Source organism: Ascidiella aspersa, chromosome 8 (genome assembly GCF_963924565.1).
Source record: "Ascidiella aspersa chromosome 8, kaAscAspe10.2, whole genome shotgun sequence".
Taxonomy (NCBI): Eukaryota; Metazoa; Chordata; class Ascidiacea; order Phlebobranchia; family Ascidiidae; genus Ascidiella; species Ascidiella aspersa.
The window spans coordinates 20,311,396-20,455,574 of record NC_139454.1 but is presented as its reverse complement, the minus strand read 5'-3'; the positions used below and the strand labels follow the sequence as shown (position 1 = coordinate 20,455,574).

At 36.7% G+C, this 144,179-nt stretch overlaps 4 protein-coding genes and 1 non-coding gene across 5 annotated transcripts; 3 read left to right on the top strand and 2 right to left on the bottom strand.

The window, feature by feature from the left end:
• Nucleotides 1–21,655: 21,655 nt before the first annotated feature.
• LOC146136787 (patatin-like phospholipase domain-containing protein 6) lies at nucleotides 21,656–64,184 on the bottom strand. The gene is made up of 31 exons (XM_083395960.1): nucleotides 64,088–64,184; nucleotides 60,614–60,701; nucleotides 60,318–60,409; nucleotides 59,725–59,978; nucleotides 58,628–58,796; nucleotides 57,190–57,320; nucleotides 56,541–56,688; nucleotides 56,217–56,299; nucleotides 54,656–54,770; nucleotides 53,674–53,750; nucleotides 52,735–52,822; nucleotides 51,632–51,679; nucleotides 50,653–50,763; nucleotides 50,058–50,180; nucleotides 48,249–48,514; nucleotides 46,819–46,942; nucleotides 45,538–45,636; nucleotides 44,879–45,017; nucleotides 41,795–41,990; nucleotides 40,095–40,263; nucleotides 39,244–39,426; nucleotides 38,087–38,249; nucleotides 37,442–37,671; nucleotides 36,661–36,730; nucleotides 31,198–31,314; nucleotides 30,037–30,188; nucleotides 28,799–28,935; nucleotides 27,865–27,994; nucleotides 27,400–27,481; nucleotides 26,442–26,542; nucleotides 21,656–24,900 (listed from the first exon to the last, which is right to left on the bottom strand). The coding sequence occupies exons 1-31, from the start codon at nucleotides 64,175–64,177 to the stop codon at nucleotides 24,727–24,729; spliced, it is 4,149 nt and encodes a 1,382-aa protein (XP_083252086.1). The 5' UTR covers nucleotides 64,178–64,184; the 3' UTR covers nucleotides 21,656–24,726.
• A 6,388-nt stretch (nucleotides 64,185–70,572) lies between these two features.
• Nucleotides 70,573–81,981, top strand: LOC146136786 (uncharacterized). Its single transcript, XM_083395980.1, has 7 exons — nucleotides 70,573–70,775; nucleotides 71,544–71,722; nucleotides 72,547–72,607; nucleotides 73,937–74,670; nucleotides 74,885–75,001; nucleotides 76,647–76,798; nucleotides 80,104–81,981. Exons 1-7 carry the CDS (start codon nucleotides 70,667–70,669, stop codon nucleotides 80,225–80,227), a joined length of 1,476 nt encoding a protein of 491 aa, XP_083252106.1. The 5' UTR covers nucleotides 70,573–70,666; the 3' UTR covers nucleotides 80,228–81,981.
• LOC146136785 (leucine--tRNA ligase, cytoplasmic-like) lies at nucleotides 81,957–115,320 on the bottom strand. The gene is made up of 27 exons (XM_083395979.1): nucleotides 115,200–115,320; nucleotides 114,846–114,979; nucleotides 114,366–114,534; nucleotides 113,380–113,479; nucleotides 112,733–112,923; nucleotides 112,296–112,430; nucleotides 111,971–112,080; nucleotides 111,769–111,880; nucleotides 110,763–110,921; nucleotides 110,040–110,213; nucleotides 109,120–109,269; nucleotides 107,754–107,908; nucleotides 105,659–105,807; nucleotides 103,670–103,808; nucleotides 103,031–103,173; nucleotides 101,850–101,977; nucleotides 100,366–100,429; nucleotides 98,234–98,364; nucleotides 97,252–97,395; nucleotides 96,522–96,662; nucleotides 93,675–93,809; nucleotides 92,782–92,870; nucleotides 90,865–90,961; nucleotides 88,643–88,777; nucleotides 87,598–87,711; nucleotides 83,550–83,664; nucleotides 81,957–83,076 (listed from the first exon to the last, which is right to left on the bottom strand). The coding sequence occupies exons 1-27, from the start codon at nucleotides 115,203–115,205 to the stop codon at nucleotides 82,865–82,867; spliced, it is 3,531 nt and encodes a 1,176-aa protein (XP_083252105.1). The 5' UTR covers nucleotides 115,206–115,320; the 3' UTR covers nucleotides 81,957–82,864.
• Nucleotides 115,321–115,502: 182 nt separating this feature from the next.
• On the top strand, nucleotides 115,503–115,574 carry Trnah-gug (transfer RNA histidin (anticodon GUG)). The gene has a single exon. It is a non-coding gene; the product is annotated as a tRNA-His (tRNA).
• A 978-nt stretch (nucleotides 115,575–116,552) lies between these two features.
• On the top strand, nucleotides 116,553–129,215 carry LOC146136783 (sodium/hydrogen exchanger 9B2-like). Its single transcript, XM_083396252.1, has 13 exons — nucleotides 116,553–117,521; nucleotides 118,259–118,337; nucleotides 118,589–118,738; nucleotides 119,632–119,802; nucleotides 120,583–120,725; nucleotides 121,300–121,427; nucleotides 122,669–122,844; nucleotides 123,606–123,712; nucleotides 124,579–124,712; nucleotides 125,432–125,556; nucleotides 126,975–127,114; nucleotides 128,071–128,148; nucleotides 129,084–129,215. Exons 1-13 carry the CDS (start codon nucleotides 117,378–117,380, stop codon nucleotides 129,213–129,215), a joined length of 1,707 nt encoding a protein of 568 aa, XP_083252378.1. The 5' UTR covers nucleotides 116,553–117,377.
• The last annotated feature ends 14,964 nt before the right edge of the window (nucleotides 129,216–144,179 follow it).

Below are 144,179 nucleotides of genomic sequence, written 5' to 3'. Positions count from 1 at the left end.
CATAGGTAACACCAAAAATACCAGCTCGTCCTCTGAGCTCTGCCAGTACAATATGTTTGTCGGCGGCCTTTGCTTGCAAACAAACGCGCGCACCTGTTGCGAGTGCGTGACAACGCAAATACGCCGCCGACAACGTAACGGCGTAAAACTTGACCAGGCCAGCGTCTAATCGGATCTTTTCCTTTTCGTAAAATTCGATCAGAAAAGTGTTTTCCGGCTAGAATTATGCCTCTCTTTAAAATATGAGGTGTTTTGTGGACCCTTTCAAAGTTACTCATGGACCCCTACGGGACCCCAGTTTGAGAACCACTGCCATACTAATATACAACTTTGAAGGCGTACACTGCAGATTAGGCTTGAAGCACACAGTTGGACCGCAAAATCGACACTGCGCCGCATTTTTTTGGCAATAGATTTGCGACTGAAGTTTACAGAGCGTTGTTTGCCTATATAGCGTTTTGTTTGCACTTTTGAAGTATCTTCACGTTGGCTCTTCAGGGTCAAGTCCTCCAGTACGCTGAATATTGCGAGATTTATATTTCAGATCGAGTTCAAGATGACCAACTTGCCCCAGTAAAAAAAATAGCCGCTGTATATTTTTTTATTTGAGTCTGGTAAAATAATAGGAGCTAAAAAGTGACAAGGTTGGATAAAAAATTAAACCCGGAATTTTTAGTGGCTGTATAGTATACCAATAGACTCGAATGACAACAGAAGCTTTTCACTCCTTGCTAACAACATTGTAGCCGAGGCCTGTGCTTGCAGCTTTGAAAGCGCCAGTTTCGTTGTGCTACAGTGACACATGGTAAAAAAACACTCAGCATCTGATATTATCCCTAAGCAAAGAACTATTTTAAACAGCTAAAATGTGTCGAAAAAAACTTAAAAAAAGAACAACTTCGCTATTTAGGTGTTGCTTGTCGCACATTTCACTGTTTATTAAAGCACATATGTGCCAAGCTTTGTCGAAATCAGGCGATGGATGATCGCTATCTAAGTATTCTGCCATAGGAAACAGTTGTGTTAACGATATATTTTGCACTGCAACGGCGTTTAAACTTACTAACATCGGTGGCCAGAAAAAGCGCATCACATTGTTTTAAAAACTTCGAGCTTACAGTGGGGTGATCGTCACGTGACCGCACGCCGACCAATCAGAGGAGAAGGCTTTTGGCGAAACCCGAAGCTGAAATTGCTCGGAAGCCAAGCGGTTTGACGCTGCATAAGTTGACACGGTTTGATAGGAGATATAGGGCGACGGAAAACCACGCATGAGCTTTGCAGCTTTCGCTTTTAGCGTGGTAAATTTTTAAATTGGATCAAATGACTTTCGTTCTGGCCTATATGCGCGTAAATCCTAATGCCAGGGCAATTGGTGCAACATGGACTTTTATGGAATAAGATGGCTTTTAGGATACCTGACTTCGGTCATTCGATCTCCACTTTGAGCAACTCGTTGTTGAAAGCGACCCCCCACAGTGGCATATACTATAATGATCAGCCATTTTACATTTTAACGGATTTAGCGAAATATTTAAAACAGGGCTAATGTGATCGGGGTCAATTGTCGAATATAAATATGCTGTTGCTGCCATGCATAGTATACTAAAAATAAGTTCTTCTGGTATATATTTCTTCAGGGACGCCGGAGCGATTTCAAGGCAAGGGGGGCGACTTTTTTGGTAAGGGCAACATAGACCGCAGGCGAGCATAGCGAGCCAAAATATGGGGGGGTCCGGGGGAACTCCCCTGGAAAATTTTTTGCGGCCACGCCCTCTAGATTGGCTTAAAATGGTGCCAAAAATGTTTTAAAAAATGTCAACCATGTCATTTTACGAATTTTTTTGCATTTTTTCGTAGCTCAAGCCCTACTCCTGTCGGCCCTGTGGACTAGTAAAAGTTACTTGAATTTTCTAATTTATAATATTTAACGTTGTGAAAGCAATATATCATTTTTCATGAAAAGGGCACTTTTTGCGCTTGTACCCCCTGCGCCTCCCCCCCCCCCCCCCTCTTCGGCGTCCCTGTATTTCTTTATCCAACGTTTCGGCTTACTATTCAGAAAGTCCTCATCAGGGAATGACAAAAAATGACACGGCCAACCAGACGCAAAGTAAAATTACACAAAAAGAAAGTAAAAGGAGATAAAATGACGAAATCAAGGTTCACATTTTTTACTTGACAATGTTTTATCGTTAATAAATTTCCATGCGTTGGATTCGCTTCGTGGCGTGCACAAAACCTTGATCCATCTGACGTCAAACAAAGCTAACGTATGAAGTCGGATTATACTTACACTTCTCGCACCACCTGCCTAACTGCATTTTGGCAGATAAAGTTCGACTTAACTCTTTGCAAAAGTGAAACTTGCCTGACACTTCGGCTTATTGGTAAATTTACTACCCATAGCGATTGCGAGACGCGGGCAAACGTATACGCGCCGCCGTGGCCTCTTTTTCCAGGTACTTCATTTGATAAGTCGCGGAGCGGTGGGACGGGCAGACAAATGCAAATGAGTTTCTGGAAAGTTCGAAACGCAATTTGCCGCAATCCTTATCACTGACATTTCAACACAAACGCGTACGGTAGCCGCTGAATTTCGCCAGTTGATCTGTTAAGCTTTCTAATAGACGACAGACGACACTATTTTGGCGAAAGATTTTGATAATCCGCTAAAAAGCGAATTTGGATTTCTATTCGGAAGATGATCATAAAAACAAGGTGTACCACATTTACTGCAGCTAGGGTGCTAAACTTCAACACAAATTTACAGCTCGGTATAAACTAAAACCTTTTTTGTAAAACGGTTAATTCGGCATAATACAATATTTCACAAACAGCACTTAAAAATGAAAATTAAATAAGGAAGTCCCTACACCACGGCACCTTAAGGTACTACTAAATACCGTTTTAGAAATACCGGTTATTTCTAAACGACATTTATTAGTGACCAAACCTATTTGAGTGTTTTAGGTACAGGTTAGTTGTTTTGTGGGCTTTAAATGCTATTTTGCAATTAATTAATTTTGTTGTTTTGTAACAGGCACTTTTGTAAATGAGAGTTTTCCCGCAGCAATACACCCTTACAAATCTCCACAGGATCGCAAAAAGCGAAATCTCATATTAGTTAACATAACTATGGCGAAGTACTAAGAAGACTATATATATGTTGTCAAAAAAATTCATACACCACCAAGATGATCAACAGAAAGCATATGGAAGAAAAAATTGTCTAACTTTAGAGTTAGTATTTGGTAGATATAAAAAAAGACGAAACCGTTTTAATGGCATCCGGATTTCCATAAACCCCTCGACTATGCAAAATGAGTCCAACGGTTTCTTTCGTTATGTAGTGGCTTGAATTTGTAGCGATCACGTTATGAATACTTCACACGGATTTTTAAAGCGCGGACATTTTCATATATTCGTAAAAAATCTTTAACTGTGCACAAAAAGCAAAAAATGTATGAAAATATTCACCCGCTTTCAAGGTGGCGTATTGAACTATTCGTAAAAGTACTAAGTCTAGATTTGGTTTCAGTGCACCTCGCGAACTTATGAACTTTGCGTATCAACCCTTCTATTGGCTTTATTGGGCCGAAGCTTCCGATGCCACTTAATCATGGCTGCGTAACATCTCGTGTCAATAAACAAGCCTCGACACAATCCCAATGCTGCGACTTGCTCGACGTAAATAGGGTTCCCAGCGATCGGCAGGTGGCAATTCGTTGTTTGAAATTGCTCACAGATTTGCTTTCATTACAAAGGCGGCGCCTTTGTACCGGAATTAAACCAAACGTACCTCTTAAATTGATCTTTTTTCGAATAAGTACTGGTAAGGCCCGAGACTTTCAGAATTCTAATATTAGATAAACAACTGCTTCTACAACATTGACATTAATTAGGCCAGTGTTCAGCAACCTTTTTGGGCTTGTGACACCGAAATTATAAATAGTTCGCGGTATTCTTGCTCGTATTTTTGCTGCTTGGTTAACTGTAACGTTACAATAAACGAGATTCAAACAGCACATTAACTGCAACAAAGTTGAAAAATACCTTTTAATTTTTGGCCCTTTTATCGTGCACAAAATATGAATCAAGAACCAATAGAGCAAAAATTGGAATCCCAAAGAACTTACCTGTTAAATGTATGTTTTTTTTTAAATAAGTACTTTCAGAAATTCCATTATCAGATAAACCGCCGCTTGTACAGCATCAGCATTAATCAGGCCAACGAAAACTACACCTTACGCCAACATCCTTATTGAAAAAGCGATCCACAAGAATCAAACCTTGCTCAGAAAAAAATCTGACAGCTCTAATCTGGCATTGAAAAGCGAACGGCCAAGTGCCTGACATTAAATCGACAATCCGGGTCTTCCAAGTATTTGGGGCAGATGAGACATGTTTAACAGCGTTTCGCCAATGTCCGGTGTCAATCAACTGCAAAAGTGCGACATTCAAACTGCTTTAAAACGAAGCCGCGCCTGATTGGCTTAGAATCGACTGGAATCATTTTCGACCCCAAGAGCAAGTAATCAACTTAACTTGTAATAAATTTGCAGGTAAGGGCTAATCCTACTCTATACACTAAATTGTGAACCGGAATGTGTTGAGAAATTTTAAAAATAGTTTTACGAGTGTTTTAATGGATATAACAATAAAATAAATTTGTGTCGAGTATAGTTGGTTTAAAACAATACCAGTCTTCAAACTTTAGTTTCGAGTGCATTTGTGTATCGGATCCATGGCGGTGCAATACATTTTTTTACTCTTTGCGATATTAACTTGTCTTCTTACATATTAATTCTACATCAAGTCGTTCCAGAAGAGCACGTTTTTTTAAATGTTACGTCCTGCATTGAAAACCCATTACACACAAACAGAACACGATCCTGGCGATGAATCATTTATTTGGGCACTATACAATACTCTGACAATTATCACCTGACCAATTGGCTTGATTTGCAAGTTGGGGTGTAAAAATTACAAGTCAAATGGTAAACGCTCTTTGCTATAACGAAGTGATTGACAAAGGGCGTCTTCTGCTGAACAAGGCCGAATCGAGAAAGTAAAAGTTTGGTAAAAGCAGAACAAAAAAGTTTTATCGATTGAAGCAAAGTGCATTTGACGTCTGCTGGCATGGGCGACCGACATTGTCCCTCATACTAGATGGTGGGTCTCACATGCGACTCGCCACGTCCGTTCTAATTCTGTTAAAATCGAGGCACGAGAGCCGAGCCAAACGAAATTTCTAACTTTGCCACACGCGCCTAAACTTAGAAGGTAACCTGATTACGACGTAAACAAGGTAAAGGTCAGGTGCCAGATTGCACTAACGCGATTTGGTGCGCTGGCGTTTAATTTCGTGTCACATTATTAGTCGCCTTGCTTCCTTCAAAATTACAAAAGTTTCAGGCGATGAAAATAGATACACAAAAGGGGCATATTGCCAAAAAATGCGAAATTATAAGTTGATGTGTAGGCCACAGCCATGACTAGCAAATTTGTCTTGGCACATGTTAACCATAAAGTAACAGTTTTTTTTTTTAAGTAAAGTCGAAACGGATTGCAGTTTTGCAATAGAACCTAAAATAAATACAGTTTCCATTTACGATTTTGGTAAACTTGAATTGTACATTGAAGAACTGAAATACCATCAAACTAAACGGGCAGGGTTGCTTTGATGTCAAGCTAAAACAACATAGTGTCGATATTTTTTGGAAGTTGTAGTGATCCAAAATTGTAGCTCAGTTTCGCACCAGGCATCACAGCGTTTGGTAACACCACAGTGAAAAAGGATAAATAAAGCACGCCTATAATGGAAAACCGATGGAATTTGATGAGGTCAACCTATTGCTATTACGCTACTCCTTTCTCTTAAGTCGTTAAAAGCAGTCTTCGAAGGTTGCGCGGAAATTATTTTTGTCCCGAACGAAAATCTACGAAACCCGAAAAAACGGACGAGAAAAGAAAATTTCGCACACGCGCAAACAGAAGCACACACACTCGCGGAAAACAGAATCGCATGGAAATAACCGAAAAATCAATTTTTTAACTTAAAAATGTTCTCTAGTTGTAGCATAAGTCCGACAATTTGCGTATGGTAAAGACAAGAATTGACCAAAAATTTCCAGACTTTTTTAAGTTTTTAAGTTACTATATTGCACCAACTTGTTATGTTAAAATTATTATTGTTGTTTTGGTTTTGGTAGTGTCCGCTCTCTTTACTACACATTTACTTACACATGACATTCTAACTATAGTTTTCACTTCATCGCAGCTAAACTTTTGCCTAAAGGTGCTATTTGTTATTTCTCCAACCTATCTGTTGACACTATTTAACAGTATAATTGCATTTACACTAACAACTTTATCTGACTGATGTTTACCGTGACGCTCATATCCGTAAGTCGGTCAGGTTTGGGTAGGGCTCGATTATTTTTTCGTAGCTCCTCAATAAATCGTTAGGACTTCGCTTATGGATCCGACGGGTCGCGAAGTATGGGGACCTTATTTTTATGATGAACAAACAAAACACATATTTGGTAGAAATAATACAACATGACACATCTGTAAACGAAGAAAAATTGGCTGTTTTTTGGATCATCCCTGGCTTCAAAACACTTTTGGTCGTTTGGATTTTTTAGTTCAAGTGTTACGTTAAGATGGAAACTTTTGTCGCTACCAATTGATAAAATAAATAGAGTTAACATTACGCTCCTGTTGACACAAAATTTACAATATCGATGATGTTTTAATCACAATATATAAACTGAATATGTTTCGATACGTCGTAATTTGTTTTGTCAACTTTTCCGCACACTGGAAATATATGCTTCAACTTTTGACAGATTTCGAAATGATTTGCTTATTTTCAGACACACTGTGACTGGTGCAAGTTTCAACACATTTCGAATGGTTTTGCATAAATTTGAGACAGTGCGAACGGTTTTGTATGAAATACATGCGGACAAATAGCGGTTTGGTGGGCCCACAAATGCTTCATACATAGTGGTCGTCAAACATGGTTCCTCGAAGCTATACTACATGGCTTTTCTGGCCTTGTTGAAAATTCTAGCTTTTAAATCTTCTTGCGCTGAACAGCAATTCTCCAAACGCATCGCTCATCAAACTAACCATTAACAACAACAAATTGGTTGACGTTTGGACAGAGTAGCACTCAAATGCGCTGTGGCTACAGCGAGCAGGTATTGACCCTTTCCTGATAAATAAAGGGCCACTTCAAAATCGCACAGTTCAGTGTTCGCTCTATATAGGCTGGTGCCATAACCCGCACTTTTTATAGCCCGGTGCCATATTACGCACTTTGTCTGTTGACATGCCACGTTTAAGTTCGATTTACCGCATGCAATCGCTTGTTTGCGCTACCAAAATGTTATTGCTCTTTTTCTTTGTTTTCTGCAAAGACAAGATTAGGGCTTCACGAATTTTAATTTGAATCCATAGGCGAAGTTTATGTACAGCTGCGCACGCCAAGCGTAAGTTAACAAACTGTTCTCCGTCTAGTCGATATTGCTGCACTTTGACTTTCTCACCGTTGGCCGCCTTACACGGAACTCACGCCTTCCTCGAAAAAAAAGTTATCTACCCGACACGCTAACGATGACGAAAATAAATTCTTTCAATCGGATCCGACAGCCATTTCATGAGTATCCGTGTCCGTCATAAAAACGCGAGCGTTTTATAGGTCAAGCGCGGCACGCCCGCCTTCGCCACGCTGCGATTATTGCCAGCACATACGCCGCAAGGTAAAATATGCGCTTCTCATTCCAGTGGAAATTCGCGCGGTGGCTGCTTCGCGGTTCCGCCGCCCGCCGAAGCCTGGCCTTCATGGCCTGCGGGATTGATCCGCAATTGGCCAGAAAACGTGGCCAACTGGAAATCAGCCCGGAACAAGAAGTTAATTCTTTCGTTACCTAAAATTTCCTTAGGTTTACGTCACGTAGCACAACAAACAGACCACAACGATGGTGTCTAACTTAATCCTGGTTTGGTTAAATATTCAAAAAGTTGCCTGCTGTTTAATAAATCGAGAAGTTGACCAGCGAAATATCAGCATCGTGAAATAAAAAAAAAGAGTTATTGGAATAAAGAGTATTGGAAACATTCAAAATGATACCTATACACTTCTGTATGGTTTTGATACTCTTAAAAAGTCTGTTTTTAGAAGCTCATTGCCTTATTTGGAGGCTTGTCAACACTTTTATCTACTTCATTGCGGCCGCGTTTAGGTGGCCGGTTTTGCTTTAAGCCCGTCCGATTTTCGTATAGTAGGTGAAATTTGCAGAAACGAAAAAGGACGTGTTTTTATTTGGAACGGGTCGACGTGAGCGCAAACATACCAAATCGTGTTTTAGAAAATTAGGTCCCAAAAAGCGATTTTTAACCGTCCGACAAAAAGGAGTTTTACTGATCGTATTACGCGTGATTATTTGAGATGGTCTGCTGAACATTTTTAGGTGTATATTGGGTGCCTGGCAAGCTCTATGGCTTTCGTTGCATTAGATTTCGGCCGCCGGTGATTATTAGATTATCGCCTGTTGAAATGAGCGCCGTCGTATGTAGATTTGCGAAATTCGATCTGGACCTGTTGCAGTCGAAAGTGCACGCTAAAGCCTGGACTTAAGGGACGAAAAAATGCCCTTTTATGCAACGGTCATTTAAGTATCAAAAACGGCCAGGGAGCAAACGCTGCACAACGAATCTGTAACTGTTTAAACAATAAAAAAAACTTTGCATTTTCCCAAAGCTAAACCATTATTGCGCATTAGTACAGTGAAAAGAAATACTTTTGGCGATTTCGGCAAAAATAATTGTTATGTAGGAAGTGCGGAACATATTGTTATGTCGGAAATTTCTTTTCGTACACTTGTTTTTTCTGGGTCGCTACACAACCTTTTTTCGCAATCAATTTCGCAAAAAAAGGCATTAAAAACGTGCCCTGAATCTCGTTCGCAGGATAAAATTCATCAACTAAAGTTGCAGCGCCGTGACATCTTCAGACACGACCAGAAACCACTTGGTCACGATGAGGCAAAACCGAACTTGTTACTGCAGCCATTCCTATTTGCCGCCCATTGCTACGATCAACTCCAGAAAGCCAAACCACAAACCGCCTGCTGGAGGTTTCCTTTATTAGTCACGTTTAAACCCCATTGAAATTAAAACACAGGCCGTTTTGGATTACAAAGACAACGTGGCGCATACGTTTGATTTTTGCTTTAATTTCCTTATTCCGCAATTGCAGCTTGAAATAAAATTAGTTTATTGTCGCAGCCAGGTATTGAATCAAATGTAAAATTTTTTTTCGGAAATATTTTCGATTAAATGTACCGACGTTTCAATAGCCTTCTGAAGCGTTAAAATGTTTTTGCCGGTTAGCCTTCCCAGCCAAAAAAATACTTTTTACAAGGATGTCCGTTTTTTATCAGGCTATCCAGCCATCTCTTTAAATTAATTTCAAATAAGATTTCTGTTGCATATTTGCTAATAAAGTTCATTGAAACGTCGGTAAATTAAAAAAGAATATTTCAGAGAGAACATTTTTTTACAAATGATGAAATAAAAACACATTTAACCAAAAAAAGGGCCCGCGGTAATAAAAGTTGAAGAACCACTGTGTTGGATCCAATTCACCACATTGGGTTCATTTCAATAAAAGGAAGCCTTTGCGCAGCATAAAGTTTATCGAAACGTCGGTAAAAATTAAAAAGGGCTTTTGCGGAACGACAATTTTTACATTTAATGAAACACAATAAAATGAAGCATTTGCGTGCCCCGATCTATTTTCGGGCTGCCGACGGTAGGCAGCGAAAAACATTCCGCGATTAAACCAGAAAAACGACACTTTGAGGTACGTGAGATTCCTATCTGATGCCGGCTGCTGTTTTCGCCACAAACTACGAAAGACACGTGTGACTCCCAGAGCCTTACGCGAACACGCGCGGCCTACAGGCTCGTTTTGTGGCGACCAATACTTGCCGGCCTCGTCAGGCTCTTATCTTTGGCCGGATCAGGGCTAATGCATCTGATAACGAGCGCCTGGCATGAGCGTTCCACGCAGAACGAACAACAGTAAACAAGTCGATCTTTGCGATTACTTCTCAAGACATTTGCCAAATAATTGAAGTCCAAATCAAAATCGTTTGCGAAAAGTATCAAATCTATAGTCCCAATCCAATTCACTATCACAGCTTTTCAAAATTACTTATTAAGACGTTTGCCAAATAACTGAAAAAGTCCGAATCAAAATCATATGCTAAAAATAGCAAATCTACATAGTCTCAATCCAATTCACTACCACACCAAGTCGCGTTATTTGCATCCAAGTAAATATTTTATTATTTCAACTGGCAAACTCATCCAAACCTTAGTGACATTTGAATTAGCAAACAACAATACAATAACATGTAGCGAGCAAACTGTTTTACAAAAGCAGAAATTCGGGCAAAAACTACCAAATCTTACAAAAAATTATTTAAAAAACTTGGGGCGAAGTCGGGGCAAGGTCCAAAAGCCTCAAATCAAGTCAAGTAATTTTAAAACAGTGACTTTAGTGCACTATAGTGTCAAGGCTTGAGATTTACTAACAAACATCTCGTCCCGCATGTCAGGAAAGGTACAGTGAGAAGTTTACCCACGCAAACCTCACCCTCAAGAACTTCTTTATTGAACAAGCAGCCGACCTTGCAAGAGCGGCGTGGATAAGTTACTTGGTCCACTGTTGTTATCTTGTTTTGTTTGTCTAGTATATATATTTTTTCGCCTATAGTTGCAATTGTATTGCCCTAACGAATTAGCCCGTATAGGTAATCGAAATGTTGGTACTTTAAAAAAATTTTGCCGAAAGAATAATTTTACAATTGCTTTCTTTTGAACGAAAGGGATCCGAACCCTGCTTATTAAAATTGCGCTTCGTACCTTAGATTTTAGAAGAATAAAATTTTACCAAACAATTGACTTTTTTGGTACCGGTATCTGCGTTTGTAATATGAAAACGACTTTTACTGATAACAGGTGCATGTTCCTCAGAAACAAACAGTAGACAATCGATCGACTAAAATGAAAAAGAATCATTCGAAAAATATTCCAAATGCCATTTTGTGCTCCTCAACACGGCGCTATTCTCGCCAATCTATCGAGCATGCAACCATTAAGGTTTTGCTAATGAAAAACGCCTTTACTTCCACTTCTCATTTAGTTTGTGTATGACGTTTTTCTACTTTCCAGTTCTGTTAGATCAGGGGCTCTTAAACTGGGGGTCCATGGACCCCTTGGGGGTACGTGCACTAGTTTTACGAGGTCCAAGGCCTAATTGAAATATTAGTGTATATTTGGAAAGTAATCAATTTTTCAAAGAAAACAGTTTAAAAATGAAACGTTTTTGCACTGAACGTATTTCTAATCTGTTTCACGTTGACACTTTTTGGACTGGAAACAGCAGATTTCTGACGTCTATTGGTAAAGTGACGTCGATTTATAATCTCTAAAATTTCTTGCCTACCTGGTCCATGCAAAGCAAAAAAAATTGTAGGGGTTCGCGGTAATAAAAGTTTAAGAACCACTGTGTTAGATCTAATTCACCAAATTGGGTTCATTTCAACACTTTAAGAAAAGCCCCATAATCCCCATACACCTTAACAAAATTCTTCTTATTTTTGCATTCTCATAGTATGCAACAAGCTGTGAAAGTTTGACAATCGCAGTTATAGGCGCTCGGTAAATTTCAGGTGGCAAATTTTTTCGACCCTAAAGTGGGAGCCGCGATTAGGTTTGGTGAAACGTGACACGCGAGGGGTGTACTTTTATGTTTATCGATTCAACGATCGATACAGATCCACTTATCGGGGCCGCGGTCCCTCTGGGCTTCGAACACTTGGGAAATGAATATGGATGCGAACCATGGAGAGCGGGGAGGTTATGCGACTGTAGGAAGAGCGATACAGGGAGTAAAAAGGAAAAAAAAGAGAGAAAAAAGAGGAGAGAGAAATAAAGAAAAAAGGAAAAAACGAAATCGTATAATTATTATACTTTCAACAGAAAAAACAAAGCTCGATTGTCATCAGACCAAACTGAATTAGACCACATTTATTTAAACTGACAGGCGTGATATTAATTAAAACAACTCTATACTGGATCTTATAAAGCTGCTCGAACGTTTTGACGTCTTTATGAGGGTGCCGCTGAACGCGCGTATAGCACATTTCACGATAAACATAGAGTAAAAATGAGAGAAAAAACAGGCAACAACAGGATAAAAACCTGAACAACTGATTGCTACAAAATAAACCCTACTTTTCTCACTTGACGGATGGTGTTTTCGAGATGTACAAAGGTTTTGCTTTTTTTGTTTAACCACCTTTCCAGAGCGCGAAAGTATAGTTGACATAAAAGTTCTTCGGGCAAAAATGCAATTTACACTTCAAGTTTTTTGATTATCCTTTGAAATAGGCTACATTATCCCGCCAAACTTCTCAACACATAAGGTCGCTATATTTCCATTTTGTGGCGCGGTATAACTTTAAATTTTACATTTAGGAACGTATGTAAGTTACGCAAATAGCGTGAGCGTTAAAGTTTTTCACATTTAAGGAAAATGTCTCCACAGCGAATTGGGTCACCTGTCCAACAAACTGTATAACGGCAAATTCTATCAACGATAATTAAAGATTGGTATAATAGTCGCACGGCGCCAGTAGGTTTGTTAAATTTCTAAAGCAAACTTCTGCTAGATTTTAAACCACTCTGTGCGTAATGAGCGACAATCTCGTACTCGGTACTTATCCAGTATTGTAAACCACTACGTTCTGTAGTGACTTAAATCCCAGTCTAGATATTTCGAAAACAACTCAAGTCCAAGTCAAGTATTTTGCGAAAAAAGAGAAAAGGTCCTAGACCAGGTCGGTTGCCCAAGTCAAATCCCGGTGGAGTCGTTGTTAGAGCAAGTCAATTACCGAGTAACTGATAGAAAAACACTTGAAAAAACAAGCCGGTAAAAACACTTGATTTTGGCCCAAGTCATTGGCAGACCCAATGACCTAAGTTCAAGTTAAGTCAAGTCATATGAAATCAGGGACTTAAGTGCGCTACAACAGGGTTTTTTTAAATTGTGGTCCGCGGACCATTGATGGTCGACTGCACAGGTGGTCTGGGGCGTTATGACACGAAATTAAAAAGTAATACATACGTTGTACAGTACGTACCCTTTTAATAGTTGCCGCAGTTATTCACAACTTAGTGATTTCGAAAGCTTTTGCTATCCAGTGCCGTAAATCTCACTTGTTGCGCGAAGATTAGTGAGTAACAAGTTTGTTGTGAAGCAGAGATGAGAAACGAAGTAAAGTTACAGGATGTGGAACTCTGCGCTACAACACTGAACTTACACAACAGTCTATACTCCAATTGTAAGCGTGCATTTCTAGTTTTCTATGTCTTCAGAACAATTTACCTCAAGCATGCCTGCATATCAGTTCATAAATCAACAATAATTTATTCCGTTTGTACTATCGTGGTAATGTCCTACTGGTGATCAAACCTGCAAAGCTATTCTTAAAACCAGTGCTTCTTAAACTTTTTTAGTTTTGTTTACCCCTAGCATATATCTCCAGATTTCATTCACCTTGTGTCCCTTGTCTTATGATATGATTTTGGAAATTCTCACCTGTTCACTGAACAGGTTGAACAAGGAATATCCGCCCTGCTCGCAAGCTATCATCCATTTCTGACGGTTCACCCTTATTCCCCCCGTTTGCTTGGTTCACCCCTGCAAAAATTTTATTTACCCCGGGGTGAACCATTTACCTGATTAAGAAGCACTGCTCAAAACGCATTTAGCTTTAAACTTTTCTCGTTTCGGCTCAGCGACAGTGAGTCTACAAAGCGCCTAGCACTTTCGCTTTGAGAACTTGTCGTTAGGGGTGCCCTGATCCCTGGTTATGACAAGCGGCTGGAGCGGGTAACGCGAGCCACTTGTTTACTGGCTAACTTACGCCCCGCTTGTATGGAAGCCAATGTAGGAGACGGACGGGGCACGCAGAAAGCGGACACCCGTACATTGTGCGCCGAAACGGGATCCTATTCAGGTCCGTACTTTGCCGAACACCGCTGCCGGTTAAAAATAGCCCGGATCAACAGGGAAAAATTGCCGCCGACCTATCGCCTTACAACGTTGGCGCTTTTTTTGGAATCCGGGAGACGAAAGAGTGTATGTTTGGGTGTGTGTGTATGTGTAGAGGGGGAGGGTCGGATTGGGTTTGAAGGTTTTAATGCATTTAAAGCTTCAGACCCATGGCCACCTTAACGTCTTCCCATTTTAAAGACCCGAATACTTTAGAGTACAAGCCAAAAAGGGTCTTGGACGTTCCTAAGGTCAACGGAATAGATATTTCCCCTGAAAAAGTATAGCGGCAAACTCCTAAAAGCCCCAGCCTTATGCTAAGAATAACAATGTTACGCCAAAGTTTCAGGACTCTCTACTTACCGGTCTGTCGGATGTTGGAGCACTACACGAGACGTATCAGTGTTGTATATAATATAGGGCGATACACACGGGCGAACTTACAAATAAAACATAAAACAATTTAAGGGCGTAATATAAAGCGGCCAACGATTTGAAAAAATTTATAAAGCGGCCAGCGATTAAAATCGGGCGTAAAGTAAGTCGATTTTAACAGGTGGTTGTCCCAGCCTTGCCCAACCTGACTCTTAACTTTCATAAAGCTTTCTAAAACTAAAGGTCATGCAAAAAATGTGTGATGGCTACAGTAACGACAGATAAAAAGGTGAACAGCAAACGTGATTAAATAAGGTATAAACAGGTGAAAAGTGGGGCGAATAAGTGAAGAGGCAAGGAAAGTTAAGTAAGTGGCAGCGCAACAGTGAAAATAAGGCGAAAACAACACACAACAAACCATAAAATATTCTGCGCAACTACAATTCATAGGAAACATAGACCAAATAATAATTCAATTGTTTGCAAGTTTAACACCAGGGGTGTAACTAGAATAATTTCTTATTACAAGGCAAAAATTCACAAAGTTACGTCATGTCGAGACGTCTTAGTAAAGTAAGCTCAGCCGTAGGAAACCAGAAAGTATTGTTCGATTTGACCTACTGCAAATAGAGTAACCTGAAAAATGCTTAGTCTGTGACATTAGTGGTGAATTACAGTTTTATGATTTTAAATTAGTGGTGCACAAATCTCGTTCGCTTCTTTAAATAACTCCTCGAAAAGCAACTCCATTGCCAACAGCACATTTTCATTTAGGACGAATGGGTGGAGCAGGTTTTTTCCAAAATGTTATTAAAGTACAATATTTTGGTTAAAAAATGGTAAAACCAAACTAAAAAACATTCGTAAAAACTTAATTAATTTAAATAGCCCAAACTTTTTGTTCGCGCGATTATCGTTTTCGATAACAATAGGCTATTCGGTGTACGATAAGAGATAACGATTTCGGTGTATGATTTTATGATAAGCCAGATATAATTAGAATCACATTCAAACTAGCAAATTGTTCACATTTCTGCACCGATTGTTTCAAAATATGTCTAAAAGGTCCAATTTACACCAAAGGTATGCACAACTAGCTAAAAGTAAGGTATAACCTCCATTATTGTAAGCAAATCATTTTGAAATGACTGAAGCCCTTGACAAATCATTTGTAAAATAACTTAAGACTCAGTCAAGTCTTTTGAATCAATAACAAGTCATAATTGAACTAAAAAATTAAAAAACGCAACATATAGCAAGCGATTTGTTTTATGTGCAAACATTTGGATAAATTAGCTCAACTTTATAAAAAAAAATACTGAAAAATAACACTCATTTCAACCCAAGTCATTTGTCTAAAAGACTTAAGTCAAGTCAAGTCATCTGTCCGAAAGACTTAAGGAAAGTCTAGTCATTTGAACACAGTAACTTAAGTTCCCTTAAGCCAAGTCATTGGCATAAGTCATTACAACACTGATAAATATTACACTTTTCCTGTCCGATTATTATGGTCAATACCTCAACTGAAAAGACCAAAAACGTAATTTTCCGGAAGCAAATTATTTTATGTGCAACAATTACATAAAATAAAAAAATAGGATAAACCAAATTTTATAAAAAAAAATGCTTAAAACCAAGCGTAATGATGACGTCATTATGACGACTGGTTCACTGCGACAACTGCCACATAAACACGATGTTTAGACTGGCGGTGAACTGAGGGATCACAAGGACCCCCAGGTTGGAAACCACTAAGCTATAAAAATAAAAAAAAAAACTGACCTTTTTTTACACCGGAAAATAATAATATTGGTTCAACTGATTTATTTTGATAAAAGCGTATTTAGTTAAATTTAGGCCCAAACACTAAATTATAGGGCTTAGGCTAAACAGGACAACACAAGTGTAAGATACTGGTTCAACGCGCATCTTTGAACAAAACAAGATATATATATATTTATCTAATCGTGTGCAGGTATCATTTTCGAGCTAATAAAAATATCTTCAAAAATCAGAAAATATTTTATTAAAAATAGATTTAAAATAAAGTTTTGATCAAGATAAATAAAATCAAAGGCCACCTCCCAACCATAGGCGCCTATAATGCAGCGCTGGCCAAATTTGACCTCTCTGGTTGTTTTTTTCGTAGTTTTAAAAAGTTCCGACATACCCAGGGAGTAGGGTTACGCATCGTAATCAACCGACAATGGCTGCGGAGCTTTTGTTTTGCGCGAGCTCAAAGAGTTGGAAAACACACTGGAATACGCTTACCAATGGACTTTTGTTGCAACTCCCGACCAAACCAAATTTTGAGATTTCCACCAAGGAAAACCACATATACGCTCAGTGTTAAATATGTTACCAGTGTTCAAGGAAACATGCACACATACGTGTGTTAACAACTGAGATCTAGCCCTTCCTAAGCTGCGTTTTGACCAACTATTACGGCTCACGTATGCTTAGTACACTGAAAGCCATCGCTTAATCACGAATCTGTCGATCAACTACCAGTGTTGTAATAACCTAAGGTCACTTAAGTCACTGTTTTTTGATGTCTTGACTTGATTTAAGTTATTTGGCATAAATTGACTTGACTTCTTTTATAAAAATTATTAGACTTGAACTTGAGTCATTGTGCCAAATGACCAGGGTAGCATTAAGTGTTTTCATTGAAAAAAACATTTAAGTGTTTTCAGTGACTTTTTTATGAAATAACGTTTATTATCTTATTTTTTGCACGTAAAACAATTATCTTGCTATTTTACGATTTTTTTTGGTTGAGGGAATACTTATTTATTGGACGTTACAAATTGTAATAGTTTAACGATTAATTTTTACGTCAATTACTTGACTGAAAGTTGACTTGCTTCACTAATGACTGGACTAAAACTTGGGGTAACTGATGATTTAAACTGGGACTTGAATTGTTTTTTTATTTTTTTGTAAAAATTCACAATCAAAACCATGTGAAAACAAAATCTTAGTTTCTCACTCGAAACAACTGGGTTCGGCAATCATGTTCACGGCAAAATAATTTATATTATTTGTCACAAACAACCACAAAACTCCGAGCGTATTGGGATGACGTCATAATGCTTAAGATAAACTACGCGACTTTAGCTCACAATTAATACAGCCTGATAAGGCTCCAAAATCGTTTTGGAAAATTGGAAAAGAAAGCTCTCCCGACTTGTTTTAAAAAAAGGCAATGAATCATAGAAAATTCTCTCTACATTTCTGTCTCGAGAACTCTGAAAAAGTTTATTGCCTTCCTTTGAAACCTTTGGTAATTGCAGTCAAATTAGAATGAAAGCCGAAGATATGATTCACCGCTATTGCTAACGACGACCATAATTTTTGGCTGCTAATATTTGCATGACTGCCCGCCGCAAACAATGTACTGCAGTAAACACAGAAAACTAAACTCGTTCAAATACCACACGTTGCTTTGTACGTTTAAATATAGAAGCAACAACACCTATTTATAAAGACGATAATGTGGTTGTTGTTTAGAGGCGTCCAGCTGCTGAGAAACAAGCGTCTGTCTGCCCCTTTTTTATCTCCTGCCCATACAATTACGCTTTTCATAACCCCAGGTTTCTTGTAACTTTTAACCTGACGCCTAGTTTAAACAAGTAGAATGCCTTAGCTTGTAAACAGTTGCGCATTGACTGAGATGTTCGGTGCTTTGTACTTTTCAACTACAATATTCTATATCATACCTAATATAGTACAGCTGCCGATGATGACATGTTTTTAAGCCAGGATTTGATATAGGGATGTCCGGTAATAGCAGGTCGGGGCCGATACCTGATGCCAAGTGATAGTATCAGTACTCGTCCGATACTAGGGTGATATCGGTGGCGATCAGCTACTAATTTACCAGGCTTTTTCGCCATGGTTTACCATCCAACACTGCAACTTCTATAAAACAGTTAACACATAATAGTTACCAAACCTTTTAACGCTAAAAGTGAGTTTTAACTTAATAACTTGGGAAAAATTATCGTTTAACGTTTTAATTAAATATTTTAGTTTGTTTCAGCAAAGTAATGACGTCATTGGTATCGAAGCAGATCGCGATACTTTTGTTCAAAAATATCGGCTATCGGTATCCGATTAAAATTTTAGTGTCGGACATAACTAATTTAGATACATTTGAAAAAGTTGAATTATTTCGCATCCTACTAGAGATGAAAGTGGAATAGTTTTCGTAACGGGAAGCATGACATTTATTTGACATGCTGTCAAAAAGTTGGCGACAAAGCGTTTGCCAGAAAATTCGTTAAAATGTTTGAATTGGCAAAAAGGTGACAGATTAGTTTTGGAATACCGTGATTGAAATAAGGGAACTCATTGATTTGCAACAAAACCAAGGCTTGCGTTAAATGTGGTTTGGGAAAATAAATTTACTGCAAATCAATTACACAACAAGCAAAAACTGTATAATCCTATGCTTATAGCCTGGACTGATAGAACATTTTTTTTTCGGAACGATAAATTATGGTACCGGACATATTTTTATTTCCCTACCAGAGCACATGATACTTTAAGAGTTTACTTTACAAAGTTAAGTCATAAATCAATCAAGTATGATTTAAAAAATTGCGGTCATGGTTCAATCTGGATTTGAAATAATTATACAAAATATTTGGATCCAAATAGTGAAGTGCTTTGCAACCGCCTTGTCGCGAGACCATAGCAGGTGTGCCGCGGCGTTCAGCTGTTTGACATACTATAGTATGCATGGCACCTTCTGGATAAAGAAATTTCCCTAAACCGAACTAAAGTACAGTATAGCTATACTATAAATTAAAAAAATCAAATTAGCCTACATAGTAGAAGTTAACAAAAGATATAGTTTTGAAGACATGGCCTATTAGCCTACACTTATAAAATAAATAAATGTTTGGGTAATACAAAGTTATAAAAATCATTCAATAAAGTAAAAACAAATCTTAAGTTATAAAGCTGGATCATTTTAAACGTCACAAGTTTTTCAGGGTTTCTAAAAATATTGTGCGACATTTTAGCGTTATCATTTTTTGTTCGTCCATTCAGAACGAAGGTTATCTAAGTTTATCAGATGAACTTTCTTCCTAATAACATTTACTTACATATTTTAATGACAAAATAGATACAGTTTTAATGATTTTTAAAATGTCGTTCGCGATCTTTAAAATTTTATATTGCTGTGCAAAAATGGCAAATTGGACACCAGACAGGCGACCTTTTTGTAAAAGGGCACCGGTTGGGTTTTAGATCAGCGAGTGGGTTACTTTCACACTTATCAAGCTTAAGCCTTGCGCTTAGAAATAGCTCAGCGCCAAATGAAAATCGGCGCCCTGGTAAAAATAGCGCCTGATCCCTAAGTAGCGTGCGGCCAGTCAAGTACAGAACAGGCAGCCATACGATTAATATAGGGAGCCTCAAAAAATGGCTGTTATAGGCGTATAGGTTGGCTACATTCCGACCTGTATAATATGCGTCTGGACCAGAAGATAATTGATAAAACACTCAGATAACTTTTCAACTTTTAATTTATTCTATAATTGGATGGCGGAAGGCGTAATAATTTCATAGTGTTGCCTGATAAGCAAACGTTTCTCTCACAAAATAAACATACGGGATCCTGCGTTTTTGTAAAATACAAAATACAACACACATTAAAAAGTAAATGGCCTATGAAAGTGCTTAAAAAACCAATTAACGCTAAAACGCGTAAAGACCAATTGTTTTAGCCTGGTCGGATTTGTTTGTTTAAAAATCGGTAGGTTATGCAAATAAATCGTTAGGTTATGCAAATACTAAAAACCGCAACTCCCCAAAGGTGCTCGTATCATAAATGTCGAATATTTTATTTTTTCAGCACCGTAAACCATTAGCGGAAGCCAGTTCCAGTATGGCCTCACAGTAATTGGAAGGTAATTTTGACACGATGAGGCATTAAGTGTCAATGAGTACCAGTAACGTCAGGTCCTCATGGAGCGCATTTTATCGATTTTCTATCAAAAAACTTATTGACCCTCTAAATTATGGATTACCTTTTGGGCACATTAACCCCCCTCTAACTTGTCGACGGGCATTTGACAATAAAATACGTAGTTATAATAGTTAGACGGAAAACAGACATGCATGGGAGTCACCTTGAGGACAGGTAACAGGTTTTTGTGGGCGCTGGGTCAAATGCTTAAAACGCCTGACTTAGTTGGACATGTAGGCCTATAGTAAAACACAATGTTGTAATGGCATAAGTTAATGACTTGGTCCTGTTTTTAAATTAAATGAACAAATTGTTCTGGACAAACTCCTTGGGACTTTATTTTGTCAAATAACTTCGGTTAAAATTTAGTGTTTTTTATATATATAAATAGGGTATTATTTCAGTTTTCAACCTTAAAAAATTAGCGTGCTATGGGTTACGTTTTTGTTATTTATAAGTTTAGATATTACTCATAGACGGATAATTTTTCCAAGTTGAATAGTTTAATGTTTTATTTTTATGTCAATGATTTGACATGGTGTCTAACTGACTTGACTGGAACAAGTCATTACAAAATGGCAGTTTACAACTCTGGTAGAAAGTATCATTAAAGGGAACTTAACAATACAAAACTATGGACTGTAGAAAAAATAAAAACAACTATTAGAGGCGGAGTGCCCGAAAAACTATCAAAGCAGTGATTTCCTATATCAGGTGGTATAATAACTTAGTTTTTTATTCATTGCAGAATTACTACGGGCAATTTATGCAAGAAAAAAAAATCTTGCCTTATCTTCTTGGAAGTTATTTATATAGCAAATTACAAATTAGTAAGTCCATTTTGTTTATCCTGGACAAAAATATATGGAATGGACTTTGTTGCTTTAATTTCTCAACTATATTTAAAAAGTACCTTTTTAACAAAAATAATATCCCAAAGTCTATACACCGTTCTGACAGCAATGCCCAATGTAATAAAACATCGGCAATGGAGCAAAAATGTTTCGAATATACACCAGAGTAAGACCTATAGCTTTTGGGAATTAACCCCAGAAACACAGTTGGGAATTAACCCCAGAAACACAGTTGGGAATTAACCTCAGAAACACAGTTGGGAATTAACCCCAGAAACACAGTTGGGAATTAACCTCAGAAACACAGTTGGGAATTAACCCCAGAAACACAGTTGGGAATTAACCCCAGAAACACAGTTGGGAATTAACCTCAGAAACACAGTTGGGAATTAACCCCAGAAACACAGTGCGTTTATTGAACAAGAAACACAGTATTAGTCATATAATATGTTTGACAAGCACAAAAACTAAAAGAAAGACAAGCAAATAAAATATCTAGACACAAACACACGTCAAGCGACTCGTGGGTGATATAATCAATTATGGGCGATTTGAACCACGAAAAAATTTAGTGAAAAAACGGATTTGTCAGATTCTGGAAGTTCACTGTGGGGTTTAAGTAATCTTGTGGCGCTTTACGGTCTTTTTCGGTCGTGTTTTTTATCCAAGAATAAAGTGACCAACAGAAAATGGCGGAAACGTTAAGCCACTACCATGCACGATAGGTCAGTTAAACAGTACTTTCACAGTGCCTACCACGTGAAATCGTTTTTGCAAGGCGATTTCAAAACAAAATACCGAACTCATTTACGTCGCACAGCTTTATTCAGCTTGTGAAATATGTGTACCGCTAGTTTTTTATGGGACTCGCTATTTTTCACGCAACAAACTAGTAAACGTCATGGCGATAAACGACGCCGTTGCATGAAAAGTTAAAACAAACTCAATTAAACTTTTTCAAATAACCAAAAGCAAATGGGATCCAAGCTATAATGGAAATATACGTCACACGAGGCTTAGTTTTGCGAGGGTTAAAGAAATGCGACAAAAAGCACGTAAACTAGACAAAAAACAAACACAAATGGTGACGCGACAGTTGTGGAAGGCTTCAACACGTTTTTTTATTTCCCGAATCGGTGTAGTATTGTGCAGAAATGCGACGCATTAAAATGGGTTCATTTCGGGACGCGAAAAGTGAAATTGAAAACTACTTTCTTTTAATTGTATATTTATAGCTGAAGACAGTTTGGCTTTTTTGCCGGCCGGAGAATAAGAACACCAGTAATACAGAGCACACGGATGCCAGTTACATGACGTGTGAAAAGAAAAGCAGAAATCACCAGTTTGTGCTACAATGAAATGAAGATGCCGAAGAAGGGAGTGACGTTCAAAAAGAGTCGGAAGAATCAGAAAATTGTGAGAAGTCGCTGTAAAGGAAAGCAGATAGCGATTGAAGGTTCTCACAGTTCATTAACCCTGACGAGGTGAAAACCCCTGAAAACGTCGGTTTATACTTCGTTTGCACCAGAAGAGCGATTTCTATCTACTGATATGTTGCCTGGTGGAGCGAACTCCATTTTTAAGGTTCTCGCAGTTCAGTTTAGTTTTTTGTATTATGCAGCAGTTACTTCAGATCATATTGCTTGTAATATGTAATAGCATAGGACGTGGGATACACTATGCGAACGTGTTAAAATCCATAACGATAACTACATACGATTCAAGAAACGTTACTGGCGTCTAAGTAGGAGTTTTTCCATTTATTTCGTACGAAGTGTCATGACACAAGCTGTTTGTAGGCCATGCCAAATAAATATGTAAATAGAAATCGTGCAAAACCAGTTAACACGAACATGGCAAAGCGTGGCATGCAACAAAAAATGCAACTAGATTTCTGAATGAATAAAAGAGACAACTCTGGTGTTTGGTAGAATTAAAAAAGAGGGTTCAAGATAAGTTACTTTCAAAATGAGATATGTTACTTAAAAAATGTGAAAAACGGGTGAGAGGTACGGCATAAAATTTCCATTCCAGTGCTATTTAAAGCTGGCAAGCAATAGTTAGATTGTGTACCATTGATTTTACACTTGCAATACACGAAGGCCTGTTTCTTACCTTGTTTATGTTCAGCGCTCAGCACGTTGTGTAATTTTAACAAAAGTAAATAATAAATAAAAAAACGTCAATCAACACTAAAGCGGGAGGCGTTTTACCGTTTTGCTTCATTTCTGTGCAAGACAAGCGTTGTAAATCTAAAATTCAAGTGGTGGTAGAACAGGTAACGCTTAGAAGGCGTTCCACACAAAACCGCAGCCGATTTTTGCGGTAAGGTTTACGACGAAACGCAAAGAAAACTTTTAGGAGAAAAGCCGCAACTTTGAAACAATATCAGCGACGGTTTCCGCACCCAATTGCTCCCGGTTCGATAAACAACAGGCGCAAGTGTTGCGTCACAAAGGGAATGCTTTCGTATCACAACAAGAGTTCGGATCGATGCTAATTAGAAGTTAAAAGACAAATTGTGGGTTTGGCCTGGACCAAAGTAGAAGTCGTTTATTTTTAGTTTATTGCGGCGGTAGAGAAAGTTTCTACTGCGTCACTAGGTGGACCGAAGTTTAGTTTCAAGTTTATTTCGAAGTTTAGTTAGTTTCTGGTTTAGTTTTACTGTGAAACAGAAAACTTTCGAATTTATTGTCAAAATTGGGTCCGGTGGAGATGTGTGGCTAGAATTTAAATTTAATTTTTTTTTGAGCTGTCCGGATGATTTTCAAACCCGGGCGACACACACTCTTCAATGCCGAAATAAATAATCCCACCTTAAGCTTAAAATAAGCGAAAAAAAAACGTTTTGTGAAGTTAGTAATTCGTAGACAAAATCCAAATCATGTCACAGAAATAGTGGGAGTTACAGCTCACTTAAGAATAAATAAAATAAGACTAACATAAGTAAAGACTGTCTCTTGATATCCATAAAAGCACGTAAGGGCAGTTGGAAAACCACAACAGATGGTATCTTTAATAGATTGGGAGTTTGCAGTTTAGCGGTTCGAAGCTGCGACATCTGTGTGTTTGTGTCGTTGAAATACGCCTGGAGTTTTCGCTTACAAGCCAATAATACTTTAAACGTGCTAAGGAATCAAACAATATCGAACATCCGCAGAGACAAAACGCAACGTCAAGTAAAGTTTGCTAAACACAAGCATAAGAAAAAAAAACGTTACAAAACATGCAATAGGTCACCACTCGTAGATATTTAAAAGAAAAAAACATTGAAAATCCCTCGAAAACCGTGGCCTTTTCGTCCAAGCCGGCTCAAGTCTCGTGCATCATTCAAAACGAGTCGTGACTGTTACGTCACAGCGGTCAGTGTGACGTCACACGGACGAAGAATACTTAAAGGACCTCAAGTCGTCGTCGTCCTCCGAGGAGTACACGTTGCAGATGGGTGCGCTCTGGTGGGCGCGCGCGTTTTGCTCGAAAGCACGCACGCTGCGGTCTGTGACGTCATAATCCGAGTGCCCGTCCAGATCGTCGTCCTCGTCCGCCATCTACCGGCAAACAATAAGAACGTTTGTCGATTTTTACGGGCATTGTTCGTGTTTTATTAGTGTGAAAAGCATGTTCGATGCTAAAATGTATAAAAGTTGGAAAATGAATGTTTGACATTCACATTCTTATGAGAATAAAATGCGATAAGTTGATTGTGACTGATTAAATATAATTCTAGCACAAACTGTAGTTTATTATTCAATCAATCTAATTTTAATCTAACTTGTGAAAATTAAAATGATCTGAATTCTAAACATAATTCTAATCTAATTTAAATCCAGTTTTTAATTTTTTTCCAAGTCTGTCTGCCACGTCATAATGCTGATATGTTGGGCGAGTTTATCAACGCGTAAAAAACAACGAAACTATTTTTGTTGACTTTAGCAAGATGAGTTTTAACGTCTTAACTGTTTTTGACAAGGTCGGCAAAAAAATCTGCGGTTAGAAAATGTGTGAACAAAATTAGAAAACTTTAAAAGCGAGTCACGTCACCAAAAAAGAGGAAAAGTTGGCCACACAAACACTAACATTCGACGTTTACAAATATTAATACTTAAAGTCTTTATTTTAGACCTTGTTCACGACTAGAAGCGTGGATAGGCAGCAATCAACCATCATATCGTATATATTTCGTAATGCTAAAAGGAAGTCGGCTTTTTCCTAGCTCTTAGAAAATGATTTCACGCAGGCGTTACACCAAAACAGATCGAATAGGCTTTTTAACGTGGCGGAAAAAATACACATGAATGTTGGGTCAAAGGCAAATTTCCAAGGTACTCACGCTAACTGATACGTCTCATTATATAACAAAAAATAATCCGTCGTAACATTTTTACGTTTGGTTTAACAGTCGCGTTTATAAATGGTAAGTATGCCTGATACTTGACATTTTAGTTTCGGTCGCGTATCGATACAACGATTGGCATCGGCTTTCGGCTCAGATCCGATATTAACGGACATCCGTGAAGGATGTTATTCCAATTGTAAGTGGCCGTATTTGTCTAATTCTAAAAAGGGAGATAGAACTAGAAGCTCCTTTGACCTGATGAAGCACACTTGTACGAAAGCTAGTCGAGAATTCAAAACAATCAATAAATAAAAACAGTCAACATTTTGTACTGCACACTATAGCCCTTAGTAAAGGCCTGTTCTTGTGCCCCCCCCCCCCCCCCCGTTTTGCTTACGTGTGTACCCACGGCCCATCACTCCAATAGAAAGCAACCATGCTGCTCAGTGTTTCACATTTTTTTTGTTTTGACCTCAACTATAAAAGTAGGTTCAACAGCGCAGCTTCATCGACCCAATTCTCTTTACTGACATTTTCTAAGTGAACCGAAAATTTTACATTTCACATAATATATAAGTTAGAATTGTAATTTTATTCATATGTCTCAGTGTTGCTTTTCAAGCATCTGAGAAACCTTGCTAAACCAATCCAATCAAAAAACCATACAAATCTACTTTGTCGGCGACCCTAACAAATCAAACTACGATCATTTTTTTTAGGAAACACTGCTTTGAAATATACGTGACCGCTTACCTTATGCATGTCGTGTGGCTCGCTAGACACCCGCGGCAGTTTGTTCTTGGCGCGATGGTAGATCTCCGGGGACGAGTCGTAGTCCAACTCGTATTCCGAATCTAAGCGATAAAAGCGTTCCACAAAAGTCGAAATGATATCGGTGTTTTCTTTTTTCAGATTAGTTACAGCACCTTATGCGTAGCAGTAAAGGTTTAATAACGTTTGCATCAAGAGTTTTTACATTTTTTTACCTAAAAAAGTTTATATTGTACTGATAAATGCTTTCACAAATATACTTTAGATTTGGACTTTCCTGTCTTAGTCGAAGTAAGCCATTAATAAGTTCTAGTCTTTTAACAGGGAAATATATTTCGCCACAAAATAAGGCATCGTCAGTCTCTTATTCAAATAGGATGTTTTCACGAAATCTGTATTTTAAAGTGTAAACTATATTCGTACTGACGTTTTGTTTGCTGACAAAACTTCGGTTTATACACAAATGAGGGCTACTTTTAAAATGAGTACCTGCCGCAAAACTAATTTTTCATCTTATAATGCTGGCAGCACGACAGTTAAGCAGTACCCTGCGACTACCCCATACTCATTAGTAGGTTAGCTCAGATTATTCCAAGTTTTCTATCCCCGATAAACTATATTCTTACAACCATTACGCCACGCCGTTTTGTTTGATAAAATTAGGAAAAAACGTGTAACTGTAGAAAGGTTGACTCAAAATGCTGAAAAAAACGTGTAACTGTAGAACGGTTGACTCAAAATGCTGAAAAAAACGTGTAACTGTAGAACGGTTGACTCAAAATGCTGAAAAAAACGTGTAACTGTAGAAAGGTTGACTCAAAATGCTGAAAAAAACGTGTAACTGTAGAACGGTTGACTCAAAATGCTCGAAAAAAACGTGTAATTGTAGAACGGTTGACTCAAAATGCTCGAAAAAAACGAGTAACCTATTTCTACTCACCAGAGCCGTTATCAAACTCGGCCGTGTGGTCGAACTCCGTAAAGTACTCAGACAGGTCGGTGAATGAAATGTCCACTTGTGTCTGCGATAGTTTAACGAGATTGTCAAGAAATAATTAATTGAAAAAAATCAACTATACGAGACAAGAGTGCTGCAATTAAAGCAAAAATGTGAAAACAATTGGTAAGTTATATATTTATGTTAACAACGAACCAACAGATTGACAAATGGTCGTTGCAATTTTTTTGTGTATTTCATCTGTTGATGACGTCATACTCTAGGCGAGTATTTGCGAGTAAGCTCCTTGGATAGCAATCGCCACACAAGTAGCTCGTAAAGTCGCGCTACGAAGATTTAATTTTTAATCTCGCAAAATATCTTAAAGATCAGCGCAACAAACTAAATCCAAGCAAATATCCCATGGCGGGATTCGAACCGGCGACCGCGGGATTTTGCAACCGCTACCTTGTTGTGCAAAGGCGTGGCGACGGCGTTGTTGTAATGCTGAAGCAGGTCTTGCCAAAAGTTGGTGGCCCACTCCTCGTCGAAAATGGCGCTGGCGTGCTTCAAGCCGACGTTGTATAGCTCCTCGTGTCTTAGACGGGAAAACAAACGTTGTGAAACGGGTTTCGGACAAGTACATGAAATTTTATGAGGTTTTCTACGAATACGACAAACTAGCACCCTGTGCTGATGTGACTGTCTGCGGTAGTTTTCCCCAATTTCGGCTTTACTTTGTTCAGCCCTTTAGGCCAAGGGTGGGCAAACTTTTTACAGACGTGGGCCAAAACCAAAATAAGAAAGGTCTCTCTTGGCCGTTAAATTTTAGCTGTGTAGACTTTACGCATTTTATTACAACAATCGCAACGACTGGTAATTAGAGATAAAATTAGGGTAATTTTCGATCGGAAAACGGTCTAAACTACACGTTACATTTAATGCAGGAACACGATTTGCACAAAGTGCCAAAAAAATTGCCTTTACTTAGTTAAAAGTTTGTAGGTCGAGGGCCATATGATTTGCGTTGGCGGGCCGGATCTGGCCCGAGGGTCGTAGGTTGACCACCACGGCTTTAGGCCATTTCTTCCATTTAACTGAAAGCCGTTTTGTTGTTCACGAATAAACCACATACATTCGAAAGCTTGTAAACAATCTCGAGACACAAAATACTGTTAAAATTTATACGACTTTTTAACACAAGTTTCGTTTAACTTTGTCAGCCCTTTGTTTAATGCGGGCTCTTCTATCTAACTATACTGCATACAGTTAAACAATCATATGAACATTTTTTACACATTTTTATATTCCTAGGGCATTTCTAGAGTTCCGACTCTTTCCGCCACATGTAATTTTCTGTAATTTAAAAAAACATGCAATTTTATTTTTTATTAAAACTTACTTGTGGAAGTCCAGGGTCTTGTACATGGCGATGGGTGGTCTGATGTAGGTACAGTAATCCGAGTGGCGGACTTTCTCCAACAGGTAGTGACAGGAAATGTAGGAGAGCCGCGATTGGATGTCGTTCATGTCAGGTACCTACGCGCAGTTAAATCAGAGGAGTTTAAAACCGCGAGGTCGTGTTAGTTGTATATGTACCACTAGTGGTACGCGAAGGTTTTTCAGGTGGTACGAGATTAGACTTTTTTTTTTCACAAAAACCTGGATTCACAACTTTATAATTTGTTAATCTAATTTTGTTTGCGAAAACGAAAAAAATCTCGAAGCTTGGTCTTATTGTTACGTAACTATTGTTTCGTATCATCACGATCTTTAAAATACAGGTCATGTCAATTGTCAACAAGGAGCACAGTTGCTTTGAAAAGACGTACAACGCTGTGGGACAGTGGGCGTTAATTATGTCAAACGCTTGCTCTTGATAGGTATCATCTATGGTTTTATAGCTAAAAGCTAAAAAATAGCGTTGAATAATGCTAGTTATAAGCTATTTTTAGTAGGCCAATATCATTCTTCTGAATAAAATATATGCGATCATATGAGTTGTTTTGCAAGAAGTTGTACGCGTGGTAGTACACAGCGGTACGAGATCCTAAAAAGTTTGGGAACACCTGCGTTAGATGTAGTGGTACGTTGGGAAAAAGGGGGGAGAAGAATAAAAAGATTACACCAAGAATAAAAAAAGATTCCCTAAATCTCGCATAATGGCACACATAGTTCAGAGGTAACCTAAAATATCGGGAGGTCAACCGTACAAAAAAGTGTGAAGGGCCCAAAAACGCAAAAACACGACACTTTAAAAAAAAAATTATTTAAAAACATTGTAATAGAACAAACGGATTTTCTTAGCAATTTCAATAAAAATATTAAAGGCTAAAAAAATGTTCGATAAAGCCGTCGATTCGTTGTGCACCAACCTTTGGGAATACCTCATGCCACCAGCAGTCTAAAAACTATCATGAGGTATTGTTTTACACTGATGATGGCATGAGGTATTTCGGAAACGTTTGTAAACAACGAATTGTCGATTTTAACAAATTTTAAAGGCTTTATTATTTTAGTTAAAAACGTACTAAGAAAAAAATATCATTAAATTGCAACAGGTACTTTGGTCATACAAGCATTTTCCTAGCATTTAATTAAAACGTCAACATTTTAAGGTCAAACAAAGAGTCGAATGACCTTGACTCGTCCAGTCCAGCGCCCTGTCCACTTCTTCCACAGCACCCACCACCCTGACAGGTTGTCGCCGTAGTTGGTAAAGTCCATTTCCGACTCGGCGCCCACGTCGACAGCCAGTACTTTACACGCGCCACGGGAACGTGCCACGTCGCCTGCGTTCGCACCAAGTCAATGGTTAGAAGCTTAACGGGGTATATGACGCGGGTGGAGTTTTGGTCCTATACGCGTTAATAGGAATTAACAGGACTTTGTAGAATTCCCCACTTTAAAATCGATTTGGCCGACAAAATGTCGTTTTTCAGATACTAAAACGCTTTCTTGAGTAAACGATCAGGGAACCGAAATTTGGCTAAAATTTCACTTTATACGTTTTTTTTTACAAAATAAGAGATTTTTGATATCAAATTTTTACCGTTGGAAACCGATTTGTCGTGTTTTTGTGACGACTTTACGCTAATTTACCGCAAGTTAAGAAGTGGACAAAATTTGTTACTCATGTCTCCATGATCTTATCAAAATTGATGACGTAAGAATTCTACAAAAAAGGACGAAAAAATCCACCCACGCCAGTTGCGTCTCAGATGTTAATGGAAAAAGTAAGTCTTCTAACTGTTTTCTATTCTTAGTTGTTGTTCGCCTATTTATTCCCCCTACACCAAATTATGAATTGCCACGGCTTCGTTTGTTTAATATGCAGGGTCAACTTATTATGATATGATTTGTATATAGCGCTTAAGGGTGACTTTTTTCTAGAGCCTGTTACCAAGTTGTGCGTTATGGATATTTTAGAAGCACAACAGGTTGTTGTTGTAACAAAAGTCTAGGTAAAATGAGCTAGTTTTTATGGAGTTTGTAATCGATGAAAGGGTACACCTTATAGTACCAAATTTAGTAACAGACTCGTAAATGTTTTGGACACGGCAAAAAAGCATAGAACTGTTTCTTTTAGGTTTTAACCTTTTTCTGAGTGTAATATTGTCCAAGTCTGTATTGTACAGCGTACAGACCTAACAAGATTACTGACAACGCTTTTTGTTTAAATACTTAAAATCGCCACTCGTATGAGAGATGGATAAAAGTGTGGTAGGCACACATCTTAGACGAAAAAAACAAACAATAATGAATGCAGGCTGGTTTGTAAACGCCAGCAGCGCCTTGTACCTGGAAGGTTATTAATGTAGCCTCCGTCCATAAGCAAATGGCCGTCCTTTGGATCACACAAGGGAGGCAGGTAGCCAGACAGGGACATGCTCGCTCTAATATACCGCCACAACCATCCTGGTGTTTTCGGGAGGAACACATGCGAAACAACAACGTTGGAAGAATACATGGGTTAAGGACAACGTCAGGCAAGACGCCAAGCTGGGCTGGTTGGCTGGCTGGCTGTTATCAAGTCAAAGGACACAACAGCGAAAAGCACACCACAAAATGAGCGTTCTTATGGATAATATGATGGATTGTCATAAACCGCATACTGAAGGTCTACCGATGCATTGTTCCGCTAAAGTGCGATCATTTTCCTGTGGTAGTTTTTACGTTTATTTTCAATAATAGGAATTTGGAAGAATTGGAAACTAAGCAGTTAAATTGAATCAGGTTTAAAACTTATAAAGGCTAAGTCGAAAAAATCATTTCCAGCTTTTTGTACTGATACCATAATAAATCAATTAACAAGCCAAACTAAAAAAAAACAACTTAAAAATAAATGTTTTATGCAGCAAATTAATGACAATCCAAACATTTTAACATTATCTCAGTGACAGGTTTTTCGCTGAAGTGTTCCAAATGCTATCTATGAATTGTTTAAAATTCCAATTGTAAACCAACATTCTATGTTGTCACAGTGAAAAAGCTCAAAGCAGCCCTGACATTGGAGAATATGATACTATAAATTTACAGACATAGTGCATAAGTTTGGTTGTTTTTTTATGGGATTATGTTTGACTTAACGAACTGTCATCAAAGTGATTTGGCCACATGGTATACTATCTGTCTTTGACTGTAGGATCCTCTAACTTTGCTAAACAGGTATCTATAACTGGGACAATTCTACTGCTATGCTAAATGTGAAAATAGATAAATACCTGCACCCGTGTTAAGCAAAATATATAGTTGTTTTTGAACCACATTTAGTCCTTTAAAAAACTTTAAGAGTATTTCAAATACTTTACTGCTCAATCTATACTGATACTTAATCGCACTAAAAACTGGTGATATGCCTGTCTTTTAAAACCATAGTGCCTTTTTACAAAAAAATATTTTAAACACATAAGGTGCATCTTTGGAAAAAATAAACAACTCTGAGTTGTGTGCTAAAATTAAAACAAATTATTCAAAACAAAGCTTATTTGGATTCGGTAGTGAGAAATTGGTTTATACATCTGTTAAAATATTATTAGATCTGTAAAATATGCACAAAACTGAAACGATAGGATCTTGTGCAACCAGCATATCCTTCAAAAAGTCCTAACCGAAAAACGATTAAGAAAACCAGCAGGATTTACCTTTTCAGCAATAATCCCTGATTTAGTGTTTGTAGATTTATTTTAACAAAGTTATCAGTCAAATCATATAAGCAGTAAACCCTTATTCATTGCAAATTAACAAAAACAGCTTGACCCTATTTTTTTAAAATGCAACACAAAAACACAGAACATGCATTGGATCAAGAACTGCACAAAACATAACAACAGAACAACAAACAGAAACCATGCAAACAAAAACCCTTAAGGACGGCCATTGACTTAAACACAAACTGTAGCTACACCTTCCAAAACAACTCGCAATAACTGCACCGATTTGTTTTGTGTTGTAGAATAAAAACAAAAACCATCGAACCAAACTAGTATGTCCCCTGTGAAGGAAACCAACCAATTTAGGAAATGGATTTTTAAATTTGTTTTTAGGAAATAGAAATACTGCAATAAGTTTTATACTAGTAATTTAAACACACCCGTTTGGTACCGCAGCATGTTAACTACTTCTAGTGGGCTAAAAGACGGAAATTCCTTGGTCACTACTTTATCCTGCCTGGTAAATTGTTGACGAAACATCCGTCAAGAAGAAGGTGTCCATCTTTCGGGTCACAGAGGGGGGGTAAGTAGGGGTGAAAAGACATGCTCGCCCGGACATACTTCCAAAGGCAACCTTGCAGAAGAAGATAAAAGTCAAGTGTGCTGGTCGGGAAGCAATTATTTTGCTTAACCTTCTGACAACAAACCATAAGAAGAGCGTTTAAAAGCTAAAACCACACACAGAAACTACTGCAGGTAGAAACGTTTAAAATATGCACTAGCTTTGTGCAATATTAGTGAAAAACAATGTCAGCTGGGCGAAAGGTTTAATCTGCGGCAAAAGTTTCAATATGAAAAACTAAAAGTAAAATCTAAATTATTTTAAAAGATAAGACAGCGTACTTGCCTTCATATGAAAATTTTCAAGATAAAAGTAACTGAAAAACGTTTACCACCTGATTATGGAAATGGTAATTTGAACAAGCAGTTATGTGAAATGTTAACAGTAGGAATGTTTAAAGTAAAATAATAAACCAGGGCTTCCCAAACTGTCTGCAAACCCTTTTAATATATAAATAGTTTTTTTGTGACGAATTAGTATGAGCAGTTTGTTAAAACACAACATATTTCAGTCTGCTTTGTCATGCATTTGTTAAAGTAAAGTTATCTCAAGGGCAGGGTTTTTTTTAAGGTTTGGTTGGGGTGACCGCTAAGTAGTTTTAAGAGACCGCAAGTGTTTCATTTAAATATCAAAAAGTTGCAAGTCCAAAATTTGGGAAACCGCTGGAGAAATTTGGGGGACCGTTTCGGTCCCCCAAAACACCTTCAAAAAACACTGCTCAAGGGTATTGTTTGGTATAAAGTTTACCATTAGAATATCAAACAGATTTATAGATGTAACACTTTGTACAAAAGTTATGCAGACTTGTGACACCATAAACTTGTTGCACAATCCACAGTTTAAGAAGCCCTGTATTAAACATATTTCATAAATGCATGCTAATGAAAATCTTACAATGGTTCCAGCCAACAAAATGAAAATATTTAAATATTGATGTCCTGTATCTTTTTTGTTAAATTAAACACACTATTTTTAAAAGTCAACCTAACCATTTCTACCAAAATATATCTAGTTAATGTTAATTTCTATTGAACATTGTAATATGACTATTATAACGGGACTAACATTTCTCAAAGAACAACAAAGATTTCATGTAATATATGCATTTTTTGCATTTCATGCACTTAGTATACGCCTAAGGTTAACGATTTGCTAAGTGAAACCAAATAGACCCAATTTTTTGTATGTGTTTCATGCGATAAACATGGTTTAGTTGCATATTGCCACACCGGTTTGTTCGTAAATAACACGTTTCATAAATTACTTGAACTATGATGTTATTTTTTTGGTAAAATGTAAGAATTTTTATGTACTTTTGTCAGTTCTATGTAAATCTATTGGGCTAAAAAAGCGATATTCTTTATTTTCTTGCGTCATGGACTAACAACTTTACAGTTAAATTTCTGTTAAATAATACTGTAAATGCAGTTATTTTCAAGCACATTTAAATCCTTTTATGTGCTATATGTGCCGTGTATTCTTTTAATTGAAGCTTTGCCAATTTTAACCAAATAAAGCTATTTTTTCTCGATCCGCAATTAAACTGCATTTTAGCTTCATATTTGTGTACATTCATTCGAGAACAGCAGGTGTTTCCAAGAACAATTGCTTTATGACGCAACTTTGTGATGTCAATCTAATGACAACTTGAAACAAATATCCTAGAGCCGCTTTAACATAGTTTAACGTAGTGGGCATTCAATAGCTCTGAAAAGAATACTTTGGGCCACGACAAAAAAAGTTTGACGACCACTGGATTAGAGCATACAGAATTTTCCAAAATAACCCTGGTTTACATCATCACAAAGGCAGTAGATAAACTGAATTGCTTTGTTATATATAAAAGCATTCCATTAACAGTAATTTGTTAACATTTACCATTAAGTCATATAAGCATGAGCAGCATTGTGGTAAGCCTAAACAACGCCCTGAGGAAGCTTTAAATTTTTTCTTGCTTCTCGCATAAAATTAGCAACGATTTCTTTAAACACTGTTACAGAAAATCGTCAAAGTGCCAGTCTAATGAACTTTCTCAGATGTTTCGAAAGATTAAAACAGTACTAAATTTTAGATGCGGTCTGTCGAATTTAAAAAAAAAATTTTTTTTTTTTTTTTTTGCCAACAGTAAAATTCAGTAAAATATGCATAAATACCTAATTAACTCACACTATAAGACAGCCTCAATAATATTTAAAAAAAAGCTTTTTATACACAGTGTTTCCAAAGAAAAATAAAAACATTGAGCCGCTGAATTCACCAACAACACAAAAGCATAACCACCAAACATGTTACCATGTCACATCACAAAACTTAAGTTTTGCAAAGTAAAACAAACCATCACCAAATCAAATAGGCAAATCATATTTCATTTAAAAAGTGAAAAATAAACATGCAAATAAAATGTGCACACCCCTTTCTGCTACAGTTGCTCTGTTAAACTGCCTAACATAAGTAAATTGTAGCCTAACTGTTCTATTGTTTCGAGAACAATTCTTGTGCCAGTAACCTTGTCTTTTTTAACAGCTCAAACCCTTGAAAAGCCTACTTAATTAGAGGAAGAGTTGGTATAAAGATATCAGAAAAATAGTTTACATAAATTAATTGTCTGCTACACTCTCGTAAATGAAGTAAAAATCTAACCTGGCCTAAATATATTAAATGAGTTCTGATAAGGCAAGTTTGAACTTTTTCACTGTGGTCTAATAATATTACTAAAGAATAATAGATTTACATATCTACAAGCATATGTCAAAATGATTGGCATGTGATACACAAATTATAGAAAGTGTACATTAGGTGCACAAATTTTGGTATTTAAAAAAACTGCACAAAAAAAAGGAACAACAAAGTGCCTACAATCGTTAAAAAATATTGAAAGTTAAATATATTACACTATTACAGTGTCCACATAATGTTTTCTTCATTCATCATAGATGCCATAATCTACATTCAGGCGTAACCTTTTGAACTACTATCACGTTGAAGAATATTAATAATGTTACCTATAATAAATCCTAATGATTTCAAAAGATTATGAAAAAGTTGAAACAGGTAGTCAGGTAATTTTAAAACAATACAGCTATGCTGACTTAAGCTACTGTTACTTTTATATTTTAGATAGGTATGTAAGTTAAGTACCTGAATTCTATATTAAGGCAGCTAAAATTTAGAGAAAAACATTAAGTTGATTTCATAAATTAGATTTTAGTGCTATTCAATTAAACAGCATAAAATCTTTTTAAATTAAATGATTGGACGGCTTGTTATCAGTAAATTACAGAATAAATTTCAGATGAATTGAAACATGCATTTAAAGAAAAATATTTTCACGCATTTTAATGCAACTTTCCAATGCTGCAACTTTGTACCTTTGATTGTATCAATTACAAATTGTGACTGGAAATTCAAATCAGCAAAGTACTTTTTATGACACGCATTTAGTAAATCAAGATAATCAGGTTAGTATCATATTAGCGAGCATAGTTTTACCATCAGTGTGAACTCTCATTTCCGATGACGTGATATCAGTCGATATTGTAAAAAATGGAAGCCAAAGGTCCTGAAAATAGATGTACAGACACTTGTGAATGGGTAGAAGAAAGTAGTAATACAACTTGTTTTTTTAAATATTTCGATATCTTTTATACAGCCCTGTTAAATGTAATACACTGTTTACTGTAAATACCCAACATTAGAATTGAAAATCAATAAATTATATTTTAAGTTATTTTCTATGTAGTTATAACTGCTAACTGCTTGAGATGCGGCAATTTAGCACAACTGAAAACATAATGTAAAATATAACAGCTATATTGCGAAACTACAAAACTAAAATACTCGCCGAATCTGTCGATCACAATGTGCAAGTATTGGCGCATGGTTGTTTCTCGACTCGCTCCTCTCTGAGCCTGCATAGCTCAGTTGGTAGAGCGACGGTCCCGGCTTGACCGGAGGTCGTGAGTTCGAACCTCACTGCAGGCCAGTTGTTTTTCTGGCTTGCTCTGCTTGCATCATAGATCGACAGATTCGGCGAGTCTGCGATGGCTTTTCGGTGTACTATTGATACGGAAGCCGTAATCGTTGGTCATAAAGCAACTTCCGAGGGGCTAGATCACAGATGTTATTAAACACATATGTTTGTGTGTGTCTTTCATTCATACAAAACTAAAACTATGACAGGATTACATGCAGTAAATTAAAAAAAAAAACCTAATATAACATTAGGCATATTCATTTAAGAAAATATATCAATGGTAGGGAAAACAAATACCTCAATCTGGATATCTTTAAACACATTTTCTATTCCATGATTAAAAGCGGCACCAGAAAACATGGAAGTAAATGGATAGGTGAGATCGAGTATCTTGGAAAGTATCGAGCCCATGTCATTGCAAAGCATCAAAGTCTTTTCTCGCATCAGTGTGACGTCTCTATGAGCGGCCCAAAGTCCGCCCATAAAGGCGCCGATCGAGGTGCCTCCAACCATGTCAATTGGAATACCTTTAAACACAAATTCTCGACATGCAATTGCTTTTGAATTAGTGAAATACATTGACACAGGTTTATAAATAATGTACTTGGGCCTGAAATGAAAATTTCGCAGAAAAAATGCCTTTGTTTTACTTAGTTCTATCACTGCCTATAAAAGGATAATTTTTGTAAAATATTTTTTTTAAATTGATTCCATGGGTATGAGAACATTTAGTGTAATATGATAGTAAAGTAAAAAACAGATTAGAGAACTGGAAATTAGTTTTAGCAAACTAAACATACTTAACCAATTGTTGATTTCAACAGTTTCATTATTTGGAATAAACAACTGTTGAAGTTGTAATACAAGAAACATACGAAAGAAAAATATCAATACATATCCCATTTCAAATAATCTTTATTGTCCAAACTTGTTGTTACACACCTTGGTCCAAAAGTGCTTTGATGATTCCGATCTGGGACAACCCTCTAGCGCCCCCGCCACCAAGGACAAGTGCGACCGAAGTTCCAGTAAGGAACCTGGCAAGCCTCGAGAAGTCGCTGTACCTATCGCACTGCTTCGTCATAAGCTTTGTCCAGTATTCATTCTTTAAAAAATATTAAAAAAAAATATTAACGATGAAACATAGATATAAGATATACACAAATGTGTATTCTGTGATCAAGCCCTTCTGGAGTAGTACTGGCCAAGGATAACGGCACACATGTATAGTACACAAGTTTCGTCAGCCTGATTTCATTAAGCCTCTCCAAAGGCAACTTGTGCACTTTTAAAAATAAATACCTAACAGAGGTTTGCAAAGATTTTTTGCGAAACATTTCCATTTGGAAAAATCGATTTTTTACAAAAAGTCAACTTGCTTTGCAGCAAATCTACAATGTTGTTCATGGTCAAAAAACCTTTACAATGTTTTGACCAGGGCTGCGGAGTCGGAGTCGGACTCGGGACTCGAGGAGTCGGTTTGTTTCGCTGGAGTCGGATTCGGGACTCGAGTAAGCCCATGTAAAACTACCCGAGTCCACTACCAAATTTTAAAACTGATATGAAATTGTAAAGGTGGATTAGCATATGGTGGAATATTTTCAAGCCATGTATTATGAGTGAATTAATTATACGACACCCTTATAAGTGGATTGCTAACTATCCACGTTATTTTAGTTACGTAGATTGGTGGAATACAGGCTGTAGAGTCAGCGCGATCTTCACGTTTTGATGATATTCGAAACAACTGTTTTTAATAAAGGTTACTGAAAGTAAGAATTAGTGGTGGGCCGCACGTAAATATCAGGCGGGCCGCAGGTTGGACATCCCTGGTTTAGGGTATGCATTGTGCCTTCAAAATCCGAAAAACACTTAGGTATTAATACGTTTTGCTTAATGTGAATTTACGTAGTTAAACTCGGCCGAAAAAGATGGAAAAGGGAATGTAAGGTAGCATGACCAGAGATTTACATTGGTGTGCCGAATCCTGCCCGTGGACAATAGGTTGCCGACCCCTGACCTTAAAGTAAAGATTCAACACCTGTGGTTATCTAATTTCTTCAATTCTACTTTTAACGGAAGCGAAAAGTTTTGCGAACCAGCTTTGATTTTCTTGTTCTTGCAAACAGTCGCTTGGGTCCCTTAATGTGGATGTGATTGTTGAGCCAGCCTCTCATATTCAGCCACTCTACGGTCCTCGTCGGCCTAACGATTCCTGGTCGGTGAAGCAGCACCAACATTTTTAGAGCCCGGACAGCCATGCCTTCCACCTGGGCTTCCAGCTGATGCAAAAACAAAAATAAATGTAAAAAAACATTCAACTTTAAACTGTGGTATTTCAATTTGTTAGGATAAAATTACAGTTTTATTCACGGTTGTAACCAATTTACAGTGGGTTGTTTTCAAGGTGTTGCTAAAAATGCCAGGTAACTCTACTATTAAATTTTTAAAGTTATACAAAGAAAAACTACGCAATTAAAAAAATAACGTACTAATCAGGATAGTCAAGATTTTACAGTGAAATGTTTTTAAGATTTTAGCAACTGTACTGCTTCTTTCACAATTGACCAATAAACATCTGAAGATAACCATTTTTCGAAAGAACCAGTGAAATATCGTCTCTTCCCGGCCATGCAAACAAAATTTAAATAAAAACACATATGCAGGATTACAGGTGGCTTACATCAATGTTTCTTAATCAGGTGAATGGTTCACCCCAGGGTAAATAATTTTTTTGCAGGGGTGAACCAACCAAAAGTAGTGAATAAGGGTGAACCGTCAGAAATGGATGATAGCTTGCGAGCAGGGCGGTTATTCCGGGTGTTCATTTTGTGCTTTTATATATACACAAGATAGTTTTATCATAATATCATGAGACAAGGGTGAATGAAATCTGGAGATAGATACTTAGGGTGAACAATACTAAAAAAATTAAGAAGCACTGTCTTACGTCACCAACTGCGGGTTCCCCGTCCCCAAGAGCCACTACGAGAATAGCATCGGCCTGTCTAATGCAACGTTGGGTCCAGGGCGTCATTGTGAAGTCGGACTGGTACAAGACCATCTGATTAAGATCCTCTTGGTGCGCCAGCCAGTTTGACAGGCGATACTCCTGCAGGCTGACGGGTTGAAAACAAATAAAAAGTCGGACGTTTTTTTCTATTCGCTAAGGAACGGTCAAAAATTAACTACCTAAGTTAAAATCTAGTCTGGTAGACAAAACACATTTAAGTTACTTAAAAATGTCCACAGGTTAGGGTAAAAAATGTCCACAGGCTCGGTTAAAAGATACAACACAAAATACCAAACCTTCAATTTAAATAATATAATATTATATAACGTATTTCCATCTAAAAGGTCCGCATTAAGCGCTCTTGCAAATTTTCAGTTCATGACAGCATTGGTCACATTAATTTTCGAAATAATCCATTTATTTTCGATTTTTTTCCTCGGCCACTCTTCAATGCGAGTGTGATTCGCTCCAGACTGATTGACACACACCACCGACATTTAAAAACTCTTTAAAAGGCTATAAATGATTCCGAACTAAATTCTACCAAAACATGATTTTTCTTAATTGCTCTGTGCCTGCTCACCAATGCAAATACTCATGGAGACTAAACCTATATTTCTAAATGGCGAGTGACTAGAGAAAAAAATTGGCCAGGACAGAGACTCACTTACGTAACTTCAATAACGAATTAAACAAGCGTTTAGCAAATTGCAAGTTCCAAGCATAAGGCACCGCAAGAGAAAGTTAGGTTAAATCATGTGTGAAAAACAGTTTGATACGAGGGAAATGGCAAGGCAATGATTTTGGTGAGTGTTTTTTTTTTGTCTGGGCGATCGATGATGGGTAGACACGCGTCCAACTTGCGTGTGCAAATTTTAATTTCATTTAAACCCTGAAGTTAATTAAATATCCCCCGATTCAAAAGCAAACATCTTTCTTTTACTTCTGAGCCTGCATGGCTCAGTTGGTAGAGCGACGGTCCCGGTTTGACGGAAGGTCGTGAGTTCGAACCCCACTGCCGGCTAGTTGTTTTTCCAGTCTGCTCTGCTTGCATCATTGATCGACAGATTCGGTGAGTCTGCAATGGCTTTTCGGTGTACTAATAATACGTAAGCCGTTATCGTTGGTCAAAAAGCAGCTTCAGAAGGGCTAGATCTCAGTTGTAAGCACACATATATGTGTGTACATATGTTTCATTGTATTATGATATGATACTGGCGATTCCCTTCATTATGAAGTTGCTTGTACTAACAGATTGAGCAAGCATTGGCGTATGGTTGTTTCTCGACTCGTTCCGTTCTGAGCCTGCATAGCTCAGTTGGTAGTGCGACGGTCCCGGCTTGACCGGAGGTCGTGAGTTCGAACCTCACTGCAGGCTAGTTGTTTTTCTATTCTGCTCTGCTTGCATCATTGATCGACAGATTCGGTGAGTCTGCAATGGCTTTTCGGTGTATCTTTCTTTTACATTTTATTATCTGCGGGAGATTCCTTTTATACGAAAGTGTTAGGCTTAACCATGAAGCTAAATATCATTCGATTTAAAAGCAGGATTTTTTTAAATATTTTATTGTCCGCGGGAGATACCTTTTATACGTAAGCGTTTTAGCTTAACCTCGGAAGTTTTAACAACCACCAACCTTTCAAGGGCGTGATTGCCCAGCCTCTGCTTGACCATTTGGCTGTCCAACCTGAGAATCTGCTGGCACACGTGCGTCATCGAGTGGTGGAGCTCCATAGAAAACTTATGCAGTGGAACGTCCTCTGAGGCGGGAAGAATGGCGACCGTGGAGAGGTTTGCCAGATGATTGGAGACGTCGCCGTACGCAAATCGAGCTGTTGTCACAGATGAACATTAGGGTTGTTCAAAAAAACGCTTTTTTGTAAAATTTTAGTAGGGAGCCCCTGGAATTGTTAGGTTGCGTCTAAAAACCCCACAAAACAAATTTGAGCACATTTGGTTCAGTATTGACTGTGCTATGTCAATTTGAAAATTTAGATTTAGGCTAAAATTTTGAAAAAAAAAATTTATCCTCCCCCAGAAAAAAAAATTTTTTCTGCTTTTTTGCATTGCTTTGCAATTGAATAGCTATAAATAAACTTGTTTTACAGGTAAAAGAGTATTCATTGTATAACTGTTTCATTTGAACAACATTTGTTAGGCTGTTTTATACGAAAAATGGCTTACAAATTTAAAACAAAGTAGATGCAGCACACATGACATCAAATCAATAAAAAAGAGCATTTAGTCTTCACACAATTATATCAATTACTTATCTACAGTTCAAAAAAACGTGCTAAAAAGCCATTTTTCGTACAAAACAGCCTAACAAATGTTGTTGATATGTGACATTTGTACCATGACTACTCACTTTTTCACTGTAAAACAGGTGTATTTATAGAAATTCAATTGCAAAGCAATGCAAAAAAAAATAAAAAATAAAAAAATTTTTCAGGGGGAGGTTAAATTATTTTTTTCCGAAATTTTAGCCTAAATCTGAATTTTCAAATTGACGTAGCACCGTCAATACTGAACCAAACGTGCTCAAATTTGTTTTGTGGGGTTTTTAGACGCAACCTAAACAATTCCAGGGGGTCCCCACTAAATTGGGGGTCCCCACTAAAAAAACAAAAAAAAAAACAGACGTACATTTCAGCCCCTATTTCGGCAAACAATACATTGTTAACGCTGGTAACATGGTTATGTGGCCCAAGTATATTCCATGTGTCCAAGACTAAATAAAGATTAAGAAGCGCTAAATTGTTCTAAGCCAACAATTTTAAGCCTCATAACATTTTTGGTTCAGCAAAAAAGTTATTTCGGCAAACAATACGTTGTTGATACTGGTAACATGCCTATGTAGTCCAAATATAGTGTGTATTCCAGATTTTTAAATGTGCCCAAGACTAATTAAAGATAAAGAAGCACTAAATTGTGCCTTGGTACCTGGTATCTTGCTGTTTATTGCAGCAATTTATTTAACCGTTTTTTTATGTTTACACCACAGGTCAAATGTTTTCATGTTTTGTAATTTAGGAAAAAGTTGACTTTTTTTAAAGTAATTAGGTGCGTGTATAAGGCACCAAGCTCTATAAAACGTGAAACTTTAATGTGTCCTTAATTGGGGATATGCAATGGTTGATTTTCTTCCGATAAATTGGAAAAAAAGTATCGCTAGGGAACAAAACTAAATGGCAGCATTCATATAGTCAAACAAGTAAAATTTTATTCACAAACCCAAAGATAATTTTTCCAGGTAACTAGAACTAAATTTGCTTCAGCATAAGAAGTACTTTTGTATGCAATTGGATCGAGATCAGTAAGACCATGGTATTTGGTATAGACTCGAGACCGGAGATTAACAGACATATCTAGTCCTTATACCGAACCAATCTTAATGTTCCATGTGTTAGCGTCAGCATAAATGGGTAATGTTGTGTGTCGAGATGAAGTTGGTGGTTAAAGTTACTTGATGGACAAATACCTTTATAAGGAGGGTCAGATCAAGTCTCAAAATTTAAATTTATCAAAGATTTCTACCGCTGGCTATTCATTTTAAGCATTACTCTTATAACACAACCACACTCTTATACTACATAATTTGTTTTTAACAAATTACCGATATGCTGCTGTTGGGCTGCATACGGTTTAACTATTTAAAATACGGTGGCACTTCTGAGGCAATATAGACCAGTAGTGGTTATTTATGACGGGAAATTACTTGTTTTTTCCTGCTGAGAATTATGAATTTATTTTTTATAGTTTATAATAATTTATGAATAATAACTAGGGCGATTATTCTTTGACATAACAAATAAAAGAAACGACCTACAAAACTGTAATTTTAACCTTTTTTTGACAAAATTTTGACCTATTATGTTGCAGTTAAAATAGGATCGAAATAGGAAGTATAGGATAATTGCAAATCCAAAGCGAAAAAAGGAAGAACAAATACTGTTCAGCACATTGTCCAAATCAGAGATACACGACTATTCGAAGCAAAAACGAAGTTCGAGATAAACCTAATGCGATAAACCAGGCATAGCTAACTCTGGCGGCGCTGGTCTAGAATCCTACCACAATTAGTAAATCAACGCACAATATTCGGGTTAGGGTGCGAGTTAGCGTTTGGGTGTGGGTGGTCAAGAATTATTAAATTCATTATTTAAATTGTTAAATTCATTATTTAATAATAATACTTGACCCACCCGAACCCAAACGTTAACCCGCACTTTAACCCAAATAATGTCCGTTGTGGTAGGATTCTAGACCAGCGCCACTCTGGCGGTTGGCATCTACGAATATTCCTTTAATGAAGATAGAATACAGTTAAAATGTTGTTGAATGTAATTCTACAAAATTTTGATAAACGACAATTTTAAAAAGCTGACTACAGTATTTTATTTATTTTGTAAACGATTTTTGCGCATTTGAAATTGATTTAAATTTGTAATTTTGACAAATTTTGACCTGAGGTGTAAATTTTGAATGTTTTTGACAAGTCAAAAAATAATCGCCGTACTAATAACTATACATCAATTGTAACTTAACATATAAATCCTTGTTTGCTTCAGCTAAACTTTATTTAAACTTTAGCTAATCTTTTATTAAGTTAGCACGAGGTAATTTGACACAAATCTGTCTGGAAATTACAGCTTTAAATTAACAACATTGAAAAGTTGCCTATGTATATATATTAGAAATATCTAACTGATGTTCTTACTTTCTTCCGTTAAGGATTGTTTAAAGGACAAAATCTCTGGTGGCTTGCTTTCCTGAGTTCTGCGATTCGAAAGCATGTTGCCCAATAACTTGTCTGACATCAATGAGATAAGCCGGGTTACGATACTGGGGTGATGACGCTAAGGGGAGATTCAAGGTAATTAATTATATTTCAGACATATTCGGGTAGATGATTGATAGCTGGTACGCGATTTACTATTGACGGGCAATTCGATAAAATAAATTTAACCTTTTCGGTTTGAAGTATATCAACAAAATCGAGCAGTGTGATCTGGCCTAATAGTTTTATTCATGAGCACAAAAGTAGTTGCTTTAGTTGCTACGTTATTGCACGTTAGCCACATAAGAGATATTATTTTGGAACACTATACGGATCTGTTCATAAGTTTAATGGTGAAAATAACGGCCCAAATAGACGTTGAAAGCGACATGCTTGATTTTCAAACGTTTCGGCAATTTCTAATGCCATCATCAGTGATCACTGAAAACGTCTATTTGGGCAGATATTATTTTGAGAATTAAAATAAAATGACTGTTTCTTAACCGGTAAGTTTTTATCAGAAGGTCATACAGTTCGACCTTGAAAGCTCATCTTCCCAAACTATCGACAACTACGAAATAAAACAAAAAAACTCTCACCCTGATATGCTTCACCAGGCCCTCCGGAATTTTGGCCAGCTCCGTGTCTCTGATTGCGTGAATTGAAGCCTGCCTTGGTGTCCCGCGCAAGCTCTCAGCCTATAAAGTAAATTTATAAGCAAAGACATACACTGCAAATACGGCTGCTGTGTTGTCGCTGGGTAACACGGGGGTCAGCTAGCTATTCAATGAACGCCAGAATACCCTATGAACTGTCGGATGCGGTCTGGATAACTATAAGATCGCATGACGCATACACATTATTACTATTAGTTACCTTGTTTGACCTAATTCAGTGTTTTTCAAACTTTTTTGCTGCGACCCAAATGTTAAGTCCAAATATGACGACTAAGGTTTGGCGACCCAATTGTTTTTCTTGTAAGCGAACTAAAAATAGCTTCTTGTAAGCAAACAAAAACTAGGCATTAGCATAAAGAATTTCGAATTTTAATGACTGTACATTATTTGTATTGCTTCCTTCATTTTCCTAATTGAGAAATCTTCCTCAAGAAACAATCTCAATTACTAAAAACATGTGAATTACTGCAGTCAGTGACCCAACCAAATCAAACAGCGACCAAATTTTGGGTCGCGATCTATAGATTGAGAAGCACTGACCTAATTAGTATAACAAGAAAGAACGATATATTTATCAAACTCAACGAATAAATATATTTAAATTTAATACTGAGCATTATAAAAAAAAAACAGTGATTACGTTTAACACCTAAAGAAAATTTACCTTAGTTTTGCATCTGACAAAACTTCGGCTAATAAAGTAATAAAAACCGTATTTCAGAATAATTTCACGGGACAGAAGAATTTAACGCGTATGTTTGGTGACTAGTCTACCAGTAAGAGGGTATGTTTATGCTGTAAAAAACCCTACTGTAAAACAACACGACCATAGGTGCAAAGAAAAGTGAACATTTGTAAGCGAACACCGGCGTTGTGAATAATGTCAAGTCAAATTAGTTCACACTGCTTTTCTTACTATATTGTTGCAGTAATTTTATTCAGGTAATAAAAGCTTTGCATAAACATTATTCACAAAAAAATAAGGTGTTTTACTGAGAATGCCGAGTAAAACTTTTTTGAATCTTTTATTTCATGAAAATGAGGACTCTTTACTATCTTATGTATTTTGGGCATTTAACATCTGGGTTTTTCAACTCCAGAAACATTTTTAACTGTTGCCCACTAAACAATACATTTTTAGGCTTTTTGTTTGCAGGATTTTATTAAGCAGAAACAGATCCAACTTCTGAGTGACATTCTTACCATTCCGACAATTTCTCCTTTGCCAAACTCAGCGACCATTTCTCTTTTGCCGTCAGGTTTCATAAAGACAGAACGGAGGCGTCCATGCAAAACGATGTACATGCAATCACTTAACGAATCTTGCCTAGAAAAAAACGGGAATAGGGTTGTGTTAAGTAGCACCAAATGCGTTGCTTTGGCAATTATTAAAATTAAAAAAAAAATGTTTGCATTAACCTATATCAATATATGTATATCATAGCAGTGTTTATTGTAGTTTGCTGATGAAAAATTATGATATTTTTGTCCATTTTTTTATATATTCAAAATAACAGAATATTTTAGGACAAGAAAAGAGATAAAAATAGCAGCAGTGACATTCATTAAATGATTAAAGTCAATTGAGTAAAGATCATTTCACCTTCTTTTAATTCTTTTTAAGAACTTGAAAAACAGTTATTTGTTTTACATGAGGGATGTGGGACCTATTGAACCGATAAGTTTAATTTGATATCTGAAATGGCCCACAGGCCAAACACGTGTTTCTAAATTGGATACTGGCCAAATGCATTTCTCATCGATCCAATTCAACTTCACTAAAGCTCCGGCAAACTACTGTAAATCCATTCTTCTGAGGTTCATTTGATCAGTGCTACAATAAGTATATTTAGTTTACCTTATATAGTTTGGACAAAAAATGCCTGTTTCAACTGGGACACAAAACTTTACTAAATTCAGAAGTTTTCGTGTCACGGGCCTAAAACTAAAGCCTTTGGCGAGCTGCAAATCTACACTCCGCAGATTGCACGTCCTAGTTAAGGGATGGCGAACCTTTTTTATCGCACGGGCGACAAACACGACCTTACCTTTACAAAATGCACACGTGGGTCATATATTTAACAGTATAATAATTTTATGCGAAACTTGCTGCAGCGTCGTTTTAAGTTGTTTGGTAGTTGGACGGTTTCCAAATTCGGATTCCAACAAATATTCAGAATCCAAATGTTAACAAATGCTGCCGTTTTTTCGGGGTGATTACAGGAGTTCAGCAAAAAACTTTTAACAACATGGTTTATTGGTTTAACCAGGGTTTCAAAATTGTTAGTCTGCGAATTCCTAATTTTCCTTGAAGGATCGCCACCCTTTTCGTTTTAAAGCGATAAACAAAATGCTTTAAGTTGTCTGCTTTCCTGCACGGATTTGATGAAGTACAGTTAATGTGGGCCTACTCCTCACCCCTAAAACACTTTTGTACGACCCATTTAACAGTTTAGTGCTATCCATTATCCAACGAACAGTCGTTTTTTTTCACATTTATCCTTTTCTGAAAATTATTGATAACATTTCGGTATTTCTAAAGAGACAAGTGGGTCATTAAAAATCTGTATTGGGTCAGTGGTTCGGCATCTCTGTGACCTAGTTGTTTTACATATTCTTCGAGGGGCACTTACTTGTACAGCGGTTTGCCGGCCTCGATGACGACCCAGTCGAGCGCGAAGTCGATCTGTCGTACAAAGGGGCTCACTCGCAGCATTACAGTATGTGCGGTGTGCAGGATCATGCGTGGGTACTTGCGCATCATGCGATAGAAGCTCTGCTTTGTGATCCGAGCGATCACCGAGTCGGTCATTGCGCGGACCGAGAAGAAGGAAGGCTCGCCGGTGAGGACTGCAAGCTGGCCGGTCAGCATTCCCGGCTTGGCAATGAAGAGGGTCACCTGGGTCGCAAGTAAATGGTGAAGGGGTAAATGCCCCTGTTTTGACATATCCGAGTTTAGGTGACTCGCAACATTGAAAGATTTTATTAGCTTGGCAATGAAAAGAGTCACCTGGGTCATAAGTAGGGCGATTATTTTTTGACCTAAAAAAATTGGAAATTTTGACGTGAAAAATTGAAATTTTGACCCAAAAATATATTTTTTTGACAAAATTTTGACCTATAAGAAATAAATGTATTTAAACAACATATTGCTTTTCGAAGTACTGCATTAGTGCCCTAAAGTCAACCACACGTTTTACTGTTTTACTAACTACAAGTTTTAACAAAATTCAGTTATTTTTTTCAGGTTTATGCATACTCTTGGAAATGACTAGTTCATATTTTTGTCATTTCAAAAAAAAACAAGACGCTGGTTATTTTAGAAAATGTTGTGTAAACAGTTGAAATACAAAGTATAAAAGGTAAAAATGAGAAAATGCTGTTCAATATATTTGTCCAAATCAGAGATACACACTTGCGTAAAGCAAAATCGAAGTTGGAGCCCAACCTAATGCGATAAACTAGGTCTAGGTGGTTAATTCTACCGGCTCGCGTATACCGTATATTGCTATAGAGAAAATATAATACCGTTATAATGACATGTCGTTGCATATAATTTGAATCTGTTTTTTGTGATGAAACGTTAACTGAACGACAATCTCAAAAATCTGAATATTTGTAAACCAACTACGTGTATATTATAACGATTTTGACTTGAAAGAATTTTGACAAAATTTTGACTTTTTTTGACAAGTCAAAAAAAGAATCGCCCTAGTCATAAGTAAATGGTAGGAGTTAGTTTCAGAAGGAAAATGCCCCTCTTTTGACATATCCGAGTTTAGGTGACTCGCGAATTTGTATGGATATTGCGCAAACGGGTGGCTTGCACCAAGCAAAATAGTTATTGTTGCAATATGTCTAAAATTTTATTAAGAATCATAGCCCTGCAGAAATGTATTTGCAGTAGGGACGTTCAAAGTAGAATATCGAATCCAATTTCGCATTTTGTATCGGGTAATTGGAACCGCCATGGTATATTAGTTTAGCAATAAAGGATTTTATTAGTTTGGCAAAAAGAGAGTCATCTGGATCACAAGCAAATGGTGGAAGTTAGGTTTGAAAAGAAAAAGAATTAATTAATTATAATTAAAATATACTAGGATTTTATGTCCTAGATTTGCTATTATAGATTTGAAACCCATTTTCATAGAATACCTTGGGACTCTATGTTGAACAAACCTAATTTTCAGTTACTACAAGCAGTTCATTCAACGGAAAGAATTTCAAGATTCTTCTTCTTAAGTCAATTTAAATGATATATTTTTATGCAAATTGTATTTTTGCATAAAATATACCAAAATTCGAGCAAATGCCAGGGCTAAGAAATGTCTACAAAGCCTGCTTTCGCTTTGTTTCCTCTTTTTGTGAGTTCTCGTAGTAAGAAATCACTGCTTTTTAGCATTTAATATTCTACTGTTTATGTTATTTAGGCTGTGTATTACCTCTCTCTGTTCATCGAATCCAATTTCCGGTAGATTTTGTTGAACCTTTAAGTTTCCAGTTACCACAAAGTATAGACAGACGTCTTGGTCACCCTCACGAATTAGACAGAAGTCATGGTAAACCTAAGCAAAACAGAAAACTAAACTTACTTTTGTTTTATTGCACAACACTTTAAATAAACAACTTGGGATGGCAGGCCACTTTAAGGCAAAAAAAATAGTTGAACTAAATTTCAAAAGCACCAATGCCACTTAAATGGATTATACTTTACCAGACGTAAAGTGGTAATATAAGCCAGTGCTTCTTAAACTTTTTTAGTTTTGTTCACCCCTAGCATCTATCTCCAGATTTCATTCACCCTTGTCTCGTGATATGATAAAACTATCTCGTCTATATATAACAGCACACACGGAATATCCGCCCTGCTCGCAAGCTATCATCCATTTCTGACTGTTCGCCCTTATTTATCCCTTTTGATTGGTTCACCCCTGAAAAGTTTTATTCACCCTGGTGAACCATTCACCTAATTAAGAAACACTGATATAAGCCAAGGCTTAAATGCCCGTGGTTAACTCGGTGTTCTTTAGTACTTACCTTAAGTAATGTAATGTTTGATTGCAGCATAACCCGATCTTCAATCCCCAGAATCTGGCAGAGATCGTTGGTGACCAATTCCAAAACCATCGGTTCGGCAAGATCAAAAACCTGGAAAAAGCTCATATAGTTTAATCAATGAAAGTGCTATTTTAAGGAAACATAACGCAGACAAGCCAAATTATGCGCTCGGGGCGTAGTTTAGTACCTCTGGCATTGGGTTAATCTCTATTTGGGGCCTTTTGACAATAATGGCTCTTAAGAATGCTTAATATGTTGTGAATGTTGAGGTATGGTTCTACGTTCATTTTCTATAATTTCTTACCAGAACGCATGAAACTTTTTATAGATGACGTCATGGAATACGTCATACCAGGACGCCTAAAACGAGTAACTCTAGGAAGCCTACGGGCATTGATGTGTTAACATATGTGTGTTAACGACTGTGATCTAGCCCTTCTGAAGCTGCTTTTTGACTAACGATTACGGCTTACGTATCAGTAATACACCGAAAGCCGTTGCACACTCACCGAATCTGTTGATCTATGATGCAAGCAGGCCAGGCTAGAAAAACAACTAGCCTGCAGTGAGGTTCGAACTCACGGCCTCCGGTCAAGCCGGAACTGTCGCTCTAATAACGCTGCTTTTTGATCAACGAATACGGCTTACGTATCCTTAGTACGCCGAAAAGCCAGTTTGCAAAGGCTTTTTAGTGTAATAGTTTAATCAATTTAGATAATATGCAAAAGGTAGAATTTACAATATCAATGCCATACCCCTTTGTGCAGTTATCACAATAAAAAATAACTTTAGGCATTATGATATTTTTTACTTGTAAAATTAAAATAAATATAAATAAAAAACCGTAAGATTATCCTGAATATATAAACGGTACACCACGATGTACAAATACTTCGAATGTTTTTTTTAATAAAAAAATTAAAAAAAAACTTTGAACAAATTCTTAAAGTAAGTTTACCTGTTCGCCATCATATGAATCAGTGGAGCTTTGTGACTGCAAGGTCGACTGAAGAAAAATAAAATGTTATCAGCAAAAAATAAATTCTCTTATTAGCAAGTCAGTAAAGCCTGTTGCGCTACTATTTTTTCCCTGTTGCATTAGTCTTACGACTAATTAACAATGGGTGCTAATGTGGTTACAAAACAAATTGGTAAATAACAAAATTCAGTGAATCATGAGGATCGCAGAAGACAAAGTAAAATGTCAAAGTGTTCTTAAATGGTAGACTTAAAATCTAAAATAACGAACAGAGAATATTAAATCCTAGCCATTTCCAAGGCATAGTGATAGATATAAACAAAAACAAAAAATATGGTACGGGCATGTTTTTACCAAAACCAAATATCATGGCCCAAACAGTGAGTACAATGCAACACAATTAACTGTGTACGCGCCGCACTATAGGCTACATTTTAAATACGCACTGTGGGTGCGCCACAACACCAAACCCTAATCCGAACGAGCCAACGGATTTTTACAAGTAGGCGATTTCTAAAATTATAACTTTCACGATAAAAAAAATATATATAGCGTTTCCAATTATCCGATATGACTTCCGAATGAGATTTTAGAACTTCGAGATTTGAATTCCAAAGATCTGATATTTACTTTGAACTAGAGATCGACCCATATCATTTTTTCGACCGATACAGATACCCGATTTTTTTTTTATTTTTTTTTTTATGTACCTGGGAAATGTTCAAAAAATGAATCAGCTAAAAATGAAATCTAAATAACGTTTTATGATAACACCTTTATTTGTTATTAAACTATTATTTTGCATATTAACTTGGCGTGATGCTAAAACCAAATTTTTTGATCAAAAATTGGTAAGTTGTTTGTTGTACAGGAAATATTATATTATATCTTCGTCCTAAAATATCGGCAAAAGTATCGGCCTACAATTACCGATACCGATATATCGGTAGAAGCCAAATATCGGCCGATATTATCGGTAAACTGACATATCGGTCTATCTCTACTTTGGACATCCCAAATTATATATTCAGAAGAAAGTGAGTTTGTGTTAATTTTATCTTATATTTACAATGCACATTTACCAAATTGTTAGTTGAGGCTGAATGTGCACCGCTGATCATTTCACGAAATTCCTTTCTTTGTCTTTCATCTGCTGGCAAACTAGATTGCCTGTTGATAAAAAAGCGTGCATAGATAAAAAAAAAAACAGAAGAGGATTACCAAGATTGGTTAAGAAGGTTTAAACTTTAAGTATGAACAATCAAAGTTAGGCATCAAGCAATTAATGATTTTCTAGTAATTTCTAAGTAGTTTATACCACCCCATCCGTCAGAAATCAGTGCAGTTCTAAGCAAAAAGGTCTACGACAATCAGAGCATTCAAAGGATCAAAAAGTCCGACTTTTAGACTTTGAGGTCTTGGACAATGCACTAATTTGCATTAACAAATGTGCATAAGAAGATTAAGTTTAACAATACTTGACCCAACCAAACCCAAACGCTAACCAGCGCCCTAACCCAAATAATGTGCGATAATTTAATAATTATAACGCTTCAGGCCCCAATACCTCAATTTGTGACATAATAATCTTAAATACAATGGACGAGAAACCATCCGAGTTTGGGCTTTTTTCCCCAGCATTTAAAGAATTATTAAAATAACGCACATTATTTGGGTTAGGATTCGGGTTAGCGTTAGGGTTTAGGTGGGTCAAGTGTTATTAATCCTATCTCATATTTTTTGTTATCTTTTCTGAACTTTTAATGAATATTTTTAATTTATCTACGCCGGGAGTTTACCTAAAGGTCCAAATCAGTGCATTGCCAGGACCTCAAGGTCTAAAAGTCTAGACTTTTCTGCCATTGGATGCCCTGATTGTCGTAGACCTTTTTGCTTAGAAATGCACTGATTTCTAACGGATCGGGTGTTTATACTCTGTTTCATATTTTTTTCAAATAATTTCATAAAATTGTTTCCAGTCAAGTTAAACGAACACAACTCTAGTAATTTCCAATACTTACCTATGAAAAACATTATCATTGTCATCCACCACGGTGTCAAATTCATTAAATCGAATTTGCTTGGTCTTGCTGGCATTCTGAAATCATAATGAAAGTATTTTATTTAGTGTAAATGGGGCATACCAAATCAGAAGAAAAAACTCCTAACGCAGTGGTTCTCAAACTGGGGTCCGCGGTCCTTTTGGGGTCCGCGAGACAATTTTGTGGGACCGCGAAGCACCTAACAAAAAATCAACACGACGCTCCTGAAGAAGAAAAATTTTAGGCAACTTACGTTTCCAAACCAAGCTGATTATTATCAATAGTTGTTCATTCACGTTATTGCCCGCTTTAAGTTGAATTGTCCATTATGACGACATAATGTTGCGTTCTGCTAATGAGAATTACGTTTTTACAGTTTGCTGCGCTGACACTGTGGGCTGTACGGTCAGTCACTAAAATAAAGTGATTCGTTAGAGGTTAACATAACCGAGCATAAAGTAAAGAAGCAAGCGAACCCGCCCCACCGATACCATTAAAAACAAATGTCATTTTGTGTTTATTGGTTATATTTTTAAGGGACCGTGAGCAATTAAAAAAAATGCTGGGGGACCGTTTCGTAATTTTTTTAAAAAAGTTTGAGAACCACTGCTCTAACGTCTAAAAAAAAATCTAATTTCTAAAAACCGAATTTTATGACTAAAGCATAAAATCGCGCAGCACAGGAATAACAAGTTTCAAGGACCCAAGTTAAGTGCACCTGGCATAGGTCAGTAAAAAAGAAGAAAAAAAGAAGAAAAAAAACAGGAAACAGCTGACTCGATGAACCTTACCGTCTTTCGCTGTCTCCTGGGAACGTCGAATATTGCAAAAACAAATTTTATTTCGTCGATAATTGTATTTTTTGGAATCCAAATAAAATCATATCACTCTCTATCTCTCTCTCTCAGTGTGGGCCTGGTTAGGTAAATCGTAGTAGATTTTGAAAATAGTCCAAATTTACCTTAATTGGCATTGGGGAAGTTGGCACAAGCAATGCAGTTGCACTTTGAGGCGGCGAAGGTTGCTTCTTTGTATCATCATGCTCAAGCTGAGTTGCAACCCCATCAACGCACAAACTACACAAAAGAAATGTAAGTATCTCTCACAGGAGCTACCGACATTCAAGCATAACCAACTCAGTGTTTTAAAACTATAGTACAACAAATTAAACATCTTTTACAAAAACATTTTTTATGTGTCATGGAGTTTTGACGCGGTTGATTTATTAATTGTACGGCAATGTAAATTTCATTTATTAGTTGTATCGTAATGTAAATTACGCGACTACTCGCCTAAATATGCTCGTACCCTTCTTGTATTAGACTTTTTCGAACTACAGCATTGGCTTACTTGGACTTTGTGGACTTTGTTATTTTACTTGCACGGCAAACAAAGGCTAAAAATACAAAATTGTGGAAAAGCAGTAAAATATGGCAATATATGGTTGGGACAATCGCAAAACTGCCAATGACAATGTTTCCAATGGAATTGCTATACTTGCTTGTTGCTGACTGTGTACCAATTGTGACAATGATCACATCACTCATGTATGATGACAAGCTGTGACAAGATGTTAAAAGCCTATCAACGAGCGGCGTTTGCTGGCGTGACAAGCAAGGAAGGATGTTATATACATTGCAACTAATTTGGAGATCCCTAAAACGCACACAGATGTCGTCTTTGTTTACTTTTAATCAGGGGGCCACGGCCACTTGGGAGTCCGCGAACTAGTTTTAGGGGGTCCACGAATGCCTAATTGTAATGTTAGTGTATATTTCAGAAGTAATCAATTTTTCAAACAAAACAGTTTAATTACAAATAAAAGCGGTTTTGCACTGACTGTATTTAGACTCCATTTCACTTTCATGTTTTTTGCTCCGAAATCATCAGACTTATGAAGTCTACTTGTATTGCGACGTAAATGTGACGTCATTTTTTGAAATTTCTTGCCTACCGTGGTCCACGCGAAGCAAAAACTTATTTTAGGGGTCGGGGGTAAAAAAAGTTTAAGAACCCCTGCCTTAAATGATGTGTAGAATGGAAATGTAGAAATGTAAAATTATTATGTCTTGGCTTGACACAAAAATCAAGGGATGTTTAAAGTTAAAATCGCATCCTTAGATGTGAATCCAAATCGGATTTGTATCCCATTTTGCCGTTTATATAAGGAAATTGGACTATATAATTTATTTGTTTCCCGTGAAAGGATGCGCCTAATTGCACATACAGAACGCGAACGCCTGGCTTGAACAAAGGTCTGTCGCTGTGGCAACACTTTACAGTTCATGGCGAGCGACTAACGTGGATATTAAAAAATTACAATATTAAAGGCTTCACCTAATTTTATCTTTTTTATCTTTTCTGAATGTATCATACACAATCATTTTTTATCAGAAACTTAAAAGAAGTGGCAAGAACAAAAAGGTTGGGAAGCACTGAGTTAATTAGTACAGTGCGTAGAACTGCTTCGTCCATTCATAACCGAGACATACATTTCTATATGTTTTAGCGAAAATTCTTACTTGTGTTTTTCTGCCAGTTCAGTGAGAATTGCGGAGGACGAAACTTTTCGAATTGATAACCGATGATCTAACTCGCGCTTGGTCTAAAACACAAAATACTAACTTACAATTAGGGTGAATAAAACTCCGGACATAGCACCCGTAGCTATTTTTAAATACAGATTTGTATAGCATTAAAAAATTATTTTGCGTAACTAAAACAAAACAAAATTTGAAACTTAAGTTGCTGGGTAACTATAGTATTTAAAAAAAATCAGTAGGAAGCACTGCCATTACACAATGGTGCAAATAATTAAACACGGTTAACGGCAATCAATAACTTACAGGGTTTAGCAATTCTTGGGAGAGACCGAGGTAGTTGTGAAGTGCTAGGAAGGTCACACGTTGCATGCGCGTCATAATAACCTGAACCATCTGAACCAACGACTCGTTCCGATTTCGGAAAGCCTCTATAAACGCCTCGGCGGGTAACCTGGGAAAAAATCCATTGTTTATGTATATTCTAGTGAGGCAGCATATTTATGCTCGTATAACGTATAACAAATGAAATACTCGACAACCAGTGCAAAACATATGAACAAAAAAGCACTTTGACGAAGCAATAAAGTGATAATGATGGTTGTTTTTAAATCGCCAGAAACCAATTTTGCCTGCCCTTGTGTGTTTTATCCATGAAACAACAAAGCAACGTTATCGAAATCAGAATAATCTATAATACCATAGTATTAAGGTAAAGTAAAATATGCAGTAATATCCACGACAGAATAAGATCTAAACTAGTCTAAATAAGAAATAAATCTATTGGAAGAAGGGTTTGGGGTGAGGTAAAAAATTGTATAAGTCTTATTCTGATAAGTTTGTGTTTTATTCCAATTTAAACGTTATTATACTATTGGGTATTGGTCCTTTGGTCATATTCCTACTTAATGTTGATCTAATTTCGGTCTTATGACTGGAGTTTTGTTTTACCCACCTTAAAACAATTGACTTTTTGACAGCCCTCGCAAAAACAGTTTTGTAAGGAGCCATGTGACCAGTTAGTACATCCAAGATGCTGAGTAAGCTGTGGAGACTTTCTCCGGCGGTTATCTCACTCAGTTTAATCTGAAAGCACAGTTAGTCATAGGTATTAGAAGATAGAGATAAGAGAAGTCACACGAAATATGTAAAAATGTAAGATTTTAAACACTATACATTAGTTCAAACTGTAGACCAGCGGTTCCCAAGCTGTTATGAAAATTTTGCCTGGAGGGCCCTTTGCAATTATTTTGATATTTCGCGGCCCTATAAAAATTCAAGGGTCAGTTGACCCATGTTTCTTGTAGTACATTGGTGCAGTCGCGAACGATTCGTTAATAGCAGGTAGTTCAGCCTCATAGATGCTTTATGATGTCACACGAGACATCAACAAACACGCTATATTATCGAATGATAACGCATAACTACAGACTAAAAATGTTTTAAACAGTCTAATTCTAATGTTTAAAGACATACGTTAATGACTAATGTTCGAAAAATTAACTCTCCTTGCGGACCCTCTGAAACTGTTGTACGGACCCCAGTTGGCCCGCAGACCCCAGTTTGGGAACCGCTGCTGTAGACACTGCTTTAATATGAATGTACAGCTAGTCATAACTATTAAAAAATACATACCAGAAATAACACAAAATGTGTAAAAATGTAAGGTTTTTAACCACTATGCTATAATTTAACTGTAGCCAACTTTATTTGTCAAGTGCTGATTTTTTTAATTCAAAATAAAATACGCCACACAACCTTCAAATTATGGTATTTTTGGAATGTTTACCATTTATTTACAGGTTGGCCAACCATTGCATTAAACAATTAAAAAATCAGGTTTAGAAAATGAGAAATATAGTGAGGCTTTAGGGTTTTTTACCATAGCATTGGACATTCCTAAGAGAAAACACATTTTATATAGCATTTTGGAAACATCCTGAAAATACAGGCGTCAGGCCATATTAAATGAACCAGTAAACTGTTCAAGTATTACGCCCCATTAGCGTACATATAAAAAATATATATGTATATATATTTTTTTATTTTTTTAGTAGGCTTTAACAAAATAGTGGTGTGCAAGATATAACTGTAACATAAAAAAATACAATTGGAAACAGGTTTGTAAAACAATATAAGGCTTCTGGCAAAAGCAATTGTCTGCTGGAGTGCAAAATATAACTGGTCTGCTAAAGTGCAAATGATAAAAATGCAATTTGAAACATATCATAAAATGTTGGAGGGCTTTCGACAAAAGCAATAGAATATAACTGGTGTATTTTTAGATAAAAACAATTTGAAACATATCATAAAATATTAATTAAGGCTTCCTTACACAAACAGCAGTCAACAAGACAAGACATGGCTTCCTGTAATTTTTCATGAAAACTTGCCTCGTTTTGTTCGTCGGTGATGTAAAGGTTGATTTGTCCTTCTTGCACCACATACAACCATTTGTCATCCTCTCCAATGCGGAACAGGTACTCGCCCTGGTTGACGTTTATTGTTTCCATGTGACGACAAAGTTGAAAAAATACACCTTGCTTAAAGTGACCGAAGACCCTACACAAAATAGAAAGGATTTTTAATGAAAAAGTTGTTTTTTTTAATCACATTCCTATACAAAAATAGGAATCACAGCTACTAAAATTCTTTCAGTTCTATATAAGTTTACTAAGTCCAAGAGTATTAGCACAAACAGTTGTTTAAAGGTGTTTTTGACGCACTCTGCCTTGTATAAAATATATCTAAAAACGATAGGCCTGAGCAAAACATTGTTAACTGAGGTAGCATTAATGTAGAGCAGCGGTGGCCAATGAATAAGAGAGCATTCTGGTGCTTATTTCTTACTCAAACTTACTGTATTAACAGCAGAGAGCCAAAAACACTTGAGTCTGAATAAATATTAATTTATCTGTTATTTATTCAAACCGAAACCATTTGAGTTACATAAGGTTGTGCTGGAGATTGGAAGCTTTAAAATACCGTTATGACATCTGAAGTAGAATATCTAGCTAAAACGTTCAGTAAGGATATATAAAAATATACAACTCTTTCCAAAATGTGTCAATTCTCAATGCTTTGTTTTGCTGTTCACCTTTATTGGCTGTTTATAATTTTTATGCTCATGCTTTTTCAAATTCTGGTTGTCTAACATAAAATTAAAAATAGCCTTAAAACATTGAGTGTTCACCTTACCCTAATCTTTACAAAGGAGTCTTATAATTTAATTTTGAAGAATATTTAAACGTAAAAATTTCAAGCTAAAATCCTTGTAAAGTAAAAAATATTAAAACTGATACATAAAAGCAAGAATTCGGTGTAATAAACTTTTAATTCATCACAATTTTAAAGTTTTATAGGGAAGTTCCTTTTTGAAGGATGACCTTAAAAGCATACACCGTTCTTAAACAAGTCATGCACAACCATGCAAGTGAAGTCAACTTCAAAGCGGCCTATGTGCTTATGCTAACTTATCCTAGAAACATACTTAACGCTCTGAAGAAGGTAGAGGACTTCTTCGGGCAGATTTGGAAGTCCCTCGTCTTGCTGGTCAGCCTCCAGGAGAACAGAGGGAAGTTCCTTTTTCAGAAGAAGGCTCGGAGTCTTCTTCTTGCTGAAAACCATCTTGGCGAGAATCATCATTCTCTCTCGGTTATGCAGCCGACGACCGGATCGGCTGTACTCGGGCAAATCTTTGATGATTGACACTTGTTTTTGTAGTCGACTGGCTGTGTCACGACCCTAAAGATAAATGACTTGAAAAACACCTTTGTTCCAACAAGAAGGTCATAAGGACAAGATCAGACTGAGCATTTTTTTATACTTCTTAAAATCAGGGAAATATTTAGTCTGCATAATAAAAAGTCCATAAAATTAAGAAACCTAATTGGACATACTTGCCTAGCTACTACAGAAATAAAATATATCTAAAAGTTATCTTGGTATGCACTGCTTTATTTTTCTAGTATATAAAACTCATTGGAAAATCTTCTTTCTTGTTAATCACTTTTCAAGCAATATTCTTATAAACAGAAATAAACATGCTTATTTAAATAAAAAGTAAAGCATTCAAACACCAACCTTTCGCAGTACTTTAGTTGCATAAAACTGCATTTTGTCACGCTTGCGAAACCTATACTGACGGTTGTGTTCCACCTCAGGAATAGATACAACTGAAAAGCAAATCATTAAACTACATACTGCAAGTAGAATAGATTTATATTCCGACCATTATTCAGGTTAAATCTCTAAATGTGTCGCTGAATAAAAAAAATTAGTCTATTTAATGTATAAATATGCCATATACCTAGGTTTTCTGCTTAACCATCATGGACTTTACACATTTTTTTGCTAAAACTATTAGAACTTTAAAATACCTGGCATTTGCATTCGAGATCGAAGAATAAAGGTTGCGGAAAGAAGAATAAGAACCAGTGTTGTAACAGCCCCAATCCAAATCATAACCTGTGGTGAATAGCAAACCATAATTCCTAGCGACCACAAAAAGTACAAGAGCAAAGCTAATCCAAATCTCCACACCACCACCACTCTTGTGTAATCCATGGTATATATATATGTAATATATACTGATCTAATGTGCTAAACAGGTATTTTCAAAAACATACAATTTACTAGGGTAAAATATTTACATAGACAGGGCAAAACAAGACTTATTCCAAGCTTAGAATAAATTTGCAATAGAACCAAAAGCTAATTAAGAGTCGAATTGCATTTTTTCAAGAATATAATAGAACCAGTCTTTATAATAATATCTAAAGCTTATCATACCTAAGAATAAGGTCTAAAAATATATAATGTTTACGCTTTTTGGATTCTAGAAAACAACAATAAACAAAGCCAATAGCTCAAACTGAAAACCTAGAATAGTGTTGCAAAACAAGGTTGACATAATTACCATAAGGGCACCTATCAAAACAATAAAAGTTCATTTCAGGAAATGACAGCCTGCCTTAATCAGTGATCACATTGCACAAACTCTGCAGCTATATATATATTTCCCCAAGTTATTTGGCTTATATAAAACAAATTATGTTAATACAACAACAAAAGCTTAAATGCAACTAGAAACTAAACATAAATGACAGTATTTATATCTCTCTGCGGATAGAAGTAAATACATTCACTCTTTTGGTTGAATAAAGAAATACAAACATAACATATATATAACTAAACCTTAGGTTTTTATATGTCTTCTAACTTTATAACATTTCTAGATAAAATAACATCAATCATTGAACCTAACTAGCCTATGCTGTCACAATAGCTTTACTCAGGATATTATAGAAGTGTATATATATAAGCAGTACACGAATATATAGAAGTGCATTACATAGATTAGTTTGACTAGCGTATATTAAGAAATGTACAATTATAATTTTTCTAGAATAAATTTTCTTATAGGTTTTTTAAACACAAAACTGAAAACACTGCATCTGAAAAGCCAGACTCTAGCTACTCTGTTATTAATAATGCATTCAAACAAGTGCCTAATGAAATACGTTTGTTTGCAACAACGCTTGGTAGTTTCCTGAATACCATAATAAAGATAGCAACAAAGTTGGCTGGCTTATTCGCATTATAGCTGATACCAGGATGCTGAATAAGCATAACAGTTTGAACCAACGGGCAACAGTATTACAGAAAGTGCATATCAAGAAATATTTAAGTAAGCATCTGCTATTTTTACCAGAAAAATCGGTAAGATAAATGAGTATTTAATATAGTGAATTATTTTTTAATGCTTTGTTTAGTTTCTATTTAACTACTGCTTTACTGTTGATTTCTAAAAAAGTTTGTAAGCTACTCAACTTATTCATTGACATGTTCCAAATAAAATTCCAAAATGCTAAGGCAATGCATTAGTTTGCACAAACTAAATGGAAACTGACATCTAGTCAAGTGCTGCTTTACTAGACACTAGACAGAATGGATGTACATATATGCCCACACTCTTCTATACGATTCTGGTTGTGTAATATCGATAAGTAAAACAGACCACAAAAAAGATTACATCATCTAATGTTTACCAAATGGGAAGATGGACCTCACCAATGTGTAACTAACAGTCTTTTTTAAATGTTTAATAACTCGAAACTCTGGTGACAGTTGTACATTTAATTCTTGCAAGACAGGCAGTATACAAAGAATTACATCATGCTGATAGTTTTTAAAACTTTAAATTAGTTATTGCAAGTTTATTATATTTAAGTTTTTAAGGACAGATCAACACATTTTGTTTGTTTCAATCAAGACCTTAAAAGAAAAATCCTTAAATTTATGTAACATTAAGAATAAAAAATTCATCAGTGTTAAACTAGATGAGTACTAACGGCAAAAGCTCATTGGTAATTAAGTGAATAAAAATCAAACAGAAATTAATTCTTGTTTATTTTTTAAATTATTACCAGGTTATTCTGAATTTATCCTTTAGTGATAAACATCTACTAATTTTGAAATAATTTTGCTTAATATCTATTTCGGTAAATATTTAAAAATGTAGCTTAAAAAAATAATTTAAAAACGGATTTGTTCGTTCTTAGTTCAAATGAAACTAAATTTGAAAATTTGGATACTGACAATAACATATACAAATACCCTTGCAAAATAGTGTACATTGGGGCTACAAGACAATTGCCTTTTGAAATCTGAAGAGAAATATTATTTAATTGTGTTATTTGCTTGCGCACTTCAGTGAAAATAAAACTAGCAGGAATACTGTCAACATTTAAAACAAGTATCATAAATGATTAACCAAAGCATAGGCATCAATCCAAACTGTCAATTCATGTATATACAAATTACAACGATATCTTCTCCGGTAAAATGGTGCGTTTAATAAGAACTTTCAGCTGGTCCTGAGATACAAAGGCAGAAATGAATTCAAATGAGTATATACCTCAGGATTCCAATTTAAAATTCTAATTTCAACATTCTTTTAGGCAATATAACAAAAAGAAGATTTCATCAAAAATGATAAAACATTCTATATAAGGGAAGGTCACTTACTGGACCATCACACAATTTAATAACCCACTTTTCACCAAGCATTTGTTTTAGGAAGGAATAAAAGTTTCATGGATTCATGGATTTTAAAACACTACTTTTTAAACCCGGGCTTTCCAAACTTGGGGTCGTTTAAAGTTTGTGGAACAATAACACTTGTTCACTTTCTATATAAGAAGATGGAGCAGCAAAGTTTCACATCAAATTAACATGTAGTTAAATGTATTACACACTGGTGTGACTTTTAACAACTATGGTTTATTTTGTGAAATGCACAATTAAAAGGTTTTGCCTGGCCTTTTCTATATTATGGTAAGTTTTTAGCTGGACTTTTGTTTAAAATGATATAATTTAATGGGTAGATAAGTAAGCTGTCCATTCTTTATATTTTTATTTTGCATTTCAATGTAGTTGTTTTCTACTTTGATCTTACCATTTTATCTAGAATGTAAAATCATGTTTAACTCTTACATATCCAAATTTCAAGTGCTTTGTTCGTAAGTTGTGAGTTGCCTACTATTGGAAAACTACAAAAATATAACTGTTTTCTGTTTTTATTTGAAAATCAGTTGTGACTAATGTTTAGATATAATAGGAATGTTCAATAATACTGCTTGTACTTGTCCCAAGCTAACTCGATATAGAAGGTGCCCGTCCGAATTAAAATTTATTAGGACAATACAGCCATGAGTTTTAGACATAAAGTACAAATTATTTTTGTTTACCTTTATTTCTAAGAAACATATTGCAGGAAGGTTACTATAAAATAAATGAACACTGGTCTTGATTTCAACACAAAAAATAAAAAGTTACTTATTTTTACTTACTGGATTAGTTTCCGATGGAAAAAACTCCAAGATTTTTGCAGAGTTTGGAATCCATTCGATTAAAGGGTTTAAATATTCCATGTACTCCATTTTAATTTTAAACTACATATTAGAAAATTAAGTGCAATTTAAAGATTAGATTACCGTTGAACATAATGATAATAGCAAAAATTGTACAAGTAGTTGGCTTTAAAATATTCCATATAATTCCCTTAATATATAATTGCATTTCAAACTGACAACCATATATTATATAAACATGGAAGGTTCTGGTTAAAAAAGAAACAAGCAAACCTAAGTCTATACCAACACTTGTAATGTACAGGCTTATTAGTCTGATGCTATTCTTTGTAACTAAAGTAAATTTATTTGCATTACTTATTGTTTTGTTAAAATTATTTACATTACGTCTGTGTGTTACTGGGCGTAAAAACAAATTAATAGTGACTACAGTAGTTCATCATTTTGCAAATACTTGCTTCGGGGCGACATTGATTGCTGTTTATCTCTCTTCTGTACTTTTAAAACGTAGTGTGGGATTTTTTCTTTCGCTCATAGAGTTGTTAAACGCCAAAACACAAAACCGAAATTCCGGTTAATCGTAGTGTGAAGCAAATATAAATTTCCAGTGCTATTAAATAACGTTAGTTTTTCAATATATCAACTAATACATAACCTATTACGTCCTATCATAAAAAACTCCTACACATAATTCATAACTTATTAAGCACTCTATGAGTTCAAAATAAAACATCACAAGATTAGCAGGGCAAAGGATTTATATGACCGTGTCGTAGATTGGCGACCCCTGATCTTGCCTTGTACAAATGCATGACACAGATGGGTTTATGATTTTCAAAAGTCCGATTACCACAAATGTCGTCTGTTTTTAAGACCAACTTCAAAAAAAAGGGCAGGACTGATTAGCCTACCGTTTTACATTTTAAAAGTGAACCAAAGTACTTCAAAACTATTAAATTGTCGAGATTGTCAGTTGGCCTTGTCTTTACGCAATTTAAGGCTAAATTAAATCGTGTTGTCATTTTCCAGAAATAAAAATTTCATAGTAATTACATATACTTACTTAAAAACTTTTGTATTACTTGGGAAAAATTGGGGTAAAACGGACAAAAAAATTGCCAACGCCAAAATTTGTTTGCTGAACAGTGACTATCGTCGAAAAAACGTTTGTAGCGAAAAATTTGGTAGATTCGAGTTTGCACAAAGCAGGGAGGAGAGAAAATGTGTTTGGGGGATGTTGATATGAGAATAGTGGGCCTACCGGTACGGTATAGTAAAAATAAGTGTTTGCTACTATTTAGTAGCTTAGTAAACTTTAAAGTTTAAATAAAGGTAGTTATTTTTAGCTAAATCATTTTTAGATAAGGGTATGTTTATAAATAAAAGACAGTTGGATTTTTTTAATTAGGAGGTTTAAAGAAATCGTGGTTTCATAGACCGCATAGCGTTGGTGCAAAACGGACACCCACAGATATTTCGATATTACTAGTGTAACTTAACTTAAACCTTCCCTGTGGTGTTTTTGGATTAGCCTTTCAGTAAGACATGTTGCAACGGGAATTAAATTGCTTAATATTTATTTAATGTTTAAATCAGTTTTGCAGGAAGGCCAATATTTAGAAATTGTAACAAGATCTGTTGTAAAATAGGTCGATTGATAATTGTAATGCATGAGTTGGTATCAGGGCTAGCATATTTTCAACACCCAAAAAGAGGACATTTTTTTGCCTGCAAGTAAAACGAAAGTAGAATTGTTACGTTTGAGAAAATCGTGCCAAATCCACAAGTAATGCATTCAGTTTCTAAATTAATACGTCCCTTTCTGAGGATACTTCTGGTGCAGCTCATCAGTAAACCGAGTTTTCCTCTTGGGCCTTATAATTTGTAGCTTTGTTGCTTTATGGTTGTCTATATTTAACGAATAATAAATAAAAATGAAAACATTTGCTGAAAACCACCTGTATGCTATAGACCAGTGGTTCTTAACCTTTTTTCAGCAGCGCCCCCCATTGGGAATTTTCCAATGCCTTGCGCTCCCCCTCTCCCACCTACGAAAAGCAATTTGGCATTTCCAAATAAACATTACTGAGAAAACTTAAAAATTGTGAAGTTACTTGTCAGTCGCGCGAAATAAATTGAGTTTAATTGGTTGAATTGGCGATAACTGTAAATTCGGGCGGCTTTTCGCATTGGGCACATATCAAATTGCTCGTGCACGAGCTGATTTTGACAAACGTGTTGTGAGTGTATTTGCTCCACAGTTGTAAAGGCTGTGATGTCGAGTGCAAATAAAAATGACAAGCGCAAAAATTAAACATTGCGTTATCGTGTTTCAAAACAAGTGACGACACGCAATACAACGGCAATATTGGAAAAAACATTATCGATTCGCGCAAAAAAGTTCAAGTCCTCCTGGTTCTAGTCTGTTAAAATATGGATAAAAAATAGTTCGAACAGTGGATGAGATTTATCGTTTATCTATAAATTAGCAAAATTGTAATTAAATATGGCCGTAATACCTTCGATGATATGAAAACATCATTCAATGGCACTGAAAGAGACTTGTGCTAAAAAAGTTAACAAACATAAAAAGCACAAGATTCGCGCGTTTTTTTTGGCAGTTTTAATATTAAAGTTAAAATATTAAAGGCAAAAAAAGGGTTTGTTAAGAACCGCTGTTATAGACTAAGACAAGCTTCTGTAAGAAATAAGAACACAGACTACCATACAGCAACACTGATTCTATAGGATAGTCTAGGCCTACAAAACTCATAACTTTGCTTTATTAATGGGCCTTTTTAGATGTGGGGTTCTGTTGTCATTTTTCTGGGGCAATGTTTGCAATAACAATTAAGAAGGTAGAGCTGGTAGAGTAATTTGTTTCAAAACTAGTTTTAAACCAGCTATTCAGCATGCTTCATATGGCTACAGTATATTTTTGGAAATTTATACAACGTCTCGCCTAAAAGTCTTGTTAAAAGTATGAATAAGTATTAAGTAGGGCCTAACTCGAAATGCACAAAACGAGTACATTTAGACATTTTTGAGCGTCCTCGGACGACCATTCAGTGTTCTTAAGAAAAAAGGACATATGGTAGGCCTATAGTTGGTATAGCATAAGAGAAATATAAGGCAGTTTATATACGGCCTGTGGGCCTATTTATAACCATTATATATTGATCCAATTCTCCTAATGCATAGGCCAACTCCTATTTAGTTTTCTCGTACCGTATGGGCCATGGCCCACTAGGGGGAATCGCGTACAATAGCGTGTAAAACTTGGTCAAATTTCAGGGCGTTTTGATGCCCTCTTAAAAACCAAGGGCGTCTAAAAACCGCTCTGCACAATCATGTTCGGCGCCTATGGACACACGTTATAAAGGGAGCAATTACAAGAGAGACAATAATGAATAATGAAGAAACGAACGAAATTAAATGCAATAGGAATCAGAATTAATGTAGATACATAAATCATTACACTATAACGGTTATATTGTGTAATGATTTATGTTATACTATAACCAATATTAAATTTCTTAGTTAATACATAAAATCAGTTCTGAACGCCAGTTCTACACATTCTTAACATTTCGATGAACACGCAACACACAATACGTTTGTTTATATTTTGTCACCAATAGGTTTGGCGTAGATTTTAAAAAATAGTTTGCCGTTTTCAGAAAACATTTAAATTATGAAAGTGGACGATGACTATTCTGGAGAACCGTTTAAAAGGAGATGGACTCCTCACTAAAAGACCTGCAGAAAAGTTTGAAGCCCTTGCTTGAAAATTAAAGGAGTTTATCAGAAAAGGCGGAACATTTGGATGTGGCTAAACTTGATTTACTGCATATGCTGCCAATTCTCTAAGGTTATCTTCTAACCTATGGCGTAAACCCCAAAATGCTGTGGGGCACGAGTTTAGGCTGTTGAACTTATAATAGTTTATTTAACAAAAATGCGTTCTAATTGACGCTTTCGTTGTGGCATCTAACTCGTTAGCCAGCCACAAGACGTTCTGGTGGTTAGAATTGTATTAGTTGATGATCGAACAACCAGTTGCAAACTATAGGTTGAGGGGGGTGGGTCTGATTAATGAGTCTTCATTTATATAATTGCCAAGATGAATCGACCACACTCCTACAAGATTTGAGATGGCCTGTCTTCGTGAGGCCATTCAGGTCCAATTCTTCCTTTAGTTCAGATACATGAACAGTCAATTTTGCTGTCTTAGTAAAAGCTGTAAAAGCCTCCATTTTATATTGATTGAACACGCTATTTATAGATGAGAATCAGTTAAGACTTATTTCTGACGCGAAACATACAAATTTTACGTCAAAATGCGATTGCGAAACAGCTTCTGACTCCAGTTAAATGTCCACAGTTTGAAAATCACACGACCGGGGAAACCGACTAATGTTCAGACCGCGGTGTTTTGAAACATATACAAAAAAACGGATGTAAATACCTTGACGCATAAAAATTGGTGTCAGCAATTTGAATTTTTGCAATTCGCTGCAAGAATATCGCAAACATTAGCATGTGGTTGCAAGAAATCTACGTAACGGAATTTTACCGAAAACTTTCCGCTTATCGTTTGCACATTGGCTGCAAGGAGTAACGCAAACATTTAAAGGATTGCAAAGAATTTAGGCCATAGATTTTTACTGAAAATTTTCCGTTACGACACATCGATTAAAAACAAAAATTCTCTGTGTAAACACAATATGACGAAGTGGCTACTATAATGTCGGCGAAGCAAGTTAGCATATGGCAGATGCCACTTGCAAATATCAACGCTATTAACATTACAGGTCGATAGCTAAGAAAATGTTGTGTGGGTCAAGTTTAGATACACTATTAAGCCCGTAAGTAACTCTGGTGAGTCCCAAAAGGAACTCGTTCCAAATCCCGATGACTTATGTGGCTATAACGAAATGTCAATTAAGATATAACACTGGGGTGCGATAAGCATTGCTTCGACTTTTCAACAAATACACCTTTTATTTTAAACAACAACAAATTTTGATGCAAAAGTTTGTTTACATTTACGACCGAAGTAAGTGTCATTCATGCGTAACGGTATGCAAATCAGACAGTGAGTATAATCTCTTTGATTAATCGCGCTTGTGGTTTTACGTGCATTTTATTTGTTTTCATTTACACTTTGACCTGATGAAGCACGGCTGTGCGAAAGCTTGTCAAGATTTCAATACAATTTGTCTTTATACAGTGCCACCTGATTCCTCTAATCTCTTTGAGTGAGCCTGAGATCAGTAGCTATAACCACAGTGTGAAAGTATCTTCAAAATTGGCTTTATTTATTGTATGCATTATTATCAGCCTTCCTGTGGTGTCCCCCAAATTTGTTTTAATAAAAAAGTATTTCGTTGTGTAAAATATTTAAAAACATTGCCATATATTTATAATATTAATGGTATATAGCAGGGGTCGGCAACCTTTTTGGCCCTGCGGACCGGTTTGAAACTAAAAATTTTCCGCGGACCGGCCTTTAAAAAACAACAATTTTCAGTAAAGGTAATGTATTACAACTTATTTTCAATGAACCAATTAAAATGTATACGTTTGTTTCAAAAACTTTCCTGCCTGAACATCAAAATAATGAATCATTTTGCAATGTAATTCATGGGGCCACTGCACACTGGTTTGTTTTGAACCTCACGAGTGCTTAATGCTAATAGAGATTTTTATTATATCAATCAACCATGGAGTATTTTTAAACGAAAGTTAATGTGTTTTGAATAGAAAACTAGATTTAATTTTAATTTTGACTTATTTTACGCTTTTTCTTTAAATCAAAATTTCAATCTGGCAACCCTGCTACGGACCGGTGACGAACTCCTCGCGGACCGGCACCGGTCCGCGGACCGGCGGTTGCCGACCAGTGGTATATAGAATGAAAATCTGTTGTGTGGTAAACGGTTTTTTTAAATATGTCGAAAAAAAAATTCGCTAAAATGAGAAAGCAATTTTTACTTTGCAGCAAAATATGATTTGTGTTGTTGTTGTTGTTGTTGTTGAATTAGGACAGTTAATTATTTTCACAGCCAAGTCGAAATTACCAAAGAAAAAATTTTTTAATAAAAATAAGAGAAGTAAGCTATAGAAACGTGCTACTAGTTATTAGACTTTTTGGCACCAATCTAGAATCCTACCAGCTACCACATTTATTCTAACCCCATAACGTCGCCAACTAAATTAGCTGTCATTGTTGAAATTGGAAGAAAGGCATAATTTTGTAAGAATGAATATTACAATAATACCTGACTCACCAAAACGCCAACTTTCACCCTACCCAAATATTGTTAGCAATATTACAGACGAAAATGTGGTAGGATTCTAGATTATAGGCCATCATTTGTTTGGATTTGGACTTTTTCACACTGCTATGGTTTAAAGATGACAAAATGTAATTTGCAAAAAGCTGTAATGTTTTTAGATAACCATATTCTGCCTATGATCCAACTGTAGGCCAATATTATGAAATGAAAATTGTGAGACATACTGGCATTTTTTGAAAAAAGTGTATCTCCAGTGATGATGGATTCCTCTAATCTGTTGGGTATGGACTCTGAGATATCGGATACTCTAAGGCATCTTTTAGAGAACCCATCCCTACTGCAGCCACCTGATGGAGAAAAGAAAGGTACTTAGTTTTTTGGTTTTTCTGATTTGCATATTTTTTACATAAACTAGCCCAAACACCTTTTTTAAGACCAGAAGCTACACAGCACCAAAGAGTTACGTATTTACGACAAAAATTTTAGAAAAAAATTATACCACAATATTAATAATGGTCTATATTTTTTTAATATAAAAAAAATATGAAAATTATAAAAAATATTAATATTGAATATTAATATTCGTCATAAATGACAAGATGAAAACATTCCCCCACCGTTTAATTAACAAATTGTTGTATACCTTGAGCGCTCCTTTCCAGCGATACCACACTCTATGCCACTAGTATGGGGCATAAGGTCCACGATAACCGCTATTAATATTCATAACATATCGCGATAATTTTGAAACGTCTGTAGCATCCTGAATTCGAGATGGAACCATAAAATAAATTTCCCTACTGAAAACATTATCAGATTTTTTAGAAGCGAAAATATACTTATCACATTGTAACATCCAAACTAACTAATTTTCGGTTCACTAAGTTCTGTATTTAGTTCAATCTTTATCATTGTTGTGCTACCAGAATTGTTTGTTTTCACCATTCAGATTCAGGCAGATTCTGTTATTCGAAATGAAATTTCTGACTGCCGTTAAGTTTGTAAAAACATGTCTTGGAATGCTTGTTTTAAAGTAACAAGTTTCAACAGTGCAACATTAACAATCATGATTTTACAGACTTAACAAAGGACATTTTTTCCGGGTTAGCTAACAACCATTAACATCATTGCAGAGAACAAAAGCAAAGAGCAAAAGGCAGGATGCAGCAATGGAAAAGATTTGGACCAGGAGTGGAACTACCCATCTGCTTACTTGGGCCCACAGATTTGGGATGACATGCTTTTGTCAGATGATCTTAAACTGGAACCAGTCAATATAGACGAGCTTCTTGATTTTGGAGCTGATGAAGAGGTTATTGCAGATAAAAATGATACGTTTTTTTTTTTTTTTACCTTACCATGATAAAGTAACAATTGGCATATACCAAATAAATAATTTTTCCTAATTTACTGATCCAGGGATGGCTTTGAATTAACATTTTCACTCCATTCGGGGGAAAATAACACTCGCCAAAAATACCGGCCTGTCGCCTGCCAATTTCTGTCCTACCAATTTTTTTTCAATAATTTAACCTGCCTTAATACTTCGGTGCAATACACAATTTATAAATGACAAATCGCATAATTTGCTAAAAAAAAAACAAAAAAACAATTGTACCTTAAAACTTGCATGCAAGCAAATCATAACCTAATTTAAAAAATGAAACAAGATAAAACGAACAGTTAAAGACAGTTCATGCTAACAATGCCCAGCCATATTCACATAGCAAGTAAATCTTTTGCTCAGCGAAATAACTATTTACTACTCCACAAGGCCATTTTGTTTGTTCTTCTAGAAAGCATGTGCGCTGCATAAAAGCATATCCTAAGGGGTTAAACAACAAACTGGCCTTCAGTCGTTAAAATTATACTGAATTTGTTACAGAAAAATAAATTAAGGCCAAGTAGGCCTGAAAACAACACAGTTGCATATAGATCATTCAACATATTCACCAATTTCAATGTTTTATTTTGGAAGTACCCTATTTAAACACCTATTCAAATTTCATGACTTAATAATAAAAAAATAAAAAAAAGTTTTCTTTATAATAAAAAGTTTTCTAGAGATTAGAAACTAGTCCAATGTTTGTAAAGTTTAAAAAAAATTTAGACTTTAAACTTGTTGTATGTTTGTAGTGTGACGATTTCGGAATTATGCTGGAGGGTATTACAACTCCAAAGATGGCCTCACAAACAGGTATTTACTTGGTTTTGTTGCGAGCTATTTTTGGCTTACATTGGTAGTTATTAGCACCATTATATGGGTTGAGAATAAAAGTTAAAAATCTATCCAAATAACATGTTAAACAAAAAAGTAATGAATAACCCCTTGTAAGGCTATTATTTTGTTTTAAAAACGTCTACTTTGATTGCATTAATTATTGTCAACTGAAAAGGCGCTTTAGGTCCTCGGGCTATTATTGCTGCTGTTGTCTTATGCCTCAGGCAGTGTTTTGCTTGTCAAGCAAACCACCTTGTAGAGCTTTAGTTTAGTTTTACAAATTCCTCTAGTTTAGTTTTACCAATTCCTCTAGTTTAATTTTACAAAGTTTTTGCACTCATAAAAAAATGCCGATATTAAAACTCTTCTTTAAAATCCACTTCAAGTGCTTCAACACCCGATCCGTGAAGTTAATGCATTCTAAGCAAAAAGGTCTACGACAATTAGGGCAACCAAAGGATCAAAAAGTCCGACTTTTAGACTTTGAGGTCTCAGACAATGCACTAATTTGACTTAATAATGTGCTTAAAAAGATTAAGTTTAATAATACATGACCCACCTAAACCCAAACCAGCACCCAAACCCAAATAATATGCATTGAATTATTAATTACATAAATGCTTTAGGCCCCAAATTGGGGCCGCCAATATCTCATTTTGTGACGTAACAATCCTATATACCATGGACGAGAAACTATCTTATGCCCACCAAAAGTTTGTTTTTTTCCCCAGCATTCAAATAATTATTACATTAACGCACTTTATTTGGATTAGGGTTCGGGTTAGCGTTTGGGTTAGGGTGGGTCAAGTGTTATTAATGCCATCTCACACTTTTTGTAATCTTTTGTGAATTTTCAGCGAATATTTTCAATTTATCTACGCCGGGAGTTTACCTAAAGGTCCAAATTAGTGCATTGCCACGACCTCAAGGTCTAAAAGTCTAGACTTTTCTGCCATTGGATTTGTCGTAGACCTTTTTGCTTAAAAATGCACTAATTTCTAACGGATCGGGTGGCTTCAAAGTACTATTAACTGGCCATTTTACCGCCAAAACCAATACTGGTACTAAGTGATTTTGGTGATATTTTTTGGTTGTTTGTTTACTTATACAAACTACAATCATGCTGTATTTTAAAATTTAAGACCAACTGATTTTTTTGCAGCAAAAACCTTTATTTAAAGAGAGCAGTAAACCAGAATGTATGAATTATTTTGTGTACATAGCACGATGGTGCCTCTCCTGAAACCGATATGTTGTATAATGATTGATAAATTAATAGTTAACCACATTTTTTTGTTTGAGCAGAAGCGAAGACAGCTGAAAGCACTTTGTCATACAGTGACATGCCAGCGTTGATGTCTGCACCGAGTCCTGAATCTCAGCCTGTCCCAAGTCCATCCATGTTTTTGGAACCCTCTCAAGCGCCTTCAAACGCGAACACACAACAGCAAATTGCACAAATGCCAAATCGCGTACAGCAGCAAAAAGAACAGAATCAACTACTGCAACAACAACAACAGCAGCAGTGGAAAAAACCCAAACAACAACAACAGCAGCAACAACAACAACAACAGCAGCAACAACAACAACAAGGCTTGCACTCACATCCCCACCCTTCCATTCCAGGCCACGGCCTCTTTTCACAATACCAGAACCGCCAGGCTTTCTGTCAGCAGCAGGCAATGGTGTTAGCCGACATAATGGCGAATGCCAGCAACAACAATAACACCAGTAATATTGAAACCCAAGTAAATCCATCACACCAAAATCAAATCCCACCCCAACAAGTTCAACCGATCGATCACATCACTCCAGTTTCGAGACCGACATCCGCCGAACCCATTTTCAGCCATTTTGAAATGCCGATTATTGAGCAACCACAGTCGTTCGTTGTCCCTCGCAGCCCTCCAGACTACACCAATCAGGCACCAAGTCAAAACACAACCACACCCCTTCCAATTCAAGTTCGAATGCCATCACCTGTTAAAGTTGATTTTGAAGTAAACCCAGCGGATTTGGTTATTTCGTCACCAGTAGACGTGAGATTTCCTTAATTTTTTTATTTAAAAGAAAGTTTTAAAGCCATCGTGCATGTACTGGGTTGAGGTTCTTTTATGTTTCTGCCAAACAAATTGTAAACTAGCAAATCACATTGCAACCTAATCAGACTAATGCTGATGTTGAACTGTAATCAAAACAAATAAACATTTCGAAAGAGCTGCATTTTAGTTCGGTTGTTTTTTTACTCCACAGGAGACCGGAAACGTTCCTCATTTTGACCCTAAAAACAGATCTTTTACAATGGAGGAACTCAAACCACAGCCAATGGTCCGCAAGTCTCATAAAGTTCACATTCCACCTGAAGGCAAAGTACGTCATGTTTTTTTTTTAGGACAAATGCCACTTGCAAACCATTTTCTACGTTGTTTTTTTAGTTACTGGCACAATTGCAGTTAATAAGATTTTAAGAAGAAAGGTTTGTAGTCCAGATCAGTCGAAATCTAAAGGGCCAATTCTCGCTTACTGATTTAGCCACGTTGTTTAAGTTTTATTATGTAAAGTCAATTTGGCCACATGTCGCTAATCGGGCGATTTATTCTCCATTCGTATGGTTGGCTCACAGAATATTGTACGGTTGTGATGTTCGTATATAATCAGCTATATGGAATGCGCACCAATGTGGAATTAATGACGTGTTAAATTTACACCGCACAACGCACAGTCTTATTTAACATTCTGGTCGATTACAGATGGCGTTGTTTACGTCACTATAAGACGGTTGTTCCCAACCTTTTTGTTCTCGCCACCCCTTTCCAGTTTTTACAAACCTACGCGACCCAATATTGGCGTGTAAAACCAAATTACAATCATCATTTAAATTTCGTTTGCATTTCTTGCCAGATTAATTGTTTCTAAACTTGGTAAGAACGAAAGGATTCACACCCTTAGCATGCACTGCAATAATAACTATATGGCAGTATTCTAAAGTTTTTTTATAAATTTTCTCTCTTTGCGCCATCAGGGAATGGATCTTCTATCTTATGTAGTTAAGGACTATCGTAATCTCTACTTGAAACGTATAAAAAACAACAACCTAATAAAATAAACTTAAAACTTCGTTCTTTTTTTCTCAAAAAAAAAAAAATCGTAGTCTTTCGCGTGGTGACAGATCTACTCAAAAGTTGTATTCAGTTGTAAAAAAAAACAAGTGAGGGAGGAAGTCTGGTCACTCTAATGCGACGCTTTCTGCGAAAAACTCACTGATAAACGCTGTGCTAGAGTCGAATCTGAACGCCGAAGACCAAAATGTGAATTTACTGCCGCAAGTGTAATAGAGAGGCCTGGCTAGATTTCGTACTTTGTTTTTTTTTAGTTAGGACCATCCTTGGCGTGCCTTGCAAAACTTTTAGTTTCGTCCAATCGACCTTTCTGTCACTCACAATTTACTGTTCGAAATGTGCGTTACACAAAACCAAGGACCATGGAGACGCGAAAAGGGTCTGTGCGATTCAAAATAATTTTGTGACTGCGTAATGTGTATTGCCTTGTGCGCACTAGGCCTGTTTTGTATGGTGTCCATACATATCCTGTTTTTTTGTCCGAATATTATATCGTCCATAAAAATGAATACAGCATTGGCCTCGACAACTGGCAAGGACAAAAGGCTTTTAAATTGCCTTTAGATTGATTTTTTACAATGAAAGTGAATTGTCAAGTTCGCCGGTAGACGCCTATATGGGCGAGTTTAGGGAAAGTTTATAATTTTTAATTTAGGGAGTGTTAAAAAAATTTTTTCGGTGAAATTTAGCAATTTGTAGATTTTAACCTCCGTTAGGTTATTACTAGGGTGCTTATTTTGTGACCTAAAAATGACCATTTTTTTACGAAATTGGATAATTGCCATTAACCACTGAAAAAAGACACAGCAAATACTGCTCAATACATCTGTCCAAATCAGACGTGGTAAACTATCTAAAGTAAAACCAAAGTTCTGATCAATATTGATTTATTTCAGGACGAAAAGTACTGGACTAGACGAAACAAGAACAACGTGGCCGCCAAACGATCCAGAGAGGCGCGCAGAATAAAGGAGAATCAGATTTCACTGAGGGCCGGGTATTTGGAGCAGGAAAATGTTTCGCTGAAAACGGAAGTTCAGAGCTTGAGGTGACCTTTGTTTGTTTTTAAATTGTAATGCTGTTAACTTGGTTCTTACTAGTCAATCCATCAATAATCGCGTACAAATAATATCATAACTTGACAAAGCCAATGCTAGTAAGAGCACGCTATGGATCTTTTTTAAATAGCGAAAACAAAACTGGCCATGCTGGCTACTTGCCCGATTGAACACCAAGGAAATGGGTATTCATTGTTTGAATTGGTGGTGTCCAACTTAGGGGTTATGTGGGGGCTTGTAGTAATTAAAAAAGACAAAAACAAACAATTTGAACTAATTTTTAAAGAGTAGAAGAAGCGAAGGCACTTGCCAGACTAAAATAGTGTTTCTGTGGCATTTGCTGGAACAAGCCGTGTTAATGACGTCACCGTCTAATAATATTCGTAATGCGACGAATGGAGGCTTAAACCGTAACTGTTCATAGTTGTGAACTCTTTTCGCAAAAATCCAAATAGTTTGGCTAAATTTTGAAACAATCCTGTCTGGAAGAGCGGACACTTTGTCAATTTGAATACAAAATGATGTTGATCCGGAGGCCGCGAAAATAAAAAAGTTTGGAGAAATTAAATAAATTCCTTAAATAAACAACAGTTCATATATTCTAACTCACTATTGCGATTAGGAGCAGCGATTCCAAGTTATATGATCAGTCCTCGTCCGATCCTAGGATGGCAACTGATAGCAAATTCATTTGTGCATCTCAGCATTGATTTTGAACATAAGCTAATTTTTTCTTTTTAAAATACCAAAGAAAACATACCCTGAATGTCATTACGACTGCACTTATCAATTTAAAAACGGTGAAAATATCCTTTTCAACAAGGAGCCCGTTTATGAAGCTATATGAGCAATGATATTTTCGGTGTGTTGTATGGTATTTAGTTATTTACTCGATAAGTTTGCCCAGTATTAGTTTACTATTGAGGTTGTGAAGTTTCGCCAGTCAGCCAACTCACTCTCTTAGTTCGTTTTTGACCTCATTCCGCTGTCTGCTTTAATATGGTTGACAATCACAACAAACAATGCAATAGACTCTGCTCTCGTGTTCGTTAAAAATGCAGTTTAGCACCACATAACCAGGGTCCAGAGGAGCACTAAGAATGTCCGATAAACTATATTTTTTCCGATTTTTAGTATGTAAATTTAAATTTTCTTGCGCTTTCGTGCGAAAATTTCTCTTGTTAATGTGTTTTTGCCGATTTTAGTGGACTCTTATTTGATCCTGCCCAAAAAAACGCCATGCTTGTTCTGCAGTGTTAATTTATAAACTCTACAAAGTGCAGTTTCTGTTAAATTAGACTATGAATGTAATTTTGTTGATCGATATCAAAATAACTTTTATGTACCTCACAAATCACGTATATTTAATTTAAAACTTTTACCAATTTAAATTTTTCCGCGATTAGACATAATTTCAACTGATTTTGCGCACGGGTTTGTTCGAGAATAGCAGATGTTTTTAACATCAATTGTTTTGTAATGAACTCCATTGTAAACGTAACTTAAGTGATCCCTAAAATTTTTTAAGAGTAAATAAGAAAGAAACATTTCTAGATTCGAATGAACCAATATAGCACATTGTCTTATTTGTGTTAAAATTTGTTTTTTAAACTGCATGAACCTTCTTTGGCTTCCTTTAAAATCAACTGTTTAAATGTGGCTCGGGTGCTAATAAAGCCTAAGAACCACTATTCCGAGTAGAAACGCTTGGCCAACATATGCTTGAATGGTTCGACCTTAATAATTCGCCGTACTTCCTGCCAGATGTTTTACATGACAAATCGAAATCACGCAAAACGCCAGAACAACATACCCAAATGCAGTACGCGGAAGTCGTCTCGTGATGGGATTTGCAGCTGCAGCTGTTGGGTTAGCCCTTGATATGCCATAGTCTGAATCAAAGCCGGCTGTCCTTGCCACCTTTTGTAATGTAACCACAAAAAAAATCGTCAAAAACCGTTACAAATACCACGTCTTTCGCCTTGAGATGTAATTTGCTTTTTTAATTAGGTTTACCCGTTTTTTTTGCTCAGTTTTTTGGAATGAGGCCCAAGTTTTATCCATGCGCCACCTCATATGCCGCGTAAATGCAGCACGAAATTTACCGGCTCGCCTTAATTGCTGTCAGTGTCAAATCCGATTTGGAAACCTGTTGACTGCACGTGTATTTTGAGGTCGCCCATAATCCGGTCGAAATCGATACCGGGTGGAGGCTATGTGAAGAATATTTCCAAGATGTTGTCTAACGTGTTTTCAGATTTTATTATCATTTTCAAGCCGTAAAACCTAATTTGTAAAAGCTGTTAACCTAGGTCCTAGGCAATTTTATCGTTTTTCATACAAATTTTTTTATTATTATCACTTTATTGTAAGGAGAGACGTACTATGTTTTAATAAAAAATGCAACTTTTTTTCGAGTTACGTATTAAACAACGAAAATATGCGCGGGTTTGCACCTCAGTATCATGTGACAGTCTCCCGGAGAAATCATAGTGTTCTCCATTTTGGGGACATTTACTATACCATTCTGTTGCTTACGCTTTATATGCCGAATCCAGAGATTTCCCAAATATGGCCGATTAGGTGGTTTAAACTTAAAGGGTCTATGAACAATTTTTGTCCCAAATCAAATCAAATAGGTAAATAGATTAATTGGAAGAAAGTCCGTTTTTTCTCAAAAACCTGGGTACATATTTAGCAACTTTAATCAAGTTTTTTTTATATTCTTAGTCTTTCGGTAGTGAGATTTTTCCTTTTCCAGATATTTTTATTGCAAAAGACAGTTAATCAATAAAAAAATACAACGGGTACCCCACGTAACAAAAATATCTAAGCGTTTGTAACCACTGCCCCGACTCTGGTTATTTATATCTTACATGGCATGTTCTGTTCAATGTCGAATTGATTCGTCAGCTTTACAAGAGTTTAATAAGTAGAAGTACATGATTGCCACCAGCTTTTCTTTTCGCGTTTGTTAATTTGAGATCATTTTGCCTTCTGACTTAAGATTTTATCTTTATTTAGCGAATGGACATTTTTTTGATTTCATTATGATTTTTATATTAATGGATACATGTCGCTCCAATCCATTGGTACCCAAACTGTTTGGATGACAACAAATGATAATGCGAAGCGCTATTTTCTGTCACAGATATAGGCTATTCTTAATAAAACTTTTTTCCCTGTTTTTTTTTTAAAGTTTGAGTTTGGCAGAGGCGTTTTTTGTTTTGTTTAATACCAAAGTCTGCCCTTTTCCCGGGACTTTATTCGAGCGGGCCATCAATTATTTTTTCAGGCGAGAACTTCTTCGAATTATGAAGCTTCTTCTTCAAGGATACGAGAAAGGAAGCCAGCAACCAATCACTACGTCACCATTGGTGACGTCACCGCAACCGAGACCGCCCGACAGCTCCCGGTAATGTCACGGAACAGTAATGACGTCACAGCAACACAGTGCGGTTGTCCTACTTGCTTTAACGCAAATCTCGTTTTCTTTGGATTTGTTATTTACTGATCAGTTTAAATAAAGTTGGTTAGAATTTAATAAAAGTACAATTATAATTATCGAATGCAGCATACCTATAAAATAACAAAGGTCAGTTATTCAGGAACTCCACGCCAATTTTTATTTTTGTGAAAAGGATTTAGAGTTCAGTCGGGCACATTTGAACCAGCTCCATTCGAATATAATGCGTGTTCGCAGTTTGTTTTGTTTGGTTGGTGTCCGCTAAAAATTCTAATTCTTTTCTGTAAAAAAAAAGCAAAAAAAAACTCGTTCTTTCTTTCGGTTGCCCAAGTTTGACTCCTGTAGTTATTTCAGTGTTTACTGACCTGCTTCCTTTTATTTTACCGCATTCTCTAAGTAAATAATCGCTTTGCGGGTTGTTTTGCTTGATTCTACTGGCGCCCTGTGCGAAATCGAAAGTTGAAAAACAGCCACCGTTCGAGTAACTTTTATCGCAGCGGCGTAGCGCCAAAACCGGTCGATAACAGGCCCATTAGAGCGGGTAGCACCAAGTCACATCGCTTGGCGTAACTTGATTTGATTGCGCGGCAAAAATCGACAACTCCATCGATTTGGCCGTCGCCTTATAAGCGACCCTCGCTTAAGGGCCCAAACGAAATAGCGCTAGCTTTGTGTTAACGCCTAATTTGAATCGTGTCCTAATTCTGAAAATTACTGTTCTTTCCCTTCCTTTTTTCTTGCGTCCAATCTGTGTACATATGTGCGGAATGATGTGTAATTAATTCAATTCAGTTCATTTTAAAATGACTCGTTTTGTATTCTTACATTTAACATCACCATCTACATTTAAAAAATGATAGTTTAGAGTGGGAAACAAAATGCGAAATCTAGAAGTGGTGATAGTTTAAAACCCTGACCTAGTTCTACGTTTTTTTCTATATTTCTTATCAAACTTTGCCGCTGGTAAGCCATGGTACCCTAAACGAGTGTTTTCTTACTTGTAAATATTTTTTTCTGTTTTACTAAACAACGTAGCCCGGCTTTAAAACGTGAGGCGCAATACGAGATCCTAACGTGGTAAAGCAGCGCTCCAAAGTGGTCGAAGTGATCCAATAATCGCCAAACGTTATTTCAGTCATTGTGACATGAGCATGTGTATTTTTGCTCGCACTCGACAGTGTGATCGATCGACACTCGGCATTTGTACATGAGCTTTTGCTTTGCCGCGCTGTTGATCGTGTTTGCTGTCGCGGTATTTTGTTTTAAGTTAATGGCTCATGGATCAAAAAACATAATTGGTCTTGGGTAATAACTTTTTGTCTTCTGTTTTAACAATAGTTTTTGGAGTCTAAATGAATCATATTCTCTTCATAAAAAAAACAATAGATCATTATTATGCCAATTAAAACCCTTTGAACTTGAATGCACCAATCTTTCCTTTCGTATAAAAATGTCCAATGAATTTTTCTTGATTTAAAGATGTAAAAATGTTTAATTGCTTTTCTCGCTTGCTAAATAAAATAAAATTGCTAAAAAATGATTTAGTAGAATGTATTTATTTTGGGTCCGGCAAAGTTTATAGATTTAGCTTGAAATGGTCACGTTTTCATAGAATTTGTTTTTATTGTTCAGATTTCGTTTGAAATATAACCACAAAAAAATCTGTAATATATTTTCAGAGACACAAGAAAAAAAAAACGCAAGATTTGCTTTTTGTCGTTCAATAGTTGTTTTACTTTAATGGGTTTTCTTCTAATCTTACGGCTTTGAAGACTGTTTGGCCGGCGTGCGACTTTGTAACACACATAAAGTAGCACATGGAAAATGTTCCTATCATATATATGTATTTACGGATCACCGTACACTTTCGTAACGACAAAAGGCAGACTGCACTTGTGCAGTAAATAAACGTTAAGCGAAAAATATCCGAATTGTTGGCAATATGGACACATCGTTTATATTTCAATGTAGATCATGATTACACTGAGCTTTTAGGTTAATCCCATTTCCTCAAATGCTATACTTTAACCAAATAAACAGCAGTACATTGGCCAACTTGTCATTTATCTGTGGCCTTTTGCTACAACCTTTTTTTGCGGCGCCCTTACTAGAATTTGCAAAAAGTAATTTACTATAATGTTACAATGAACGGAAGTGGAGCAACACGTATCAACTAACGTACGAAAATATAATTTGACTTTTGGACTTAAATCGTACAAAAAGGGATTGTGTAAGCGGCTAACCACTCGTGAAAATATCAGATTACTAAAGATTCCCAATTATCTCCCGGCACCCTTGAACATCAGAAATGGAACCCCAGGGTGCCGCGAGACCCCAGTTTCACTGATCTTGGGAAACTTAGAATAGTTTTACTAAAATAATATAGCATGGTAATCTCCTTTACTCCAGGCTAATTTAAACATGAAAGAACAACCTTAGTGTTTTTTTTAGATTAATCGGTATCAGCAGAAAAGGGCTTCTTTATGCTTAACTACAAACACAGTGGGCAACAACCACTGTTTGAAAAAAAAATATTTCCCACAAAAAAACAGACACCGGTGTCAGCCCCAAAAAACCGCAATTGCGCTGTTCACTCGACAACGTAGAGCAAAGTGCGCGCGATATCCATTCCGTCGCCTTCGCCGCTTTGCAGTCGAATCACGTTTGCTTGCAGGTCGGTGGCGAAGGTCGAACCCGCGACCACTGGAACTTTGTCGTCCTCGCCTTTTCCGTCGTAGGGAGGCAAGGTGCGGGTGCTGGACACCGGGTCAGTGAACCGGTAAAGGGTCACGCTGTTCGATTCTAAAGTAAAAGCGTTAAATTATTAACAAGGAGTAAGCGTACACCGAAAAGCCATCGCAGACTCACGACCTTCGGTCATACCTGGACCGTTTTTCTCAAAGACATTTAAAAAACTAGAACTAAATTTGAATTACCAGACATGCTTTTATAATAGTTGAACAAAAAGAAAAAGCCGTATCAATGCCATGATCAACACACAAAAAAATAAAAATTTGTTTTACCACGGCGGACATGCAATTTAAAACAAGCAGTTTAAGTTACATATCATTTATATTCAAAAACTTTATTCAAAAGAAAAAAGAAAAAAACATTGTCGTTTTTAAATACCTTTCAGTTTTCAAATCAATTCAAACTATAAAACCTATTTGGCAACAAATTGAAAAAATATACCAAACCTAGCACCAAATAGAACTACAAAATCCCGGACTTTGCCATACGCGGGAATACATAAGTTTTTATGCTTAATCACCCACCCTTTAAGAATCGGTTGACTTTGCGCAGTCTGGCAACAACCTGTCCAATTCCGTCGCCGCTTCTCACCGGGACTCGAGTCGTAAAGTGGCCGCTACAAACCTGTCGGTTTACCAGCTGAAAAAGAGGGAACGATGTTGCTAAGTATTATTGCAGCATTAATATTATTGACTACATCAGTGGTTATCAACCTTTTTTGGCTTACAGAAATTAGGCACTCTACAGAAAATACAAATAGTTCGCGGCACCCTTGCTCGTATTTTTGCCGAGTGGATATCTGTAACGTTACAATAAACGACAATGAAACAGCACTTTAATTGTGCAACAAGGTTGAAAAAAAACTTTTTACATTTTGGCAATGTTATCGTATACAAAAAAATGTATCAAAAAGCTTACCAATAGAACAAAAAATGGAATCCTAAAGAATTTCAACCATTTCTTGGCACCCCAGAGTGCCGCGGCACCCGGTTAGGAACCACTGCACTACATCTTTTTGAACTAGACACCTGCTTGTCCTTGCAAGTAGATTATTTGAATTATAGGAGATTCAAGATGTTTTTTTGGCAAAATATATTTCTTTTAACACTTACTAAGTTGATTAATGAAGAAAGGTGTTTGACGAATTTTTCTCAATATTTAGTTTTAGTATCAATGCCTGGCGGTTTTTGGTCTGTTCTCAGTGTTCTGTATATCAAAAGTCCTAAAATAAACCCAAAAGTGAAAGTCACTTTGTTTTAAAGTGCCGTAGTACAGGGTTTTATTTGTCCGTATTAGTTTTTACACCTTATGTTTAATATTTTGAAGTAAAGCGGTTTCATGTGGTTTTATTTTTTTTGTTGAATTTCAACCAGAACTGATAATGCCGCCTTGGTTTTTTGAACACCAAGTTGTTGTAAATGTTTTGCGCTTGTTTAAAAAAGCAACTTGGACATCCGTGTGTGCCATTTTGGACGAATGACGATGAGCATCTATACCCTGCGGGCTTTAGGAAGATTGGGCCAAGAGAAATAGTGGACGGCTTATCAAGCGATCACCGCACCGGTAGCATTGGCCATTCGAGCCCAGAGGCCGGACCAGGACACCATATTCGACTAAAAAGACATGACCAGCAAGCCCCAAGTACCACGGGGGTGTTCTTATAAATGAGCTATGTAAAATGGTGTCATGGAACACTGGACAATGTGAACGTGAAAACGGTGCCATTGCAGCATATATTATATATCCTGGTTGTTAAATTTGTTCATGTCGTTACCTTTGAGAAAAGCCTAAAGGATTTTTATGGGGTTTTTTACAGCCACAATCCACGATAAACAAAGGATAGATGCCCTAACTTACTTTTATTTTAATTACCAACAAAAAGTTTAAGCCAATTGATACTACTTGATTCCTTTACACCAGTGGTTCTCAACTTTGTTTATTTGTGGTTCATTACGAAATTCAAAAAAGATTCGCGGCACAATTTTTTCAAAACAATTAGTTTATAACAATCGCCCTAACTACGCGGTCGCAATAGCTAAAACAATAATGTTATCAGTTATTTTATAAATAGTAAGTATTTAGTCTCGATTGCTTGTCTATATGCGTATCTGTAACATAAAAAGGTATTTTTCTAAAATTATAAAATATCACGACAAAAGGAGACTAGTCTGCCGCGACACACAATTCGAGAATCACTGATTTATGCGTTAAGCCTGGTTTCACAGGCCAAAATGACGCATTACATTTAATGCGCAATGCCAACCGCATAAAGGCAAGAAGCCAAAACAACCAGTTATTCGCAACCTTGCTTTTATAAATCATGTCGCAAGTGCTTGTCGTGTTTTTGCAGTTAACAAAACAATTGTTCATTAATCTCAAAGCACAATCATATGGCAATTGGCTTTGACGGTATAGTTATTAGTTAAGAATCTGGGTTTCTGTACGCATTTGTTGTTGTTGCTGTATACAAGCTCGATCGTTCCAAAGTCCACCGAAATCACGATCGGCGAAACCGGTCGAATAACTCAGCGCCATCAAGTCACGTTTGGTCTTCGGGACACCGCAAAATGAGAGAAGATCGCTACAGGGCCAAACTGTTTTGGGCGCAGCAGGTAACAAAGAATTAACAAAAGGGAGTCACAAACATAGTTGCTATTTCAGTTCAACTTTTTAGGTTTTCCGCTTTTTAGTTGGAACTGTTGTGCCTCACTGGGAAATCTACATAAAAGTAGCATTTTGTGGAAAATTTAGTTATTTGCGACGAAGGTTTGGGAAGCCCTGTTAAAACAGACTATAAGAGTGGGATGAGTTCTTGGTCAAATTTAGTAATACCGATAGCACCCGGACGGTTACTGATACTACAACTTTAGCAAATACTGAGCCCCTAAATTTCCGGAACTACTTAGCAGCGTTAAGTTTGAGGTAAAAACTCATGGGTAATAGAGACTTTAAGCTGACAGCATTACCAAGTCACGTTTGGTCTTCGGGACACCGCTAAAAAAAGTAAAAAATCGCTCCAGGGCCAAACTGTTTTGGGCGCAGCACGTCGCGGTTGCACTACACACGGATAAAGCAATAAAGCAAAGCAAGAATAACATGCTTTGCTCCGCCCCGGGCACACAAGGACTATGACATATTTCGGAGAAACAACGAATGACCAAAAACATAATTGTTATTTTCAACTTTTGAAGTTTTGTGCTTCTTAGTTGGAAGTTGGGACTGCTAAGTTTCATTGGGACATTTTTAGTAGAATTTAGTCACTTGCAACCACTAGTTCGGGAAGCCCTGGTTTAACAGACTATAAGAGTGGTATAGGTTGAGGGTCAAATTTAGTGATGCCGATAGCACGGTTGTTACTGAGCCCTAAAATCCCGGACTAACTTAGCAGCGTGAAGTTTAAGGTTTGAAGAAAAAACAAAAAAACTATAGGTAATGAGACTGTAAGCCAGTGGTTGTTAACAAGGGGGAGCCAACAAATTCTTAGGGGGCGCAAGCTCTACTCCACTATTTAACACTTTATAGTGGTTTTATTGGTTCCATTTTGCGTTGGGTGTTAATTCGGCTTTTATGCTGCCTATGATTTACATCAAAATTAAACAACTACAGTTAAATAACTGACAAAACAGTTCATAATTTTTGCGCCTTGTTAGTAGTTTTTTGTTTTTGTTTTAGGGAATATAGTTGCTACGTTTGACACCGATTTGGTCTGTTTAGTCAGAAGAATATTGTATAGTTGATGGGGATCTTAAGTTATGCACGAGGGTAAGTCATCATGTCACCCTCGGCACGAACTGTGTTTTTTTCCAATTTGAACAATCAAACTGAATTTATTTTTACGCTTGGCGCGATTTTTTATTTTCTATTTTTTCTTGTTTTCTGTTTTTTGACATTTTTAGCACAAATTCTCTGTGAAAATCATTGCATTTGTTTGTTAAAAAAACGCATATAATTGAAACTACAACGACCTTATTTACAGTTTTGCCAACTTAGATAAACGATAAAAGTGCCTCCTTTCTAACACATCTTTTATATATCACAATATATGACAACAGGTTAAGGCAATTTATCATTTTTGCGCTTCGGGCGGCATTGTTACGTGGTTAATGCGGCCTTGTAACTATTGGGTGTATGCCCCGACAGCATGTTCGTCAATATCGCCAAATGCGGAATGTCTCCTGCCAATTTAATCCTAATAAAACCCATTTCTTTCCGGATCAACACTCAGGAGAATCACCAAAGGGGTGTGGTAGAAAAAACGGTTCTGATGTTAACGGAAATCTGTTATTTATACCACCCTTTCTTTTAGTCCGTTTAGTCGAACTAAAAACGGCTTTTGCTCAAAGGGGTATATAACAGTGCTTATTAAACTTTTTTAGCCTTGTTCACCCCTAGCATCTATCTCCGGATTTTATTCACCCTTGTCTCATGATATGATAAAACTATCCCGTCTATATATAACAGCACAAATTGACCCCTTTTGGTTGTTCACCTCTGCAAAAACTTTATTCACCCTGGGATGAATCATTCGCCTGATTAAATAACTCTGGTATTTAGTGTTGAACGAGTACCAACCGTGAGTTGAAGAGCGGGTACGGTCGTGAACTCGCAAAGTGGTCGTCCGGGGCAGCAGTCCTCTTGAACTCGGGAATTCCCCTCGCTTGAGAACTTCACTTCAACGCCGTCCAGCTGAAATCACAGTGTCGCTTAGAAAAAAGTAAAACAAAAAAATTTTTTTTACAAGAGCGCGAAAATTTGAAAGCTATTCTCTAAATTACGAACAAAGTGGCGTTTTTAAAAAAAAATTAACATTTTAAATACCTTGAGATACAAAAACCCGGACAATCTCACGAATACGGATATAATTTTATAGTATTGGTAAAAACGAAAAGCTAAAACTATTCAAAATCACTTAAGAATGTCTTTTACTATTCGATTCAGTCTATTACTACTTCGGAATGGTTAACACAGCCGAGAGGCTTTGGACTCGGTTAAAATAAACCCAGGTCCGACTGAGGGTTTAAAAAATACATAAAGTAGAGTCCGCGCCAAAATCGCTGAATCCGTCGAGTTCCAAATCCGGCTCCGACTCTACAGCAAGCTAACGTAAACTAAAATACTTTCGCCATAATATTTTCTCCCTGTTTCCTTCTTTCTGACGTCTGCCTCAGCAGTATGCACCTATAATCAGTGCCTTCTTACTATGTTGAAAAGGAATAAAGAGATATGCGAAACGTTCAAAAAGATACATACTTCTGTATGGGCTTTGATATTCTTACGACGTCTTACTACAACCTCCAACCATTGTGAATTTTAATGAGCATCCTAGAGACTTTCGAGGCATCGTTAGAAAGGTTTATTGCTGCGCTACTCAAAAAGTCTAGTTTCAACCTTGGATCTTTAATTTGATTTTTATGGTGAATATTAAAGATGAATATTAATATTTTGTTGAATATTAATTTTTTTTAAAATTAAAAAAAAACATAGACCAGACTCAAGACGGTGGTAAAATTTTAATTTTTTGGAAAAAATTAAAGGTAAATAAGTTTATTTTGGCGTTGAAATAATCTGCCAGAAACTATTTGCTGACTAGCCTTTTGGTGAATAAGCACTGCCTTACCTCCAAGGTATCAGCAAGGTACGACGAATGATCGTTGAGCGTTGCCATTTCGTCGAATGGAGAGGTCAAGGCCAAAGCACGTTGCACGCCAAACTGAGCCGAACGCTCTTTTACCGCAGCTACAAAGGGCATCACCTGTAAAATACGAAATACCGTGGTTACGTTAGACCAGTGGTCGCAACCTTTTCTGGACGCGTACGGCCTGGTTTTAAAAGAAAATATTTTAATTAAATAACTTATATTAGTTAAGGGCCGAAAATTTATACAAAATACCTTGTTCCATGTTATAAAATGACTTGTTGGGTTATAGGTTAATTTATTGTGGCAAAACGAGAATTTAACTTTTGACAGTCGGTAATATATTTTATTGACATTAATTTTCCATAACTCATGGTATACGTACCATAGGTTGAGAAACAATTGCTCACGTCGCAATGTTATAGCAGTAGGGATGCAAGTTTACCCAGGGTTTATCTTACTCAGCCTAACCTGTAGTAATTAAAAGCCCGTTTTGCCCAATAAGCTGTAACGCGTTATCTTTACAGGTTTATATTCCAATAATTTTATATGTTCGACCATATAGTAATAATGTCTTTTGTATTGCACTGGCGACCGTTTGTTCAAAGTATGTGGATCAGTAACGGCAGACAAAAAAGTTAAGTTTGCAAAAATGAAGTTCAATTCGATCGTTATGTGTATATCAGCGACTTTATGTAAAAATGTACACAATTAACAGATCTTAATATATATAATATCTTTTACGATCTGTTAATGTGTCTGACCTGAATTGCTAGCTTTGCTAGAGTATTTCGCTGTTAGTACAATAGTTTAGGATTTTAACAGTAAAATATAGAATTATCAGAATCTCTTTTATAAGTTTTCTTCAAAACGCAGCTTAGAAGAATGCTTCTTGTTTTTTATAAACGTGTTTGGAAAAGTGTAGGGCTTGCTTAAGCGCAAAGTCGGATTTTTTGGGCGATCAATCACCTGCAAATTACAAATTCCATCGCCTTGTTATTAATTGCCACTTAAATATACTTGAGCGATTGGCATAATTTCAGCTGCAGAAGGTTCGCTATTTCCTTGCGTTTTTTGTTACAAAGTGAAATTCCGTCATTTCTTATTTGTGGTTAACCGCAAAGAGCCACACCTTACACATGGGCAAAAATAAATATCAGCCAGTTTTACTTACTTACACAGAGATACTTGCTTAGCTAAATTATAGCAATTGCACAATAACGATACTGCGTAGGCTGCATTTAAACCACTTCTTCATACTGGAGCACTCAAATAAATAACATCATCATGCTGTCAAAGGTCCTAAAATCTGGTAATTTGACTTTATGAAAAGGAATATGATCCGAGCAGGGCTGGAGCCCGTATTTTTGTATGGGGGACATGTTAAAACGTAAAGCCATTAAATAATTCTCGTGCGTAAATATGAACGGAAACAAGGACTGGGCGACAAAAGTCTTTAAGGTCAGCAAACTGCCATCTGACGCACGGCGTGGTTATGCTGAAAAGATTCCCAAAACGGGCTTAAACATAATGAAACGCGAAAAAAAGCTCGTGCAGGCAAAAATGAGGCACACCTAACTGACAAAAAACTCAAAATGAACGTTTAGAGTCGCATAAATCTGGAAGAACCGCATGTGAGTAGCAAGCCGCGGTTTGGCCACGCCTGTTATATCTAGCGAGATTACGGAGAACGAAGTTGTGTTATGTCGAAATAGTTTTGCAAGACTGGTATAAGTGTTGCACGGTACCCACTCTGTAAGGCACAACAGAACGTTTTTTGCAGCACTTTGATAGTTTTTATGTATTTTTTTTTGCATTTACAACTCATAATACAAATTGTCTTTAAACAGCTTCTGTTTTGGATTTTTTTTAATAAGTTAGCAGTTAATTGCAAGGATATATTATAATTCACTCTCCAAGAAAACAGTACTTAAATAAAAATATAACGTAAGACTTAAAATCCTTTATTTGTTTTTTTTTTAGTCAAAACCTATGCGATTGTAGAACATGATTCATTTTATTTTTTAGTCCTTGCTAGGAATTTGCAACTGTGCGAGTCTCGAGCATGTGGAGAAAAATAATATGACAAGTGAATTAAAGTTGGTGTTTTTAGACTGAAGTACTAGGAATCGAAAGTATCGAGCGTCGGTATAGCTTTAAGCAAAGCAGAGCGTCAGTCCAGATCCGCCATAGATTTCAATTACCTTTTTCATGTACTTTTTGAGCTGGGCTTTCTGCTTCAGTTCTCCAGCAATGGCCTTATTTTCCGGGAAATTACCTCCATTCTCGTCGTTCAAACGTCTGGTAAGAGAGTACAAAGCAAATTAGCTCAACGTAGAGCAAAAATTAAGAAAAGTCGGGTTTACTTTCATCGATAAGCCTGCTTTGCTTTTTATTTTCATTATTTCAGGATAAATTTAAAGACTAGAAAACAATAGAGAACTTGAGAGGGTTGATGTTGCTTGAAGTACCAGTTGAAAACGTATGACAGTAATATATTTTACATTATCCTCCCAATTTTCTAGTCATTAAATTTATTCATATGACTAGTAAGGTGCCCTTATAATTTACTCCGTTGCCTGCTGATTATGAGCGAGTCTCAAGTTATGTGATGTTGGGTTTGTTAGAAATTGTTCCGCTATTATTTTTTAACTTTTAGTGCGCTGCGAACTAAAAAATCGACAACTTCTGCGATGGGTTCAGTTGTTTATAAAAATTCCTTGTAAATAAGTAGGCGGTAACATGAATCAACATATTTGTTGTTTAGCGAAATTAACAGGGCATCTCACATTGCACTGCGAACGTAAAATATGCTAGTTTTAAAATCGTTATCCAGTAAACGTATTAATAAAAACATAAAATCTAAATTGATTGAATTTTCCTCACATGCTGAAAGAGTAAACGATTAAATGGACATTGAACACAGTCTCGAAAAGATGGTAGAAAAAGGTATGAGCCACTTCGCAACTTTTAAAAGGAAAGACAAGCGCCAAACCCAGAGTTTCTCAACAGTGGCCCCAGTATGGCAGAAATGTCGGCCGAAGAATCAGACAGAAAACCGAAGAAATAGGTCCAAAAAAAATTTGTAAAAAAAATTTTTTTTAAAGATCGTTTTCCAAAAAAATATGTGCTTGTTCTACACATATTCAATCCAATATTATTTTTAAAATTCTGAATATGTAGGAACATTATGCACAAAAATTAGCAAGAAATATTTTGCTGTTCCATCTAAGCCTAGCTTAAACTATATGTTTGGCTGTTTTAATTACGCAAACACAAAAAATTTGCAAAATTTGGCCTCATTTTGCTGCGGTTGTGTCTCTGATCTGAAGCATATCTATTCAGCCAAGAGGTATATTATGCACTTCGCTGTGTCACTCTAATTTCCGCATACAATTTCTATTAACTTGGATTACAACACACTATTATTTTTTTATTAAAAATTTCTCCCAGCTTAAAAAAAATTATCCCAAATTTAAGATTTTTTCTCGCTTTTCAATCTTATTTTGAGCTGCATGTGTGCACATGAGTTCACCACAAAACAGCTTATTTATGTAACAGTGTTAGAGTAAGAAAATCAGACATGTGCACCCCCAGTCCCCCAGGCCGTACTTCAGAATACCCCACATGCATTTCTTTATGGCACAAAAAATTTTGCGCCTTTGCCGCAACTTTTTCCTAATTAATTTACTTTTTAATAGTCTTGTTTATCGCCCAAACATGGTAAGGTTCATACATTCCTTTGACAAACACATCATTTAACTTTTGGGACACGACCCAAAAAACGAAGAACTTACGCCTAAAATGCTTGTCACCAGAAGGCTGGCAAGATTCTGCCAGCCTGAGTGGCCCTCGCCCCCTGGGTGCCACATAACAGTCTTTTTTTTTAAGTTAACATTAAATTGTCGTTTTCGCTATGACTTTAGGTAACCTATAGCTTGAAAGTTAAGTGACATACTTTTCTAAAATGTAACCAGGGTAGCTGTTGAGAGCCGATGGCCTAACCCTTTTATATAGGCGCCTTATCTACTTTGAATGCAAGTATATTGGGCTAATACAGACGGACATTCGAAAATAATCTTCTGTTTTCATTCTTCAAGAGGCTTAAACGTTTTTTTTACCTTAGCGTCTCCAAGGTGATCTTCTGCCACTCCGGGTAGGTTTTCGCCACGTAAACAATGCAGTGCGTAGGTTTGTCTGCCTTTCCTCCCTGCATATAGTAAATTAAGCAATCGTTGAAATTTGATGCGGAAAACAGGCAATGCAAAGTTGGACACTATTCTAATTAAGACAGTTGCCACTTATATAAATGTAGCAAAAAACATAGCAAAATAAAAATGTATCAAAACAGAAGTATCGCCCTTCTCTTTTTGTATGGAAATTAATCGCAGCCAAAATCGGCAAAATATTGGTGAGAAGGGCGGGCCAGACTTGGACAACTAGATTTATTTTAGCCTTTTTAAATTAGATTAGAATTTAAATTTAGCATCTTAGTTTTTCCAAATTAGACTAGATTAGCATTAAATCGTTTTGAGATTTATCAAATTAGATTAGAATTACCGCATTCCTAAAAAATCAAATTTCAACTAGAATTTGAACTAGAATTACATATAATTATTTACATTCAAATTAAATTTTAATCGCAATTTATTCTTGTGTGTGCAAATTTTTATGCCTTTTTATGCTTTATAGACTGTAAAAATTACATATACAAGTCGTTCAAACCAAAAAAATTTAATTGAAATTCTTTATTTGAACTGAGAGACTAAAAATGCCGTTGGACAAAGTAGCATTTTTTTGTAAAATCCGAATTAGATTAGAACTAGAATTAGCCGCATTTTGCTCTAATTCAATGATTTAGAAAACTAGAATTATCTATAGTTGCCCGAATCTGGGGTGGACAAAACACCCTACAACGGCAATGCAATTATTTGGCCAATGAAATATACTGTTATGTAGGAATTTCATGTCGCTTTTGCGGGCACCATAATAATCGATACGCCGCCAAGTTCACCTTTGTGTTTTGCAGCCTGCTTTTCAGTCTCAGCCTTAGGTCGTGGGCTGTGTCCATTACGTAGTCGGAGGCCCGGATAAGAATCTCATCGATTTCGCCAGCCACTGGCCACTTTGAGTACATGATCGACTTTGGCTGCAGTCAAGGGCAAATAGAACGTTAACGCTCATTGTAATACATACAACGATTCTACATCTAGTCTAGTACAGCGGTGGGCAAACTTTCTTTGTTGCGGCCCAAAGTACTCTATTCAGAGCTATTTAAGGCCCACTAAGTAAAACCACTACGAAGTCAGTGGCGAATTCAGGATATTTGATTTTATGGTAAAATATTACACGGCGCCTTGATGCCCAAAATACTGCCATAATGTAAAACAGGGGCGTGCAACCTTTCATACTGCCGGGCGCATTCAGGCTATAATGTAAAAATTATGAAAAATTTGCGTTTACATAGAGTTAAAGTTGGCAAAAAATATAGTTTTACAGGCTCACTAGACCACATTTGGCACGTGCTGGGTCTTTCCAAGCTGAGTCAATTTAAAACATTATATGCCACACCAATTGTTAAAATAAAGTGCAATGAATGTACGGCTATCATGCGGCCAACAACTACGGTACATGATAACACCAAGCTATTAAAAAATAACTTGCGGTCCACAGTTGGCCTACCACTGTGTTATTGACTACCACAAAAAAATTGCTTACACACGTACGTTGAACCGAACAATGCCACCTTAAAAGCGACAAATTTCCCGAGCTGTGGAAACTTATTTAGATCAAGATTTTCGCGGTTAAAAACTCTTTTTTTAGCTGCTCAGAGAGAAATTGTTTCTTTTTTTACAACTCACATGAACATTGAAATTAAATATAAAACAATTACATTTTAAATGAGCGAACATGATTAAACGGACATTTTTAATACGCTTTCTTTACATGGCCATTAGTAGCTATTCGAAAGCATTTCAAGAACAAAAAAAATGCAGCGCTAAGTGCAATTCACTTTCACACAAAGTTGTACACTTTCCGCAACAGCATCCAAAACACATTTTGTAGTTTTATTTTGTTAGCAGGTCACATTCTATTCTAATTCGAATAAACTAAAAATTACATGCTATAAAAGGCGACCTATAGACTAAGGAACAGTCAGGAAGTTTCAATATTTTAACACCTGAAAGTTGAGTTGTGCGGGCCAAAAACCAAAGCACACCGCGGGCCACATATTTTGGTTCCGCGGGCCCCTGCTGTAAAACATACTATAAAACTAAAAATATAAGCGCAAAGAGCAAGAAATATTGTTTGACAGGCTTTTAGGACGCTCGTGGGCCTTAACCACGCTGAGACAATAAAAATTCTAAGCCACACGAACTTTTAAAATCAAGGGCAACGCATGTACGGCTATCACGCGGCCCACAACTACATGATTACGCTAAGCTATTTAAAAGTAAAATAACTCTGCGGTCACGGCCTATAGTTTGCCGACCACTGGTCTAGTAGTTGAAGGTTTGTGAATATTAGGCCGCGGATTGTTTTTGTAATTCTGCAAAATAACCTATTTTTGTAATCACTAAGCAGGCGCGTAGCTAAGTATGTGACACCAAAAGCGCACACTATCCTTCAGATCAGGAATCTGCAAATAGTAGGTCACGAGACTATTTACTTACGGTTGCGAAAATCTAATACTGTATAATTATATAAATCGTATAATTTGTACGTTTCCCGGTTTACATCACTACACAAAATTTAGATCGAAGAGAGTCAATTTTGGGGTCAAATACAATCACCGAACTAACACAAGCTTTGCGGGATCTTATTTTGCAACAATTATATCAGGAATCTTTATTGTTTATTATAGCGGTTGAAGATTTGTGCTACGAACATACAGTTCAAATCGCATTTTTAAAGTTAAAAATTGCTATTTTTCTAACTTCATTGAACAACGGCGGTAAATACGTCACTATAGCTGTGCGCTGAGTAATATATGAACAGTTATTATATGAATAATACAAAACGTTAGGGAACTTTGCAAAATACGATACAAGGGTAGCTTTTTTAGTTCGGACAAAAAAAATCCGAGAAACCAAACATGTAGATTAGAAATTGCGTTATACTCGATTTGATAACAATAAAAAATCTCTATCCGTAACGCGCACTGTGTGCTGTGAATCAAGTTTAAAAATGAAATTGTGCAGAATAACTGAAGGAACTTTTTGAATGATTGAGTTTAGCATATCCTTATAAATGGTCTACATTTCACTCACTCACCGGTTCTCGCTATGCTATGAATCCTTTTAATTAATTTTGCTACGTATGTTTCCAACTACGTAAAGCAAAGCGTACGGACTTTGTTGAAAACCTATGCTTCGGCATTCATAACAAGCGAATATGGTGAAGTAAAAGCATAAAAAAGAAAAGGGGGAATATTTACACGTATATACGTGTGTCGTATATACGCGGATAAATTAAAGCAGCGGTTCTCAAACTTTTCTAGCTTGTGGCACACTTAAAAAATCTTAAATTTTTCGCGGCACAATTTTACAGAACAACAATATAGTAATTTTATAATCTCCCTAAGCACACTACAAACCATATGTAGATGTCCTAATATTATTAATTGTGTAATGGATAGTGCGTATTTAAGTCTAAATTGCTTGCGTGTACGCCTATTGGTAATGCAAATAAATTATTTTCCAAAATTACAAAAAGTTTCGCGGCACACTTAACGATCTCTGGAGGCACGATCTCTGGGTGTTCCGCGGCACACAGTTTGAAAATCACTGAACTAAACTAAAGCGACAGAGATCCTTTGTGATAGCGCCGCACCCCGACGTCATTCACACACGTCACCCACCTGTCCGATGAGGCCCCACACATACTCGCACACGTGGGGGCAGATGGGGGCCAACAGGAGGGTCTGGACCTCGATAAAACGCGATATGAGGCGCTTGTTCATTCCTCCGGTGCTCAGCTCTCGGTATTTGTCGCGCGCCATCTAAAAAAGGTGAAGGATTTTGTTTTGAATAAGTTAGCAGTTAATTACAAGGATAAAATTCATCCTCCACCAAAATAGTTCTTAAAAAAATTACTCACGACTTAAAAATCCTTTATTTGTTATTCTCGATTCGAAAACAGGATTCGTTTGTTTGAGTATTTGCTAGAAATTTGCAACTGAATGAGTCTCTAGTCTAGTATGTGGAAAAAAAATAATATGACAAGTGAAGCTTTCTTAAGCTTCAAAAACCGGAGTCTCGGTAGGGGCGGGTCTAGGGGGACACGTAGCCATACCCCCTTTACACTGTATTTTTGCCTATTTTTATTACGTAAATGCATATTTTTCAATGCCATTTTTTTCTCTTTATGGAGTCACGTTTAGATTGACTTTGTTCTTAAATATACAGTCATACACTAATATTTCAATTAGACCTTTATTCATAGACCCCCCCCCCAAAAAAAAAAAACTAGTTTCACGGACCCCAAGGGTCCATAGACCCCAGTTTAAGAACCCCTGCTCTAGATCAGATGTATACATAAAGCGTGTCTGACACCTTTTGCATGCTGCTCAAAGCGCTATAAACAGCGACCTGAAATTCGAAAAAGCCGGTCTTGAGTGCCTCCTTGTACATCATGTTGGCGTAGTTTTGCTGGGTCATCTTAATTCCCTGATTCATTTCGCTAGCGAAGACTCGGTCGTTAAAAGTGGATGGCTCGTCATCACGCAGCACGATCTGCAAAAGAGCGTTCAAATTCCTTTTATTTTTTATGAATTGCCGCTAAAAACTGCTGTTTAGCTGCGGTTCACAACCTGGGGAAAACCCTCCTAGGGCAGGGGTGGGTAATTATTTTTAACCACGGGTCGCATAAGAAATTTAAAATGTTGTGGCGGGCTGGGTCAAGAATAGGATCTCAAATACACGCAATATGACTTGGTACTCTTAACGGTATAAAACAAATAAGCTGCCGAACTTGGTATTACGTTTGTAGTTGTAAGCAAATGTGGAATTTAAGTCAAAATTAAAAGAAATAAAAAATGCCACTATAGGCTATTTGTTTTTACATACAAACTTTAATTTAGACATAGAGGGGACGCCAAGCATTGAGCACAGATAAAAAAGGGTACATTGTTTGATATATTGACGTTTATCAAGTTTCATACGGTTTGAAACACTTGCCCCTTTGTTGAGATGCTCATGCTAAAACATAATGTTTAACTGCGATCGACTAAAATATGTTTTAGAGACTTACGATCGACTGGTTTGGTTAAAAAGACACAGGAACACTTATTAAACATTTTGAGCGTTATTTGCATTCCATCCAGCGATGGAAGTTAATTTGTTATGTCAAAAAACGCTTTATTAGGTTATCTAGACAACAATAGGTCATTTTAATGTTCCGCTTGTGTGCGACAGCTACTGTAATGATGACGTAACACATATTCGACGCGATGAACCAGGTGAAAAGTGGCGATCGACGTGTTGGCTACCCCTTCTTCCCTATAGTAACAACGCTAAATGACAGAATCCCCAATAGAATTTGCCCATAAGCTTGTATAGTTTGAAAACTCACATCTCCGCTGAGTATCTCGCGAACCCACTCGATCCAAGTGTAAAGTCGCAGGATTCCGGCGTCGGCCATCTTTTCCACGAAGTTTGCGTCTTCTACTGTGTCGCCCGCGTCCGCTAGGGTTAGACGCATGCCTAAAGGAACAACGCCAGCTTTATAAGAGGCTCTTTATCGTCACCAACACTATTGAGCTTAAATACCGCATTGAGGACTACATTTAAATGTGATTGTACACCCTTTGATGATTCTACTCTACCGATATTTCCATAAACAAGCGAGGTGGAAATCCAAAAATAACACCACAATCAGGTAACCGATTATATTCTAGGTCACAAAAAGGGGTATAGACCCGTGAATAAAAATAAATACTTGATAATTTTATTCCCTTTGTTTTGTTTTTAATTTGTTGTCTTATTTTTAACCGAGCTGCGGAATGGATTTGAAACAACTCGATTCCGATTCCATTGTAAAAAACAAAGTCAGCCAAAATAAACCGACACCGGCGATTGCCGTATGCCTTTCAGACTTTGCAGCCTTCATTGCGTCCAGTTAATGAAATAAAACAAGATGAGTCTAAAATCCACTCAAAGGTGTAGCAATAGCATATACTAGTCCAACAACAATACGTGAGTGGAAAGTATTCCATCATATCCTATTCTACATTTATGATTTAAAGCAGGGATGTCCAACCCGTGGCCCGTGGCCCGCGGGCCGCATTGCGGCCCATCTGATGTTTACGTGCGACCCACTACTTTTTCTCAGTTACAGTAGCCTTTTTTTAAAACAATTGTTTCGACTATCATCAAAACGTGTAGAACGCGCAGTATTTGATGTAGGCCTATCTTATATTTTTTCTGAAACTAGAATTGAGTCTCTTATTTTCAACATCCATCAAACGCTTGTGCACACATTATTGTTAAGCAAGATGTGTGTTTTTCTCATTGTGCGATTTTGCGGACCATTTTAAGGAAATTTATCCGCCCAAAGGTGCGTACCATGGCATGATACGGCACGTAAACTTAATTTTTCGCGCTTCGCCAAAAGAAATGGGGCCGAGATTTAGGCTACTTGCATATAAGGCCGAGATTAACTTGCATATTTGCGCGCGAGTGAAGTCTCGAAGAGCGGGTGTTCGTAAGTTAAGTTGTTTTATGACGTCACGATATGGCGTAAATTATGACGTCACCCCTTTAATTCGACAGGTTTTGCGGCCCATCGACATTTTTAAAGTGGAAATGCGGCCCAACCTGCTGAAAGGTTGGACATCCCTGATTTAAAGAGTACGCCCTTATCGGGCCCGACCAAGCAAACACAGGACTCTGGTGTCGTCTTAGAGTCCCGAGTCCAACTCCAGCCAAATTAACTGACTCCGTATATATAGTAGTCTCTAGTCTAGTCCGTATCCATGTTTTAACACAGGGTTACCACACAATTTTAGGACAAAAAAATTCAAAGACTTTTATTAAAAGAAAATTTGTAGGGTTCTACAGGCCGAAAATTGGATTGCTTAAGTTATTTTTAAATATTTCGAAAACAAAGCAGTTTAAGACTCATGGGCAACACAATTGAAAAAATATTTTTTATTATTTTAGAACGACACTTTAAAAACACTTAAGCTGGACATAAAATCAAATCAAAGACCATTTAAAGGCTTTTCAATGTGGAAATCAAATCAAAGACCATTTAAAGGCTTTTTAATGTGGAAATCAATTCAAATACATTTAAAGATTCGAAGACTTTGTGGCAATCTTGTAACAAATGCCGTTTCTGGTGTGGCATGACGATTCAAAAACAATTGCTTTTTAATGGTTTGTTTTTTTAGTTATAAAAGCAATACAGATTCTTGGAACAAGTAATTCAAAAAAACAGACTCGAGAAACCAGCATCAGACTTCTAAGCTATGTAAACCCCAAAATTGTCAACCATGCTCGTCAACGTCTGGTTATTGACTTTAAACTAATATGCTTCGGTCTGACCTCAGCCTTACGGCATAACATTATTCTGAAGTACAAAGGAAAACTTTAAAGCCTTACAATGTAACATTGCTCATTGGCGGCTACTCCAGTCTCCAAAAAATATCGACATTAACTGCATCTTAACATCTGATTTATCAACCAAAGCAACGTTAGACTTACCATCAGCGGAGAACCGTTCAATGGCGTCTTTCAAAGTCAAAAAGTTCCCCGTCGACTTTGACATCTGAAGGAAAGAAAGAAGAGTTCAGCATTGTCGGGCACAATTAGCTTCCAGGCACACACGTGACGCATTGTTATCAGCTTCGAGTTGTTTTCAAAACTCATTCAAGGGTCTTTCGCTATTTCTCTTAGCGTGCACTTGAAGATAACAAGGAGCTTGCTAGAGTGTTTTCTAATAGAGTTATTATGTGTTGATTTGGTAACGGGGGTGTGTTTGGGTTTTCGGCCATCGTACAAGCTTTAAATCAGGGTGGTCCAAACTCAGGACTGCAATAATATAATATATGGCCCGCAGATCATGGTTTGATTTTGTAATTACCAAACTTTTGCTAATCTTGTACCATTCGGAGGGAAGCTGAAAAATGATTTTATAGCCTTTTGCTGGTGTTCCAAAAAAAACTCCAATATTATTTTTCTTCCAAAAAATGAAGTTTAAGGAAAACAACTGCTGGTCATACTAAAGCAAGTACGGCCAGCCTGAATGGCACCTGATGTGAAAATGGCGGCAGTTTCACGCGTGATGCTTATGGAACTTTAAACGGCGTTGTTTTGGGTGATAAGGAGGCATGTTACTTGGCAAATCGCGAACGCTCGAAAGATAAAAATTGTGCAAATTATGGCATACTTCTCTACCAAACAATTTTTAGATTTTTTTCTTGTGTACAGCACAGCAAATAGCAGTGGTGTCCATTTGCGAACGCTCGAAAGATTAAAATTGTGCAAATTATGGCATATTTCTCTACCAAACAATTTTTAGATTTTTTTCTTGTGTACAGCACAGCAAATATCAGTGGTGTCCAACCAGGGTGCTGCTTGTAATATTTAAATGTACAGTGAGATAACTTGGATATTTACTATTCTAGTTTTGATGGAAGCATCTTGATACAACTCGCACTCAATAAATGTACTTTTGGGGAAATCAATCCATAAAATGTTTACAGTTTTTATGTGTTCTTAAACATCGACATACATCCTCTGTAGGGTGTGGTAAACCCAAAAAACAGGGAGCCACTGGTATATGGGATATATTAAAACAAGGAGCAACGACCTATCCGCATTTTTTAGATTAGCAGACGTCCTGATTCATAGGGAATAGGGACATTAAAATGATATTAAAAAAAAAACTAAATGACATTAAAAAAAAAACTAAAGCGTCTGATGGGTCCATAGGGCATTTTAGGCGAGTGAAGTTTATTTTATAATTTTAATGACATTAAAAAGAAAAGATAAGCGTCTGGTGGTCTCATAGGGCATTTTAGGCGTTTTAATGACATTAAAAAGAAAATCGTCTAATGGGTCTTAATGACATCAAAAAGAGCTTCCGATGGGTCCCACAGGGCATTTTAGGCGGATCAATTTTTTTTTATAATTTTAATGACATTAAAAAGAAAAGGAAAGCGTCCGTGGATGCGCTGTTTTCTCGCCTTTTCCGAGTTGAGCAGCAGATGTCCGTTGGCCCGAACCGCCCTGGGCCACATCTCCTTCTGTTCGGGCCACATGGCGCAGTGGTTGTAGATGAAGTAGGTGAGATGGTTCGGCACCAAGTCCTTGCCTGGAACAGAATTTTCTCATATTGGACATTTTAAATCTTTGGGCGCCTGAGCTATTACTATATTAGTCCTATTTTTGTTTTATTCCTAACTGTGTTATATAACGAGAATGATGCTATGCAAAAGTCTGCTAGACTTCGAATTAACACCAAACGTGTGTATAAAGTTGCCTTGTGTTGGTAAGTTAACTGATAATCAAATCAAATTTAAACTGACGTGTTTCTGTGAAACTGACAACTCGTGTCCAGCAAAGCTAATAGATGGACATAAAATAAACGCCTTGATTTTTTTTATGCTTCTGTATTCCAACAAGTTTTTATTTCACATCATTTCAAATACATTCGCTTTATTTTATCAAATTTTAAAACAGTAAAAACGTGAGTTTTAGTTTTAGCCATTTTTGTATAGGGCGGCGGGGGAAAAGAACTATAGGGTTCTGATATGGTTTTGTATTTCATGGCTTAATGAAAAGGCACACGGCCGGTGGGCGTTTTCGATGCAATTTAGTTACACCAAATTATCCAATTCAAAGCCGAATATTGGTAAATTAAATTAAATTTCCAACATATAAATATACTTAATACAGGGGTGGGAAATTATTTGTAATAGCGGGCCGAACAAGAAACAGAAAACGTCTTGGCGGGCCGTGTCAAAAGAAGGCTCTCAAATACACATAATACAACGAGTGGTTCCCTTATGTCTTACAAGAGTAATGTATTCAATAAAATATTCAAAAATCAGTGAAAAATGTTAAGGCTTATTTTTGGCTAAAAATGTTTTATTGAAAATGAGCCACGGGCCGGATTACATTGTTTGGCGGGCCGCATCCGTCCCGCGGGTCATAGTTTGCCCAGGTCTAGCTTAATACGAAAATGCATTTGGCCTCGATAACCTACTGCTATAAACGCAATTGCGATGAGCGAATGCATAAGGTTTGGTAAAAATCAAAAACAATCTCTTAACCAAAAACGTTAACAGAAGGCCGATATTGCCCTGTCAGTATTTTAAACTCCACTTGCAAGAAAATAAAACCTCGTTTGTTTTAATCGATTTACCTGAAACGCGGAGATCAAGGGGATACCAATATCGGAACTCGTTTCTCATCTTAACCAAGTGTTCCTTTGGAATGTCGGATCGGGGGAATGGTGCTTTCTCAAAGTAGATATAGTCCCACACTTCACGGGTCATATGTTCCGGCCTGTAGCCGAAATAAAGCACACAGGGTGACTAGTACAGTTTTGAAATTTAAGTTCTTCGTATTATATAGGATTTGAGCTGATTGCACATACCAAGGAGTAGCAACCATCGTAAACCATCACAGTAGTGACTCTATATATATGGCAAACTATTTTGCACTGAAAACAAACATTTTACCTACAGAATGTAAATAAATTTACGATAACCAAAATTATTTTATTTTATTTTCTTTCATTTTTTAGTTTTGTTTTGCAGCGGTGTACTAACAGATTTTTTCTCCAACTTTCAAATTACAGATTGACAAACATTTTACCTACATACGTAAATAAATTCACAGTAAGCAAATTGGTTTTATTTGTTTTTTGTATTATTTTTTGTTATTTTTTGTTATTGTTAGATTAACAAACTTTATTGCTACGAAATTTTAACTATTAAAGCAAACGGTAACGACCTTATTAAATTATAATACTGTAGTTAACCGTGCATATATATCCTACCGAATTCCTAGTTTATTTCCCTTTGATCCGTCAAAAACGCCTTCCTGTAGAAGATGACACACAGTGTAGTACGCCATGTATATTGTCGAATCCGACAACGATTCAATCAGCCACTGCTCGTCCCAGGGCAAGTGGGTTCCTGTCGTTGTGAATATAAGTAACTAGCTAGGTTATTTAAAGGTGGTTGGTAGAAAGAGCTACAACGACCAAGACATTTTTAGACTGAAAACTGTAAATTAAACGGCACTATTAAACGCCGAAATTGTATTGTATTTTGAACATTTTGTGGTTCACCAATAGAATTCAGGCAGATTTTGTTATTCAAAAGAAAATTTATAACTTGAGGTTTGGAGCACATTGTTGAGTAAAATTGAAGGCACTACAGTGTTGGCAATTTGTTTCAATACAACACGACTAAGACAGCGGTTCTCAATCAGTGGGCCATAAGAACATTTGAGGTGGGCCACAGACCAATTTAAAAAAAATCAGATTTAGTTTCATTTTTTTATTTGTGTCACTATATTTAATTTTACAGGAATAATGGCTTGGGGGGGAATTATAAGGAATGTAAATTTATTGTTCAGCCGCAAGTATCTCACTAATGCACGGTTGAATAAAGAATCTGTTTTGAAATTATGTTCTGCTGTGTTTTCTTCTAAACTTATTTTACAATTTTTTCTTTCATAAAACTATTGGGCCACAGAATTTTTTTCAACGTAAATGGGCCACGAAAGAAAAAAAGGTTGAGAACCACTGGACTAAGAGATGGGAAATCAAGTGGCACTGCTAAACGACAAATTGTACTGTATTTTTAACAAACCTTAAAAACGCCAGTTTTTCGAAACGGATTTTTACTTTGTCATTCAGCAGTGCTAATGACTCCAATTTTAGATTTAGAAAAAATACAGCTAACAACAATTATGATTTTATTTAAGAGATGCCTAATGGTCCCAGTACACTTTAAATCAGTGGTCGACAGACTTGTTTTTTTTTCCTGTCCAAAGCACTCTTTTCAGAGCTATTGATTATTGAAGGCCCACTACGAAAACAGGGGCGGATTCGGAATATTTGATTTTAAGGTGAAATATTACACAGCGCCTAGATGCCCAAAACACTGCCACGATAAGGTAAAACATACTATAAAAAAATATAGGCAACGCGCGAAGCGCGAAAAATTTTTCGTTTACTTATAGTTAAAGTTGGTAAAAAATATAGTTTAGCAGGCTTTTAGGACCACATTTGTCACGTTGATCTTTCCAAACTTTGCCAATTTATAATTTCTACGAAATAAAGTGCAATGAATGTACGGCTATCACGCGGCCCATAACTACATGTTCACGAAGCTATTCAAAAGTAACTCGCGAGTCGCGGCCAACTAAAAATGGCTCTGCGGCCCCAGTTTGCCGACCACTGCTTTATGCATTATCCTTACCACCCTAATACCGAGTGGGTAATACAAAAGTTATTACAACCAATCGACACTGGATATCGGCTATGACCAGACATCCCTATTTGTGACAGAGCCACTTCGTTCTATTTTCCACGCTAGTTTTAGTATTTGGTGCGTGGACCATCGATTAAACATCACAGTTTCACTACAATATTTTTCTGATTTTTAAGTTTGTATAATTAATTTAGGTTTAGTGCCGAAAATATTAAATTACCACTATATTTCGGTAATAACGTTAATCTTACTCGTTTTCCACCAAATTGCGGTTTTTAAATATAAATAAATACTTCATGTATTTTGAGGAAAAAAACTGGCTTTTACAATTATCTTTCTCTTTTTTTAATTTTATTGTTTACTGAAATCAGGTGTTTGAGGTGTATTATTTTTTTTTCAGCGTTGACAAAAAACAAACCTTTAGAAAAACATAAATAGTACCGTAAAAATGATATCGACACTATTTGTCTTTTTTGATTTCCTTAAATGCTAAGGGCGGACTACTATAGGCGAGAATATACAGCAAAAGTGAAAATTGTCCTCACCTAATCCGTATGTGCGTGAGCAGGCATGCTCCTTGAGCCAGTCGAGAGTGGCCTTGAAGTTTCGTCTCGTGTCCTCGCCGTAAGTGTTGAGTTGTTCCAGAGCGACGAGCGCTTTTGCCTTCCATTCTTCTTCACCGTAGTCCAGGTACCTGAAGCGTGTGTTTGTTTAAACCAGGGGTTCTTAAACTGGGGGTCCGTGAAGTAAGAGGTCCATGCGTGGAGGTCAAATTAAAATATTAGTATATATTTAAGAAGTAATCTATTTTTCAAAGTTTAATTAAAAATCAAACGGTTTAGCACTGAATGTATTTTTGACTTCATAAAATCATCAGCATACCTCTGAAAGTCTAATTTTATTCTGGCGTAAATTTATGAAAAATTAGCATAATGCTGAAGTCTATTTGATTGTGACGTCAATTTATAACGTCATATTTGAAAAATTCTTGTGTACCGTGGTGCATGCGAAGCAAAAAAAAAGTAGGGGTCCGCGGTAAAAAAAGTATAAGAACCGCTGGTTTAAACTATTTAATTTTTTCTTCTTGTTTATGAAATCGTAGTATAACGTGTTTTTTTTTTCTATTTTCGAAGTAGAAGTTGTTTTTATGTTTTATTATTTTCACACTTTTTAAACTCTTTGCGTGTATTTGTTAAATTCTTTTTCCTCCTGTAGTGACAGTGAAATGATGTTTTTTGTCAAATTGCACTAGAAAGTGTTTTTTTTTCACATTTTTTGTTTTCGTTTTGGCAGTAAAATACTTGTATTTATATTTTAAGATTTTCATATTTTTGCCGGGAATGGCGAACCACTGAGCTGCAGATTACAAATGTTAGCAATAAGGCACTTTAACATGTACAACTTTATCGGACTGTAATATTCGTGCGATCCAAACTTGAGAATTGAATCGTTTACCGTAAGTGAACTGATGGATCGCCAGCCAAGAATAATATTATTTGTAGTGAAGTCACATTTCACATTATTATTATTTAGCACCAACTTGAGTTGTCTGTTAGATTAAGGCAGTTGTTGGGAACCTATGGCTCGCGAGCCATATATGTTTTTGTTGGTGATGCCATGTGGCTCTTTTGGTGAAGGAATTTTCCCGCAGATAAATCTTATCTAAACTATCATAACAGCAGATGTGAATAAAACTTACGCGGCCATAGCCCCTTTTTAAACTGTATGTTTCATTATTGAAAAGAAGACTAGTAGCAATTTTTTTAAAGCTTTGCGCGAATTTTATTTGTCTGTTGGTGGTGATTAGTCCGTTTGACGGAATCTTGGCTTTAAAATAAAAAATATAAGATGTTGCTTGATTACAGTGCTTCTAGCGTGTAAACGTTTTCACTAAAAAAAATATTTATACTTTATCAAGTTAAACAAAACCAGCGTATTTTTAATTCTTTGAATCAGACAATAAGAATCTAATTGCCCAATATTGCTTGGGAGTTGGTGCTCGTCTAAATAAAAGAAGTTTTATCTTCAGTTCTATCTCGCGACCCCTACCTTTGAAAAACAAGTCTTTAAGTTTAAATTTGAATAACAATGACATTTTAACTATATGTCTGTATTATATCTTCATTAGAGCAATATATGGTATACGCGAGCCGGCAGAATTTTCATCGCAGTTTATTGCATTAGGTTCAGCTCGAACTGCGTTTTTGCTTTCAGATAGTTGTGTATCTTCCATTTCGTATGTCGACAATGTGCTTTTGTTAGTTGTCTACAATTATTTCAACCTTGTATTTAAACTGTTTACACAACATTTTCCTGAAATACCCGATACCGTTTTTCTTTGGCATTTTTATAGTTTATACCAAAAAACTACCGACTTGTGTTCGACCAGTAGTCAGTATAACTTCTGAAACGTGTGGTTGACTACGCCGAGACACTAATACAGTATTATAAACAACAATATGTCCTTAGATTGATGTATTTCCGATATGTCAAACAATAATATATTTACTAGGTTAAAATTGTAATTTTTTGAGTCAAAATTTATCAATTTTGGGGTCACAAAAAAATTTCGCCCTACTCATGACCTTAAACACAGTTTGGCAGTGAGCCAATATTTTCAAAACCATGTACACCACCCACCATTGGTCGCACAATGCAACCACACATTCGTCGGCTGACCGCGACACCACTTTGCGTTCGGGCTCCATGTACAAAACAGCGCCACCAGTCTTAACCATCTGCTGCTGTATCGGCTTCTTGACGTCCTGAACTTTTGACCCCTCGTAACCTTTGACCTGAATGTGAAAACAGGCCGAAATGTGGGGCGTTAAAAAATAAATAAAAAAAATAATAAAAAAGTGGCTGTTGGCGTTTTGTCGTTAAGTCGTAAAACAAGCACCAAAAGAAGACCATATTAGGCGCGACCGCCCGAATAAGTTATTTTTTACCTAAATACTGTACTGTGAATATGCTTAAAAAAAACAGACTGTAGAAGACAGTGGTTCTCAACCGCCGGTCCGTGGACCGGTGCCGGTCCGCGTCAACTTTTCTGCCGGCCCGCCAAATATATTACAATTTTATATCTCATTTGCAAAATGCAACATGTTAATGGCTTGCCCATCAAATTTCTAACTTCGCCAGCTCCGTAATTTGCGACATTGTGACGTAACATAGAGTTAATTAATGGTTTACTTTGGGACTTTATCGTACGCCACAATGCTGCAAGTGTTGTGCCCAACTGTTCAAAAGTAGGCTACAGCTCACTTAATTCTTAAACTTTAGGACCATTTGTATTTCAAAACTTCACTAGAATCACGTATAACAGGTATGAAATCAAAAAGACAGCAGTAAAATGCCCCTTAACTTGAAGTTTCTATTATTTGCTTTTAAGTTTAGTTGCATACATGTGTCGTAGTCAAATTTTGGGTCGATTTGATTTATGAAGGTCCGCCGGTTAGCAAAATTTGTTTTGAAATTTTACTGGTCCGCAAGCTAAAAAGGTTGAGAACCACTGGTATAAGAGACATATTTTTAACTACTGATATGCCTATAAAGTTTTTCAACAATTTGTGTTCGACGCAATGCACGTAACTTTAAAGTGGACTGTTTAATTTGAGTTTTAGGATATAACTGGAAATTTTTAGTAAATCGCAAAATGTTCCAAGGGCTGTGATAATTTTTAAGTTGTACAGAATTTTAGCACGGTGCGAAAGGATACATTTTTTACTACTGACCATGACTATAAAGTTTTGAATAATTTCTTTTGGACAAAATTCAGGTAATTTTAAAGTGGACTGATCAATTTTAGTTTTAGGATATAACTGAAAATTGTCGGTAAATCGTGAAGTGTTCCATCAAGGGGCTGTGATTATTTTTAAATTGTACAGAATTTTAGCACGATGCGTCCACCAAGTAATAGGCTGTCAAAAGGTACAACAGAAAAATGTTAATTTTGCGGACAAATAAGCAGAAAAAAAATTGAGTGTAAGATAGGCGTCGAACTTACGAGCATTACTCCTTCGTAGAATCCCTTCAGGTAAACCATGTCCTTTGCCTCCGCCAACTTATCGCGGTCGTTTTGACTTTGGATCTTTAGTTTCTCGCAAGCCGTTACAGCCGCGAGTGAGCCAAAGCCGGGAATCTCTATAATCGGCACCTGCGATTTGATACAACATCATACAGGGTGCGGCAGAAAAACCTACCACATTTCAAATTGTTACTGTACCAAAGCTATAGCAGTCTGACATGAGGTTGAATTTTGCAGCAAAGGACTTACCATTTTTTGTTTGCAGGTTTTAGTTTTTGAAAGTAAATAATGATTTGTGCAAAATTTTTTAAATTCTGTATGAAAAATGGCCTGGACTGGCGAACACCTTGAATTTATTGTGGAAGATTTCATTAGAAATGGGGAATCTTTGACACGAAACCTAAGAAAAAGAGAAAAAAAAACTAAGAAAAAGATCCTGGTCCCAATCAAAAATTTGTAATGTTCTGGGTCAAAAATTTCAGAGCTACGGGTTCAGCACTAAAGCGAAAGCCACCTGGAAGGCCTCGAAGTGTTGGAACCGACAAACGTCTTGCTGTAAAAGAGTCAGCTTTGCAATCTCCTAGTCGGTCAGCTCGCAAGTGTGGGTTATGCCGGGCAATTACGCTATGGGTAACGTTTGAAATATGAAAATACTTTCACGATTGCTGCCAATTTTATTTATAAAGTGAAATGAAGATATCACCGAATTCGCAGGTCGCATGTTTTACACCAAAATTAAAAAAACTTAATTCGCGATCGGTGCTGTGACAATTCAACACATGAAAAGCGAGCTTTTTTATATCACAATTTAAATCTCAGGGTTACGCTGCACCAGGTTTAACATATAGAAACCGATTTTTAAACGCTTGTCTTTTCGCCCAACTTTTTCGCTTGCCTACCGGTTCGTAAGGGAGAACCATTTCGTCGGTGATTCCGTACTTGCTTCGTAGCAGAGGCTTCTTCTTAAGATCACACAGAGCGGCGTAATCGTCAGGGGCGTCAGATGGGACGCTCGTCACCACGCCTGTGCCTTTGTCCTCTTTAATGGTCAGCATTGGAAGGGTGTAAATTACCTAAAATGTCAGGGAATATATGAAGTTGGTTTGCGTATGATATTCAATGTTAATCCTTTTAAACGGTTTTGCCTATAATACAAACATATTTGGGTACACTATGCACAGATCTGTAGTGTAGCTCGATAGTGAATTGCAAGGCCAAAAAGGTGGAGTATTTGACATCATATTGTGTAAGATGTTTAGATACGAGCTTGTATCATCTTCAGTGAATGTCCGAGCACGGCTTTAGGCCTGTTAGTTTTTTTTGATGGCCTCGGGCGTTTTTTAGATTGCGGCTACTTGAGTCGTTATGTAGCCCCGAATTGAAGGTTGACACCTTATCTTGAATCAAGATAATGTCGATCTACTCTACCTTTTTGGCTTTGCAAATCATTTAAACAGTATGTTATTTATCAAAACTCCAGAATGACCTACATCTTAAATATCCCGCTTAGAGTAATAAAAAGAAAAATGTTGTTGGAGGGCGGCTTTAAATCAAAAAGGTTTACTTCTCTTTGGCTCTATATAACCTTTTGCTGTATGTATATGGTTTGGCATATTGTTTACCTTGTATGTTGTGTTGGGGGCATTAAGGGGCCTCCCCATAATATCCTGACCCACAAGTTCAGCCACGACATCAACTTGACCTTGGGTGGGGGTCATTTCCTGGTAAGCCATATTTCTGGCTGCTCTGTAAGTGCTGATGTAGATTTCGCCATTTTTCATCTGAAAATAAGCGACAATCAACAAATGTGCAATGGCCGTCCAGTCTTAAAAAATCATCTTTTATTTAAAGTGTAAAAAAAACAACAAACTTAATTTCAGCGGCATCTTATAGTGTTTATTCAATCTAGACAAAACTAATTTGAGAAAGAACTGCAGCCAACTATTAAACTTTTGGATTTAGCAAGAAAAAAAAACAATTTTTGATGATTTTTATATTTTTTGTAGAGAAATTTAAAAAAGCTTGATTAGGTTAGTCAAGTTTGTAGTAGGATATAGACAATATAAGTTTACACACAAAAACTTGACATACAGTGTGGCCCCCCCAAAAAACTTTAAATTACCCTGCACATTGCAAAATAACAAGAATTTTTGCACTTTCAATGACGCCCTTGGTTGGATGATAAAGTTTTACCGGAGTCACACGGAGTGTAGATAAAAACGAGAAAGCATTGGTTTAAGAGTTATTTTTATGTGTCCATTTGTAAACCTAAAACTAAGGGCTTTATGTGGAACTGCACGAACAAAGTAAAACTAGAAAGAGCAACTCCGCAAAGATCAATGATATAATACAGTGATTCTTAACCTTTTATGGCTTACTGAAATGTCACTATAAATAGAACAGGAACAATGCAATCAACTTAAAACATGTATTAAAATGAAATTTGATATTATGGTGTGTCTCTAATCGTAAACAAATAGTTGTATCAAGAAGCTTTTTCTTGAATACCTATTGGCACCCTTGAGCATTAGAAATTGCACACAAGGGCAACACAGCACCCAGGTTGAAAAACACTGATATAGTAAATCAAGTTGGACAAAGGAAAGAAAGAAACAGTACAACCCAAACCTTCGAAGCAATGTATCGCATATCTGGACGAACCCAGCAGTTGGTTTGCCCAAACATCGTCTCCGGACGTAAAGTGGCAGCAACCAGAAATATCTTTTCCCCGGAAAGAAAGCTGCAGCAGTTTTATATTGGAAATATTTTAGATTTCAGATAAAAAAATTTGAGAGTCAGTAAATATTTAGAGCAATTGTAAAAAGCTTACGCGAGTTTTTCTGGATACGGCTCAAGCATCCTCATTTTAATAAGGGTATATTCTTGTCCACCAACCCCTTCACCAGATTGACGATCATGGTCCATGCAAGGCTGATTGTCCTGAAAAATAACAATGAGTTGCAAACATTACTCTACATGTTTCTGTTTTTATTTACATTACTCTACATGTTTTCGGTTTTTTTGTTTTTTTGGAAAAAAACTGTAACTGACAAGGCCGACACCAGTTACGGAACATTATTGCACATTAACACACTTTTATGTATAAATGTGTTGCATAAGTATTATTGAAATATCGATAAATTTTGTTTGAAAACCTTTGGTGAGAAAATAGTGTATCGTTTTCCAAACTTCACTTTTCCCCTTTCTTTTAGATGATTAAATTGCCATCTGACATATGAGTCGTAGTAGGGATTGGCATCGGTTGAATAGAAAGATCTTCGCCAATCAACCTTAAAAATATGTCTTAACAAAATATGAAATCTATTTCCTAGTTTTTTACAATTGTGTTTACTGCTGCCCTAATATTCAGATATATTGATTGAAAATATAAAAACTTGCAGATAGTTTGCTCAAACAATAAATTTGAAAATGTCTAGTTAAAATCTTTAATATTTTAAAAATTAATCAGAAAATGTACAAACATAAAATAAGGCAAACCTATTTTGTAACTTTTTTTTTTTACAAAATTAGGCATTGTAAACTGTTTAAAAATAGAATTTGTTTTACCTTAACACCCATAAAATAGTTCTACCTTAACACCCATTTTTTGCAGGTCGCTCTTGCAATGTGGTGGAAAGTACTCCAGCCAATATTCTGCGTCGGCAAACTTTTTGATCTCTTCGTCACGGAGACCTAGAGACTGCATGATCTGCCATTGGTACTTTGCGCCTCCGCTTTTGGCAGCAACTTTACTTTTTTTGCTTTTTGACTTGTCGATGATGGCTGCACACAGAATTCCCGATTGCAACTTTGACTAAAACTATTTATGAATGGCAAATAATAACTTGATAAAGTTTGGCTTAAGAAAAAATTCCAATTTTTTTTTAAAAGAATGTTTAGTTTGCCTGTTTAATGTTTGTATATGTTAAATAAACCTGCAGTAGTTTTGGGGCAAGTATTATGCCATGTAACAAGAGCCCAATTGCATTTTAGTGTCTTAAAGTTTTTTTAGGTGAAGTTTTGTCCAAAACCACTTCAGTGACGTCATTTGGGGTAAAATATTATGTTACAATAAAAATAGATTTTTTGACATAAAAAATTCCAGTAGGCTATCGTCAGATTTCGGCCAAAAAATTGCATAAAAACAAATTAAACAAAAAATGGCGCAAAACAAATTATGGAATGCAGTCGGAGAGGAGCAAGGAAATTTGGAAGACACTATGACTAATAAATTAATACCTGGCCCTGTTTCAGATTTCTTTTCCTCCTCTATCGCTTCGGGAAAATTTGGCGGAAACCCAAAGTCAGCCATTTCTCTCTTTAGTTTGTCAGCACAAGCCTAAATAAACAGAAAAGCAGCAAGTTAACTTTTTTTTCAACTGTTTTCAAAACACAACTTCACGCTGGTCTAGAATCCTACCACAATTATTAAATCAATATGTGAGTTAGCGTTTGGGTGGGTCAAGTAATATTATATTCATTATTCAATAATAATACTTGACCCAGTGTTGTAATGACTTAAGTCAATGACTTGACTTAAGTGTGCACTGAAGTCACTGTTTTCAAATGACTTGACTTGACTTAAGCCTTTTGGGCAAATGAATTGACTTGACTTAACTCATTTGGAATAATGACTTGGGTTGAAATAAATTGTTTTCATTAAGCAATTATTTACAAAATTGCGTTATTTATCCTAATCTTTGCACATAAAACAATTTGCTTGCTATATGTTGTATTTTTTGCTTGAGTTATTGCCCATAATCGGAGGAGTTTGCCAGTTTTCGTAGTTTAAAGTTTTATTTTTGATTTAAGGGCTTGACTTGAAGTTGACTTGCTCTAACTATGACTTGACTTGGACAACCAATGACTTTGACTGGGACATGACTTGTTATTTATTCAAAAAGACTTGACTTAGACTTAAGTTATTTTGTGAAAGACTTGACTGGGACTTAAGTCATTTCAAATTGACTTGTTTACAACTCTGATTGACCCACTCTAAACCATAACGCTAACCTGCGCCCTAACCCAAATAATGTGCGTGTGGTACGATTCTAGACCAGCAGCCAGAACTACCAGAACAAGAAAGATTTTTGACTTTTTTATTTACAAATATACAACTTAAAACATGTAAAATAAGGATTATCTTTTGTGGTGCCCCATAAACAAACTTTAAAACTGTCTAAGGATTTTTGCACTATTGGGATTTCTTGCAAAAGTTCACTTACCTTTATTGGCATTCCGGTGCAATGAAAGGCAAACGGATAAAGACATCTTTTTCCCATCATTCTTTCATACCCAACTGCAAACTCGCATCTTGAGAGTGAGTAAGTATGTCCCAGATGCAAACGCCCATTCATGTAGGGATAGGGAAAGGTAACCATGTACTTCTCTTGCCTAAACACAGAATGTATTGCTCAACAGTAACATTAGTAATAAAATGTTATCTTAGACATTATTGCTATAATGTATGGTTACATCGTAAAATTTTGTGGCCCTGGTCTAGAATCCTAACACACTTATTTTAACACTAACGAAGCAATTGTCGAAGTTGAAATTGCTTTCATAAGTATGAAAGAATAAATATTATAGTAATACTTGACCCATGCACCCCAATCCAATTTTTAACTCTCAGCCCAACCCAAATAGTGTTGGCAATTTAGGCTGTCAGTTTGTGAAATATGTTAAAACAATTTTTTTTTATTTACTTCCATTCTGGAGAATTCGGACAAGGCGCATCTTCTTCAAATATTTTGTCATGGCTCCATTTCTCTTGAACTTCTTTCTCGATTTTAAGTAGAGCTTGAAGTTTGAAAGTTCCCTTTCGGGATACTGCGAACTCCTGAAATTAAGAAATAAATCTTTAATTTGTTAAAATGTTGTCTAGGTTAGTTTATGACTATGTGAAAGAAGACCCTAATTATTGTTCTTCAGAAAATATCGCGAAGTTTCCCGAAAAGAAAGTTTAACAGCATTACATTTAGTTTACTACAATAAATACTATGTAACATGTCTTTCAGTTAAAAAAAACATCATCTAGCTGTAACTTAATTAGTACTTGCCGACATAGCCTTGTATTCGGTAATACAACTTTCAGTACTTCGGCAACGCACTTCGAAACGTAATTTTAGCGCTACGCAATCCTCTGAAATAACCGCCGTAAACTTTATTTACAAAAAGAAAAGTGACGCAAGAATGAAGCCACATGGCAAGACATCACGTGGAAAGCAAAAGCTGCGCCCAAATCGCCATCGTGTTCTATAAGATATTTCACCCCCAACAAGACTCAGCAGAGTGGCGCAGCGGAAGCGTGCTGGGCCCATAACCCAGAGGTCGATGGATCGAAACCATCCTCTGCTACATACGCTGTAATCGTATAGTGGTTAGTACTTCACGTTGTGGCCGTGACAACCCAGGTTCGAATCCTGGTTACAGCAACTCTTTTAATTATTTTGCGTATATTTCTTGACTGGTAGTGATGATGATGATGAAGGCAAGCAGTTTTCTTTCTTACTGTGACTGAGACAACTTATATTCGAACCTCGGTTGCGACAAATGAACTAAGATCATTTTGTTTGCATTATACATCACGTTGTGGCCGTGACAACCCAGGTCGAATCCTGGTTTCAGCAAATCTTTTAATTATTTTGCGTAAATTTCTTGACTGGTCGTAATGATAAAGGCAAGCAGTTCTCTTTTCCGCTGTGACTGTGACAACCTATAATCGAATCTCGGTTGCAACAAATGAACAAAGATTATTTCTTTGCATTTATTTCTGGAATAGTCGCCTTTTGCGTTATCCAGGATTTTTTTTGGTCATGCCCACAGAAAAAATACGGACTGACTTCGCAAAGTTACGTCATAACGTGACGTAAAAAATAAATCATAACGGAGGTCATAAAGAAATACCCTTTAGAAACAGGGGTCGACTGCCCTCCACACGTTAAGCAGCTTGACAAAATAATTTGCCCTTTTAACGTGGTTTAGCTAAACTGATGCAAAACACTGCCTATTTCGCTGAATAAAAGTCAGCAATTCCACGGTTGATTACTTTTTGTCGCTAAACCCAGGCTTGGGTCTTGTTGAATGCAAACTTATCGTTTTGCCTTTTGGAAGAATGGCAAATCTTTTTCCACGTTAACCTATACCTTTAAACGACCTTTAAACACTAAGGTAACGCGTCATATAATCTAACGACGTTAGTGGAATATTTCTTGTCTTAAAAACGAAAGGTGGATCCTAAACATTCCCATAGTAAACGTTTTGGCTCCTATTCGTTCATCAGCAGAACAAAGGTTGCTTTAAAATCAATCCGCTAGACGGCGCTATACATGTTATTGGCATTTTTAGTCAGGCCATTAAAACTAAAGAGGTAAAAAAGACGAATAGGCGGTAAACGGTTTCAGTCTATAACTATCATTGAAGCCAATCATTAGGATTTCATAGGCGAGGCAGTTTTCCTTTGAATCGAGTCTAGAAATTAAGCTGTGTGCGTATAGAAAAGCAACAGAAACGAAAAACAACTCGAGGGTTGTAGGTTGTGCGAAGAAGTTCTTCTTAAGGATTTTACCGCCCGGTTATGTAAATATCTCTGTCGGTTGATAATATCACTTAAAAAACAATTGTCATAATATTCGGAGTATATTTTAGGACAGCACGCCAAATCTATATACGTCAGTGGCAAAACCCAACAGTTTCTGACAAGCTGTCCAGAAAGACGTACATGAGAATAAAGTGTTGATGTAATACTATTTGTAACACTATTATATTTTCGTGTTTCAACCGTTGGTCAGGTTACTCGGGCATCGTCTTATAACTTTGTGTTATAGATATTATTCCTTTTAAAAGTCGATCTGCATGTTCAGCTCGTAAAGGTGCAAGATATATATATACTATTTGAGAAATATTTGACACAATTCGTAATAGGCCTACAACATTTTATAGACTTAATGCAGGGTACATCGAGTTGAGTTTGCTGTGAAATCACAACAGGTAAATAACCATAAGTCAGTCTACAATGGTACTTTTTCCAATATCTAAAAGCTTATGTCGCTGCAGACCTATACTTAAACCGATATTAACTTTTGGTAATGTCGTTGCTATAGTTAAACTTTTCCCATTTATTTCCCGAAATTTATTGTTTGAGCATTTTGGTGCTTGTGTATAGCGCAAAAGGTAAAAACGACTTGCCATAATTCAGCTCCACTCTTCACGTAGGGTTCACACTCAATTAAAAGATAATGGAGTCGGTTAGCGATCCTGATCAGCAGCTTAGAACTCCTTGTTTATCCGATGAAAGTGATGTCTATCAAGAACAAAGAAAAGCGCTAAATTCTCCAGACACAAAGAGGCTCAGCTCAGACGAACAACAGGAAATCCAATCCGTAGGTTGTCCCGTTTATGTTCTGAGTGTGCGGTTAATGGCTTTCCCAGAGAATGTTAAGGAAAAATAAAAATTTTGTTTGAGCCATGTTAAATAGGGAAAAAATATTCTAAAAATTGTCGTCCATATACAATAATAAAACATTTTTTTGTGAAATCACCGCAGTGTAACTATATTCTTAAATCATATTCTTATTGATGAAAAATTTTCCGCTTAGTAGAGTTTTACTCCTGAGACACATTATTTCGACACAAAATGTAAGCTTTTTTGACATTTATAAAGTGAATGGATTTGTCATATTGCCCTAATTAATTACTGCATTAATTATAATTATTGTTTGACTAAACTTTTAGACATGATTTGAAAAAATTCAATAAAGTCATAATGACAACACACGGACAGCTTCAATGATTAAACTCTTTTTGTGTACAAATTATACAGCAATCAATACAAGCTTTTTGAAAAAAAAATCCACTGTAAGTTTTACGACCGTTTAATTGTAGCAATTTAAAAGTCAGACGATTTACACACCTGTCCTATGCTTATCGTAAAGTCACTCTTGGCCATACAGACTCGAAAACGTGAAGTAAGGTTGATATAACTTACACTAGACTGTTGTTTATTGTTAAGTGGAGGCGTATAATCGGTTTTATATTTGTTTAAACGACAATAGACGTCTTAGAAATTTCTTTGAAGTCATATAGCATATTTAATGCAACTTAATTGTACTTTTATTAGGAAAGATCACACGATTTAGATGCAGAAAAAAGCAAAAAATCATTCGAATCAGTCAAACTGAAAAGAAAGATGGCAAGAGGTAATAGTATACACACTGCTGCATTAATTGTATCTCAGTTCAACATTATAATAATGAACTTTAAAATGAAGTGTTTTATGAAAAATTACATTTTTAAATGTAGGCTTAATCTTAAAGGGTTGATTTTTTGACTTATATGTAGCACAAAACATTATAAAATTAACTCAATTGGCTCTTTTGGACATGCTGACATTTGGTTGTGTCAATCTGTTCAAAACTTTTGAATTTCCCGATGTTACGTACATTTTTAGAATCAAGATGTGCACGACTGTCGGGTTTTTGCAGCTGCTGCATGGCAAGCAGTTACAGCGTAACCACAGAAGAAGACCCGTGCGTGCAAAAGTGCCTAAAGTCTCTATTGTGTCCCCCACAAGGCAAATTGGCGAAGTTTGTAAGCGTTGGTAAGATGCAAACATGACAGGAAAAAAGTCATAGTTGCTTACCTTACCACGCTCTAAATAGAGATGTCGAATGATTTTACATATAAATCGAGTTCCGTTACTAAGTGGTGGTAATATGTAGGGTCCGATACTTCTCGTTCGATAATTTGCTATTGCCGATTCGTACAAAACTAATTTGTGCATGCGTTAGTACTATGTACAAGTTTTTATTTTATATATTTGAGTATAATATTGATGTCATTTATCAACGGAACGGACTGCTATACACTTTGTCTAGATTTTGGGGTATCGGTATGAAAAGAATTGTCAAATTTTGGAACATTAGCTTTTACTAAATCTAAGTAATCTTTTATTTAATTAATATTGTGAAGTGCACGATATGGTCTTCTTTATTTCTGAGACACGTTGCAAACCTTAAAGTTTTGCGATTTATATAACTTTATGATTTTAAACAATGTTTTTTTTTTTAATGATCACATTAACGTCAATTATAAGTACCCAAAATACTGCTATAAATATAATTTGATATCTAAACCTGTGCTCTTCAACCGGTGTTCAAGGTGCATCCTAGGGTGCACCAAAATATGCATGCTGTGCACTAGTACGAAAAGGTATACAAGGTCAAGGGTGCATCACAAACTTTTAATAATCCATTAATGCTGCATCGTATTTGCCAGTAATTACCGATTTCTATAAGACATTGGTGCTGTAATCGCTGTGAACTAACTTTCGGTGACACGCCGTCGAAGGTTTTTGATATCGTTTTTAACCTCAGTTTAACGTTTTAAGTAAACATGGTGCATATGTTCGTCACAACAACTTGTTTACCAAACCAAAAAAGTTGAAGAACACTGATCTAAACTAGAAACGTTTAAATCTATTTTGCTGTTTAGGTCTACTTGGGTTTCTGGTCTGGGGTGTTCCCTGGAGTATTGCCCCCTCGGAGACTCTTCCAGGGGGTAATTTGTTCGGGGTCATTGTACTGCTGCTCTCCTGCATGGCAGCTGGTTACGTCACTGGCAAGCTTTCGATTCCGGGAATTCCCCCGCTTCCACCTTTGTTGGGTAGGTGCAAGAAATTGCCGGTGGGGTCGCTTTAAAACAAGGGTTCTTAAACTTTTTTTACCGCCGACCCCTAAATTTTTTTTTGACTTCGTGTGGACCACGGTGGGCAAGAAATTTTCAAATATAACGTCATAAATTGACGTCAAAATATAAATAGTCTTCAGAAATATGCTGATTTCGAGCCAAAAAATGTATTTTGATCAAGCATTAGCCTGGTCAACTTTTGTCAATATTTAAAACTTTCGAAACCTATATGCTACGTTCAGTCGCCGGAAGTTAAATAATATTAGTTTTTTAACTAACTACCAAGAGTATATATACAGTGATTATTTTCAAAGTTTATACCAAAATGTAAAAGGTAGATTTAGGCTAATTATCCATGCTCAAAAATCCCATAAAGTATTATTGTCAATGTATGGTTGGATTTTGTGTTTAAATCATGGCTGCTGTTTCGAAAAATAACTTAGGCAAAAAAATTACAATAACAAATATTAACGCAAAAAAAGAACAACTGCCAGGTTTCAGTTTTTTGAATATGTTACTAAAAGCCCTTAATGTTGTCTGTTATAATCGTAAAAACGCAAATTTGAAAAATAAAGGAATTCGTTAGGTCAAATTTTCGGCGCCTTAGGCGCGATTAAACATAAGTGCTTATTTTTTCCAAGGATAGATAAAATATTCACCGATTTCTGTGAAAAAACGTATCACGGAAGTTTTGGCATTATACAGTTACGCTAAATAGACTTCTGACACATGGCTTTTTGCCTATTTTTTCGTTAGGAATGTTGGTTATGGGATTTCTTCTACGAAATGTTCCTCACATCGATGTTGCAAAGGACATAAACCAAAAATGGTCGTCGTCTCTTCGGCTCATCGCCCTCACGGTGATACTAATCAGAGCTGGAATAGGATTGGACGGGAAGGTAAATTACGAAACATGAGTTTAACAAAATAAAAATCCTTGCAAATGTATTTATATGGCACTTATTGGCGTGGATGTACAAGTTCGGTAGTACAAGGGGCCAAAACCTAATCAGGGTTTTAGAATTTTTGTGAAACTAAGGCTAAAACATTTGACTGGTTGGACGTTTTAATAAACTGGTGAGCAATGAAATACATTTAGTAAAACTTAAAACACTACAGTTTTATGGCAAACCGAAAAGCTGCAAACTATTAAAGTTGCTTGAAAATTATATAAGATTCCCTTTGTCTTGCAATGCTTGGAGAACGCGGCCAAATGCAAGTGAAAAAAACGCGAGAAAACAATGCCAGGTAAGACAAAAACACATTTTATACAACTTAAAACACTGCAATTGTGTCGCAACCTCAATAGCTAAAAACTATTAATGGTGCTCTGAAATCATGTAACATTTCCTTTGTCTTGCAATATTTTGGAGAAACGCCGCCAAATGCATATGAAAAAAATGCGAGAAGAAAAATGTCAGATGTGTAGTTTGCTTGTAATTGTTTTTCGACCACAAGCCACATTATATACAGGCGCTGTTCAAGCTAAAGTGGATTCTGATTGGCTTCGCCTGCTCGACAACCGTGGTGGAATGCTGCGCCGTGGCCTGCTTTTCGAACGTTATGATCAACTTTCCGTGGGAATGGGGATTTGTCATCGGGTGAGTTACATTATACAAAGACACCACCTGTATGTGGCTACATAGAGCCGCGATTCTTCTGTGACAAAGCCCTTAATTTGTATTGCAACAACCTCTTTACAACACTTTCAAGGCCTACGCTTGGTCGCTTGGGCATCGATGAATGGCATTACGAATTTTAACTTTATATAATTAAAAAAACACTACATAAGGACAGGTTTAAAGCTGCTAAACAGAAAAGAGTATACATACATAAAAATGTACAACATGTACAACACTTCCTATTTTGTTCCGATAGTCGATATATTAGGCAAAACTATACTGTCGATCCGGTCGTATACCAAATGACACCAAAGGGAAGCACGCTCGAAATTTCATCGTGTAATATTTTCGGAAATGAACAAGATAACTATCAGAAATTTTTACAAATTACTCAAAGCAACCTTACTTAGCGAGCAACCAAACTTATGTTAAAACAAATTAACATTTATATTTATGAATATTAATATTCAGTCATATTCGGCCTTAAAATTAAAAAATGCCCAATGTGACTCACATATACCCACGAGTCTACTGTTCAACGTACCGGTAGTGGTAAAATTTGTAAAGTTGATAATATGAAAACGTGAAAATGTAATGTTTTTCGGGTTGCTCTTTAAAAACTGCCTTTTCAGTGTTAAGCTTATAGCCACATATGTGGTCAACTGGTCATATTCACTTTTTTCAATATGTTTTCAATTTCAAAAACGCGCTCAGTTAGATTACAAAGCATAGATATAATACCTAAATAAATTTGCAATCAAAGCGGCACCGATACCATTCTATTATATCAGAAAAGTACCGATAATAACATTCGTATAGGTATGTCTGTTTTGGGCACCAAGGCGCTGTGGCATATTTCACCTTAAAATAAAATATCCGGAATACGCCACTTTTTAATAGTGGTTTTACTAAGCGGGCCTTCAATAGCTCTAAAAAGAGTACTTGGGCCTGCGAAAAAAAAAGTTTGCCGATCACTGGTTTAACGTTTAAATGAGCTATAAAAGCATTGTATATCTCAAAATTTCCATCAGAATTTTTTTTTGGGTACGAAGAACGCTCTGACCTGACAAGGGGGTACGAGCAGCAAAGAAGGTTGGAATCCCTGGCATAGGGTATCGCCTCCATTCACATAATAATCATCGGACATCCGTATTTAAAATCATCGATGATCGACTTTTTAGCAACAAATGACGACGCCAAACAACTATTTTATGTTTCAGGTTCGTGTTATGCGCCGTTTCACCTGCGGTTGTGGTTCCCTCCCTTCTCTACCTGCAAGACAACGGGTACGGGGTAGAGGGGGGAATTCCCACCTTTCTGATAGCAGGCGCAGCCCTGAATGACGTCATCGGAATTACGGGCTTTAACGTTGTGCTCGGAATGATTTTTTCCGAAGGTAAGTAACAGGAGTATATATGGCCGAGGTCGTGACTTCGAACCTCACTGCGGGCTGGATTTTTATAGCCTTGCTTTGCTTGTGCCTAATCCTAATTAGACAAACTGATTCCAGTAGTAGATTTATTTCGGCATTATGGTATACTCAAAGAGCCAGGGCTTCCCAACCAGTGGGTCGCGAAGCTATTTGAGGTGGGTTGCGAAGCATTTTTACCGTTTTCTATTATATCGGGAAATTATTGCGTTATCTTTACGTAACAATGATGCAACAATACAACAAATGAGTAACAATAAAATGTGTTGTGTCGCATTAACTATTTCAGTGCGTATTGCACGTGTATACATTGTTATTTGTCTCATTAATTTGTTTTTCATTCGTTTGGTCATATCTCATTGTGGGTCGCACAATAAAACTTGCATTAATGGTGGGTCGCGAACTGAAAAAGGTTGGGAAGCACTGGTATACTCGACTCGCCCAATATCAACGAGAATAACTTAACGCATAGCGAAAGTCATATTACTGATATTTTGAAAACCTGATCATCAGGACAATGTAGAGATATAATTGCAGGATAGAAATCTCTTTGTTATTGTGTTACTCTTCGCAACTGAAAAAATGGGGCAGATTTATGCTGTTTAGGCCTACTCGAATCCACTTCACCTGTATCCATATATAAAGACAAAATTAAAAAAAAAGTTTTCACCAGGTAAAGTTTAAAATAGCATGGGTTGTGTTTTTGTGATCTTTATTCTTTTATGCAGGAAATATTGTGGAAAAGGTTCTTCACGGCCCACTGGAGTTGATTCTTGGCATCGGCGTCGGGGTATTTCTTGGGATTTTTTTGTGGTACTTTCCATCAAAAAACATGGTATGACAAATCAAAAACTCGTCCTTTGATTGGAATATTTCTTGTTTTGACTTAAACAACATTTTAAGTTTTTGATTAGAATATTTCTTGTTTAAATTAAGTGACATTTCAAGTTAACCTTAGGTCTAGTTTAAAAAAACGTTTTACTATATCTTATATGAGTATCTAAACCAAATATTTCCAATACTAACCTTTGGATATTACTAATTATGTCAGGATTTGCAAATATGAACACTAAATTATTTTAAGTCAATACCGCTATCTGCAAACAGTTACTATAGAAATTACTTTATGCTATCGAACAACATGTTTCGGTTTTCCTCTGGTTTCGTTTAGATCTAATTAAACGTAAGCTTAGTTCGGATTGTAGATCATTTAATCCTGCAAGTCTAATCGACATCTTCGAAAGTGGGTTAAATATTATTATCGTAATTATAGTTAGTCAATTTGTTCGGCATATTAAATTCGGGTTTTTACCCTTTTTTGGTGTTTCTACTAGGGTTGCGGAGTTAGAGTCGGACTTGGGCATTGATGGGTTTGGTTTGTTTCGCTAGAGTCGGATTTCGGACTCGGACTCGAGTAAGACTACGTAAAACTACCCGAGTTCCGAGTCCGACGTGCGCATGCGATGTTTTGAAACTGATATGCCGTTAACTGGAAATTTTAAAGGCGGAGTAGCATAAGGTGGATATATTCCAACCATGTATCGTGTGGATTGCTAAATATCAACCGTATTTAGTTACGCAAATTGGCGAAATACGGTCTGTAGAGTCACAGCCGGACTCATGACACGACAAAATTACACATTTGGCCAAAATCGGGTTATTTTTACACGTTAAATTGTAAGTGTAATATGTCTTCTGTAGAAAGGCAGGAACGGCTACAGGTCTGCACTTCTCCTTGGCCTTGCACTGTTCAGTGCGTTTGCTAGCAAGTTGGTTCACTTTGCAGGCGCGAGCGCTTTGGCCAGCCTTGTGATGCCATTTGTTGCTGCCATAAGGTAAGTTATTTTGTTTTTGGACTGGCCTGAAAGCTCAGAATTCAACAACATAGGACATTTTTGCCGCTGGTATCCTACGACAGTGTTGAAAGAATTATTGAAGCAACGCACAATGTTTGGGTTAGGGTGTCGGTAAGTGTTCCTGTGAGGGTGGGCCAAGTATTATTATTCCATAATATTGCCTAACCTACTCAAACCCAAACGCTAACCCGCACCCTAACCCAAATGATGTTCGTTGTGTTGGGTTCCAGACCAGCGCCCATTTTTTGTTCGATGTGTCGTACAGCTCATAGCCAGTCACTCTGGACGTCGACTAGTAAAAATAAGTGACCACGTTTCTGATTAAATATATTGTGTTGAAATTTAGATATAAGGTAAATTACAATGATATAAGTTTTTTGTTTAAGTGTTTGGTTGTTTGCTATGTATGTAAATTAGGAGTTGTATAATTATGAAATTGTATAATTATAACAGGAGTTGTATAATTATAAGAGTTTTTATTATCCAAAGTTAGGCCTACTGTATTTTAAGGTACTGTATGCTACTAAAAAATGATTTTTTGTATAGAAATCACAAAAAAATCGGTTATTGATTGTTACGTGTGTATTAACATCATGGTATCGGTCGAAAAAAGTTATATCGACCGATTCTACTATTTTAAAGTAAACTTAAAATCTCATTTCAATTCTGACCAACCGCACATATACTTTTGTTTAAAGGTGGGGAGACGAAAAGAAAGAGGTGGCCAAAACCTTTGCGGGTCTTTGGGTCATTTTCCAACCTCTCCTGTTTGGTTTAATCGGAGCTTCGGTCACAGTCGATTCGCTCAAGCCTTCAACAGTCGGTAAGCGCTTTTATCAATCACACTATGGTTATGTAGTGATTAAATAGGCAGCAAGATAAAGGTTGGTTCACAACAGACGCGTTTTGCTTCCAGCGTTGGAGTCTGGCGCAAAACGCTAGCGTCGTCCAGTTCACACGTAACTTGTTGTCAGCTTTAACGGCGAATTTCCTCGCTTCTAACCGAAAGCGTCAAAGTTGAATTATTTCATCTTTTCGCAACCGAAAGCGTTGTTTAAAAAAAAAACGTTTAACGTTAACTCCGGACGCGTCTATAGTGTATACCAACCTTAAGGCTTAGCGTCAGTTAAACCAGAAGTCGTTTGTAGGGTTTCTCTAATAAATGTCAAGAAATTTACAACCGCATAATTCATTAGGGGTTGCAATCTGTTGGCTGTTAACTTGTAGACGCAGATCTGCAATTAATTAGTCTATTTTAGCCATTGGTGATTGTTTCAGAAAATTGTATTTAGGTTCGAAATTAAGAAATATTTCTAATGCTGTAACGCATGCAGCATAACAACCCGGGGCTGGAAGAAACTGTTGTTATGCAGGTTTTAATTTTGCTTAATTTACATGAGTTATGATGTCAATTTAACATCGGTTCGGGCGAATGTAACTTTTGTCCACCATATCGGACATCATAATCCGACCGAAATAGGTATCGAACATCTTTATTGTAAATTTAACACTTTGGCGTTGACCTTTATTTTAACACGAAACAATTCACCATGCAACTCGTCAATCATAAATGAATGACATTTCAGACACTGAAAGGAAATGGGTATGTTACCCATAATAAAACATACATGAAATGCAGCCGCAAAACTGCTAAAGAAAAAAACGTGCGACTTGACTGTGTCGTCCTAATTCAGTGGTTCTCAAACTTTTTTAGAAAAATTGTGCAACGGTCCCTCAGCAACTTTTTAGATTACTCACGGTCCCTTAAAAATATACACAAAATAACATTTGTTTTTATGGTATCAATCATCACTACAGATGGGTGTACTTGCTTCTATGCTATGAGCTCGGCTATCAATTTTTTGTGTGAAGCAATCACGAACAGTTTTAAAACCGTGACCGTACAGCCCACATAGACAGCGCAGCAAGCGATAAAAACGTAACTCTCATTAGCACAATGTAATACTATGATGTCACAATGGACAATTCAACTCGAAGTGTACAATAACGTGAATGAACAACTAATCAGCTTGCTTTGGAAAAGTAAGTTTTCTGATTTTTTTTTGGCACAAGAGGTTTTCTTCTTCAGGAGCGTCGGGTTGTAGATTTTTTGTTAGGTGCTTCGCGGTCCCACAAAATTGTCTCGCGGACCCCAGTTTGAGAACCACTGTCCTAATTAGTCCGACCAAGTTCTGTAAATACGGTTTTAAAGATGTATCATGGCACATTCATTTCTTCTAGGCATGGGAGCAGCTCTAATTCTCATTGGACTGGCGTTTCGCAGCCTTGCCGCATTTCTGTCCGTGTATTGGACGTCTTCCTTCAATATGAAGGAAAAGGTCTTTATGACGGTGGCCTGGCTTCCCAAAGCAACAGTGCAGGTAATATTGGCTACGTTGTATAGTCAGTTGAAGCCTTAACGAAACATAAGCGGAAAATATATAAGCATAAAACTTAGCAATAGAGCCTAAAAACGCACAACTATCAAAATGTGTTTATGGTATTTGCGCCTCTAAAGCAACATCGTATTTATGGCGTCATCATTACGCTTGTTTTTAAGTATTTGCTGAGCATAGACTTCAAAAAAAGCATGTTGCTTTTATAAAAAAAAAAAAAAACAACAGTGGTTCTGGATAACCACCGCGAAATGAGTTTCATTTATTTTACGTGAATCTAATATACATAAGTACAAGATATTTTTTCTCTATTGGAAACTAAAAATCGTGAATGACGCCTAAAAGTCGTGCATTTACTTACATTCATGGCAAATCTTGGAAAATCGGTCAAGAGTGGGAATGCTTTAACCATAAATATGATTGTTATTGACTATATTTATGTCTAACATACCAAATTCTCATCGGGAGGTCTTGTAAGTTTCTGTAAAATTAAAATGGGGTCGCGAGAGCAAAACGTTTGGGAACCGGTGCCAGTCTGAGTTCTGTGTAAGGTGCACACCTTTAATTTTTTTAGCACTTTGTGTGCACACTTGCATTTTGTACACTTTTTTTAAGCACTTTGTGTGCACACTTGCATTTTGTACACTTTTTTTAAGCACTTTGTGTGCACACTTGCATTTTGTACATTTGGCATTTAAGATATCGGAAACAGTTGAATTGTGACAGGCTAATTACGAACTAAGGTTTGCAAAAACATGATTAAACACCAGAAGTTAAAATTTGGCACTGCACACCCGAAATCAAAGTGCCACCGAACACAGTGTAGTGGCAACACCTAATAAAAAAAGCCATTTCTTAAATACAAGCGTTTTCTTCACGCCCTTTTATGTTGTATATTTGGATATTTATAACAATTAAACCATCATTTTTTTCACATATAGGCGGCGATTGGAGCAACAGCACTGGACTTCGCCAAAGAACACAAATCGAGTGAGGAAGTTGTCGAATTAGCAACAAAGGTAATGATATTAATCTTTGTATTTATCTACGTATATTTACAGACAAGAAATTAATGCGAAAGAGTCTGCTTTCAGTGTTATTCGATCTAAAGCAGGGGTTCTTAAACTTTTTTTACCGCGGACCCCTAAATTTTTTTTGTCTCGCGTAGACCCCGGTAGGCAAAATTTTAAAACTTACGTCATAAATTTACGTCACAAAAAAAAAACTGTATAAATCTGCTGATTTCGGTCGAAAAATGTGAATGTGAAAGTGAAATGGAGCCGTATGCATAAGTACAAAGCCGTTTTTATTTTATTTTTTTGATAAATATATTACTTCTTAAATATACACTAATATTTCAATTGGGTTTTATGGACCCCCTAAAACTAGTTCACGGACCCCCAAGGGGTCCATGGACCCCAGTTTAATAACCCCTGATCTAAAGGCTATTTGGCTACACTTGAGTGCAAAAAAGGTTGGTAACAGGCGGGGGCGAATTCAAGGGGGCAGACATGGCCATGGACCCTCAAACTGTAGTTTTTTTCCATTTTAACTACCTTGAAGATGTGTTCAGTGTTTTATATGCCTTTTGATAAAATGGCCCACTTTAGCAAAATCCTTTTAGCTCAAAGCGCCGTGCGTCCAATCGCATCCTCGAAAATAAAAATTATGGGCAACTTATACGATGTAGGGGCATTTTTGCGCTTTGTCCGAGTAATAAAAGATTTTGTACTTAACGCAACACCTCGAACCCAAATTTTATACAAAATAAGCAAACTATGCCGTATTTCGGTTATTTTTTATGACGACACGTTTACTTTGTGATTTCATGTTTTGACTAGCTTTATGACGTAACTTTGTAACGTAATTTCTGAAAAATTGTCATGTCCCCCCAAACAAACAAACAAAAAAAAATAGATTCACGCCGGGTAACAGGTCCATTCTCTTTCTCTAGGTTCTAACGATCGCCGTTCTTTCGATCATTATAACGGCACCCACTGGAGCAGCTGCCATTGGTCTTACTGGACCCAAGCTGCTGAAACTCTCACCTGAGTTCAGGAATCAGGAAGAATCCGAAGAGGTTTGATTCGCTACGACGAAGTTGCGGTTAAGTGAAAAACCACTCAAAGTTTCTAGATTCCAGAACAAGACACTTTACTTGATATGCTTAAGTGACTTGGGCTGTGTTATTCAAACGACTGGATATCAATTTTTTAAAATGTCTTGTACATTACGTTCTTGTTTTGATCATGTATACTAAGTTCAGTACCATTCGTTTAATAAAATATAGGGACCAGAAGTTTTATTAAGACCATTGAAATTGTAATTTAAGTTTAAGAGATAGATAGAATGTGAGAACGAAATTGCGCACCATGGTTGATATCAAATTGATCAGCATCGTAACTAAGTTTGAAATGTATCGCGTCTGAGTAGTGGTTGTTTGCAATGCTTCATTTTATATGTGATTATGTATATACTAGCTTGCTTTTTATGGTAACGTGATTGGGCAAAAACATATTTAATGATCCTTTGCAGTGGGTTACTGTCAACAGCGTAATGCCCGTTTTTGCCTGAACACGAATTGCTATTAATTTTATCGAACATGAATTACTTTATTCTTTCCAGTTCAAACAAACTATTTCTCCTTATATCTAACAAGTGATATACAGTTTATTAAAGTTGATAAACAATGTGTCTTGTTACCGCCGTACATAAAAGCAAAAAGAATGTGACATATGTTAATGCAACAGCGCTCCTCGCGAAAATGGTTTGTCTATATTTTATCCGGCAAGAAGCAACAGAGAGCAACAAGTGAGTTCCAATTTCAATGGACGGTTTCGTACAATTTTTTGACGTTTTTTATTCGTCAAACCAATTGACACGTATTTTAGATTAAACTACTATTTTATCATTTCATGAGAACTCATCAGAAAGGACTTGAATTTCCATGAACAGTTAGTGTTGAATGGCATCCGACAACATTTCATCTGTAGGAAATATGCCGCAGGCCTCAGTTTGTTAAATTCTGATTTAACAGTTTTTATTTGTTAATTTTTTCACAGTTTTTAAGAAACTAGTTTGAAGATCGTGATTGCCGAACTGTTAAATGAACTGCCTGAGGACCGCTGTTTTAAAAGCCCGCAAATTGGTCGACCGGCATATTTAGCATGCTAATCACATATATCGGGAATCGCATCTGCAAAAAAAAAAAAAAAATTAAATCTCTATAAACAACAGTTTTGAAAGAAAATCCGGTGATATTGTTGCAATTACTAACGTGTGAACAAAAATTATTAAAATTAGTATAAAATTTTGTATCTTAACTTTTAACGTTATTAATATTCATTTTGGATTAACACAATTTCTAACATTTGTTGTTCTGCTCTGCTAAAATTCTGTCTACTCTATATAATAACATCCAATTGTTAAATTTAATCGCATGTTGACATAATGTACGGCTTTGTGGCATTAACACATGTTACATACGAAACAAATGGTAAAGGCTGAATAAGTTTTTTTTTCGAAGAATCGATCAGCCATAAAACGATCGAGTGCTGGTCGGAGCTACCAAATAGCGTGTGCTGTTTTGTGTGGTAGTGTATGTAAGTAGTAAGATAAATGTTAAACTATTTTAATATTTAGCTGTACTGCCCCCCAAAAAACAGTTTTCCCTTGGAAAAAAGGGCAGGATTCTACTGAATTAGGCAAGAATCCACAGGGAGCAAACTTACCTTATTCAAACAGCGTGTGCGAAGAAGGCTCTATTTAGTGAATGCACTCCCAAACCTACTGTACATGCGGCTGTCTTTAACAGGGTCTCTAAAAGGGGGTACGTCCACGCAAAAAATGCGGACGCACGTCATAACGACGTCATTCGGCTTGGAGTTTACGACGAGCGGATTGCGCTGCATGCCGCAAACCCACACAGGAACAGTTACCGACGACCAACTGCCGTATTTGGAGCCGGGAATTGTCCCTCGGCGTTTCTGGGCGGTGTTGACGCACGGCCAGTTACTTTCACGTTGTCTCGTTTTGCCGCAGGCAATTGTGGTTCGAACGGGGGTGAGGCGTAAACGTAGGGTGAAGTGCCGCAAATAGCCGAAAGTCGTGTTTGTTAAAGCGTGAGAGGTGCCACGTTGTCATAAGGGACCTCCGTTACATCGTACTTTATTTCCTGTAGCGATATTTTTTTTTTTCGGGCTGTCATGCCGATTTGTTCCCGATCATGTGATTCTATTGTCAAATAAGCAATTTGACCAAATTGAAACGAGTTAACTGAAGCACAAAGATACTTTAGCTCTGTGAACGTTATAGTCACCTTCATTGTTAACATACCATTGCTTCAAACAAAATACCTTCCAAAGTGGATTGAAAACCTTGGATACTTAAACTGTACTTTGTTCAATTTGTTATACATTTGTAGCCAACTTATATTTGACTGCGATCGACTGAAATATTTTTTAGAGAATCTCGCTCGACCGGTTCGGTAAAAAAATCACAAGAACACTTATTTTGAGCGGCAATTGTATTCCAAGCCAGCGATGGAGTTTAATTTGTTACGTCACAGAACACTTTATTAGGCTTTTCAAGACAGCAATTGGTCATTATAATGTTCCGATCGTGTGCGACAGCTACAGTAATGACGTAACACATATTCGCCGCGATCGACCAAGTGAAATGTGGCGATCGACGTGTCGGCTACCACTGTGTCATCGGATTGGCACTGATATCACTATATCATCGGACAAGTGCTAATAATAATTTACACCACTTGGCATCGGGTCTGGATTTCCGATCCAATATTATTGGACTTTCCGAGTTGTCACCAGAACATTATAAAAGCTCTAATTTGTTTCAAAAAATCTCTGTGATGTTTGGTTATTTATCTACAGCCAATTGCAATTGATCCAAATAGATGGTCCTAAATCCTGGCCTAATAGTGTGTTTCTTCCACCGTTGGAAAGCGGACATGCAAAGCAATGGTAGTAGTCATCACTGTTTAGCTAACATATATCGTGCAGTTGCACCTAAAACGCAATATCAAGCTAAATAATGCTTTCATAATAATTGCTAGTCTAGTTTTAAATTACATGCTTTGTCCTTGTTTTGCAAATGGATTTAATATTGAGGTTGTGTACGCCACATGCCGTTAAATAAAACTAAAGGCCGAGGTATTTCACGGAAGACTTTTGAAAAAACTTCAGAACGATACAGAATATTTACAAATGTGAGTAATCGTAATCCAACCTAACAAGTGAGGCCTGCATATGTATTTATTCAGAAACGACTTTAAACTGGGCCTGGGTCAAGTAATTACATAGCTGATTTATTTTAAACCCTGGTGCAATATACCGTCAAACCGACATTTATCTTTGAAACCCTCTCACAATCACATGAGAAAAGGAATATTTGTCGTGAATGTCACGCGAGAAAGGCTTTAGCTTGGTTGCATGATGTCATAGCGGCGTAACGGCCACGTGATAGCGTATAGTGGTCACGTGGTGTTATCAGGGAAACATTCCGCGCGTGTTTCAAAGCTGAGGCTGTGATAAGCTTGGGATGATCGCAGCTAATGGATTGATATTCGTTTTGGCATGACGTAATGTACCCGAAATTTTTGAATGATTCTGAAAATCCTTTGTTTTAAGTGGTACTAAATAGCATTAGGCTTTATCGGCAACACAAACGAACTTTTCGCAACTTTTTGCTCTACAGTATGGCATTACAAAACAAAATGCTTGCCAAATGTCACAATTGTACCATAGCAGACCAGTAACATTTTAAACTTTCCGACAATCTATGAGAAAAAAGGGCTACGAAAATGTTGAAATCTATGGGTGGCATGGTAGTTGACGTACTTGCGTAGCCACGCAATGCGTCACGATTGTTTATCAAAGAACGAAATCGCGAAAATTCCGCAAGAAAATTAATTAACCGCCCCAGAAAAAGTCAAGCGTTTGTATAAATTCTCAGGTAAGGCTGTCATTTCAAAGCAGCCTAATCATCAATCAACTCTCCGCAGGTTGTCAAATCATTGACGTAGTACAAACAAGATGGCACCTATAGGCGTTATTGGCTCAGAATAAGCGGAGAAGTATTTTGTATGCTTTGGGGTTATAATGACTATAACAAACTATCATAATAACAACCTATCATAGGCATATGTTGACTTGATGTGGTAATTTTTCGCACATTAGGTTAAGTGCTTATCCGTTGGTATTAGATATTCTGCCAACTACTTTTAGGTTCCTTTTTTGAAAGTCGTGCGTGTTAATTTAACCTTTTAACCCGAACATCGTGAAGTATTAAAAAAGTAAATATAAATCCATTTAAATAAAATCATGATGCACGATTTGTAAAGATAGTCACTCACTAAAGAATATACAAATCATGCACATTTTCTTATGAGAAAAGCTGAATCATGCTTGTCAGCGTGAGTCAGCAAATAACGGGTAAGCAATACTCAATACAAAGTTTCACAGGAGGCAGTAATCCAGTAAGGTTTTCTTCGAATACCTTACATCATTTATGTTTCACCTGAGATTATTTTAATCGTTAATACGTGACATGCAGTTAAGTCCAGCATTATTTTCATGTTTTAGTTAAAATGTCGTATGCTTTTCATCATTTTCACCCACATTTATGCCTGGGAAACTAATGACGCTCTCAAACATTTATTCTGAACACATTTCATTTTAATGTGCTGTGAACAATGTTCACTATTGTCATTTGTTGATGTTGATCTTCATTTGATAAAATTTCTCTTCCATATCTTATCTTAATGGAGGAAAATATCTGATACAAAGGTTTGGGCGTTTTGTTGTCCTTTGCAAAAAGCGGCCCTGCATGGTTGTACCCCTTGTGAGAAAAAGCAGATCTTATTATCATAGAAATTTCACGGAAGGGAACCTTAAAGAGCTATCGAATCACTTCATAGATTCGATCTGACAATTTGTGACGACAAAGCGCTCGCGAAATAGATAGTGAGTAAGATAGAAAAGACATTTTGCTCTGAGTTGGCAACAAAAACCACATCTCATCGACGACAACAATTCTTCAACTTAAAATCAATCTGATAAAAGCAACTGGTGACGTATAGACGACGATAAGGGATGGGACTTTGCTAAACCAAAACACCTTCCTTTCAATAGTGGCACTCAGCAATTACGACGTCACAATGACCTCGGTCGTTAGTCACGTTCTAGAAACGACGCAAGTTTGAATGACGCAATGGAAAAGTCGCCGCGCAGAAAGTCAAGGTTATTAGCGAGCCACAATTCCCCAGGTAGGTTTTGATGGTTATTTCCTGCATTCCAAGCCCATGGTCCTGGTTATCTAAGGTTTCCATAAATAGGATATGAGGCGGCTATGGTGGTCCGCGTGTTTTAGCTTTGCCATAAACTGCTGGTGTTTGGAACACAATACACGTTTTTTTAGTAATTTTAATAAAAATACCAAAGCCGTTATATTCGATATATTCGATAAAATCGTTATTTCGCTGTTTATAAACGTTTCGGCAATACCTTATGCCACGTTCAGTGTAAACATACAAGTAAATGGTTTTTGTTTGTTAGTTGAGTAAACGTACAATAATACGTCGTACAAACTTTAGACGATGGAAAATGTGTAAAGACATATTTGTTTGTAGTCATACCGATAAATTATATTTATTGGCGGAAAAATATTTGGGTTTGGCATTTACCCCTAGCAATCTATTTGTTTTTTGGGCGGAGAACGTTATTAATGCAGATGATGCTTTTTTGCAAATTCGAAGATATTTCACAAATACAAAGTAACATATCTTAAGGGTAGTAAAATATAACTTTATTAAGAATAAAGCTTTTCGTGCTTTTTATGGTACCCAACTCAGTCAAATAACAAAACTAACACTAAACGTACCAAATGATATCAGGGTGTTTGTTTGTTTGCATTCTTAAACGTGCGGAAATACACTTGTTGCCCTAATTCAAATTACCAGTGTTTGTTTATTGTAAATAAAATTTAAAATCAATTCACAGCACACGTCACTTCTAAGTCGACATTTGCTTTGCGAAAAAATACGGAAAAGAGGTAATATGATGCAGATTCGGTGAACTTTTGCAGTAACTGTTTAATTAGGATGTAGTAATCAGCAGTTAAAACAAACTGGTGAGGAGAGATTTCTACGGACTCCCTCACTATAATAAAAACAAATTGTAGGCCACTGTTTTGCTGAACGTCCCGTAGTGTAGCACAATTTGTGGAAGTACCGAAAATAGGTGACGACCGGCGGGGATAAGGATGCCTATCCCTGCATGACGTCGACAGGTAATAGTCAAGCTTCGCAACCTTATTTCGCCATAGTGACGCAACGGGGAATTCCCGTTAATCTAAATTTGTCGCGCATGGAGCGCACACACATTCAACACGGACAGTCGGACACGGAACCACATTGCTCATTCACAGGTGTAATCTGATTGCAGCTGTCAAGTGTAACTCTTTTTAAAAAGTACGAGAAAGGCAAGGCAAGCAAATGAGCGTCTGACTGGTATTTATACCGTATTGATACCACGGGTTGATCTCCAATGATTTATGAGGTAATGTATTGCGAACCTATTGTTTGTTTGGGATGTATCACTTACTCGCATTCAAATATTATTATACCAACTCTATTCCTCTGCGACCTAATTTTACAAACCTCCACAAACTTTTAACTTGTTTACGTATGACGTCAACTTGTACGATAGCTTCAGCTTGGAAACGCTCGAAAAACATAAACATTCAAATTATCCATTTATAGCCTTGCGCACTTCAGAGCGTGTAATCTTCTACACTATGTTCGACATGTAAGGGTGTGATAAAGCTCAAACTTCGAAGAAATCTGTCTGGAGTGTGAAAAACACGAGCACCTAATTAGATTTAAAGCGTGTTTTATTGTTTAAAGATCAACAAGCTTTCTTCTGTTAACCCCGCTTAAAAGTGGCGAAGGCGTTCGGATTAAATTGAACGAGCAGACAGCAGAAACTTTCGTGTTTTGTGGATGGTAATTTCTCCCAAAAACCAAGCACGACTTTCTCGCATTTCAACTCAAACTCTGTGGAAAACTACCACACATAGGTCACATGATCATTGTAGTCACATGACCTTCACATTTTGTACGGTGCCTTATGCAACGTTTCAACGAACCGAGAAAGTTAAGGCTTTTTTAGTTTCGATTTTAGCAAAGCGATTTTGATGAAAAATTACCTTTTTCGTTTACTGGCAAATATTTTGGAAGGTGATTCACCAGTCTTCACGCAATCCAAATAAAGTCTATAGCACAATGTTGGCGCAATATTCTTATAGTTGTTTAAAAAACCAACAACTCTTTTGGTACATTTTGAATGAGCTTTTTGTAGTATATCACTAACTTAAGTTAGTATATAGGCCCAATCAATCTAAAGCAGAAGTTGCTAAACTTTTTTTATAAAGAGCTGGTTGATTGTAGGAACTACATGGCGTTCGCTGATCAGATCGTGAGCCAGATATAAACTTTGTATTCCCCTTATTTGACCTAATTTTTGCTAAACTTAGCAAACATAAACAAATATTCACCAAAATACACATTACGCTTTATAAAAATGTCGTTTCATTACAATATATCTTAGTTTTTTATCCGACAAACGTTTATGCCAAAAAACTATTAATAACCTTGTTTTATGAAATATCATGCCGGCCGGAAGAATTAAACGGCTGATCGTATAGTTTGGTGACCCTTGATCTAAATCAGGGATGGCGAACCTTTTCATCGCGCGGGTAACAAACACGGCCTTAATCCTTACGAAATGCATAAGTGGGTCATATACTTAATTATGGTATGCTAATTTTATGCGAAACTTTGCTGATGCGTCAGTTTAAGTGGTATTGTCTGGGTTGGTAATTCAAGGTTTTTGGACGATTTCCAAATTCGGATTCCCACGAACATTAAAAACCTAACAAAATGTTGTAGCATTGTTTATTACAGGAGTTCAACAGAAAGATTTTCAGCATGGTTTAAGCAGGGTTTTCAAATTTTGTAGTCTGTGAGCTCTTAATTTTCCTCACTTTTGCCACCCTTTACGTTTTACAGCGATAAACTAAATGCTTTCAGTTGTCTGCTTTTCTGCACACATTTGAAGTGCAGTTAATATAGCCCTACTCGTCACCCCTAAAATACATTTGCACGACCCACAGATTAGGCAGCCCTGATTTAAACAGTGAATTGTTTTTTTTTTTAATTTATCCTTTTCTGAAAATATTTTATAACATTTCGATATTTCTAGAGAGACAAGTGGGTCATTAAAAATCTGTCGCGGGACAGTGGTTCACCATCCCTGATCTTAAGCAACTAGTGATTTTTCAATTTTTATTTCTGTTTTTAACTTCTTCAAACTATTCAAAGCGACAATAGAGTGGGGATTTTAGATTCGGCGGTATTTTAATTTACAGATTGCCGATGGTTGGACAATTAATAGGAAAAGTAGTTTGGAGAGAGCACTCCACTCTCTAAAGCCAAAGTGAACTTGATCTTGGCTGCTGGATGAAATTACTCGTCAAGTGATTATTGTACTGTCAAGCTCGTATGATTTGTTTAAAGCTTTGGTCCTCTCAAAAACAACAATGTGCCTCGAAATATTCTTGATTGTGCCGCAAACCTTCTTGTATAATTATAGTGTATTGAAATACAACCTGACATAAAGCCAAGGCATGCAAGAACTTAATACACACTATCTGAGAGGATAATAACAAAGTATATTGCCTTGATGTGTAGTAAGAAAGATTTTCAAGTTATAATTGTACTGAATTGACATAGCAATGATGAAAGTGTGCAGCGATCTTGTCTTACTCTGCCGAAAGTTAAAGAAGATTTAAAACCACTGGTATGGTTGTAGACAGTGCTTTTAATTTTTTTTAGGTTTGTTCATCCCTGGCATCTATCTCCAGATTTCATTCACCCTTGTGAAAAAACATAGAATTGATTTTGTTTTTGGAAATTCTCACCTGTTTACTGAACAGGTTGAACACCCGGAATATCCGCCCTGCTCGCAAGCTATCATCCTTTTCTGACGGTTCACCCTTATTCACCCCTTTTGATTGTTTCACCCCTGCAAAAAAAATATTCACCCTGGGTAAACCATTCACCTGATTAAGAAACACTGGTTGAACGCACTCGATTATACTTCTACAATTGGCATTGAATATAGATAAAAGCTTAAAGGCAAAGACAGTGTTTTGACAAATTTGGAGTCTCTGCTTTCCCAGTCCGGCCACCCCGATAGCAATTGACTAGCCGCCGCTTTTAAGAACAACAACAGATGGAAATACTCTGATTTCCAAAGCCTTACACTTTGGGCCTCGTGATGTGTGGGCCTGTCAAACACAATTTGCTTCACGCATGCCAACAGGCAATTCTGCTTCTAGCAACCATTAACACATTCTAGCAACCATCAAACAGTTTTCTAGCAACCATCAATAGATGCACTGTATACGAAGACATTAAATTCAAATCAATAATTGGGCGTTCGGTGCTCAAGGCTGCTGTAAAATCGATAGGACCCCCTGTCACCTTGACAATGACTTTCAATAGGGGAATAAGTGCTTTTGTGCTGTTTACTACCTTTGGAATTCGTTAGGATTGTTATTATTGACCAAGCAAAGACAAAGCACACACCTTACGGTCATAGCATTGATTGTGTCATGACAATACAGTGTTGTATTATTTCGAACGTGATTTTGATTGTTGATTATTTACTTATTTAGGCTTGCCGTCGCGACAGTTCAACAAATCAAGTGTAAACAGTAGCTGTATATGGCGGAAAAAAATTATTTGCTGATGTATATTTTCAGACATTTCAGGCACCACGATGAACGTTACCGTCTGATAGTTTAGTGGTTAATTTGAATTAAAAGAGTGTTGCTTAACGTACACATTTAACAATAGGCCTATAAGTCGTAATAAGAATATCAAAGCCCATACAGAAGCAGGTATCATTTTGAACGTTTCGAATAACTCTTTATTCATTTTCAACATAGAGCATATTTTCAAATCGTATCGCGATCCGATCCCCGATACCACATGACGTCACTGCTATGCCCAAACAAGAATATTACGAGAAATTTAAAAGTTCCAAATTGAATTTTTTTAAAAAAAATGGCTTTAGCACTTATGAGTTGAGTTTCCTCCAGTTGTTAACCTACTATTTGATAGATTCGTCTTCAACGTACAATCGCTGCTTGGATTAAAAATCATGGCGGAATGTTTTGGATGAAAAGCATCCCAATCTGAACCCATACCAATCGATGTTATTACTATGCACAAAAAGCAAAACAGATGAAATTAATACACGTCCTATAACTGAGTTTTCTTTCAATACTTACTTTTCATTGTAGAACTGCTGCGTTGGATTGCAAATTATAGTTTAAATTCCTCTCATTAAGTTGCTATCGTATTCTAATGTATTTTTGTTTCGGGTTATTAGGCAAACATTTGATTTTGCGTTAAAAAGCTTGGTTATGTACACAGTAAAGTTGTTACCCTTTTATCTTCTTACCTTCAAAATATTTACCTCTCATAGTAGAATCTCTGCTTTGGATCATGGCTAAAATCTACAATAATTTGATATCGGATCGGCATCGATACCACTCTAGTAAGGCAAGTATCGATGCTATCACTTAGCATTGTGTACCAGCTCTCAATCTAATATTATCAGGCATCCTAGTGTTAGCTACAAAGAAATAATGACTTAATTAAAACCAAAAACAAAAACGTTTACCGCAAACCAAGTTAGAATATATTACTAATGTCTAGTCCAGGGTTTCTTAACCGGGGGTGCTCGCACCCCCAAGGAGTACGCCAACTGTTTCAAGGAGTTGCGGGAATGCTGAATAAGAAACACAGAATGTAGTACTGTATTTTTTCTTTGCTCGTTTAAATGTAAATTTAATACGCGGTTTAGTGTTACTGTTTTATCGGTTACTTGTATAAAACAGATTACAACGGTTTTGCTATTTAAGCAAATCTAGAAGGAGTGCAAGAATTGGTTGGTGATTTGAAAAGGGTGCAGCAAGGAAAAGGTTAAGAACCACTGGTCTAGTCGGTTTGCATTTTCTGCAGCGATAAAAATGTGTGTACCGGCTTCCCTATGATATTATCGCGCGTTCCTAGAGTTAGCCTCATAAAGTCGGTTTGCACTTTCTGTAGCCCTAAAACTGTATTCTGTCAAGGAAGGAAACCACGCCTTCGATCGCTGTGTTAGTTTTTCTAACTTTTCGCACTACTAATGCGAAAACATCGTTGGTGGTTTTGCTGTTGTGACTTTGGGGCACGCGTGGGGTCGACGATACACCCATGGGTCAAGGCCGGTCCCAATGGGGGTGAAGGCCAAGCCCAGTGGGGCTGACTTTGGCTGGGGTGGCAATGAGCCGTGATGTTGTGACACAGGCCAGTGATAATCTAATAACACCGGCTGGGAAGCGATTCGAAGAATTTTGCCAAAAGACCAAATAAAACGAACATCTGGCAATATTGAGAAACGGTTGGCGTCAAAATCAACACCAACTCAAATGCTGTCCGTTTCAATTTTAGTCACCGACAAAATTTCGGCGCCCGTAGGCGGTATGAAATGGGGGAATTTCTCTCAAAGCTTATCGCAGCATGGTTTAGTGGATTTTCGAAACGTAAATTCCACTTCACTGAGACTTGTGTTGCAATCTTGACTGCGTGGATAAGAACGGTAACCGTCTATCAATATTTTCGATATTGGTGCCATGGGTATAGCAAATAAATAAAATTTGTTTGACAAGCATTTAATAATTTTCATGCAGTTAGCACAGATTATATGTTGTTTATATTACCAATGCTAGAGCTACGAATTTCACTTTCTAACTTCCAAAGGTAAAACTGTCCAGATTCATATGGTTTTCATGATATATTTACACAGGGCTATTTTAAAGATTTCTTGCATGTCTTTGTATAGACAACGGTGCAACTTTTCTATAAAAATTTAACTTAAAAACATGCGAAAAGGTTTCTATCAATTTATTTTTAATGTGATACATGCTCCTGAAATTTGGCTGCAAGTTTCGGAATCCTTGGCTCTGTTGATGACAGAGCACAGCGAATATCTTGCTCAACTTCAAGACGGTTGCGCAGCTTGGACTTCATATTTACAAGTACTGCTATCTCAAACACATCAACTAAAACCCTTTATTAGGACCAGGCAATGACCTTTCTTGCTAAATAGTTATTGTTTTCGAAACAAAGCGCGTAATATCTACATTATAACAAAACAGTAGAATCTGTTCAAATGGCTTTGTGGCCCATTGAAGTGTGTTGGTGGCCTAGTACTGGGCCATGGTCCACAGTTTGAGGACCATGCCAACATCCCACAGGTTACCACCCACTTTGAATGCGAGCTAAACGACACGACCGTTCGTATATGTAATGCGAGGATAAGTCGGGTCCAAACAGAAGGAGCGTTTATGGCGATGGACTTTAAAGGGGTCGTTGCCTCGGCGTGAGGCCAGGTCAGGCATTGGTGTTCGACCGTAAAGCGTCGTGCTACTGCGGTGGAATTGAGAAAGGTCGCCTAATCCTCAGGCAGAGGTGTATTACGCGCACAGCAGGTCAACCGATCCGAGGTTAAACGAGAGAAACGTGCCGAACGAAACGTGCGCTTTCGTGAAATCGTCCGTGCGTTTAGTGAACGGATTGGAAAACCGCGCGATGTGTGTGGGGACTAGAGTAATAATCGGGGCCAGTCGTGCAGGGCTGCCCGACAAGCGAAATACACGAATGTGCCTTATATCTCGGTGGCGAGTGGCGATGGTACCCCTCCTGATTGTGCGACGCTTTTGAAAAACTAAAACGACGCACTCTTTTTCAACGACGCAGTTTTTGAGAAACTCTGCAATAACTCCACAACTTACGGTTGTATTGGCCGGTTGTTTTGTTGCGGAATTCGCTGATGATCGATTGAATCTCTACTTGTTTGCTATAATCTTAGTAATATTTTTTTGTAAAGTTAAAAGAAACATTTTCCCCAAATTTATACGTAGACCAAGAAGTTTGTTTGCGATCTCAAATGGTGGTTTTGAATCAAAAATCGAAAATGTCATATCACACGAATGAATAATAAACTTGAAATTTATTTCAGGACCACTAAAGTGATAACTCAGCACTCCTTATTGCGTCTACAAAAGTTCTTACCAAATCATGGATGCAGTTTTTCGATATGCTTAATTCGCCTGTCGTATACATGTTGGTAATTACTTTGGTATTAGTGAACATTAAAAGGTGAACAAAGATATAAACCCATAAAGATTCCGCCACCAACAATATTGGGCCCCATCTCAAATTTAGTATGGGCGCCCATTTCATCCAGTTAAAATAAAATAAAACTGAAGTGTTTAAAGTAAACCTCTCGCCCGATTTGTTCAAGCGGTCATGTTGCACTAAATCAGGGGTGTCCAACAAGCGGCACGCGTGCCAAATGTGGCACGCGACCATATAAAAAATGGCACGCAAGTACCCCTAAATTACATATTTGCTATTCAGCCAATTGTAAAAAGATACCTAATTTTTTATACAGTAAATTGGCATTTGTTTATTCACAATTAAAACAATCGCTGCAATCACGACAACTTACAATTACTTTTAACACTGACTCTAACATTATATTGTAGTGGAGGCTGGCATTCACATAACTATAAAGTTTGGTGCGAAGAAACAAAAAGCAAAAGTCACCGACGGAAATTTAGATGCAGTAATGCGCACTGCGCTAACTACACGTTTTTATTATTTGTAAAAAAACGCTTTATTACTAAACTTTGGCACGGGAAGAAGTTATAGGATAAAAAGTGGCACGCCGGCATGTTTGAGTTGGACACCCCTGCACTAAATCTAAAACTACAGCGCATGTATAATACGCAGTATAAAACAAAGCAGTTATTTTAATCTAAACTGAGAAATCTGTTTTCAAGGCTCTACCCGTAAACCCGCCAGTTTAGCGAAATGCATTCGACGTGGGTGTAAAAGGGGCGGGTGCGTTTCGCTACGATTCCGTTCACGTAAAAAACAACAACAACAGCAGCAGCACCAGCAGAAGAAGTGGGTAAGTAAGTCGAGAAATGCGAGCGTCCGCAAGAAAAACATGTGGGGGAAAGTGACACCGCGGTCAAAAATGCGCAGCGCGAGTATTCGTCAGCGCAGGCATGGGCGTGAATAAGGACCGCGGCTGACCTATTTTGGTAAAGGGCGGTTTGTTTCGTCGATCTTTCCCACAAGCCCTAATCCCGGGGATTTGAAGCGTTCAAAAGAGTCGAACCCGAATGCTCGCGGCACGTGCCTGACATTCCAGCGCGCGCTGGTGCCCTTTCGAACGTCACAATGCCGCTTTTTCACAATAATCTTGCCGAGCGCTATTCCTTATATGGCACTAGTAGACCTAAAGCGGGTTTAGGCTACTATAGCGGACGCCGGGTAGACGTTAAAGCGGATTGACTGCTTGACGAAGGCTGAAAAACACCCGGACGCACTGTGTCTGACTGGAAAACAGAAACAGCTGGTACAACCGCGCCCACCACGGTTTAAATCAGGGCTACTTCGCAACGCGCTTTCGTACTACAATGCCCGGCGGGAAATATCTTGTTTGGATGCAATAACTTAAGCTACACAAACAGCAAAAAGTTGGACAAACACTCTATTAATCAGTGTAAATGGCCGTATTTGTCTAAATCTGATATACTTTGACCTGATGAAACACGGTTGTGCGACAGCTTGTCGATAACTCAATTTGTCTTTATACAGTGCCACCTGATTCTTCTATTAATTGGCAAACCGTTTTTTTTTAATATTATTATTGCCACAGAAACATGGGCATTGAGGGCAACGCCTACATGAAACTATACCAACAGGAATTTACTCATTTTTCTTCCATCCTTGTGATATCCTAAGTATATTCTTCTTAGGTAAATGCTAAGCAACGTAGTGACACGAACGAAACAAATCTTTCATCCCGAAATAAGAGTTTTGGAGCATAATAGTTGGAGGTAG

Excerpts from the sequence above, each read along its gene's own strand:
- LOC146136787 (XM_083395960.1), bottom strand. The coding sequence starts at position 64,177 with ATGGAGTACATGGAATATTTAAACCCTTTAATCGAATGGATTCCAAAC. Across the intron at positions 57,321-58,627 it reads TCACCGACGAACAAAACGAG|ATTAAACTGAGTGAGATAAC; the intron begins GCAAGTTTTCAT and ends CTGTGCTTTCAG. Across the intron at positions 40,264-41,794 it reads GGCAATCACGCCCTTGAAAG|CCTGCAGGAGTATCGCCTGT; the intron begins GTTGGTGGTTGT and ends TCAACCCGTCAG.
- LOC146136786 (XM_083395980.1), top strand. The coding sequence starts at position 70,667 with ATGATGGATTCCTCTAATCTGTTGGGTATGGACTCTGAGATATCGGAT. Across the intron at positions 71,723-72,546 it reads ATTTTGGAGCTGATGAAGAG|TGTGACGATTTCGGAATTAT; the intron begins GTTATTGCAGAT and ends GTATGTTTGTAG. Across the intron at positions 76,799-80,103 it reads ACGGAAGTTCAGAGCTTGAG|GCGAGAACTTCTTCGAATTA; the intron begins GTGACCTTTGTT and ends TTATTTTTTCAG.
- LOC146136785 (XM_083395979.1), bottom strand. Across the intron at positions 112,081-112,295 it reads ACACTATTTTCTCACCAAAG|GACAATCAGCCTTGCATGGA; the intron begins GTTTTCAAACAA and ends GTTATTTTTCAG. Across the intron at positions 96,663-97,251 it reads CCGGCTTTTTCGAATTTCAG|ATGGCGCGCGACAAATACCG; the intron begins GTCGCTGTTTAT and ends CACCTTTTTTAG.
- LOC146136783 (XM_083396252.1), top strand. The coding sequence starts at position 117,378 with ATGGAGTCGGTTAGCGATCCTGATCAGCAGCTTAGAACTCCTTGTTTA. Across the intron at positions 118,338-118,588 it reads GAAAAGAAAGATGGCAAGAG|AATCAAGATGTGCACGACTG; the intron begins GTAATAGTATAC and ends GTACATTTTTAG. Across the intron at positions 122,845-123,605 it reads CGGAATGATTTTTTCCGAAG|GAAATATTGTGGAAAAGGTT; the intron begins GTAAGTAACAGG and ends TCTTTTATGCAG.